Raw genomic sequence first — 143,424 nt, 5'->3', positions numbered from 1 at the left:
GGTGGATGTATGCATGAAGGAAAAGTGTTTTGGGCAAAGCATCGTTAGAAGCAGCTGGGGAAGTCCCATGTTCTCCCTTCCCCTTGCACTATGTGAATCCTGTTGATCTTAAAACCTCACAGCTCCAACAATCTCGGGTCAGTCACCCTGCACCCAAGGACCTGTTCCCTCCATCATCGTCCTGGTTCCCCAACCACCGTGGAACACTCTGTCCCCCTTTGCACACTAGCAGCATTAGTGCCCCTCACCAGCCCAAGCTCCCTGGGCTCTCTACCTATGAGACGCCAGGTCCAAAGAGACGAGGGATGGATGTGGTGGGGAGACACACGTAGGAAAGACATGGGATGGAGGTAGTGAGGAGACGAGACACGAGATCGACTGGAATTTGTTGTCCACTACAGCTGCTGGGAACGTTTTAGATGAAATGAAATTTTGCCGACGCCACCATGTTTCGTGAAGACCATGGCAGTTGCAATGACCATTTTGTTAGGAAGAGGGCATGCTCTTCTCGTACACCATAGCCTGGTTGTTGGTGCAGTGGCCTGGGATGTTCCAAAGTCCCTGCTTTGTCTGAATCATGCTGATCTGGGATGGAAAAACTCTACTATGGAGCAGGGATTTAAACCTGGGTCTCTACATCCCAGTCCGGTGTCCCGACCACCTGCCCCCAATTGAAAAGCTCAGGTTTTGATATACAAAAACCCACCCCAGACATTTTGACACAATCCCATTTGGGTGAACGTGTTCCCATCTGAACAAAAACAAGTTCAGAAACCTCGAACGGTGCCACAAAAGCAGGTTTGTCCCGCGGCTGGCTCTAGTGGCCACACGTCCCCGATTGGGACCAAACTTGCTATGCCATGTGCTGGGCTGGCCCAAGCTGGCTGTGGTGGGCGAAGCAGCTCTGTGCACCGGGGCGGGGGAGAAGAGGAGCAATACTGAAAAGGCCCCGGGAGGCTTTTCTTGACTGTCACTGGGCCTCAGCCCCCATTGTCCGGCCAGCAGCTTGGGGGTGTTCAGAGAAGAAAATTACATCAGATAACTTGTAATTAGGCTAATCCTGTGTCCCCAGCTTTTGAATGAAATCAGGACAATGCTGGGGCTCGAGGAGGATCTTTACTTTGGTTTGCTTGGACTTACGTCTATTGCTCCTCTTTTCTAGTCAGGCTCATTATCACAGCTGTGGTGCCTGTGAATGTGGCATCCCCAGTCAAAACTCCAGAGATTTCGGGGGACAGTCCTGAGGCGACCTGAAGCCCCCCAAAGTCTGAGGTGAGGCAGGCAGGGAGAGCAAGAACTGGATTGCTCTTCAGTGCCACCCTGTGCCTGATTCAGGAAGCGCCATTGACCGGACAGAGGAACCCTTGCCCTCAGCCGCCAGTGTGATGCCAGGACCTGTGTTTAACTAGGGGTGGGGAACAGCAGAAGAGGGGAAGTGGGGTGATCTTGCCCTATTAAGAGGAAGAGCAGAGACTAGGAAAGAAAGAAATGCAGAAATAAAGGGAAGGGATGAGGAGACTGGCAAATATCAAGGGGTGCAGAAAAGTGACGTGGATGAAAAAGGATCCCCGGGAGTGAGAAGTGAATGAATTATTTGGGGTTGTGTCTGAGTTTCTCTCGGTTACCACCGGCATGGACTGGGAGCTGAAAGCATCTCCAATAAGTGTCCCATTCTACAGCTTTGTAATGATGCTGGTGTGTAGCAGGGGCAGCAGGCAAACCCTGGAAAGGGAAGGCAAGAGCTTATCAGGGACTATTTGAAACCAGATGCCTTTGAATTAGAAGAGGGCATGATCCAGCTCATTACTTCAGCAAACAGTTCGATCCCCTGAGGGTCAGCTGACTTTTATAACTGGATCAAGTGATTATTTGGCGTTTGTTTATAAAAACTCATTCCGGTGCTGAGCCTTTCTGCAATTATAAAACACTTTGAAATGTGCCCATCCCTAGTGTCTGCAGGACCTTAACTCACCTGTTACTGGCTATCTCAGGGCACAGGGGAGCTCCCAAACTCAAGACTAGTCAGTGGTTGGCTGCATGACTAAGCCTCAATCATCATGTCTCCACTGTAGGAGTAGCCACACAGTGCTCATTAAACTCATTAAAGTCCTCTCCAAGGTTGCATGGGTTCTGTGTAAAAACTAGGGCCTCGATCCTGCAAACACTTATGCATGCAAATATTTTTAAGCATCTGAGCAATCAGGCAGCATGCAGCGGCACTCCTCACATGTTGAAAGCTATTCACCTGTTAGTATCTGCAGGCTCAGGGCTTAGGATGGATCCTTTGAGGCTGGTCTGTACCATGGTTGGCCCAAAGCCCTGAACAGGAATCTGGAGGCAGTGACCCAGGTACATAGATATTGCCCTCGTGTCTCACTGTCCACACACCCACACACTGCCCTACCCCCACCCCCACCCCGATTTTAATAACTGTTTTCGAGTGGTGTAAATGAGTCCACAGGGCTTGTTTTATCACCAGTTCATGTGCTGTTGTTGCAAGGCAGGCATGGATCACACACACAATGCAGCTCCTCCCCAGCCCACCAGCCCGGGGCTCACACAGTGAGCTGTTTGCTAGCATTCCACCTTAAAAACCAAAAAAGAAGAACACATGAGGTGCTTTACTTTCACTGTGGTAGTTTGCCGTCTCAGATCGATTCTCTGACATTATCCAAAGACTAGGCTCGCCGCCTTTCTAAAAGCTTCTCTTGAAAATAAAGATTCATTTAATTCCCTCTATTACTGCCAGGTCTTGAGTTTAAAGCACTCCTATTACTAGAGCTAAACCAGTACTGATTTCAGCTCAGGCTGATTTCAGTTGATTGGATCCCACATGCCTCCGTCTCCCGTACTCCTGGCAGACTGATCTGAATTCCAGGGCCTCAGCACGATTACCAATGCCTAGAACAGGGAGTGAAGAGCCAGGCTTGCCTACACAGGAACATTATATGAGTATAAGCTAAGGTGTACACCCTGCTCAATGGTATCAGAGGCCTTTATTCACTTTAGCTGATGTCACTTGGGAAGGAGTATAAGCTAAACTGGAAAAAAAGCCAATCTTATACCAGAATAAGGTGTTCACATGGAGGCTATACTGGTACATCTAGATTGGTTTAACTTCACTGTAACTAGTAAAATGTTTCTGTGTAGACAAGCCCACAGGCTGTTACTCTGAAGAGATCATCGTCTAAGCCTAGTGAAGTCTGAATGGAAAGTGCGAATGATAACTCGTTAATCCCTGACAATGTTTCACAGCTGATGGGGAGCCAAGTCCCTGTGTTCTCTTTCCTGTCACATGTCTGCCTTGCCTGGAGTGCTCCCTGCCCCCTTTGGCCTAGATTGGTCTGCCCGTACCTTGGCAATTATGGTCCCTGCTCCCAGCTCCCTCCCTTGTCTCTTTCCCTCACCAAGTCCTGTATTAACACTTTCCTTGGTGTCTCCTATCCAGCTCCAGCCTCAGTGTTGTAGCCAATTATTTCATTTAATAGAGGAGTTGTTATGGTTAAGTATAATTAAGTCAGGTGTGATGGAGAGGTTTACGTAGGATAGTATTATAGGAGTATAACATTAGGTATATCAGTAAGTACTGCAAGGCCTGGAGGATGAAGCCTGTCAAATTTCAGTTTAGCCATGTTAGGTCTCAGGCCTATGGAGGGTTGACATAAGTGACCCAGGAATAATTGTGGATCAGTAAAGTTACAAGATTCCTGTAAAGAATGTGCCCATGGGTGATGTTCAGGAAAATATGCCACAATGTCTAGACTGCAAGATATTAATGTAACATCATGGGAATTTTTGCAGAAACCTCAGGTTACCTTGGGGACATGTTTACATAGATGCATAATGGAAATGAAGTAGGGTTGCCAAGCCTTCAGGATTGGCCTAGAGTCTCCAAGAATTAAAATTAATCTTTAATTAAAGATTATGTCATGTGATGAAATCTCCAGGAATACATCCAACCAAAATTGGCAACCCTAGAATAAGGGAAACTAAGAGGGTAACCTGTGGAAAGCAGGGCACCCCAAGTTTTATGGGGTGCAGAAGTACAGATAAGGAAAAGGGGGTTGGAATTCTTGTACATATGCATAAGGTGGTGGGTTTGGTTAGAACCCATGTTTCCTGCCCTGGTATGAATAAGGTGGGAAGGCCCCATCAGGAGACGCCCCCACCAAAGGATGGCCACCTGTTGAGAGAGCCATGAAGCTCTCTGATATCGCTGGGTATGTGAATATGAACACGCTGCTGGGTATTGCATGGGTTCGCTTGGTGTTGTTTGTGATTGTGACATTGATTGTCTGTGGAGTGGAACTTATAGTAAAGACACAATAGCTCACTTGTAGCTGTGTTTGTGGTTGCTGTGTTCGTTCTTCAACTGCTCCTAGAACCTCCAGGATAAGTCTCACCCCGCTGATTGTAAAACTGGAGCAGCCTGGGGACAGACTTGCTCTCTAGGGACAGTGATCTTTAACGCAGAACTATTAAGATGCCAACTCAAACTGAAATAGGGCAACAGCCTCAAGCCATTGTTCCTTACTTTGCTCTCTCCAGAGGCTTGGAATAATTCCCCTCCTTTATTTAGATTGGACGATGGTGGGTATTTGTCAAGAAAGACCCCACACCAGCCCAGCAGCCCTGCTCCCCCCAAACCTCCATGCCAGCCCGGGAGACTGTGACCCAGCAATCTCTTGGTGCCACCTGGCAGAGGGCACGGAGTGCCTAAGGGTTAGAGGGATCCCCTAGGTCTGGGATCTGCGTACTAGTTCACTCATGAATGTCATGTCTACTGAAAGCTTGTGTCACACTGATCATCATCATCATTGCAAGACATATACAGGGAAACTATGTGAGGAATTATGTGTATAGTGTAAAAACGGTGCTCGGTAGGACTATGCGTTAAGGCAGGTCACCAAAGGGTGATGCACATGCTTCTCCCAAGCAGGGGGCAGAGACACTTCTCTCTTTGGCTGGCCACGGGCAAACAGAATATTGTATAGTTCTCAACAGATGCCCATCTACAGTCTGAGCCAAATGCGAATCTGTCAATTGCTGGAGCTGCAGGAAAATATTAAACCAGCAGGGGGTAGCCTGTTTAGGAGTTAAGATGATGAATGTTTGAAACTATATCTGGGGAACAGAGGAATCCCCAAGGGTTCCCTGAGAAAGTGACCTGACAATGGGTTTTGCTTCAGGACAGAGGGATCCTAGCCAGGTTTGGCTGAACATGCTGGGAAGAAAGTTGGGTGAGAGAAACTTCTCTAGATATGAGGATAACTTGTGAGGTAAGTTTAGATCTAGTAAACACGTGGTGATTTTATTTTCTATGTAACCATTTGTTTCCAATAATCTTACTTGCTATCATTTGAATCTCTGTCCTTTGATAACAAACTTACCCTTAACAAACACAGCTGCTACTCTGAAACTTAGCCATATTTCTAGTGAAAGCAAGGGTAAGTGCTGTGTGCTGAGCGGACCTGTGGTAAGGTAAAACTTGTAAGCTGTGGTGCACTGTTCCTTTGGGAACAGTGGGCTGGGTAATTCTGGGGATAGGGGCCTGCGACACTACAGGGGACACGTGGAGGACCCAGAGGCTAATGTGTGCCTATCGCTAACCTGTACAGAGAAGGCCGAGCTCACAGCAGCCAAGGGGGAATATTTGTGTTGCCAGTAACTGGTGGTGTCATGGAACTGAGCCCGGGCAGGTACAGACAAGGCTCCCTCATGCTAAGGGCAGGTGGTAGCGAGGTGCCTCACAAAGATGGGTACCCCTGGGCAGCATCACAGAGACCTGCTCCTCCTGCAATCCCTCCTGCCATCCCAGAAGACTCTCTCTCTCTCTTCCCCCCCAAACCCTCACACCAGCCTGGGACACCAACTCCCCCAAACATCCCCCCAACCTGGGAGATGCTCCCCTCCCCCAGCCCCTCAATTCTGCCCCTGCACCTACTCCTCTCCCTCAATTCCTCACCCCAGCCTGGGGGAGCTGCTCCCCTCCCTCAGCCCCTCAAACCAGCCCAGGTACATGCTCCCCCCTCTCAATCTCTCACACCAACCCAGGGCACCTGCTCTTCTCCCCAGGCCTCCTGTCAGACTGGGAGAGCTGCTCCATTCCCTCCATATCAGCCTGGGGGAATTTTTACCTAGAGAAAGTGACCTATCCCCGAGTGAAATGAAAATGTTGTAACCAGTCCCTGGGTGCAGGGGAGGTTCAGGGAATCAGATAGAGGGGGATACATAACAGTCAGAGCAGTCTCTGCCCTAGCCAGAATGAGGTATTGCTGAGAATAAGACACAGACAAACCCAGTGGGTTGACCAGTCTCTGGCCCAGCCTGCTTATTAGTGCCTTTCTGGGGTTGGGTTCGCCGGGATGTTCTTTCCCCATGCAGAACATCCCACTCTCTCAGTACCAAAGAAGATTCATGGCTGTGATATTGGGGAGCGATCATCCCCCCCCAGGGAGAGCTGGGCAAATAACTGGTTTCTTTAGTCGTCTACCAATTCCGAAAAATCAGATCACATATAAGTTTTGGGTCAAGTTGATAACTAAATTTCCAAAATTTTCCACAAACCAAAAAGTTGAAAAAAAATTCAATTGGTGTCAAACTAAGCATTTTGTCTGACCCAAAATGGAACATTTAACTTTGGTTTTGAGCTTTTTTTTTTTTTTTTTAACATTTAAAAAAAATAAAATGGAAGGAAACTTCTCATGGAAACAGCATGTTTTGAATCAAAAGAAATGCTTTGGTCAGAAAACTCATTTGGAGTTTTGGGGGATTTTTTGGGAATTCAGGAAGAGTTTGCAAAATATCTTGGTTGAGCCAAATCTATATTTTTCAACAACAAAGTGTAAGTGGAGAAATGCCCCCAGCTCTACATCAGGGCGCTGTGGGGAGGTTTTTAATGTAATGTAAGGAACAAACTCCATGAAAATGACATGATGTCTTAGAATACATTGTCTTTATAACACAGACAGTCTTCGTTTGCTCAGGAGCTCAGAGCCAGGAGGATGGAGAGTGCCGAAGTACAGTCTGCAGCATCCATGGGAGACCCTTTCCTTTCCTGTCTCAGCTGGACAAGCCTTCCCTTGGCAGAACAGGGGTAGTTGGTGTTTCCCTTACACGTCCTTGACCACAACTATCATTGATCGGCTTTGGATGTCCTTCTTTCTCACCTCTGCCCAGATATCGGAGAGGTCCTGGATGAACTGCTGAATCTGGGGTAGAGAAGAGAGATGGCAGGGCTGGAGGTTTAGGACTGGCTTGGAATGGCTTTTGCAGCGTGAATAGCAGGTGTTTGGCTCCTCTGAAAGGCACATTTCCCATGGCTTTAAATTGGTCTGCCGAGAAGGACTGGACATTTGCATCCCCAAGGATACACAAGGGATTTGTAGCCAGTTCAGTCACCTGCAGTCCCAATTCATCCAACCTTGTGCCTCCACAAATAGACCCTCCCTCCCCTGCCCTGGCCCCTCTCTGGGGCGAGAGGGGGCAAGGATCAACTCAGACGCCATGCTCATTTATTGCTAGTGTTCACCCCCATCTGCTCTGCCAACAGCACCCCAGTTCTGTCCTACAGAGTCCCCTCCAGGGTGGGGTGAGGTGCCTGATACACTCTGTTTTCTCCAGGTCCCTCCTGCAGCTGGGGCAGGTGCTGCTCTCCTTCCCTGATCCGGGGGCGAGGGGTAGGCATCAGCCTGGCTGTACCATGTCCAGCTGCTTGTGGGTGTCCTCCACAGGCACGCTCAAGGTCTCCTTCAGTTGCTTGCTCACGTTCTGGAAGAGGTTCAGGGTGGCCATCTTGATGGTGCCCAGCATGAGGGTTTTCTTGGCGGCTGTGTTCTGAATGTGGGCCCAGCGAGACTCCTGCGAAGAGAGGAGAGGACAGCAGAGAGCATGGAAATATGCTGCTCAGCAGAGAGGGTGGCGAAGCACTGGAGCTACCAACTTGATAGCGGCCCATCTGCCACCTGAGCAGTACCCACCCTCCCCTTGGACACTACACAGCATGGATCTGTCCTTTCACTTTCATTCACACCTGGAAAAGTCTCGACTCGGCTCGGGATCATGAGCCATAGCTGGTGATCATCATTACGAGAATTCAGCAGAGTAATGGCAAGTTCCCAGAATGCACCTGCACAAGCAGGTCAGAGTTTACAAGAGCTGGTTTGGGGAGCTAAGTCTAGTGAGCACGGTGCAGAGGGAAGAGGTATGGACAGTCCGGGAGCACTGGAAAAGGCTGGGGAAACTTAAAAAACATCCTGCTAAAGGGGCAGCACATTGTAATGCCACTGGGAAAGAAAAACAATTCACACCAACAGCAGCAGCCAGCTTGCCTTCATGAGGGAATGTTCAAAGAGGTAATGATACAAATACTGTATAACAGTACTAGAAATGGGGAAGGAACCAGAACCAAACAATAAGACAGGATGCGTCGCATTTGGAAGGTTTTCTTCACTTTTGTTGTGATTTTAAACGAAAGCTTGGATTGCAGAGCGCAATTCTGCGGCCACTTCTAAAACGGGGAATTATGCAGCTATTTACGCAGTCGTGTCATCCCATCGTTCACAGGGCCCTGGCTACCAACCATGAACCAGGAGGACCATGACAACTATCTGCAAGTCTCTGAAGGGTATAAACAGAAAAGAGGGAGCAGAAAGGGGTGAATCAAGGGGTATAATTTGGAGTCATGGATTGCAATTGGACAAAGAAAAGGCTGAACAACTGCAAAACCATATCCACGCTGAGGTTTCTGAGCCCCTGGGATCCTCACCCCAGGGACTGGTGAAAGCCCCAAGACTTGAGGCCTATACAACTACATTAGATAAAGCCATGGAGGCCCTCCTGTGGGAAACAATCCAGCCCTGGCCCTGGGGGATAGATTGGATATGATCAAATAGGTCTCTCGTATCCCAGCAGTCTGGTCTAAATGAGAAAAAATGCACCCACATCATGCCATTGCTTTATTGTCACCCCCAGGCACCCCCTAGCGTAGATGCAGGGTGACCCTGACTCAGCAAGCTATGCACACCTGTGCCTAACATGACATGTGGGTGGAGCCCACTGGTCCCTGGTTCAATACTCCAATGAATCAGGGCCTTACGCTGGGTTAGGCCTCTCTTAAATCAGTCTAGCTTAGGTCGCCATGCAGAACCAACTCAGGCGAGACTTAAATTGTGGCAAGGGCAGCGGCATTTGGGGTTTTCCGTGGTGTAGACAGACTGATTTGAAATCAACTGAATGGAACTCTCCTGCTATGCACAAGGGCTAACGTCTATGATTCTGTGACCCATCAGCACCCTGAAACCCAGGGTCTGTCCTCCTGGCCCAGTGCAGTAACAGATTGAACCCTGGGATGACCCACTGGGTCAGAGATGAGGCACCCACCCAGAAAACAGGGTGGCAGTATCCTGCTGCCTTGCCAGCCTCCTGTCCCACCACTGCCCAGCAAGCTGGAGGAGTTCTTCCTCCCTGCAGACACAGGCAGGGGAAGGCTTCCTCGGGGCACGTGTATGGAGACCCCCCTTACCCAGATGATGACATCACTGCGGGCGTGGTCAAAGCGCATCTGCAGGCGTGCCAGCTCATTGTTGTGCTGCAGGATCTCGTCGTCCTTCTCCTCCGTGTAGTGCGACAGGCGCATCTTCGCCTGCTCGATCATCTCTAGTCCCTCCTGCGCCGACTGCATGAGATCCTGGTGCATACCCACCAGCGTCTTGTACCGGCCAATGACTTCCCGTATCTCCTCAAACTGCAGCACAGTGCACTGGGCATTACTGTCCCATAGCCCTGCACGGCGCCCGGGAGCCTATCGCACTGCCATTTGGTGGCACTGATACCCAGCCCAGGCAGGGAAGGACATCCCCTCCCCTCTAACAGGGGAGAATAGCACATCTGCCCCAGAATATCCTTACCACACCAGCGCTCTCCTGTGTCCCAGCTTCGTTATCACTCCTACCCCAGGAAAATATAACACTTCCCCTTGGCCTGAGCCTCCCATGCATGCATGGGAGGGCCATGCTCATCCCAGCCTCACCCTCTGTTCCCTTGGCCAAGTCCCTGGGGTCCCACCTCCACTTTGCTAAAACCTTCAGTCCCTTCCCTAGGTCCCTGCCACACAGCCCTGCTCCTTTCTCTGAGTCCTTTCTAGCACAAGGGAAACCCATCTCACCTCCTCTACACTCTCTGCACCCAGCTGCAGGGAACCCTGGGCCCTGCCTCATCTCCCCCTGAGACTTTTGCCCTGCCCATGGTCCCATCTCATCTCCCCATCTCAGCATGTGGGAGCCCCTAAGGTCCAGGCTCACCTCCGACACCTCGACCACCTTCTCCAGGTACTTGTTGAAGATGGAGTACTGCTGCAGCTTGTTGGAGAGCTGCTGGTGCTCCTGTTTTAGGACCGCCATGTCCAGCTTGGCCTTGGCCAGCTCCTTCACCCTCTGTTTCTTCAGCTCTTTCTCCTTGTTGGCTTTCTTCAGGGCTCTGATTCGCTTCTGGTCATTTTCCTAGCAATCCCCCCGCCACCACCCCAGAAAGGAAACCCCAGACAAGAGATGTGTGATGTTAGCGATGTGACCACATCATAAGGAGATGCCTCCTATCCAGCCCCACACCCCTCCAACATCAGCAGTACTTGGAAGAGGAGAGAGACTATGGCGGAGTGAAGGAGGGGAGGGGAGAAGAACCCTGAATGAGCCATGATCATGCCAATGGACAGCAATTGAGCTAGACAGTCACCAGCAGTTGGCATGGGGTCCCATAGCTTCCACAGCCATTGGCACCTGGTCCTAAAAAGGGCTGCAGAGAACACCCTGCTACCAGCACTGAGGGAAGATGTTGGCTGAGACTTTGGGATGGATGCCACTTAAGCTGGGCATGACAAAGCTGGTGTTGAAGGCTCATGGCAACATAGAGCAACTCACCCCTGGCCAGCCCCTCCTGAGACCTTCTCTGGCAGTGATACAGAGTGAAGGGGCTCTGGGGGAGGGGCCCTGGCTGATAATGTCATGGCTAATGCCCTGCAATGTTCATTCCTGTTCTATGCTGAGAAGAGAGATGAGAGGGAGGGAGTCATGGGTGTTTGTAGGTGTATCATGGAGGAGCCCTCTACACATAATGGGAACAGGCGGCTCTGTTACAGCTCAGGGGTGTGTGTGGGTGTACCACACAGGAGACGTTCACAAGGAATGGGAACAGGCGGCAGTGTTACAGCTCAGCGGTATGCGCAGGTGTACCACAGAGGAGACAGTCACATGGAATGAGTACAGGCGGCAGTGTTACAGCTCAGGGGTGTGTGCAGGTGTACCAGGGAGGAGCCCTTCACATGGAATGGGAACAGGTGACTGTGTTACAGCTCAGGGGCATGTTATGTGAATGCCGCTGGACTGGTTGTACCTGTATGAACGGCTCAAATTTCTTTATATAAGCCTTCAGCTGAATCTCCTTGGCCCTGAGCTCCTCCCATCGGTTATTCAGGGCTTCCATCCTCGTCCAGAAAGCCTACAGGGATCATGGAGAAAGGCAAAAGGTGAACCAGCTGTTCTGTTTCAGTGAGCCCCCCTTCCGGTGCCAATAGTCAGTGCTCCCCTACTCTGACCCTCCAAAGCAGGGCCAGAGGCCAGTGGGACAGATTTTGCACTGTGCCTCTCAGGGAGTGCCTGAGGAGACTGGACCCAGCAGGAGGTGGAGGGTGTGCAAGAAGCCTAGCTGGTGTTGTGGGTCATAGCAGTCATGGCGGGGCTCCCTCACGCACACCTCTCTCACCTCCTTCTGAGCCTCCATAGCCCTGTGCACCAGCGTGGCCTCTTTCTTCTTCTCCAGCAGCCGAATGGATGGTGATGGGGATTGGTCCTCTGTCGCTGGGAATTTCCTGCCACAAAGATACAAAAGCATTCCCCATGGGGCTGCCTGTGGCTGCGCCCATGAGCTCAGTGCTGCCTGCCCAACGCAAGGGAGATGGCCTCGCTGTTCGGTCGGCCTGTGCCCTGGAGGCTCTGAGCTACTCGGCCAGGGCTGGAGTGCCATGGCAGAGCACCACGTGTTGATGAAGCCCAGGGCCCCATGAGCATGGAGACTGAATTCTACTTGTGCCCAGGGAGAAAGGCAGGAGGGGAGGGAGATCAAGGTTCCCCTCTATTTGGCATTGGTGAGGCCTCATCTGGAATACTGTGTCCAGCTTTGGGCCCCACATTACAAGAAGGATGTGGAAAAATTGGAAAGAGTCCAGCAGAGGACAATAAAAATTATTAGGGGGCTGGAGTACATGACTTATGAGGAAAGGTTGAGGGAACTGGGATTGTTTAGTCTGTAGAAGAGAAGAATGAGGGGGGATTTGATAGCTGCTTTCAACTACCTGAAAGGGGGTTCTAAAGACGATGGATCTAGGCTGTTCTCAGTGGTAGCAGATGACAGAACAAGGAGTAATGGTCTCAAATTGCAGTGGGGGAGGTTTAGGTTGGATATTAGGAAAAACTTTTTCACTAGGAGGGTGGTGAAGCACTGGACTGGGTTACCTGGGGAGGTGGTGGAATCTCCTTCCTTAGAGGTTTTTAAGGTCAGGCTTGACAAAGCCCTGGCTGGGATGATTTAGTTGGGAATTGGTCCTGCTTTGAGCAGGGGGTTGGACTAGATGACCTCCTGAGGTCCCTTCCAACCCTGATATTCTGTGATATTCTATGAGGGAAAAGGTGGAGGGAGGGCAAGGGAAGGTGGGAGAGGAGCATATGGTGGAGAGACAAGAAGGCAGGAGGGATGTGGGAGAAGGATTGGATATGGGGGAAAGGAGAGAAGGAGGTGTGTGTATGGGACAGAGGAGGGTGGAACAGTGAAAGGCCATAGAAGGCGAGGGACGGATGGGATGGGGAGGGTAGCGTGTTACTCACATCAGCAGCTTCAGGAGCTTCTGCCCATACTGCATGCGGAAATACTCCGACAGGTCCTCTTCCTCCATGGTGGCCATTGTGTCTTCTCCCCCCGATGAGCCCTGCTCTGGCCCCACCTGTGCAGCCTCTCCTTGGGGCCCAGCTCAGCTGCCCTATGTAGGAGTTAGCGGGCTGGCATAGGACACACCCACAGTCCCTGAGCACCTCCCTCCTGCTCTTCCCAAGGCCCTCTCTTCCCCTCCCTCCTTGTCAGAGCCCCCAGCAGACAGAGGCTTGGTGGCTGGCTCCATGTACCGTTGGAGTCCATGGAACCCCAGCAGCCAGGGTTGGACAATGCCAGGTGGTTACTTAGCAACCTTAATGCTCCTGTCCCTTAAGGGAAATTTGTTCCCATCTGGCTGGGCTGCAGGGAGCCATCGCCCCAGTCCCCAGCTCCACTGCTGCATCCTCCTCTTCCCTTCCACGTCCCCTTTGGGAAGGGAGGAATCGGATGAGCCTCTCCGGAGGTCCAGGTCAGCAGGGCTGAAAGCCTGGTGCACAGCCTGTGCTCCTCCTGCTGGCCCCCATGCACTGTCATTAAGCTGATTGAGTTGGCAATGGCCATGACATGAGAAAGGGGAGGAAGAGGGAAAGCTGTCAAAGGTTTAGCCATAACATACATGGCATCTTTGTAAAGACGGAGCATTATTGCTGCCAGGGTTCGGGGGATGGCAGGGGGTTCCCTCATCCTGTACAGATGACAATTCTCCAGGGTCACCACTCTCTGTGCCCTTTGTAACCATTCCAGTATTCCCAGCAGGAAAGGCAGCTCCTGTGTGTAGGCAGGTGTGTCCAGGAGGAGGTGAGCATCAGATCATTATAAAATTTGATATATGTATGTGTATGTTAGTCACAGTTACAAGCAATAGCACCTCAGTCTTTTAGTTCTGGAGGTTCCCAGTTCAATCTGTGTTGGCCAACATGGGGGCAATCACACACACACAGTAGATCTAAGATATTTGCTCAGAATAAAATATAGATAAGCCCTGTGAAGACTCATGCTGTGATAAATAATAATATCCCAATGAGATCCGAGCCATGCAAATGGAGCATTCTACTCCCTGACTGGAGAACTGTAGTCCCCAGGTCCTTTTCTGCAGAACTGCTGCTTAGCCAGTCGGTCCCCAGCCTGTAGCAGTGCATGGGATTCTTCCGTCCTAAGTGCAGGATTCTGCACTTGTCCTTGTTGAACCTCATCAGATTTCTTTTGGCCCAATCCTCTAATTTGTCAAGGTCCCTCTGTATCCTATCCCTACCTACCTACCAGTGTATCTACCTCTCCTCCCAGTTTAGTATCATCTGCAAACTTGCTGAGGGTGCAATCCACACCATCCTCCAGATCATTAATCTGGGGTATACACTGAGTTTGCCTTGCAAGATGTATTTACAGCAGCTAAGCTGCAGTTAGTTACATTTGTGCCCTTCTCAGTGCAGCTTGAGTGACCTGATCCCTTATATCAACTAGGGAGGTTTCCTGCCCTTCACATGCTGCCCAAAGGAAAGAGGCAGGCTCAGGCTTATTACTAGTGAATGAACAGAGAACTGGCTTGGATAAACAGTCCTTAAGGCTGGATTTCAGGCTTCAGGCTCTCTGAGGTTTGGTTCTCTCTGATACAGGTTGGAGATGGACGTCTCTCCCTGACAGTCTGTTGCACTTTGGCCTCGTCTACACTGAAAATTATTGTACCGCTTCCCAACCAGTGGCGCAGCAGTGCAGTTTAAGTGCCAGCGTTCACATGGCTCAGGCATCTTTACTAGAGCTTGGCAAAAAGTTTTGACCAAAACGTTTGTTCAGCAAAAAAATGCAGATTCAGTGACACTGAAATCTCTTCCAGATTTGTGTCAATTTTGCCAAATTGTTTCAACTGAAAAAAAAATCCCACAACTAAAATTCTGAAAAAAAATGAAACATTTCATTTTGACATTTTCAAAATGACTTTTTGTTTCAAAATGTCCTTTAATTTTATTTATATTTTTTTAAAAGTTAAAAAAATGTTCAAAGTCAAAACAAAATGATTAATTTTGGGTCGAACCAAACACTTCAATTCACCCGAAATGTTGGGTTTTTACTTTTTGATTTGCCAAAAATGTTGAAACTAAAATGATTTCTTTCAATTGTTCAGAATTGTCTGTGAACCAAAAAATCCATTCTTTGCCCAGCTCTAGTCTTTGCCACCTGAGAGCTCTTAGTCCCCCTCTAGTGACTAGAGCTCAGGTAGCAAGTTATGAACCTGCTATTGCCACTCATCTAGCAGGCCAGGCCATTCAGCTGAAACAGTAGAGATCTCTGCTTGGACAGCCAGAGGAACTGAGGCCAGTCCTCAGGATTTATGGGACCCTACACCGTATTATTAAACTGGTGCCCCTATGCCCGACGGTAGCCTGGGCTCGCAGCCCGGGGCGGGGCGGGACGAGGCAGCAAGGATACCGAGTCACCCAGCCCACCTCACGGTGGCGGAGAGTCACGGTTCCCCGCAGAGATCCCCATACCTTCTCCCTCACGCAGAATGTGCGGCGCCAGCGCATTTGGTTCTGTAAATACGACCCCTGCCTAAGGAGACTGCAGCGCACGCTGGGTGTGTGGAAGCCGACCTGCTCTTACCTGCGGTCATGGGCGGTGAGTGAAGCTGCCATTTGGGGAGGCTATAGGGTGACCAGACAGCAAGTATAAAAAATCGTGACGGGGGTGACAGGAGCGTAATAGGTGCCTATATAAGAAAAAGCCCCCAAAATTGGGACTGTCCCTATAAAATCAGGACAGCTGGTCACCCTAGGAGGCTAGCTCCCCACCAACCTCTTCTGCCTGTGGCCCCGCCCATATTCCACCCCTACTCTGCCCAGGCCCCACTGTCTCCCTCCTCTTCCTTCCCACTCCCTAGTCCCTGCTCACCCCCTTCCAGCCAAATCCCTGAACCCAAATGAAGCAAATGATATTAGAAAGAAATTGCAGAAGAGTGGGTTTTGTTTTTTTTTTTTAAATGGAGCATGGTTTACACTGCATGCCAGATGGTAAAGACTGGACATGCAGAAGGTACCTAATTAAAAGCACTACATTTAGGAATAAAAACTGTCAGTCACGGGGATTTTGATATACCCTGAAGTTTGTCAGAAATTTATTTGCAAAAACTTTGTAGTAAGGGCAAGTCAGCTGTCCTGCTGAATACAACATTAAATATTATGAATACATGATGCAGCTCTTCTCTGTTTTACGTTTTCTTAATCAGTATTTCTACGATGATTTTATATTTTAAATGTACTCTTAAGACTTCATAAAGTAATCATTCCAGATTACTACATATTTAACTCATTGAAACAAAGACATTATTGTAATCAGTCACAGAGGTTTAGTGTGTTCATAACAATATTCATTGCTTTTAGAAAAAGGAAATATTAATTTACTTTGTGTGATCTCCACAACAATAGACATGTTTATGAAATTTCACAAACTTTAAAAAAATGTTTTCTAAAATTTTAGGCATAACAAAGGATTTTACATCTTACTAAGGTACTGATTTTGCTAGAGGATTCTCTTAAAACTAGTTCATCAAATAGTCAGAAGTAAAGAAAGGGAAACTAGTTTGTCCAGCTATCTGGAACGAAAGGGTTGTTATCCCTTTAAGGGCTCTCTTCAACAAGGGGCTGAAGGGAGAAAGATATGGACAGAAAGGACAGGAAGACTTTGGAAGCAAGTTTTTCACACTACAGTAATTAAAATTAAAATGGGTTTCAGAATAGCAGCCGTGTTAGTCTGTATTCGCAAAAAGAAAAGGAGGACTTGTGGCACCTTAGAGACTAAAAATTTATTTGAGCATAAGCTTTTATGAGCTACAGCTCACTTCATCAAATGCATCTGATGAAGTGAGCTGTAGCTCACGAAAGCTTATGCTCAAATAAATTTGTTAGTCTCTAAGATGCCACAAGTACTTCTTTTTTTAAAATTAAAATGTGTATTTTAGATAAGGGTGGTCTTTTGAGGGATTTGTTTAAAAAATTATATGTTTGAAGATCCAAGCATTTAAGGCTAAAGATGAATATTCAAATTGTGCATTTAAAATATGCAAGGATTTTTTAGCAATGTGATTTTATCATCTTCAGCAACACACTAATGAAATATTTTAAAGCAAATTTTAAACTAAGGTCCTGTAGACTAGCATGTTCTGAGTAACTATTACAGTAATGCACAACTGGTTTTGTCAGTAAATTCAGAAACTGACAATATATACCTAGGTTTCAGAGTAGCAGCCGTGTTAGTCTGTATTCGCAAAAAGAAAAGGAGTACTTGTGGCACCTTAGAGACTAACAAATTTATTTGAGCATAAGCTTTCGTGAGCTACAGCTCACTTCATCAGATGCATTCAATATATACCTAGGGGTTGGCAAATGCCTGTGAAATGGCTTCATTACCATTTGAAAGGCTCTTTAACAGTTTCAGTGTTGTGCTAATAGGTCTGGCGGGCTGGAAGGCTTTTTCACTTTTAAGTTACTAGATCCCCTTCTGAGGAAAAAGAAAAGGAGTACTTGTGGCAACTTAGAGACTAACAAATTTATTTGAGCATAAGCTTTTGTGAGCTACAGCTCACTTCATCGGATGCATTTGGTGGAAAATACAGAGGGGAGATTTATATACACACACAGAGAACATGAAACAATGGGTTTTATCACACACACTGTAAGAAGAGTGATCACTTAAGATGAGCCATCACCAGCAGCGGGGGAGGGGGGGAAGGAGGAAAACCTTTCATGGTGACAAGCAAGGTAGGCTATTTCCAGCAGTTAACAGGAACATCTGAGGAACAGTGGGGGTGGGGTGGGGTGGGGGGGAGAAATACCATGGGGAAATAGTTTTACTTTGTGTAATGACTCATCCATTCCCAGTCTCTATTCAAGCCTAAGTTAATTGTATCCAGTTTGCAAATTAATTCCAATTCAGCAGTCTCTCATTGGAGTCTGTTTTTGAAGTTTTTTTGTTGAAGGATAGCCACCCTCAGATCTGTAATCGAGTAACTGGAGAGATTGAAGTGTTCTCCAGTTGGTTTTTGAATGTTATAATTCTTGACGTCTGATTTGTGTCCATTTATTCTTTTACGTAGAGACTGTCCAGTTTGACCAATGTACATGGCAGAGGGGCATTGCTGGCACATGATGGCATATATCACATTGGTAGATGCGCAGGTGAACGAGCCTCTGATAGTGTGGCTGATGTGATTAGGCCCTATGATGGTATCCCCTGAATAGATATGTGGACAGAGTTGGCAACGGGCTTTGTTGCAAGGATAGGTTCCTGGGTTAGTGGTTCTGTTGTGTGGTGTGTGGTTGCTGGTGAGTATTTGCTTCAGATTGGGGGGCTGTCTGTAAGCAAGGACTGGTCTGTCTCCCAAGATCTGAGAGAGTGATGGGTCGTCCTTCAGGATAGGTTGTAGATCCTTGATGATGCGTTGGAGGGGTTTTAGTTGGAGGCTGAAGGTGATGGCTAGTGGCGTTCTGTTGTTTTCTTTCTTGGGCCTGTCCTGTAGTAGGTGACTTCTGGGTACTCTTCTGGCTCTGTCAATCTGTTTCTTCACTTCAGCAGGTGGGTATTGTAGTTGTAGGAATGCATGATAGAGATCTTGTAGGTGTTTGTTTCTGTCTGAGGGGTTGGAGCAAATGCGGTTATATCGTAGCGCTTGGCTGTAGACAATGGATCGAGTGGTATGATCTGGATGAAAACTAGAGGCATGTAGAGGCATGTAGGTAGGAATAGCGGTCAGTAGGTTTCCGATATAGGGTGGTGTTTATGTGACCATCGCTTATTAAATAATTATTATTATATAATTAAAAAAAAAAAAAAGGTTTTTTTTTGTTTGTTTTTTTTTTCCACCAAATGCATCCGATGAAGTGAGCTGTAGCTCACGAAAGCTTATGCTCTAATAAATTTGTTAGTCTCTAAAGTGCCACAAGTACTCCTTTTCTTTTTGTGAATACAGACTAACACGGCTGCTACTCTGAAACCTCCTGAGGAAGACTCCCCAGGCTGCAGCAGCTAGCTGTGGGAGCCTGCAGGAAGGGTCAGAACAGGGATAGGAAGAGGTGGGAGGGTGGACACTAAGAACCAGGGGTGCCCCAAATTTTCAGGTGCCCTACGCTGCCATGTCTGCCTAAGGACGACTCTGCTAGTCCTTACAAATGGTCCAACAAGGGGTGTTTGCACCTACACTAGCACGTAAGCTCTGATAAGCAGTGCAATGCACAGTTGCTGGAAAATTGACACATTTCCTAACTTTGATGCCTCATTTATGTCTAACGAGAGTTCCAAAAGCAACAAGCTATTAATGAAAATCATTCAAGCTTAAGCAGAGCATGTCTTCTTTCCTGTCCTAATTCTGCTCCGTTCCCTGCTGCCAGCTGTCTGAGATGACAGTTAACGTGTGTGTGTGGGGGGGGGGGGGGTTTACCAAAAACAATCTACTGTCAACAGCACACTGGGAGCCTTAGCTGGACTAACTAAGCCCTGACTGTGCTTGGTGCTAGAAGAGGCATAAAAACGTCTCGGGTTGGAAGAGCTGATGGGGGAGGTGAAAGTTAGTGGACTTTTAATTTTGTCAGAAAAATACTATCAGAGCAACCGAACAAGTTGCTTTGCATGGCCTATGCCCACGGTTGGCATAGATGATTCTGGAGCGTCTGGAGGTTGGGGGTTTATAGTTCCTTTCCAGTGACTAAGTCTGTTTTGAAAATCCAGGGGTGCTTTAAACTCTGAGATGGTTCCTCATTTGCAAAGTCCTGTCCATGAGTAACAAAAGCCAAGACAGCCGGGGGGGAGGCGAATGGTACCAGTTCTTGAAAAATTTCATTTTCATTTTCGGCACAAGTCCAGCTTTCGTTAGGAAACCTTTTATGGTCACATCCTTGCGACCCTCTTTCACTGTAAACGGGAGTGAGGTGGGAGAGCCGGCAAGGCATTCCAAACCGAGAGCAGACTGATGGGCTCGTTTGTTATTACGAGATGGCTCATTTAGAGACAAGCAACCCAAGCAAAGCAGAAGAAGTGCCTGGCTTTTATCACTGGCATTCAGACTAGTCATGTCAGCGAACAGCCATTTGCTTCAGGGGCATCAGAAACTGCTGTCTAGTCCCTGCAGGCTCCAGGGGTCCAAGCAGAAGAAGAGCACCTGAGATATTCCTAGGGGGGTGTTTGGCAGCAACAGGGTTTCTTTTAGCTCAGGGGCCTTGGCTCGTGTCTGTCTTTATAACCTACCTGAAGTGGGTTAGGTGGCCTCAGGGGTCCAGGTCTCCTTTAGAAATGCCCTGCAAAGCATCCTGTCCCACTGGGAGGTAGTGCTCAGGAGTTATCAGGGTGCAAAAAGAATTGCTTTCCAAGAATGGCAGCTAGGAGTTAGGTCCCTGCCGGAGCAGTGTGTGTGTGTGGGGGGGAGGGGGCATGTTCAGCATGGGACCCTTACACCCTTCGGGGGCAAGACTTTTCCCAGTGATGCCACCTGAAAGAGCACAGAGATTCATCCCAGGAACAAAGACTGGAGGAAACAGCAAGGAAGCTCTTGTAGGTCTGTGGTGATGTTTGTAGCTATGCAAATGTGGGGGAGATGTTCCCATTCTGCTCTCTGTGTCCATCCAGCACCTGTAACTATAGAGGGATGGATGCTCCACTGCCCTGCGCCTTGTGCCATCAGTTAGAACAATGCTCAGTGAGCATGTCCAGCGTGGCTAGACCAAAGTGGGAGTGCTGCTTTCCCCGCAGTGTGCGCTGGGGTAAATGGCTGCGTGAGGTACAGGGCTTTTGTGAATCAGACACAAAGAATCTCCCTGCCCTTCCTGGGGAGCCCAGAGGGAGAAGTGCTGTCTGAGTCAGTCCAAGATGAGTTTCACAGTCTGTGCTCTTTCTCATTGAGACTTTACATTTGTTCTTACTTGGTTATTTTCCTTTATTTCCCCAGACTGGACAAGTGTTTTACTCTCTGTGAGCTTGATCCAAACCCACTGCAGCCAATGCAAAGACTCCCGTTGTTCTCAGTGGGCTTTGGGCCAGGGCCTGTGCATGGTAGACATGCTCAGACACACTCCCTCACACTCATACGCACCCGGGGGAAGGTACTGCAATCTCTCCTTCACCTGTTGCATCCTTAGCCCCTTCCCCAGGCGAGCGCCTCTGCCCGGAGCGCTGGGTATGGATGCTGGTGTCCTAGAGATACACCCTTTCCCCATTTCCCAGAACAACAGGTGAAAGTGCAGCACAGAGAGCCAGGCCTCTGTGGAGGAAGCACGGGAAGGATCCTGGAGCACATCTGACAAGACAGCCCCCAGCCCGGCTGCCTCCCCCTTAAGAGTGAGGGGGAAGCATCCCCATGTAAATGAGTGTGCACGTCTCTCTCAGGCCACCTGGCCAGCCTCCAATTCATTACTGAGCCAGAGGGTTTTATGGATCCCGTTGAGACAAGGCTCCCTACTTCCAGCTAATTACAGCTGGAGTCCTGCAGCTGCCAGCGTGTCACCTCCTATCAAGGCTTAATCTGTCTCCACTTCTCCATGCTTGGCTCCTGGACCTTTCTCATTACTGAGGAACTGAGGATATGGGCATCTTCTATTGCTTTCCCAGCACTGCAGAGGAAAATACAAACAGCAATCCTAGCCGCCAAAAGAAAGCTCTCCCCCCACTCCTGAGGGAATGAGCCAGGGTGGCAGCTCATGGGCAAATCCCTCTCGCTGTCTGCTGGGCACCCATCAGCATCTGCTACAGCACAGAAATAGCCAGGCTGGATCAGAACCGAGGTCCAGCTGCTACCATATCCTGTCTCTGACAATAGCCAGCACCAGATGCTTCAGCAAAGGGTCCAATAAACCCCACAACAGACAGATATGGGATAATCTTTCCCTGTAAAATCTCATCCAAATGCCTAGTGGTTAGAGATTGGTTAATGCCCTGAAGCATGAGGCTTTATGTTCCTTCTAAAACCCTTCTTTTAGCATGAACTGTTGTGACTCTGGAAATTCCTGTTATCCATATAACCATTCAGTGCCTCATTGAATCTTGCTAGATACTTGGCTGCGATGACTTCACCTGGCTGCAAGTTCCACAGTCACTTTTCCCTCATGGCATGTAATTAATTTCCTTTCCCAGTTTTGAATTTGCCACCCTTCAATTTTATGGAAAGTGCCCTTGTTCATGTGCAATGAGGCAGGGTGAACAGAAGCTACTGATAGCCCTTCTCTAGACCAGTCTGAATTTTATATTCTTTTATTTTATAAAATTGATTAGCCCTGGGATTCGTGCTTCCACTCTCATAAATAAAGGCTCACTGAATGTTTGTGACTACCAGGGGCCAGGAAACTCAGGAAAGTGGGCTGTGCATTGTACTCGGGAGGATATTCACAAATACAGGTTTGTTGTAGAGCAGTGGTTCTCAACCATGGGTACATGTACCCCTAGAGGTTCTCTGAGGTCTTCCAGGGGATACATCAACTCGTCTAGATATTTGCCTAGTTTTACGATAGGCTACATAAAAAGCACTAGCAAAGTCAGTACAAACTAAAAGTTCATACAGACAATGACGTGTTTATACTGCTCTGTATACTATACACCAAAATGTAAGTACAATATTTATATTCCAGTTGATTTATTTTATAATTATATGGTAAAAATGAGAACATCAGCAATTTGTCACAGTCAGCTGTGACACTTTTGTATTTTTATGTCTGATTCTGTAAGTTTTTAAGTGAGGTGAAACTTGGAGGTACGCAACACAAATCAGACTCCTGAAAGCGGTTCAGTAATCTGGAAAGGGTGAGAGCCACTGGTGTAGAGGCCTGGTTCCCTGTGTTCTGGGAAATGAGGAAAGGATCTTTTTAGGACAGGGGTATCTGTACCCAGTGGTACAAGTAGAAATCATTTCTTGCTAGTACTGCACTCATGGGAGGGACACAAGGGGAGGCATGTGACCTCCCCATGTAACCCTCCATGTGACTCCTTCCTGCCCCATCCCCATCCCGGGACTCCACGCTCTCCCTGTCTGATACCCCTCTTTGTATATACAAACATCAATATGCTTAACTACTCACTTTCCCTCCAAATATGTAGTAGTATTCAGTCTGTTTATATGGAATATGGGAGTTTGGGTGAGGAGCCATTTCAGCATATGTATGACTTATTAAAAGACAAATTTTAAGTAGAACTGTATCCTAAACTGCTTTATGGTATTATACCCAAACATTGCATTTCAATGGGGGATTCAACTTCCTTTACAGGAACAAACTCCTGAAACTCTTACCAGCCCAGAAAGGTGGTCCATACTTTTGCAAATAGTCCCATTGTCTTCAATGGGATTGATCAAATGATTAAGGGTTTACAGAATTAGGTTCCAAGTTTATAAATTGTTCTGGATGAAACTGACAATGCCTGAGCTGTGAGATCAGAAGCAGCTTCATTCGAATAAAGGTGGGCAAATGTGTGATAAGTCTTAGCTCCATTGCTAAGATGAGGAACGTATTTTCAGTAAAGTTCTTGGCAGATTCCTGGCTGGTTTAAGGCTGTCAGTGTCCGGCACTATAATCTTTGCTTATAGTTCTCTCACCCACGAAGCTGGAAAATGAGACATTTGTTTTCTTTGTTTTGCTGCTCCAGTTCCAGTTAACAAAATGCACGCTAGACTATCTTGACTGCAAAGAAGAATTCTGTGTACACTGGGGACAACAACTGATTCCTATCAGGCTGCAGAACTGGGCTGACATCAGAATCCAAACTTCCTCTGGTCAGTGCAAACAAAGGCAGGCATTCCTCTAATGATTTGGACTTGATGTGCTGCAGTATGGATGTCATGGATAATTCAGACCAATGGGGAGAAACAGAATCAAAAACACTGTTTAAACACCTTCTGTCCCCCCCACACCCCATCCCTCTTGAGGATTCCTGACCAATGTAATGGCATAATACATATGCTAACAAATTTAAACAAAGGCTTATGTATTGTGTTGTTAAAACCATATAAAGAATGAATGTCCTCCCTAGCCACATTGTGCTCCTTTAAAGAGCAGAGTACAGCCCCCACTCCCGGAGGGGAGCGGTTAGCCCCAAGTCTTTCCGGTACCCCGTATCCGCTAAAAATCTCTTGCCGGTACTGCATACTGGAGGGTACCGTCCTACTTGCACCCGTCTGCACCCAGCACGCAGAGCAGAGACACTCACCTGGAACGGATGAAGGAGAGATTGCTGTACCTTCTTCTGGGTGCGTATGAGTATGAGGGAGTGTGCACAGCTCTGTGGGCATGAAAAATTTCAGCCTGAACAGATAGTTTGTCAAAGTTTTATACAACTAAAAACAGGCTCTTATAATGGGAAGCAGAGGACAACCTTAATAATAGGCAATTTTTAGCAGCCCCACCTATAATGACAGTAAGAATAGTAAGAACTTGTAATATAAAAGACAGACACAGTTTAAAGGACAGAGGATGCCTGAACTTTACAGCCTTTTAGATCACTGACTGTATGTTTGTTCTTAGTCACTGGAACCGATACAACTACAACCACACTGCATGCTCTTCAACAAAAATCCACTGAAGAAACTTCATCTCCTGTTGCATTTGGCTTTGTTGTAGTTCTGCTGTTCCCTAGGAGGTGGTGTTTGTTCATGCCAACCTGAGCATTGCAAGCATGGCCTGTAATGGAATGCCAGCTGTTTCCATTTCTTGCTAAAATACCTTCTGGGAGCTGTTAGCTTAGTGTTCACGTTCAGCTCAGTCCATGCTGAATATTTTCTTGCTCACTGCAAATTTATGAATGAATGAAAATTCATTGTAGTGGATTTTATCCATACTGATCGAAGTAAGTTGCCCCAGGGTCATGGTTACTGGCATCCTGGTTTGCTCTTTCACAGGTCTGTTTGAGTGGGAATGTGATACAGTGGTAAGGTTACCAAGTAGCGACTCAGAACACTTGCATTCTAATCCTGGCCCCGTGCCTCAGTTTCCTCATCTGTAAAATGAGGGTACCTGCTTTTTTAGCCTGTTTGAGATCCAGGCTTTAAGGATGTTGCTATCCCTGGCTCTGCCACTGGTGTGTTGTGTGTGAGATAAGGAACGGCACTTCAGTTCTCTGTGCGTCAGTTTCTCCTTGTGGAAAATGAGACTAATGATACTTAACTGCCTCCCAACCCCCTACTGTCCTCCAGCTCCTTCCCCAGCCCCCCACTTTACATTTCACAGGGAGGTTGTTGTGAAGTTTAATTCACCATATCCCTAAAGGCCCTTGAGACCCTTGGATGTACAATGCCATAGACATGTGAAGAGCCCCTCTCTCTGTCAGAGCACTGAGGGAGAACCTATGGGCACTAGCCTTCCAAGCTGACGGCCTGAGGAGCGTCACTTCCAATGCAAGTAGCGATCGTCTGGGTATTTCATACTCTATTTAAATGTCTGAGATGCAGCACTGGCAGCAAACACACAGAGATGGGGTTCTCTGCGGCATTTCCTGGGTGTGTCGAAGCAAAGCTTAGGACTGGTCTCCTTCGGCTCTTGGGGGCTACTAAGAAATAGCTCTCGCTGTCCCTTATAACATTCTGTTCATGTGACATCGGAGCTGGTGAAAGATGCTCGATAGGCAGGGCTGGGATTGCAGAACTCTTTATCTACAGGGCAGGGGCAGCAGCCATGGGAGCTTCCCCTATGCCCCACCAACATGCTTCAGCCTTCTGTCTTTCCTACCCCCACTGCCAGCAGACACCCATCTTCCATACCATCTTGTCCTGCCCCCCACTTCCCAGAACAGGCCCCCTGACATTCTCCTTTTCCACAGCCAGGTGACTGTCCCTCTATCATATCTTGCATCCTGGTCCCCAGCCTCCCAGATCTTCCCCCACTACATCCCTGCCCCTTCTGCCCCCCAACTCCTTCCCCCAAATCCCCCCCTCTTTACCCTTTACACCCCATGGGATGTGTTTGGGGGCTGAGTGCTTTTGGGGAGCTATCAACTTCCCATCCCTCCCTTGGACCCCTCTGCCCCATATCTCCTCCCAGGCCCCCACAACCCCCCCTCCCCAGTGACTCCAAACCCCAGCCCTGAAATCCTGCTCCAAATCCTGCAGTCCTTATTCAACTACTCCAGCGGAAGCGCAGAGTCACTCTGAATATATACAGAGTAACTGAGCTTGGGGGCACTTTGAATGGGTGGACACCAAGAAGGCCTCAGGGTATGGCTCTGCAGTATGACGGGCCAGACTGGGATCTCACTTACGGTGGCACAAATCAGTGGAGTTACAGTGGATGGGAGAGCCAAGGCAGCAGGCAGCACTTGCAAGGGGAGGAAGAGGCTGCTGGTGGGGGCACTTTTGGTGTTTTTTACAGTTGCAATGAAAGAAGAAGGAAGGAAAGAGCTAGCCTTGGTAAAAAGAAAAAGCGAAAGTGAAGAAAACTGCTATGCTCCAGGTATGCCGCGTGCCACAGAGCCTCCATCTTGATAACCCCATCTCCAGCACCACACTTGGCTGGATCTGATTGAGACAGTGATGCTGGCCCCTGTAAGGCACCGCTAATCATGCCAGGTGCTTGTCTGGTGTGCGCTAGGGTTTAAAATCCCCTGTAAAATAGCTCTTAAGTTCCCAAGATGCAGACGCAACAGAGGGTGATGCTGAGAGTTTTGATGCCTGCTAGGGAAGAGATTCCCTTCAGTGATTTATTTTGTGGAGATGTGGCTCATGCTGCCCTCCACACGTGATGCAAATTGAGCACAGGGCTTTACTGACTCTGCTGATATTCTGATTGGTGGGCAGGAACGGGGCAGGGATGTAAAGCCCTCTGAATCCAGCCTGATACTGGTCTCCCCAGTCAGGAGTAAGTCAAGAGTGTAAGTAAGATCAGGCCCCTGATTTCTGCTCTGCTGCTGTGAGGGAGAGGAGGGTTTTCTTGGACTGTCCCTAATCACCATTTGCTTCTTTCATCTGCACACTGTGGCTTTCGCTCTGTTCCTTTGACAAGCGCTTTCTTCCTCGATAGACTGAAATTTTTTTTTAAAAGGGTTTCTATCATGCTCTCCATAGCAACTGCATCAGCTTGCCATGAATAAATTACCTCTGAAGTGATATGGCTTATTCGAATATCGAAATATCATTTCTGAGTCAGATCTTTCTAGTGGGAACATTTTCAGTTCATCCTCCCCCCCGTCCAACCCGGCCCCCACTCTCTCTTTCTAAAGAAAACTGCATTTTTAAATCCCCTCTGCAGGCTGAAGCTACCAAGGGCTGATTACAAGGCAGGGTAAAGTTTCCTTTCCTAGCCTTCGGGGGCTGCTGGAGCACCGGAGAACATCTATGTAGGTGGATAGCTTGTCAGAACAGCGGAGCTAGGGCTCAGCGTTGGCATTAACCTTGAAGTCTGTTGTCCTGGCATCTCCTCTTCGCACTGTTGTTTTATGTATTTTTTCAGTTATCACCCTCCCCTCCACATTCACTGTCTTGGCTGCTGCAAGTTGAAAGGACGTGGGACGAATTCTTCTCACCTTTACATTGGCTGTAGCCCTTTGACTCTGGATTTACCCCAGCGTGGATGAGAGCGAGATTTGGCCCTTTGGTATCTGTTTATTTCAATTCAGATAGTTTCCAGTGGGGAAATCAACATTCACTTTCTTTCAAATGAACTGGTGTCTCTAATGCCACAATCATAGCCCGGATGTTAAGGCCATGCCATCCGAATGAGGTGCGGGGTGTAATGAGTTGGGTGCAGATGGGCTTCAGGTTTGCAGCTCAACCCAAGCAAGTGCTGAAGTCTTGCAAGCTTGGATCCCAAACACTGCACCTCTCCCAATATCAGCTGTTCTCCTGAGATCAGTTGTTCTTGCAGGAGACTGCCTCTATAACCTGCACCCAAAGCAGATCAGGATAACAGGGCCTGATCCCTTTAAGGTGTCATGAGTCCAGTTCACCTCTAACTAATTAGCCAGCTCCCAATCCGGCCTGGTCGGAGGCAGGCTATATATAAAACCCCAGGCAGCGGGGAGGAAGACAAGGCAGGATGTGGGAGGGAACTGTGTGAAACCCCCACCCCCAACCCCCAGGGAGCAGGAGCTGCTGTGGGGAAGAGCTGGCACAGAGGAAGAGCTGTCGAGAGCTGGTGGGACAGGACTGTCTGGAGCTGGGGGACCCTACTGAGCAGAAGGCTCATGTGGTAGCCCCTGAGCAAAGGGGAAGATGCAGATCAGCCAGAGCCTGGCTGATCCCAAGAGAAGGGGTTGTCTGGAGGAGCTGCCAGGGGTGTAGGACTTGCAGGTAGACAGCCCTGAGGTGAGGGTTGTGGGGGAAGAGTTGTAAGGAGCTTGGAGAATGGCCAGCAGGGTGGGGGCCCTGGAATGGGAGGGGGCACAGGGATTACTTTCTCTCAGAGAAAAAAGAAAAGGAGTACTTGTGGCACCTTAGAGACTAACAAATAAAGTACTCCTTTTCTTTTTGCGAATACAGACTAACACGGCTGCTACTCTGAAACCTTTCTCTCAGAGAGGTATCTTGCAGAGCATGTGTCCTGCAAAAGGGAAAGCAGAACTGGAGAACTGCTGCCTTTTTAACTTTGGGGTTGGTGACCTGTTCCACTCTGAGGTACCTGTGAATAGAGCTACATGTGTCAACCTGTAAACAGGACTTTTATTAAACTCTGGGAGGAACATTGTTCCTTTCCTGGACCAGTCAGATGACTGCTGGCCTGGATGCCTCAGAGGATTGAAGGGGAAACTGAGACAAGATGCATCTATTGCTCTGTGGATGGCCACTTGAGGGGGTTCTGGTGGGGCGAGCCCTATGACAGGGCCTCTGTTGCTTGGGATCTGACCCAGCCTCCAAGACACAGGGGCAGCTTTGGATCAGGGGGTTCACATCCGGGCTTTCACTGTGGGTCCATCTCTCATTTTGATTCAAGATGAGCTTAGGAAGCTGGGTGTGGGTTTCGCAGAACCGCCTCAGAACCAAACCCATCCCAAAGCCTAGAGCAGCTGAACACTGGTTCCACTGTATCCAAATTGCTGAATTTCTGGGAAGTTCAAGATAAAGGTTTGGTTTGGGGCCATTTGAACATTTCTATTTGACTGAAGAGCTTGTGTGCAAAGCCTTGAGTTTGCTGAGTTCTCTATTGTCACGCATAGGCTGGAAAGGGATCTTTCCCACCCTGTGGCCATTCATGGAAATCTAGAACTCCTTGGAGCTCCACTACTTGGTGATTACAAGGGAACAATGGGCCAGCCGCAGGAGGTCCAGAGCTTTGGATGGGTTTGGAAAAGCACCTAAAGCCAGATCCTCAGCTGGGGTCAATTGGTATAGGTCCATTAACTCCAATGGAGCTATGGCAATTTGCATCAGTTTAGAATCTGGCCCCTAGACTTTTGGGTGCTTCTCCAAACTATCTACACCACTTGGGCCTGCAAAATTCAATTGGACTCTGATGATAACATGCCCTCTCCTTGCATTTCTGCATTCCTGTTGCTGTGCCAGGCAAGTAAATATCACAGGATCAGCCTCTTCAACTCTTGGCCTGAACCAGGCCATGCACAGTCAGCTGTGGAGTGGAACATAATGGGCTGGAGGGGTGTGACAGTTAACTGAAGTCATTTCCCCCCTGAAAAAGGGAGGGGCTCAGACAGAGTTTGTTGCAGGTTTGTGGGTCAGTTGGGGGAAAGGAGAGCAGCCTCTTAACCTAGCTGGTAGGGTTAAGGATCTAAACGTTCTGCTGGTTTTCTGAGTTATTTGAAAATTCCTCAGACTCTGAAAATCCTGGGATACTTCTGTTCTTCACTGGCTTACCTTCACTGCAGTGTTAGCTCGAGTGTAACTTGAGTGTTGCCCTAACTCCGATCCCCTGCCCAAATCTCTGGTTCCAGTTAAGTGCTCTTTTAAACTCAAGCTAGCTGGCCCAGTGGCACCATGGGTTAGACTTGCATGCTGCTGATGCTTCAGCTAGTAATGCAGTGGGGATGCGGCTACAGACTGCAGCTCCCGTTAGCGTAACGCATCAGCTGCTAATGCAGAGCCTCTGGGCAGCTCAAGTTCTGTTTCACTGTGTGGATGCTCGAACTTAAGGGGACTAAGCTGAGCTCGCTGTTGCAGTGCAGACAAGCCCGTGTCGTCACTTCTGTTCATGTCCCAGCCTGATCTTGGAAGTCACCGGTGCTGCATTACTATTATGTATGTTCTGGTAGCACAATTGGCCTAGCTGAGGCCAGGATCCCGTAGTGATGGGCTCTCTAGCTGTAGAAGGTAGCCCCAGGCTCAAAGAGCTTTCAGTCTCAGTAGACCAAACAAAGGGTGGGAGGGAAAGTGGGGAAGCGACTTTTCCAGGGTCACAGAGTTGACCAGTAACAGGACTGGGAATGGAATCCAGCACTCCTAATCCCTAGCCTGTATCTGAGCCACTAGGCCACACTGCACCTGCCTCTCAGGTGCAGGGCAATGAATTAAAAAGTTAAAGGGATGTCTTCCTGCCTCAGATCCAGTGTAAGTGGGGGGTGAGTTTGGTTTTCTCCAGACCAGCTCCCCACACCCCAGTCTCCTGCTTCAGGCTGGAGACGAGCCTGAAACAAACCCCCAAGTTTGAGCAGCCTCAACTCAAACTTTGGGTCAGGATCTGGATACGAATGTCCTGGCAAACCCCTGTATCTGTGATGCGCCAACCCAGAACACTGAATCTAACCCCCAAAACTTTGATGGGGAGCCACTGGGGATGGGATGGAGGAAGAGGATTAGGAAGATGGAAGCTGAGTGACTTGGCTGCCATCCCTTGCCTGGGAATCTTCAGGCTGAATATTCTTGTTCTCAGGAGTTTTAAGGGTTAAAGAAAAATTCTGCAGTGCTCCAATGACTCAGTGTTGTACATGTCTGGGGAGCACAATGAGTGCATCAGAGCTTGGGGAGGGAGACGTTGTACAGATTAGTGTTGATGCAGGACCAGCCTTGCTCTCCAGCTCTGCAAGATTGTATTGCTTTCATTTCACTTTGCCGCTGTAGAACAATAGCGCAGACACTCAATACAGCAACAGAAAGGGTTCTTCTGTCGCTGTAGTTAATCCACCTCTCCAAGCAATGGTAGCTAGGCTGAGGGAAGAATTCTTCCATTGTCCTAGCAGTGTCTACAGCAGAGTTTCGGTTGGCTTAACTACGTTGCTCAAGGCTTGACATTTTTCACAGACCTGAGCAGAAAAGTTAGGGCGACCTAGCTTTGTCGTGTAGACCAGCCCCAAATATCTTTCTGAAGGTAACTCTTTTATCCAGCTTCAGGGGGAAATTCTGTGGTTGTGTTGGGTGGTTGTGGTGGTCCCTTCTGGCTTTGTTCATCCCCTTCCTTCATGGGCCAGGGGGAGCAAGGGATCACCTGCATTGCCCTCAGCATGCTCCTAACACCTGCCTCTCTGCATTAAGCTAATGATGACTTATCAAATCTCATGCTTCAGGACTTCAGCTGCAGGGGTCAGGAAGGACACACCACACCAATGTACAATTGATCAGGTATATTCCGGGCACAAGGGGGTGTTTCACCTTCAGGTCTTTCACCTGGCAGACATTGGCCATGGATGGAGACAGGCTGTCAGATGGGATGGAGTGGTGTTCTGAGGTGATACAGGGAATCCTTTGTAGATGCCCAGCTGGTGGGTCTTGCTCACATGCTCAGGGTCACCAGATTTAGCATTAGGAAGAATTTCCCCCCCAGGTCAGACTGGCAGGGACTTGGGTTTTTTTCATCTTCCTCTATAGCATTGGGCATGGGTTGCTTGCTGACATCAGTTGGGCATGGCTCATCTAATCAGTTCCATGCCTTTACAGGGGCACATGGGTCACCTCACTCTCTGCAACTGGCACGCAACACTGTAGCTTCCTGAAGACTGGAATGTTCAGGTCTAACTAAAGGCTTTGGGCATAATCCAGAGGTCTCTAGGTGAAATCCTCTGGCCAGTGGTTAGAGGAGGTTACAGGAGGTTAGAACAAATGAGCTGATGGCCTTGAACTCTATGAAAAGTGCTGGGCTTCCTGGAGCCTGATTCACGAGTGTTCACTAAACAGTGCATTCCCTGCATGGCTGAACTACCCTTTCCAGCCTTCCCTTCCTCCCCAAACAAAACAATTGTGTTTCTTGGCAAAATAAGTTCCAGGGCCTGCTTTCTATGAATATTCAGACAAACAAAACCGTGCTTAGACAAGCATTCACCAAGAAGGAAAGAAGAGGGGCTGCAAACAGAGAGGATCTGTGGCTTTTATTTGAATGAACAGCCATTCATATATTTTAACATGCCCCCAAACAACAACCCCTATCCCATGGGAGATGGTGAGGACCAGTGGACAGCACACTGGACTTGGACCTGGGAGATCTGGGTCTTATTTCTGGCTCTGCCACTGGCCTGCTAAATGACCTTGGGCAAGTCATTTTCCCCTCTCTGCACCTCAGTTTCCCCATCTGTTAAATGGAAATAATAAAACTGATGACCTTCGCAAACCACTCTGAGATCTACAGATGAAAAGCAGTAGGTTTGCAGTAGGTTTTTGGAATCTGATACTAATTTATAGTTTATTGAATAATATTTTTCAATAGTTTGGTAACCATTTCTTTAACGTTAATTAATTCATTAGTTAATTAGACTCAGACCTTAAGATCAGAAGGGACCATCATGATTATCTAGTCTGATCTCCTGCACTTCACGGGCCACAGAACCTCACCCACCCACTCCTGTATTAGACCCCGAACCTCTGCCTGAGTTACTGAAGTCCTCAAATCCTGATTTAAAGACTCCGCCATTTACACTAGTTTAAAGCTGCAAGTGATCCATGCCACATGCTGCAGAGAAAGGCCCTGAGTGAGGCCATCCACATGGGGGTTTAACATGGTTTAACTTATGCACTGTAACTTCACATCTTTAGCTGATTCACCCTAACTTTCCTGAGTGACCCTATGTAGACATGGGCTCAGTTCCTTTCAAAGCTGAAGCAGCTGAGTCTGAGTGAAAAGTTGCCGTCCGGATGCGGAGTTTTGGCTGTCACTCTAGGAGACTTCAGAACTATTACAACATTAGCCAAGTTATAGGCATGTGTAAAATGGCTGTTTGCATCTCTAATGGCTTCCCATCCAACTTGCCACTGGGACAATGCCCTAAATGTTTTTGGGAGTTTCCACTGGAGGCTTGATCTACACTTCTAGCTATGCTAATACAGGTTTTGTCAGTCAGGGGCATGAAAAAGCCAGCCCCCCAGCTGACAGAGCTATGCTGACAAACCCCTTGAGCTATGCTGACAGAAGAGTGCTTCCTTTGGCATAGCTAATGTCAGTCAGAGGGGTAGTGTTCCTACACCGGCAGAAACACTCCTGGCAGTATAGGCTGTATCTAACTTAGGGGGCTATGCTGCCGTAGCTGTGCCAACAGTCTATGCTCCGGAGCCTGTCTTTGTCTACACTGGCACTTTCATCACTAAAACTTTTGTCACTCATGGGTGTGAAAAAACACATCCCAAATGACAAAAGTTTTAGAAGCAAAAAGCACGAGCGTGGACAGCACTTCATTGGTGGGAGTCGCGCTCCTGGCGATGAAGCTACCTCCCCTTGTTGGAGGTGGTTTTATTTTGTCACTAGAAGAGCTCTCTCCCGGCGACAGAGAGTGACCACACAGCACACCTTACAATGGTGCAGTTGCAGTGGCACAGCTGCACCATTGTAAAGTGGACAGTGTAGACAGAGCCTATAGCCTGAGAGTATTGCAAAGTGGTTTACAAGCATTCCTGTATTAGGCTTTGTCTACACTAGAAAGTTGTACGTCTTTAACTATGCTGGCACCATTTCTAGCCTCGCTGCCCCCTCCCAAAAGAAGGCAATAGATCCTGGACTTAACAGAGCTATTGGACCAAGGCTTTTAATCCTCCCTAAAGTCAGGGGATAAGTATCTGAATGCACAGAAGGAGCAGATCTGCTGTGCCAGAAGGTGCCAATTTATGTAGTCACTGTTAGACCAGAATCCCACTTTAATGACCACAAGTGGCCAGGACCTTGGCTTTACATCTCTTTCCCATGGCCCCGTCAGCAGCACAGGGCCTGGTATCACCACCGCGCTAGGCCATGGGTGCAGTACAGTCTCAGAGGAAAGCACAAGAATGACTGACTTTCCTAAGGACTAACATTCATTTTTATCGGTTTATATAAATAATGATGCCCACAATGAGCAGGGATCCTGCAGGAATGTAGGAGGGAGAGCTGAGATCCAGGTGTGAAAAGAGCTCTGGAAGTGCTCAATAGTCTGGTGATTATGAAGTTTCCATTTTGGGTACTAGCCAGACCCAGGAAGTGCAAGGGCATTAGACATTGTTAATATTTTTCAAACACACACACACCCCGTCCCAACCCATTCACTTTCCTGAACCTCCAAGATTTTGAGCTTTGCTTTGGTTGTGTGATTGTACCCCACCAGTTCCCCCATCCCTGCATTGCCCTGCACAGCTGCTGCGTTAACTCGTGTGAAATTGTCACCGCACTGGTCATAGCATGGGAGTGAAAGCAAAGCTGAATGGTTACTACAATGGAAATTGTAATAACAATAGGAAGATCTTTGATTAGCTCTGCCAAGATAGCACGGGAGGTAATCCAGGCCCAGCCGAGCCTGCAGAAACAGCCTGAGGAATCCAGGCTGGACAGGTGATACAGAGTCAGGGGATCTTCTATAAACCCTGTTTTAATTTTCAATTTGGCTGCTCATTTTCCCACCTGGCTTTCATCTCTTGTAAATTTCCTGCCATTCATGCCAGCCGCTGACCTCCAGCCCTGTCTCTTTCTCGCATCCTCCTCCAGCAGCACCACAGGCATCTCTTTCTTGTTATAATTGGGGTGAGCAGCCAGTTCAAGAACATTTTATTTTTAAAGTACAAAGAAGACCCTTGGCCCTGCCTCCTTGCTCCAGTCAGAAGGATCACAAATTGGAGCCGTGCTGGAGATAATCGAGCGTCTGATAGGAAACTCGCAAGCACTAGGCAGCACTCCCACAACAGCAGGCACCTCTGCATTGCATGCCTGGCGCTGAGCGTCTCCTTCAGGAGGAATTTGCTGAAGGGATGCTTGGTTCAATGCAGCACTAGCACAAACAGGGACAGAGTAGATTGATTGTTTGTTAGTTTCTTTTGGAGCTGACTGCAGAGGATCAAGGATCTGCTTTACAATGGGTCAGTTATTCCGGTGGCAGCAGCTGCTGTGCCGGGTAATGAACGAGGCAGGGAATGGGTATTTTATTTTCTGAATACCCTAGTGGGTCCAAGCCTGCTGCCCTCAAAGACAACGGCAATGCTCCCGCTTGGCAAGCATGGGAGCAGGGGTGGGCCATGGCGGCTGAATAGTGTGGGCTAAGTTCAGCCAAGATGCTGCAGGGAGGTTTGTCAGTGGCACCTATAATTGACCCCACTTCGGGCTGTGGCCATGGGATGTCCAGAGGGGCTCAGTGTCCACACATGGAGCTGCAGTTTCAGCTTGCCGCGTGTGCATTGGGGGCTGAGCACAATGGGAAACCCAACTCTTACATGAGGTGCCTAGAGGGAACCCCCTGGGGGCAGGAGCGGGGGGAAGAGCTGCTTTCTGCACCACAAGTTCGGAGGCCAGCACTGCAGGCACCCCCAGCCCAGGGCTCTATGGGCTCCAGCCCTCTGGGGGCTCCATTAGCACTCGCACACTCTGGGTAACACCCAGCTGCTTCACCAGGACTGCCAGCAACAAAGGATCAAAGACCCTCAACACAGCAGTTTCACCGGTTACAACAAAATGTACCTGCCCAGCCCCTGGGGAGCCCAGCAGAGGGTACAGGGGTCCCTGTGTCTCTGCATTGTCCTCCTGCCAGCAGCCACTGCCCTGGGTCCTTCCGCTTCAGCTACTGCAGCCCTGCCAGCAGCAGGGTGAATCTGCCCAACTCTCAGCTTCCAGCCTCAGCTCCCTGACTCCTGACCTGCTGCTCGCATGCTGCCTCTGGCTCCCTCCCCAGACTGGTCCCCTCTGGGCTCAGCATGTTCTTGCCATGTGGTGGGCACCATGGAACCCTCCACTGGTTGGGTGTGGAGCTGGGTAACACAATCCCCCCGCTGGCTAGATCCATCCATCCAGCTCATTTGGGGAGGGGGACGGTACCCAGGAATGCTCCAGCAGGTTCATTACAGGCCTTGCTGTGCTGGGCAGGAGCCCTGTGTCTAAAGGGAACCCACCCCCATGGAGAGAATGCGCTATCCTCCCCCCACACCCTCAGGGTCTCTGTTAAAGGAGGGAGCATCACTTCAGAAGCAGGGCCCATAGCTGCTCGGGGGCCAAGGGTGCTCAGAGAGCTGGCAGAGAAGCTCGCTCTGTCCAGCTGAGAAAGCTCCCAATCCACATCTCGAAGGCCTCCAAGGAGTTCTCTGACAAAGGAGGAAGGGCAAGACTTGCCGCTCCTCCTCCCTCGGTAATGCCAATGCCTTGGGTGAGTCATCAGCAGGGATCAAACTCTGCACCTCTAGTGCCTGAACTAACCAACCTGGTTCCATTAGCCACGGCTGTAGCAAGCTTATTAATGTCTGTATGGCCCAGCCACCACTAGACGGGGACAGAGCCCCCTTCCCCCCACCTTGAGTGCATGGAGCATGTGCTTCCAAACCAGATAATAGAATCCCCCTTCATGCCAGGAAACGTAACAATCAGAACAAAGCTACCAGACTTCTGGTTTCAAGATCAGCATCATGCTTTGCAACAGACCTGTAATATCCTAAACAAACCTTATGGAATTAAGTTAAACCCTTACTGAATTAGGGGTAATACCTTTGGGGAACATGTGTATGTGGCATAGTTCTCTAGTAGGGAAAAGGGAATGCTGATGAACTTCCTCCATTTTCAGCTTCTGAAGTGACCCATCTCCTGGGAGAGATATGCATATACTAGTTTAAACTGGATTCTCCAGCAGAGACCAACAGACAGTGAAAAGTCTTTTGGATGAATAGGCTGAGTTTAAGCTGATTTGGGGCCTTCTTCTTAATCCAGCCAGTGGACTGGACCCTGGTCCACAGAGGGCCCCAGTCCTTAGGGGACGATTGGAAGGACTGGGCCCACTGAGGCCCCATGAGACTGGGTGTTTGTTCTGAGATGAAGTGATGAGCTTGTAACCTCAAGGAAACCCCTTAGGGTGGGGTGTTGAAAGATGGCTCCTGCCAGAGCTCATGTGAGAGTTGGAATGAACTCTAGTGAGCTTGTTAGCACGCGTGTAGGTTCTTTTACTGTTTCTAACAGGTTTCCTCTGGAATGCTTGTCACCCTAAGAATAAAGTAGGCTTGGTTAGAAACAGCTGTGTGATAACTTACAGCTGTAGCAATCTCTCTAGTATCAGTCTCGGAAGCGAAAGCAGGCAGGTCTGTTTAGGCAGATTGGCTTTGCTGGGAATAACACAGTGAAGGCAGGGAACTGTTCAGCCTGGAAATACCCTAGTCAGAAAGAAAAAAGAGGCAGATCTCCACCCAGAAAGGCAAGGGCTGGAGAGCTGGAAGCTGGGGTGGGTGCACTTGCCGAACCACTATGGGGAAGTACAGGTGCAATTGCCCTGAACTGTGACATGCTTTTCATCAGGCAAAAGCCACAGTGACATATCTCCATCTCCTCCTCTGTTAACTCTCAGTATTACGCAGTTCATTCAATTTCAGCCACCCAGGGCCACATTTGGTGCAACTCCACAGACTCATGGCTGGTCTGACACCGCATGTTCTGGCTTACCGGGCAGGTTTCTATATGTCATACAGCTGATTGCTCAGAATTATATTTCATTTTTGCAGCACCAAAAAGCAAGCAGGTAACTTATTTCAAGTGTGTGGTCGAACAAAGTTGTTAGTGCAACCGTGGAGCCTGTTGTTCCCCTTTGCATCCAGATAACAAGAAAACATGTGACAGCAACACAAAGAGGCAGGGCTGACATTCAGAGACGCCACAACGCTGAATAGCATTTACCTTGAAAATATGCCAGCCATTCTTTGGCACTAATGTACACAAATGTAAAAGCACAGAACTGATAGGCCAGCAGGTATTTCCGTTCTGTGCTGTACCTATTCACAGACTTCAGTCGCCAAGGCTGTCTAGCCAGAGCCAAGTATTTGGCTTTACACAGGTGTTAACTGGAGTTATTCCTGCTTTAACCCAATGTGATAGGAAAATCAGGCCCAAATGGCACTCGGGGCTCAGATTTGAGGTCAGAGCTGAGAGATAGAGCAGATACAGTATTCACTAATGGCCTCGTAACTAACCCCATTTCTCTTCCAAAATTCTCTTCCATTTCCTAGGGAGATAGGGGGTGGAGGTCCTTAGGCTGATTCCCCTCCTCCCACTTACAACAGTAAATCAGATGCAGCTCCATTAAAGTCAGCAGAGTTAGGTGTGAAAAGTGAGCTCAGAAAGGCAGGGTACCCTCTTCTACACACACGCACAGGAAGGTGCTGTCCTTGTTTTTTATATTGCCTTGAGGCAATTCTTGGGGGAATCTTCTGCTTGGTTTTTCCTTTTTCCTCCCTCTGGCTGCAGGGAGCCCTTTACACTAGATTTTTCTGAGTGGTTGTGTAGTTAGCCTCTGGTATGGTGTTCGGTGGCACTTTTGGATTCCATTGAAAACTAGGAATTTCCCCATTTTCACTGATGGAGGTACCTGCCTGAGGAACCTGGGCAGATCATTGTGACATTGAAGGGCTGGGTCAGAAGCCATCCCTTCCAGTTCCACTTTCCACAGGTGTTCTAGGGAAAAAGTCTACACACAGGAATGCTTGTGGGACTTTTTAAGCACATGTTTGCCAATAGATATATGCTAAGCATAGAATCCACCACAATAATAGGTACTACGTGCATGGTGTTAATATAAAATACATTATATATTAGTGTTGGGAAGTGACAGTAACTGAATGTATTATGCTCTCCACACAGTTCTGTTCACCCACGTCAAGTATCCCACAACATTTTGCAAAGCTGAAGTCAGCTTTGGCAGTAGAAACTGGTAAACTTATCAAAGGCAAAATACATGAATGTTCTGCCCTGGTACAAGCTGGAGTGTTACCTTCACCGACCAGTATCTGGAATGCTGGTATCCAGAACAAAGATAAGGAAGGTCCAGAACAATATGTTAAGGAAGTGGTGGGAACTGGAGGGTTGGATTTTAGTCACGTATAAAGAGTTTTGTAACTTGTAAAATCATGCTATAAATACTCCTGGCTGAAATGCATATCTCTGAAGCACATCTGCTTAAGGTGATCACGATGTGAGAACTGGCTTCCCTAAAGGAAGCTGTGCATGTCTCCTTTTCATCTTGTACTGTTTTGTCTTTAGACAATAAATTTGGCTACATTTGGTTATTTGGTCTCTTGACAAGTTCTAAGACCAAGTTATGAGTCTAGTCAGACAATTGGCTATCCCCCTATAATCAATACAAATATAGGAGAATATTTCCCCAAATCGTGGCACCTGATTCTGATTTACCCTCATGCACTCATGCAACAGAGGCCCAGCTGTCAAAGGCGACTAAATCCCTTTGAGGATCTGGGCCATAAACAATGCAATGACTACTGCAAGCCAACATGACTTATATTGCAGCTTCTGGAGGTTGAATCCTTGCAATGAGCAGCCCACGAATGACCTGGAGGCCAAGAACGACTTGACAAATGCAGCAAATAAATGAGCAGAACCTGCAAATTGCTCATGGGCAGCTGAAGGAGGAAAAGAGGAGAAAGTAAGTCAGGGAATAAATTATTTGCTTTGAATTGTTCACTCTGCTTTGTCATCTGCACAGGGCCACCTTCGGCTCCTACCAGCCTAGGAGGGATTTGTGCCTGACCATTTTATTTGCTTCTCAGCTCTCCAGAGTGGACAGAATGGATTTGTCTGGCTGTGGATTAGTTCTGGCTTTAATAAAGGGACTGAACTGTTTAGCACCTCTAGGATTTCCTTACCTTTATCACTACTTTCCTCCCCAAAAGAAAGGGGAAGAAATACTTCCCTTGGGAAAACGAGGACCTGCCTCTGATAGGGCTCTGAGGACTCACTCACCTGGCATGGCTGTCAGTGACCTTTGCCTGAACTGAATTGCCTAGGGCATTAGGGAGGGTAGTCGCTGGCTGCTCCAACCTGGGCTGGGGCAGGGAATCAGGGAGCCATAAAAAGCTGTTAGTTCTCATGGCTTCCCCTTTTCCCCTCTCTGGGGCTGCCTGCGGTGGCTGTGGGGGAGGGGAGCCATCCTGTGCCAGGACCGTCCTAGACTCAAGCAGAGCCAGTTGAGCAGGGAAGCAGAGGATGCTCTCTCATCCCTCCCCTGTGATATGGAAAGCAGCTAGTTGGGGAGCTTCTCTGACCCTAAAGTCCCCCTCCATCTCTCACCCAATATGCCCCGTCCAGCCCCACTTCCCTCCTCCCCCATGCACAGGCCTGAGGGAACCGCGTGGAGCTGTGAAGCCTGCCATGAAGGGGTATGTACCCCCAACTCCTACCGCCCACTCCCCTGCTCAGCAGAGACAACCCAGGTCTGCTGTCTGGGAGACCCCCAGAGGATGCAGCAGGATTGATGCCCCTGATTGTTGATTGTCATAAAGATGTAATTTCCTGCAATGTTTCCTACCAGTGATTCCTATTTCTGGTGCTGAGTGAAAACAAAGGCTTTAAGCAGCATGATTCATTTAGCCATGAGAAATGAACTGTGGGCTAAGATTATTTAATCAGGCACCTAGGTTAAGGATCTATGCTGCTGCATACAATAAATAACTGTGTGTTTTAATTGCCTGCCCCCTCCTTGGGAAATTGTAGGGTTTTTACAGATTTCTTTCTTTTGGCAGTGAGACGAGGTGGTTAAAGAACTGGAATAAACCTACAGTTTGTTTTATCTTATGTTAACAAAAAATCCCCAATATTTTGAAGTGTTGCATACTGGTTAAAGCTGGAATCTGTCAACATCTATTCTGAAGGGTCCTATTATTCCATCAGCTGTGGGCTTTAACTCACCAATACAGTCTACACAATTCTCACCTCTGTTATTATCTAGGATTGCTGCTGAGAGCTAGTGAAGTGACCTGACATGTTTCACAGCAATGTTTTTGTGTATTAGTCTATAGTGTCATGAATTAGCTAGGAGAAAAGGAGTACTTGTGGCACCTTAGAGACTAACAAATTTATCTGAGCATAAGCTTTTGTGAACTACAGCTCACTTCATCGGATGCATTACGTGAGCTGTAGCTCACGAAAGCTTATGCTCAAATAAATTTGTTAGTCTCTAAGGTGCCACAAGTACTCCATTTCTTTTTGCGAATACAGACTAACACGGCTGCTACTCTGAGAACTAGCTAGAGAATATGTGGTGCACCCTCACCCTCTACTGAGTGAATCAGAATTGCTTGATTGTGTGTCAGAGCCCCTGTGCCACAATCAGTGACTCTCCTCTAGCTCATGTGGTAGACAGAGGCTTGTGCTGATAAAGCAGCAAGGTGTGGATTCTATCTCTGGTGACACCATGAAATGCTGCGTGGCCATGGTGGGAAATATAAAGCATAAAGCACTGATGGCTGGATTTGCTGCAGTGTCTATTGTGGGGATTAGAGGTCCATTTGAAAGACTAGCACTGAGCATTTGCTATATGCTACATGTTCATTGGCAAACAGATGTACAGAAGAGTTCAGATACCTGCGTTTATAACCATCTGATGGTATGGAGCTATGCTGATGAACCACAAGTCCATTATACTACTATCAGCTGGGGGAGAGGGGGCAGGCCATCTGGTCGCTTGTGCGGACTACAGCGAGGTTGGTGAAGAAATACAGCAGCCCAATGACTATATTGTGTCTGCTACCAATCACTCTCCCTGGCCTGGCCTACATGTGTCCGAGCTCTGGGACTGGCTCTCATTTGGGATTCAGGAGGTGCCTCTGTCCCACATTAGACCTCTTCCTAAGAAGTAGAATATGGAGGTTCTGGGCTGGGGGAGGAGAATCAAAAATTATTTTTACAGTGTTAAGCTGAATTTCCTGCTGGTGGCAGGTGCTGGCTTGACAGCCCTACAGTTTGAAGTCCTCTATTGATCTGCACAATGGAGATAGCATGGGCAGGAGCAATTTACGTCCCCCGCCTTCCATTCTTCTTGCCCCCAATAAGTCTCAACTCCAACCTGGAGGGACCAGAATTAAGCTTTTCATTCTGTTTCTGGCATCTCTGCTACAACTGCTACCAATGTGGACAGCTGGTCCCAGTCAGGTGGCCTTCTTGCTGCAGATACCTGTCCACTATGGAATGAGTTGAGAACCTACCCATTCATTGACCTTGAATCATGGGCTGTCAGTTGGCAATGACTTTCTCTATCTACCAGCCTGGGCTGGATTGCATAAACTAGAGATACAAAGTTCTCTATCCTGTTATCAATGACCTGAGCCATCTGGTCCCTAAAATCGGTGTATTGCCATTGAAGAAGAAACTTTCACACTTCACTGAATGTTTGCTTTTTATTTTGACATCAATAAACTGTCCCCATTAGGTTATTTATTTACAGCTTTTAGAAGCAGGGTCCAATGTGTGATCTGGAGAGAGAGCAAAGTCTATCAAGAATCTGCATTTGCAACAAAGTGAAATGAGCTCTAGACATGGTGGAGAATGGACATGGTGGAGAGTGCATTCTCCATCTCTGTTTTCTTGGATACAATAATCTTTAAGTGGAAGGGACAGATCCACAGCTGGAGTATAGTGGTGTAGCCTCACTAACATCAATGGTGCTACACTGATTTATGTCAGTTAAGGACATGGTCCAGTGTTTTAAGTTGAAATAATTGCAGAGACCATTGGAAAGCCCAAGAACAGCTACTTGATTTTTACTGATATCAGACATAGAAGCCCTGCATGGAACGTTGAATGTTGAGACGATATCTGCTCTCAGTTTAGTCCCAAATTTTTTCGTATGTTTGAAGTCATTGGCTCTGTAATAAACGATCCCCCCCCATGTTTATCATTGCAGCTCCCAGCAACACATATGCAGTGGCAAAATGATTATACCCAGAGCAAATGTATCATAGAGGGCTGGATTCTCCACGCTGTTTGGGCGCTGCTTGGGCACAATGAAGGGGTGGTGGTCCAAGATGTTGGTCAGAAGTCTGAGACCATGTCATCAGGCCCCAGCATAACACAAAGCTTTTGACAAGCACTTCCCATTTAGATCACTGGCATAAGGGCCCCCAGTGACTGTATACCTGTGGAGGATCAGGCATCACAGAGATCTAGCTGCCATCCCTCCCCCTATGCCCTCTCTCTCCCCTTATGCAGAGGGCAGGGGGGTGTTGGTACAGGAGCAAGGTCTGCTTCCTCCAACTTTCTGCCAGGGAGAGCTCCCCCCATTCAAGGGAGTCTCTGCTGGTCATTTCTGGTTAGTTTAAGCCCCCTTTGCATGGCAGGAGTGGATCGGTGAATCCGGCCCGTATGGTGTGCAGTGCGATTGGATCCTGGATAGCAGATGGAGTGTTTGGCCACAGGCACTTCAGTGAATGGCTCAGTATCAGGACCCAGGGTGACAGCTCCCTTCCTTAGAGCACTGGGAAATTTTCCCAGTCCCCCAGAGAAAAAAACCCTAGTCTTTGTGACGCTTAATGCAGGAGGATTAGGCCTCACGCCTGTCTATGATGGGACCCACATCTAACTAGAGACATTATCTCTTGCAAAACTCCCCTCCCATTCACTAACAGAAAGAACACCTGTCCTCTCATTCGCTATCATGGGGCCATTTCCCCTCCCACTGGCTACCACAGGGATTACTTGCCTTCCTATTGACCAATGCAGGGAACACATCCCTTCCCATTTGCTATCGTAAAGAACACCTCGCCTCTCATTCGCTATCACGAAGACCACCTCCTCTCTCATTGGCTATTACAGGGACCACCTACCTTCCTATTCCACACTGAAGGGACCACGTCCCCACCCATTGGCTTTTGTATACGATTCCTTGGACACCTTCAGCCATTGCGCACATGGCACAGTAGTCTTAGAGGAGTGTTTAGTGTATTCATTGCTGTCTTTCATGGCATGCAGCACCTGGAACAAGAGGGAGGCTCCCACACTGCAGGACCAGCCAGCTCTCCAGGGCCCACTAGCAAGAACACAGGGAGCAGTGGTGAGCCGCGAGCCCCAGATTGGGAACCACTGATATAGCACAAGAGGTATTCAAATGACCTTGGTTCCTGTAGAGTCTGAATACTAGATCACGGTTTTCTTGGATACAATAATCTTTAAGTGGAAGAAAATGTAGCTAGGGTTGCCAACCCTCCAGGATTGTCCTGGAGTCTCCAGGAATTAAAGCTCAATCTTTAATGAAAGATTATGTCATATGGTGAAACCTCCAGGAATAGGTCCAACTGAACTTGGCAACCAATTGATCTTGCATGGGAATTTGGGGACACATAGTGAGTGACGGGCGCCTGGCAGTAGCTTTCCGCTGTATGTGAACAGTTCCAATCAGCTGCTGAGCCAGATATGTGCCCTGCCCCAGGTGCGCTGGAACTCAGAGGTTCCTGCGTATTCCTAGCACTCCCGCCATCGGTATCAATGCTGAGATGGTGAGACCTGCTCTTCATGCTCGCCATTCTGAGGCCTAGCTGTGTGCGGGGCCGTTATTGTACGGGTCACACCCTGTGCAGTGTTCGCTTGTTTGACAATAGTAGTCAAAGATCATTACCTTTAAACCCTAACACTGAAATCCTTGACATACTTCCTACAAGTGCCCAGTAAGGTAGGGCAGAGTTATGGGTTAGGTGTTACCACCCTGTTCTCTGTCCCTTTGCACAGCCTGATCCAGGCCCTGCAAGTGCATGATGTAGCTATCGTCTGGGGGCTGCACACAAGGCTTACAGTGGGCCGGGCAGGGTCTCCAGCCCCTCTAAAATATTAGACAGCTTGGAGGTGGGGCAGAGGAGGCCGTCACTGGTTTCCCAGCTGGTTACTGAGCAGCGCCCCACACTGGCAGACAAGGAGTGCGGGATCGGGCAGTGCTCCAGGTTATGTCTGCACTAGCTATGCGTGTGTCTCCATACTCACATACTCATGCTAGTTCCATGAGCTTCATTCTTTGGTGCCTCAGCACCCTCTGCTTTGCCAATCCATGCCCCTGCACCTCTCCGCCATTGCCCTTCAGGCTTGACCAATGGCCTCCCTGCTAGCCTGTCCTGGGCATGGCATCTGCACAGCTCTGCCAATGCACCTCAGTGACCCTCAGCACCCTTGCTACCCTAATCCAGACTGCCACATAGCTCTGCCAATGCACCTCAAGCCCGACTCACAGCAACCCCGGCCACTGCATTAATGATCCGTCATACAGCTCTGCCAAAGGGCTCAGTCTGAGCTCGAGCACCCTGGCTCATGCCCTCAAACTCGGGTCCAGAAACCTAGCAGCTCCTATTGCTCTTAAAAAATGTTTTGCACCCCAGGAAGGGGTTAAAGCAGATTGAAATAGGAGGCAGGGCTCATTGGTGCTGGTGGCTGCTACCCTCTGTGTGGAGGGGGCTGTGTTATCAGCTGATGATGGGCAGGAGCAAGTACAAGAGAAGAGGGAGCTCAGTCCCTGCTTCCCCCCCACACCTCTCCCAAGCCAAAGTGTAAGTGCCCTGTGCAGTGTTGGGGGGGCATCCCCAGCATCTCCACCCCCTCACCTATAAACGGCACCATTTAGACATGCTGAGGACAGAGAATGCAAGATCAACAAATCAAAATGGAGACTCTGGGACTTCTTGCCCTGGAAAAAATGTAAACCCTGGAGGCAATTTTCTGCATTTGAAGCGATTTCAAGACTATTTCAAAAGAAAAAAATTATGCAAAGGAAAGTGAACAAAGGGACTTGAGCTGATGTTTAACTGTGACAGCTGGAGGCTTTCTCTGTCCTCCTGCGCTATCAGCAAATGTGCCCCAGAGTCATGCAGGCCAGTGGATGACACCAGAGCAGGTTCCCCACTGGCCTGTATGTATGGATGTTGAGAGCCCAGACTTATCTGCCATCTCAAATCCCTGCTTCTACACAGCCATGTCCCCGGCATCTCTGTGGGTAGGACTGTCAGATTTTGGCACCAGGCTTCCCAGATATGTGTTTTTGTTTGGGTTTAAATAGAGGCACAGAAAAGCAGGGTACTCCTTTATGCTAGATCATGCTGTACCGTTAGTTCAAATTACACTACACAGCCAAACCAGCAACATATTGCCCTCCTCCCCACCCCCAAACATAGTAAAACCACAGGAAGAAAACACTGATTACAAAACAGATCAAAATCCCCCCAGCCTCCACCCAATCCAGCCACCTCAGCCCTCCTCAGATGCCTGCCCAAAGAGCCAGACAGCATTGGGGGGCCCTGAAGGGCCACACATTTGGATCATTTCAGACCAGGTTTGAGTATGAGCAGCAAGTTGAATGTCTCTTACAGAGACCTCCCTCCCTTGGCAACCAAGGGCCAATGGCTCAAGCAGCTCTACTGAGCCCAACTGCAGCACTGTGGCATGGGGAGCAGGGCAATCTCTCAGGTCCCAATCATTTAGAGCTTTACAGGTGAAGACCAACACCTAAATTCAAGAAGGCGTATGACAGGAGAGCAGCCCGGGGACCATTGGCTACAGCACTCCAGGGATCACAGAGCAGCTGGGAAGCAGCAATGGAACAGTCATATCAGGCCTGGATACTGTAGCTCATGGCCTGAGATGTTATCCTACTTTGCTACGGCCTGGGCCATAGCTCAGCGAGCCCAGAGACATGGCAGCTCTGCGACAGAGTGTTGCATACTCTAGGAAGTGCCAAGCTGCCATTGTAGCAGGCACTAATCTATGTTAATGAAAAAGCCAGTAAGTAATTAATGCAGGCCCTAGGCTGGGACCACTGAACTCATCCCTTAGGTAAGCCTGTATTGTCTGGCTGCAAACATAGGCAAAGCACTGAATAAACCAGCTGGAGAGGGATTTAATTGTAAGCAGAGTCGGATGAGCTCTACTCTGACATCTGGTGGCGAGTCATGGTGGGTTGTGGAAAAGAACTTCAGGGGCTGATCTCATTTGCATAGGCACACCCACCCTGCCTAGGTGGTCACTTTGGCTGCTGTAGGAGCCCCAGTTTCTCTGTTATTGGGGCAGGAATAAACTGTTATTATCCTGATTATGTGAATCAAGGACAGTGGAACTATATTCGGCCTTCTGTTATGATGGAGGGACTCACCATCAACTAAGTAGCACTCACTAGGCAAGGGTCATGGGTTCCAAAACTCAGTGAGGAGAGAGAGAGGTTGGGGATAGGTATTAATACTTGGTGGTATGGGGCTCCTGGTGAGGGTCTTGCATGCTAATTACACTTCCTCCTCTCTCCACTGTGGAAAATCAGAGCTAATTTTGATTCCCTCAGGAGTCTAGTTATAGGCTGCTGAGCTGAATTCACTTTGGGCTAATAGTGTACCGGCACTGAGGCTCTCTTATTACAAGCTGAAATCACAAAAGAGCTAAACTTATTAAGAGCTGAAATCGCTGCGTGTTGTGTAGTGGGGGAGCCTGATGATATATGGCAGAGCAGTTTGTGGGATGGTGAGCAGAGCAGAGGGGCTGGTGGAGTGGAGCAGTTTGCGGGACAGTGAGCAGAGCAGTTTGTCGGATGCCTGGAGCAGCTCATAGGAGCTGCTGGCAGAGCGGAGCCCCATGGAGAGGTGGGGCAATCAGCTTTGGACCACGTAAGGTGCCCCTTAACCTCTCCCCCGCCCCATCTCCACCCAGGTTGGGAGGTAAAATTCTGCAGATAAACTTTCGAACTCTGGAGCTGCCCTGACCAGGGACAGAGATTTTTGGGTTGTTGGATGTTTGGGACTTTCGGTGATTTTTGGGTTGCTGTACTCTAGAACCAAAGGGAAACGACATACCCCAATTTGCTTTGGGTGGGATTTTGCTCATGGGTTGTGTTATGAATCCTGTTGGTGGTGTTTTCCCAACATAATGCCACATTGTTTCTCTCTGTTATTAAAAGGCTTTTTTGCTACACTCAGACTATGTGCTTGCGAGAGAGGAAGTATTGCCTCTTGGAGGTGCCCAGCAGGGGTAGTATATATTTGTCCCAGGTCACTGGCTGGGGGCTTGAGCCAATTTTGCATTGCGTTATTGGAATGGAACCCCTAGATACTGAACCCGCCCTTGTTGCTGCCAACTCTGATGGGCAGAAGGGTTACATAATCAAGACGGAAAAGCCAACGGGCTGCCCGCTGGCAAGGTGAGGAAGCAGGGCTGATACGCTCTGTGTTCTGGCAGTACTGATTAACTGACATGCAAGGGACTCAGAGCTGGTTCCGGACGGGATGGAGGGGGGATTACTGTCTGGGCGGGGCATAGTTGGGATAAAAATGGCACCAAGTGCATGGAGCAGGAAATGCATGGAGGCTTGAAGCAGTATGTGACCACGCAGGTACATCAGCTCAGTGTAAGACATGCCACCAGGCAAAAGCAGACAGGAGCTTCAGTGCATTGCCAGGAAGGCTTTGCTGCAGAGCTGCAGGGCCAGCCTGTCAGGCAAAGAGCTCGTAGGCCACTGTGTGCATGGGAGAGGATGCTCCAAAACATCTGTCAGAGAAAACCTTTGCCAGTACGAACGGCAGAACACAGGCAGGGTAGAAATGCTCTGAGTGAAGCTCAAATGGCAGTGACCTCAACCTCCACTAGCAGTGATGGACAGAGCAATGCAGCTCCAGTCCTGCAGGACACGTGGCCAGAAAAGGAGGAGGGCATCTGTCCTGCTGAGCTACTGCAATAATGGCTCTGGCTGTGATGGCAGCACATTGGCGTGGGATAGGAAGGGTTAAAATGAGGCCTGGATTAACCCGGTGCAGCTCTGGCCTTTCTGACCCTCTCAGATGATGTTTCCAGGTCATCTAAATTCTTTGTCCAAAGGGTGAGTCAATGAAAAGAATCAACACGGGTTCCTAGCCATAGGGCAGCCAGCTACCAGGCAGAAGAATCCCAAGGCTAGACTGGCACAAGTGAGTGCTACAACTAGGCCAAATATTCTCCTCTCAGTCACCCCACTGATTCCCATAGGGCTGCGCTGGCATAGCCGAGGGCAGCAGCTGAACCACTGTACCGAGGCTGTCAGTAGGAGTTTCTTGCTGTGCCTTTCCCCATCCCTCTCTCCGCACCGTCACTTTCTATGTGTTTTTCACTCTGCTCTTTGCCCTGTTTTTCTCTCCTTCCTCTCTGCTCCGTCACCTTTTCTCCTCTCCGGATCACGGACCCAGTAACACTGCGGTTGGGACAGAACCCACAGTGCTCCACTGAGTCTGAAACTAGTTTGCCCTACCCCAGTTTGAACACAGCAGGGCCGTACTCAGGACGTAAGCTGTTGAGAACGTGAGTGGTGTGGCATAGTAGACAGAGCAGTGCACTGGGAGTCCAGACACCTGGTTTCTATTCCCAGCTCTACTGCTGGGTGTCCTTGGCAAAGTCACTTCCTGCCTCAGTTTCCCCACCCCTAAAATGGGGCGAATAGTTCTGACCTCCTTTGGAAATCACTGAGAGCTGCTAAGGAAAAGCTCTGTATAAAAGCTAGGTATTATTATATTATCATTCAAACCCATACGGACATCCCTCCTGGACTTGAACTCTGACCTTTCTCAGAGCATTATCCAAAACCAGGACTACAGGTTTGGCATGGTGAGAAAAATGTCCCAGATACCAAGATCTTCCTTGTCCGTGACTTATCTTTGTGTCTGTGGTTTTAATAAACTCACCCCACAGCAGCAGCTCCTGCCCCGTGGGGCTGGGCCTGGCTCTCTGCTCGGGGCATTGTGACCAGGCGCATGGGTCACAGCACTGCTCAGGTTTGGCCTGGCTGCCCCTCCATTATCATGATGGAGGCGTGGCCGAGTCCAACCTGAGCAACACTGAGACCACGTGTACCAAGTAGCAGTGTGGGGGCAAGGCCCAGCCCCATGGGGCAGGGAGGGATAGCTCAGTGGTTTGAGCATTGGCCTGCTAAACCCAGGGTTGTGAGTTCAATCCTTGAGGGGGCCATTTAGGGATCTGGGGTAAAAATTAGGGCTTGGTCCTGCTTTGAGCAGGGGGTTGGACTAGATGACCTTCTGAGGTCCCTTCCAACCCTATGAGTCTATGACAGGAGTCACCACTGACTGAGGAATAAAGATGGGGTGGGCTCACACTCCACCCAGGACCCCGCCTCCTCATTTGTCATGGCAATTTTTATCCACAGTCCCAAACCAGTGACTTTTATATGACCATGCCTGATTTGTGACTTCTGATACAAGATGTTGTGACAAATCTGCAGCCCAAGCAGAGTGCAGATATGTATACAATCAAGGCTTTCCTAGAACGTGTCCTTTGGAGGCAGCCCATAGAGCAAAAGAGCCACGAAATGGTAGGAAGCTAGGGGCGTGCTTGACACCCAGCTGCAGCATCACAGCATGTCAGGTGGGTGGGGAGGGAAGGGGCGGGGCCGACGGTCACCAAATGTAAACTTTCCAAGGTCTTTTTTGATCCTGTTCAGTTAAGAAAAAGAAGCAAACCCACTTCAATTGCACCTGATCTGCTGCTGTATAAGCCCCGTCCATGCTGAGACCAGATGGAATTTGTTTTTAATGTCATGAAGGCGACTCCCACTTAAGTGGCATCAAGAAAACAAGCCAACGTCCAAGCTTGCACCGGCTCACTTGGAAATGTCTTTCCGTCTGTGGGAAGCATGAGCAATGAAGGGAGGTTGAAGCTGTCAGGAGCCACGGACTCTGCCTGGAGGCCTGCTGGGAAAGGAGCAGAGAGAGCAAATGGATGTGACACAGGAGTCAAATCACCCCCCACACACCCGACTGAAGGGCTGATCCCACGTGGGGCAGTGCCCTCCCCACCAGGCTTTAGAGTTGTCCTCATGCGCTTTCCCTGGCTCAGTGACTATTCATCATTCACAGCGGCAATTCGTCATCATTCATAATGACAGCAACTAGTCATTGGGCCAGGGAACGCGAGTGAGAATGACAGGACAGCCTGGTGTCTAGGGATCAATGTGGCATGGGAATGGCTCAGGCTAGCTACCCGAGTCTCGGCTCAAGCTAGCTACCACTGCGTCTGAGCTCTGGTGGCTAGCCCAAGGGCCCCAACCCTGATCAGAGCTTCTGAGCACTTCCTAAACAAAAATAATCAAAGTTTGAAGGTATGGTGGTTGAACAGCTAGTTTGCTAGTCTCCTTGGCATATCAGTCTCTTGACAGCATCAGTAGGAGTTATGCATATACATACCCTGGAATAGAGCAGTGTTACAGAGCATTGCCTTTATTCTGTCCTGAAGAAACTCTGTTTGTAAAATAAGGTCTTAGGGTTGTGCACTCTGTTGTTGCCAATGCTAGGTAACTCCTGTAGATCTTGGTGGCTTATATGTAACCTGCTAATGAGAAGAAGATGGGAGGGACAGGCTAGAGTGGTTTTTGGGCTGGACAGAAAGACCTACTGGACAGAAAGACCGGCTGATTTCTCAAACTTTCAGCATGTTAGGTGAAAAAGACACAGGGCCAGGTACATCTGTGCTGTAATGCCATCAATGTCAGTTACACCACGCACGAGATCAGTTTGACCCAGCGATCCTTCCTTTCATAGGTGCTGGAAATAGGGGTGCGGCAGCACCTCCTGGCTTGAAATAGGTTTCCTTTATATCCAGAGTTTACAGTTTGGTTCAATGGCTCTCAGCACCCCCACTATATACATTGTTCCAGCACCCAAGCTTTCTTTACACATAAATAAGTCCAGTGGCATCTAAGCAGGTGAAGGTGGGAGTGTACTGAAGAGGAAAGGCCAGGCCAGCCCAGGGCTTCCCTTGTTTAGCTGGTCGGGGATTTTTCCATCAGAAACTGCCAAGTCGTCAACACTACAACTTTTCATGAGATGATTTTGATGAAGTTTTTCAAATTTTGGGGGGAAAATATTTTTTGGAAATTGTTGAAATGTTTCATGTCAAAACTGTAAAACTCTGGTTGGTGTTTAGAAATGCAAGCTAATTTAAGTTAAAAAAAATCTTTTAATTCTGAAATGTTAAGCTAATTATAGTTTTAAAAAGTTTTTTAAAACATAGAAATGTTTCCATCGATCCAAACTGGGTTTTTCCCCCCCCACACTTTTGGTTTGCAAAAAATTTAGAGATTTTGCATTTTGGTTCCCAATTCAGGAATATTTGTTGATCTCTCAAAATATTTCAACAGGCAGGAAACCCATTTCCTGCCCTATGGTGCTCCCCAAAGAACAACGGTAAGGCCGGGATCAGGAAATTTTGCTGGCTTCATGGTTGGCTTCTCTGAGAGCAGGGAGGTCTACGTTACCCATGATCTTGTCCCGTGCAGAGGAGACCAGGGAATGAGTCTACATAATGGAACAGGTGAAACCGCAGCATTCCTTGAGCAGGGTGAGGCCTGTTTTGGTCATGTACGGTGTGGAGGTTTGCTGTCCTCTGGACATCATCTTCTCTTTGACAGGGGCTGTTAAAAAGATCTTGTTATTGTAATGGTCAACAACAAAAGAGCAGAAGGAGGGCTAGTGTCAGTGTCACCTCTTAGGGCTTCCCTCACTGGATGGAACTTGGGTCCCAAGAGGTCAGGGCTGGGATGTACCTCCCAAATGACCAGGGCTGAGACATATGTCCTTAGGAGTCATGAGACATGCCCCATGTGATCTCAGATATGGTTGAGTGGGCCCAGACTGGACTTTCCTCCCAAACAGTCATGGATGGAGAATGCCTCTATTATTGCCAAGGATGTGCACATCTCACTTGGCCAATGATCTGCCTCCTTTGTGGATAAGGAAGAGCCCCAGAAGAAGAAGATATGCTCTGAATGACCCTGGATGGAACATGGGAGACAGGCTATCACTATTTTTATTTTTGAGGATCTGGGAGTGCTCAAATAACAGGGTGATGGGGGTTACATAAGTAGCTGGGTAGAATAGCAGACACGTTAAATACCTAAACCACAGAGGGGACAGCCACCCCAACCAGCCCCCAAAGCATCTTTGTGGAAAATCCAGGTGAGAAGCAGAACCGTGACACATATATCAACCTGTCATCTTCCTGGGATATGACACTTAGGCATCAGAGACGGGCAATAGCCCCTCTGTTGAGTTGCCACTCCCCTCCCCCTCTTTCTTCTGGTGGCATATGGTCCCAGTATTAAAATCGCTGGTCTGTTTATAGCAATTAATTCTTGGGACTAGCCAGCTTTGTAAACAGGATAAAGTGCCAAAGAGATGTCTGTGTGATGAATAATATGAATCAGGCACCTACTTGCTTTCTGGAGGCAGCTTTTGGAGAGCTTCGTTTGCAGGAATTCAGTCATTTCTTTGTCTTCTTCTCTTTCCCTATGACAGGAGGAAATTGGCTCTTGCTTAACAAATGGGCCAGTGAACCACTCTGGGTACACAGCAAAATAACGCCACGGCAGCCAGTCTCAGACCCCACGTCAACTGACATGCACTTGAGGGGTTTGCGCTACTGGGCTGGAAGTGGCAGTGTAGCCATTCCCCCTCGGGCTGGAGCCTGGCTCTGAGCCCCTCCCCTAGCTGGGCTTCAGAGCCCGGGCTCCAGCCTGCACGGGAATGTCTACATTGCTATTTTTAGTGTAAGTCCAAGTCAATTGACCCGGGCTCTGAGATTCACTGCCGCGGGTGTGTTTTTTCCCATGCAGATGTACCCGCAGAAGGCCGTTTTGAGTAAGGTGACCATATTTCTCAAAGGGAAAACAGGACACCACGTGGGGCTAGTCCGCCCCCAACCTTCCGCCTCTGCGCAGGGCTGGCCCAAGCCGCTTTCCCAAGCCCCAGCCTCCCCTCTCCGCAAAGGACTAGCCTGAGCCACTAGCCTGAGCTCTGCCTCCCCCGCCCCCCGCATGAGGCTGGGGTTGCTGCTTGCCCAAGCCCTGCCTGTCCCCTGCCCAAGCCCTGACTCCCTCCCTGTGCAGGGCTGCATCACCACTTGCCCCCTCCACATCCCACTTTTTTGACAAAAATGGACATTTGTCCCATTTGTTCTTGCCAACTGATCAAGTGGACAAGAGCAAACAGGACAAATACCCATTTTTGCCAAAGAAGTCTGGATGGGACAGGACAGGGCTTAAAATATAGTCACCCCAGTTTTGAGACAGAGAGGCATTGTCTGATTGGAGCATGGGACTGGGAGCCGGGAGATCTTGAGTTTTGATCCCATCTTACCATCTGATTTCCTCTGCAATCACAGGCAAGTCTCTTCACTTCTCTGTGGAGTGAGTGTATGGGAGCAGGGGGTGGATTTCAACTTGTACCAGTGGCACCAGCCAGTGTGCTACTGTCTGGGACATTCAGTGGGGACTGGCACCTTTGAAAATCCCAGCTTTTGTGACAGCTGCCATCTTGGCCAATGCACTGGGGATCGAACTGGAGACCTCCAGAGTGAAAAGCATGAACTGCTACATAGCTTGAGCTAAAGCTTGTGTGAATCAGCTCAGAGGGGCTCCTGTGACTCACTCGACCAGTGGATTACACTTTGAAGATGGTGACTGCCCTCCAAGTGCTAAGAGCTATTGTTTCTCCAGTGTATCATAAAACCTTTTCCTGTTGACCCAGCATGGACCTAAGTGGTAAGCCATCTAGCCTCTGTTCTCTCCAGGTGACCCCCCTTCTCGTGTGAGATATTGGTGTCAACACATTAGAATTAGCCATGTTACTTTCACATCTTCAGTTGGTTTCCTTTCTGCACACATAGCGTGTTCAATAGTGTAGGGCTCTCTGCCTGTCTGGCGTTTTGGGGTGGGACCTGGCCCAGCAGAACTGGATGTCAGCTGAACCTCCTGATCAGACAGCTTTAGGACTTGCCTCTCCTTGCAGGGATGGGGGTTAGTGACTGGATCTCCACTTAGCTATAATAGATCGGCAATACACATATCAGCGCACAGAGGAGAGAATTGGATGCTAAATCTCAGAACTCTGCCCTGCACCAACGTGGATTAGCTTTGTCCGCTAAACCTCAAAAGCAAGATCCTTATGTGGCGGGGGTGTCTTGTCTTGTGCTTCCCTGTCTTGCAATCCTTCATTTCTGCCTAGTGCCTAGAAACTTCCACATTCCCCAGCCTCTACTGTTTCCTAGCTGACGTCTCAGACATTGAAAACTAGCCTGCAGCATAACCCCTCTGGACTTTTGGGGTGTCATTCTCCCTCACCCCACTTCCCAGCCATCCCCCGATTCCCACAATAATCCAACAACGTCCCAGTCCTGGACCTCTTAAACGTTTTCCACTTGGCAGGGAGCTTTCCAAAGCTGAGCCCAGTGTTCATGTCTGTGTATAGTCCTGGTGGATAGAGCACTGGGTTGGGACTCAGAAGACCTGGGCTCTGTTCCTGGCTGACCTGCTGTATGAATGTAAAGAAGTCACTTCACCTCTCCTTGCATCTATTTCCCTTCCCACTCTTTGCTTCGTCTAGTTAGATTATCGGCTCTTTGGGGCGGGGCTCTCACTATGTTTGTACAGGTCCTAGCACCAAGGGGGCCCTGAGTTTGGTTAGGGCACCTCCGCTCTATGTTATACAAATAACAAACCAACCCTCGTGCAGTCCACCTGCAGTAAAAGGAAACACCTTCCTCTCAGAGTCTACCCATCAGCTCACCTCTTGCAGCAGGTCACCAGTGAAATCTGACCAGGTCACAGGCCCATGCTGTGTGCTGTGATCTGATCAGATTTCACAAGCTAGGCGGAGCTGGAGCTCGTGAGCTCTGGGCTGAGAGCACGCCACAGTCCTGCCACAATGATGTCAGCACAGGACCTGGCACCCTGGTTTACCAGACTTATTGCATGAGAATGTGGATTTCCACTGGCCCTGTACACTCTGGGACATGGCAGCTTTAGAGCTCTTTACCTGCTAACTGGCAGGGAGGCTAGAAGGGTGTTTTGGGGGAAGGGACAGATGGGCTGCCCCTAAAATACAGCCGGTAAAGGGTTTATAGGAAACTGGCCACTCCACAAAGACTCTGGGGAAATTAGCCCAGCAATCTGGCTCCTACGAGAAGAAATCAGCCTGGGTTTTAGTTAAGTGCTCAGTGCAGACCTCATCTTTTCACAGAAGCATGCTTGAAGTAACTGAAGCTGAAGAATAACAATGCAGGAAGGGGAACCGCTGGCCTTTAACAAAAATAACTCCCCTCCTCCCCACAAATATTTCTCCAAGCAGAAGCCCCAGCCCCTATGATGGCATCAACTGAGGCCATGTCAGATTACATTGTGATGGTTAGCTTGGAAAATGAATTTGATGCCAAGATACAGTGCCCGGCACTATACATGTGGTAGACAGAGATACACTGCCTCGCAGAAGCATGGTGCGGGGAAAGCAGAAGGCATAGAGGCCTTTTTGTGATCTAAGTCTCCATGGAGGGAGATGTGGGGGGCAGGTGTCAGTTAGCTGAACATTTCAGGATCTTTAAAAATGTTTGCTTGGCAGGGCAGGGTGGGGCAGGGCATGGGGTCATCTCCTAATTGGTTCCCCTGTCCCTGACTATCACTCTGCAGTTACTGCACCCCACAGCGAAGGAGGCAGTCCCACCGCCCGCAGGGTAACTCCTGCGGGAACCACCTCCAGCGCTGTCTGTCCCCAGGAGTTACCTGCAGCACCTCGCCGCTTCGCACACACACCTGAGCAACAGTCTGTCCCTCCCTTCATTTCTCATGTCCCCCCACGTTAACTGGGGCCAGCAGTAACAACGAGCGACCACAGCCCCCCAAGTCCCGGAGAACAGATCCAGCGGGGTGGAGGTGCCAGCCCGAGGAGGCATGTACAGTAGGTGGCAGAATTAAGGAGAAATCTCAATGTGCCCAACAGGTGGCAGAGCACGGCTCAGCAGCGTGCAAGCGAGGGGCTGCAATGTGCTGTCCAGATGGCATGACGAACAGGAATGCCCCAGGCCCCCAGCACAACACCCATGTGCGACTACATGCGACGGCAGAGCTCAAGTGACTGGTGTCTGCAAGCAGAGACGTGTTCCAAAAATGTATTGCATTCCGCTTGAATCCTAAACGAAGGCTTGCAGGGGTGCTGTGCTTGTTGGGGTGAACACGGAGCTCTGGGGAAAGCCAGAGGCACATGCTGCCTCAGCTTTGAATGGGCCTGAATGGTTTCATTCTGCAGCGGCTAACTGGGCCTGACTGCCCTTGCTTCCTGCCTGCTGCGGCATGACTGAGGGCTCTGCAGCAACTTACGAACCCCTAGTGCAGACAGACCTGGCTTAGTTACCCCACCCTTTGCATTTCAGGACGTCTTCTTGCACAGACTTGGCATGTCATAGAATCATAGAAGCTATGGGTTGGAAGAGACCTCAGGAGGTCATCTAGTCCAACCCCCTGCTCAACTCCCATAGCTAGCAGCTGCCCCTTTGCTTAAAGCCACGTCCTGCTCAGCCTGTTTGTCAGAAGCTGGGAACAGGCGACAGGGGCTGGATCACTGGATGATTACCTGTTCTGTTCATTCCCTCTGCGGCACATGGCATTGGCCACTGTCGGAAGACAGGACACTGGGCTAGATGGGCCTTTGGTCTGACCCAGTATGGCCGCTCTTATGTTCTTAAGTTCCTTCTATCACCACCAGTGCATGTTGCCTTTCCCCTGCTTCTGCCCCATTCTACACCTCTAGGCCAGCTTATGGCATAAGCACTGCAGACCGTATACCTGTGGTCCCAGTTTCTAGTCATGTGATTACATTGGAATCTCTGCTTTCATTTTAATAAGGAGTCTGAAGAAAAGCTCAGAAATGTGACCTGAGTGTAATCTATGCTGCATAGTCTGCCTGAGTCTGCAGATAGCCTGAAACAGTAGCTCTGAGAGGCGTGAACTGCTGCATACCAGCTCAATGGGGTATTGACTCCAGGACCCACCGCTTTGGGGATCCCCTGCCAACACCTTGCCAACAGAAGACTCAGCACGTGGCAAGAGGCGAAGAGTGCAGTGGGGCTGGCCCACCCAAACAGATACACCTGGCTGCTGGAGTGAGTCCAGGGGAGCTGCTTTACTGCCCCCCTGCCACTCTGGGGAAGGATAAAGGTATGCCACTATCCCTACCTCTCTGGAACGTGTCCCCTTGACACAGCCACTCCATGTGGGGGATGAAGCCACAGTGTGTGGAGGCAGGGCTGCAAAGGTAGTGCCCGGGGGCAGTGTTATAATGTGTCTAGTGTCCCGGGCTGCCTTAATCCGACCCTGCACAGCTCCCTAACCGCTGAGCTGTTCTGTGCATTTCCTGCCCCCAGTGCAGACGCTGGGAGACTGACATGCTGGAGCTCTGCCAACCCCTGCAAGTTTCAAACCCACTTGAGTTGGCTCATCCAGGTACCTCAGTCTTTCAAATTCCACATCATCCACCAGGAAATCCCGGGTTTCCACCAGCTTGTGTATCTGCTGCACCAGCTCCTCCTCCCTCTGCTTCTCCTCGTTGGACTTTTCTTTCTCTGCAATACAGAAAACACAAACCACTGTTTGTTCCAATGCACCGAAATATAGAAACCTGCGATTCTAACTGTGCTGCAGGCAGGGCTGGCTTCTTAGGGTATGTCTGCCCTGCAATCGGAGGTGTAGACATACCCAAGCTGTAGACATACCCAAGCTGGCTTTGATCTAGCTAGCTTGACTAACAATAGCAGCATTTGGGCTGCCTCCCACACTGAACAAGTCCCATTGACTTTCCGTGAAAATCCACAGATTCAAAGATACTGAGGCAGAATGATCCATTATAATTAGTCTGGTCTCCGTCCTGCATAACGCAGACCATCGAATCTCTCTCAGTGATCCCTGATTTTCAATGGTGCTAAAGGGATCTGGATGCCCCATCTCCCATTAGAATCAACAGGGACTGGGTATGTCCATCTCCCAGGTAGTTTTGAAAGTTTTAGCTAAAATCCTCACTGAAATCCCATGCGGTTGGCCTGACCCTCAGCACCCGGGATAACCTCCTGCATCCCTTTCCACTGTGTACAAAATCTGGGCAACCTTCAAGTCCCATGTACATAAAACTCTGGTAAATACACAGAAATGTGGAGATGATTTAAGCAGCATTAAAGATAAATTACTGAAAGACTGAGATTGGCTGTGTATGCAACTGTGTTTTTTGGCAATCACTTCCAAACTCAATCCAGCACCAAATGGCTTTCCATCGGCAGTCCTCCTCCAGCTAGGTAAATACACAGTGCAATCCGCGATGTGGAACAAACCTGTAGGCTGGATCTCAGCAGTGCCTAAACTGGGTATTGACTTGCAGTTTAAAGCCTTCTATATATCGACCCGAGACGCCGCTGCTAGGGGCTGAATGGGAGGAATTGTCATCATTATTCTACAGTGTTCGCAGCCTCCGTAGGCCACAGAAGTTTCTCCTACTTCTCGGGTGAAATTTACCCATCAGCACAGGCCTCTCTTATATCCTACTTCAGTTCAAAGGTATACCACAAACATGTGTGTCCTGGAGGAAACATATGTGGGGTTTCCAGATTAGCATGTCTCTACAGAAAAAGGGTTGTCCAGTGAGTAGGGCACTAGCCTGGTTGTTGGGAGGTCTCTAGTCAAATCTCTGCTCCGCCACAGACTTCTTGTGTGGCCTTGGGCAAGTCACTTAGTCTCTGTGCCTTAGTTCCCCATCTGTACAGTGGAGTTAATAGCACTGCCCTACTTCACAGGGATTTTGTGCGTATAAATAATTCAAGTTTGTAAGATGATCAGATACTCCAGTAATGGTGGCCATATTAGTACCGTAGATAGATGTCCAAACATGTTAGTTAATCTGAGTTAATTGGCAGTCAATTAACTTGAGTTAAAAGCTCTAGTGAGGCATATTCACTTTTAAAAATATGCTTCTTGTTTGTAGTTTGAACTTTGGTGGCTTCAGATTCCATCTCGACCTTGATATGCCTTTGTATGTCAAAGATATCCTGGCCATGTGAGCTTTCTAGCCTAGAGAGGTTTGGCTAAACCCTGGGCAAGCACCCATATGTTTGGGGTTCTTATCTAGAACCTAACCTCTGCTGGATCTGTCTTTTGAAGCGCTACTGCGAGTCTCACAAGTTCAGTGTTTCTCATGAGATTTGCAGCATGTTCTGAGTTGACTCGCTGGATCCAAATTTTGCAAATGGCTCTGGCCTTTATAATGGGCAGACCTGATATCCCCCCGCCCCAGTCGGAACATCCCTCAGTTATAGGATCAGGTTCAAAATCTGAATTGGGACCTACATTTTGTGGGATTGAGCCCATCTCTAACCTGAATCAATCTGCACATTCCTGGTTTATAGCCAAACCTGAAGCAGCAGCGACATGGCACAAGAAAGACTCATGGCACAAGAAAGACTCAAGTCATCCTAGATCTCGAGACGCCCTCCAGGCAGAGAACAAACAGAGTCTTGTAAATGAGCTGAGATGCTGTTCTAGGAGTAGAATGTACAGACCCTTCCTGCTTCATGGATTCAAACATCACAGCACTGCGCTCTCTAATGCTTCATTGCAACTCCTGGGACCTCTCAGATCTGCAGAGTGAGACTTGTGGCTGGAACAAACTTAAGCCCAGACCCTACTGTTTATGGCCCCAGTACAGGGAAACACTTCAACATGTATTAGGCTCATTCCTATCCAGGAAAGCGTATGATTAAGTGGTTTCCTTAATTGGGCCCTGAATTAGGAACGCTTGACGGGAGCCATTTCCTTAATGACACTGACGTGACCAGCTCTGCAATGAAGTTATTTTTACTCATTATTATTTAAGCACTGACAGTGCGCTGCTGCTGTTTGTAGCCTAGAAGACCTGGCTGCTGTCCAAAGAGGATTCAGTCTAAAGAGATCGGCAACACACACAACACACTGGGAGACGCAGGGGAAGGTCCTGCCTTTGGACCTGATTCCCATTTACTTCAATGGGCTTTGGAGACACCCTTTAGAGAGTGGGGTGTGGCTTTGTCTTGTTTTGTTTCTCTCCCAATGCTCTCTTTCCCTCTGTGGAAGGATGGTGCATCTGCCAGAAGTCAACATTTTAAGGAAAGATTTGAAAGGGGGAAATCTGGGCACCCGGGGGTTGGATAAGGAGTTCCAGATGGCACGGCAGAAAGCTTGAAGACCAGAGTGAGAGAAGAGGCGAAGGTAGAGGTGGAGCGCAACTCGGCAGAGTGATGGGGGCTGGGAGAGAACACCATCTTAAGGTGCTGCATGATATAGGGAGGAAAGGACAGAATTTCCCTTCTGAGGATGTTTTGATTTTCTTTTTGGCTTTTTTTTCTCTGTCCAAAGGGCTCCTGAATGTTGGGTACATCCATATCGGGGATCTCTCCACACTGTCTGGACTGGATCCTCATGCACGTTAAGGCCCCGGTACGGCACTCTGCCAGTGTAAATAGGCCTTGGTGTAAAGGAATATAAGGCCCTCTCCTTTCAGTGGACGTACTTACTCCAGTTACCCAGTGAGAGGCTTTCTGAAATTGTTAAGCTATGAATATGAATCCGTTAGCCGTAACCCTTATTTACAAAGAGACTAGCTAGATTCCCAGTACATACCTGCCACAATCTGGGGCTCTGGTGGCTCCTCTATCTCCACTCTCTGAACTCAGGCTGGACAAGAGCTTTTAGGTGCTGAAATGCACAGCCCTCCCCAGGACAGAAGGGTGTGTGATGCTCCTCGCATGTGTCAAGCTGCTCGCTGTCTCTAGCCCCCTGTGATTTCTGGCAGGCTTCCTCCACCAGGGCCTGCAGCATTTCCTATGAAGTCAAGGCTAGCCTGCCATCTGCCCCATCTCCTCGCTGTCAAAAGGCTGGTGTTAAATTTCTGCTGAGTTTTGTGGTAACACACGAAGAAAAGGAGAGTTTTCCCCAGCAACACCGACATCTGATGACTCTAGATGCTTGGCCCTGCCTTTAAAGGCCTCACTCCCGTCCCACCACCAACTGAAAACTTCCAAAGGGGCCCTCTACTAAGGGATTCCAAGAATTGTCCTCCTTCTGTTCCTGGGGTGCCATTTGGATTGGTTGGGGTTAACTAGAAACCCTGCACAATGTGAGAGGGTAGCTGGGCCTGTAACAGTCTTGTGTCCTCTGTAGATTGGGCACAGAAGAGGATCCTGTAACACACACTCACTAATGGCTTACAAAAAGATTTGGGTAACAATTTTTATTTCCTTATTTCTTTTCCTTTTCTTGTTTCTCGACATTTCCTTGTTTGGACCAGGACAAGCAGTGGAAGAGGCAAACAGCCACAGAAAGAGATGATCTGGTGACAATTCCAGCTAGCTAGGAAAAGAAAGTCCCAGCAATATTGCAAGAAGGGCTGCTTTTGTGAAAGAGCCACAGGCCAACTTTGCAGACTCGAGAGGTTCAGAGTTGAATCAAAATGTCTGGTTACTCATCTGACTTGATCCCCTGAACCTTTGGAGTCCTGCCTGTTACCTTGTGTGAGCACATCCAGGAATAAAGGGCCTGATCAAAAGCACTCCCATCAACTTCAAGGGCTTTGGGTTCAAGCCACAGAAGTTTTCCAAAGTATCTGGGCCTTACCTGGGAGTGCAATGAGTTTCTGGAGCTCCTTTTTCAGCCGACTGATTTCTTTGCAAAGCTGAATGTCATCCATCCTGCAGAGACACAAACAAAACCACTTAGGACTGGTCTACACTACACAGGCCAACATAAGGCAGCTTATGTCGACCTAATTATGTCAGTGCAATGACGCTGGAACACTTTTACTAGTGGGGGTGCTGAAAGCCAGCCCTCTTACCCCTGTCCTACCCTCTCCCCCCCGATCTGGGGCCAAGAGCAGGGCTGTGTCTACGGGAGGGGGGAGAGGCCTGGACAGGGAAGGGGGCCGAGGCTGGGGGTGAGTGTGGGGCCAGCAGCCAGGACCACATGTGTGGGGCTGGGAGCGGAGCCCTGGGTGTGGGGCTGAGACCCTGTGTGCGGGGCTGGGAGCAGAGCCCCATGTGCAGGGCAGAAGCCAGGACCCTGCATGTGGGGCCAGAAGCAGAGCTTTGGGTTCAGGGCCAGCAGCTGGGACCCCGTGTGTGGGGCTGGGAGCAGAGCCTGGGGCACGGGGCCAGCAGCTGGGATCCTACGTGCAGGGCCTGGAGTAAAGCCCCGGGCATGGGGCAGGACCCTGCAGGTGTTGGGCCAGAAGCAGAACCCCAGGCAAAGGGCCTGGACCCCACATGCGGGGCTGGGAGCAGAGCCGGGTGGCAGCTGGGACCCTATGTTGGGGGCCAGAAGCAGAGCCCCAGGCATGGGGCTGGGACCCCGCATGCAGGGCCAGGAGCAGAGCCCTGCATAAAATCTGGGGGTGCTGGAGCTCCCCCCCCCCAACCCCTAGTTCCCACACTTATTTGTCAGTGTCTAAACTACAGCCTTCCTCCTGCCAATGTAAGTGCCCTACAACACCAACACAATAACTCCACCTCCACAGAGGCATAAGGCTTATGTTGGTGTAGTTAGGGCGTCCCAGTGTCTGTGAAGACACCAAGTCCCTTATATCAGCTGTTGGCTGTCTTGTCAATTTCACAGCAGGCGCCCTGAAATTAACAAGAAAACTGGGCAGCTAAAGCCCTGCTGCCCCCCCACCCTTGGAGAGCTGGGCAGCTGGACCCCGCTCCTGGCTGGGAGGAGAATGGACCCGCTCTCGGCTGGGAGGAGAATGGACCCCACTCCCGGCTGGGAGGAGAATGGACCTGCTCTCAGCTGGGAGGAGAATGGACCCTGCTTCCAGCTGGGAGCCAGAGTGAGAAGCCCTGATGGCTTCAGTCCCTGCTCCCCGTCAATTTGACAAGGCTGCCCAGCTCCCGGAAGAGAGAAGGCAGGGGTGTGTGGGAGAAGCTGGGACAGTTGGACCATGCTGCCCGGGGATGAGAAGCCCCAGGCAGCTTCCCCTGCTCCCCACACTGCTCCTCTTAAGTAGGTGGAAGTACGCCTGGTGAGGATGCGCACCACCGACCCAAGAAGGGTAGTGTAGATATGTACCACCCCAATAATTACTGCAGTGATTGTAAGTTGACCTATTATAGGTCAACTTACTCTTCTAGTATAGACAAACAGCAAACAAATACCTGAATTCAGTTCCCACAATTCATGTGGACTGGAGATGCCATCTCTCCCAGAGAACTACACTTTAATTAAGCTGTTTTTAAGAGCTTTTGTGAGTATTAAATGGTTTGCATCATTGGTCATGTCAAAGCAATCATTGCATCATTCTAATGGGACCTAACAATGAAAAAGCCTGGCTTATTTATTAAAGCCTGGCTTATTCTCTCTGTCCTGACAGTTGTGGACAGCTTCCAAAACACTGTGTCAAAGGGTTTCCTTTTTCTTTGTACTTATTTAGAATTTTTAAAGCATTCAAAATAGAAAGTAAGACAGTAGAATCCTTGTGGAATTAAAAAATGTAACAGAATTCATATTTTAAAAAACAGGACATTTGTAGGTTTCTAATAAGAAGCCTGCAGATTTAAGTAAGAAAGAAGAAAAATCATCCAGTCTGCACACAATATAATGTCACAACCTAATTCTGTCTGCAGAATTCCATTTCAATGCCCTACTAAAACGACCAACACACCATTAACCAGCGAGGGCGATGGTGATAAGATAGCCAAGAATCAGGCACAAACCAATGGAACGATATCAAGATTCCAATCCAAATGTACCTGAAGCCCAAATTGGGATCCAGATTCAAGGTGCCCCAGTGTTTGAGGGTGCCTGCCACTAGCGCTTAGCTTGGGAATTGTCTCTAGTTAAAAGGAATAGTCTTTAGTTAATGATAGCTCCTGAAGATGAAGTTTCTCAGCAGCTTGAGCCCCAACTTGTGAGCATTTCAGCTGGAGCATCATTAGCTGTTGGCTTCTCACCTGGGTTTGCTATCTGGAAAGAAGCAGTGTAGAAATGAGCATTCATTTATCTAAATGAAAAGGGTGCTCGTTAGCCCATGCGTTTGCTACAATCCAATTGCACGATCTCCAAAGAAAACAAAAGAAATAACAATTGTTTGACAAAACCCTGGAGAGATGTTGGTATCTTCATTTAAGGGCCCAATCCAGCAAATCCTTATTCACGTAACCTCAGTAGGGCTACTCACATAAGTAAAGTCTACCCATGAATAAGTGCTCCTTCTGAGGGATTGAATAGATGGGGATTTCCCTAAGCCCCTTGCTATGTACCTGGTAGATCTTGTGCACCTTCAAAACTGGATCAACCTTAGATCCCTCATCCCAGATACAATGCCAGTTCTTCCCATTCCATCCTTAACACCAACAGCCTGAGGTTTTTGCTGATTACTTGATTTCCAGTTTTTTGTTCAAAATCACTCTCCTTTTCACTGAAACAGCACTGGGATATTTCATGCTGTCCAGCCCAAGGGACAAATGATTGAATTGATTGCTTATAGTTTCAATGATTTTTCTCACACACAGATGCAAAGATTATGCAGCCAGAAGGGACCATTGTGATCATCTAGTCTGACCTCCTGTATCACACAGGCCAGAGAACTTCCCTGAATTAATTCCAGTTTCAACTATAGCAGATCTTTTAGAAAAACAACCCATCTTGTTTTTAAAATGTCCCCTGATGGAGAATTCGCCACACCCCCTGGTAAGTTGTTCCAGTGGTTAGTTATGGTCACCAGTAAACATGTACTCTTTATTTCTAGTCTAAATTTGTCTAGTTTCAACTTCCAGACATTGGTTCTTGTGTGGGTGGGGCTTTCTACAGAGGTTTTGGTTTTTCTCAGTTCCTTGGCAAACATCCAAAAGCACTCGTGAAGCTGAAAATTTATGGATCAAACACAAGAAAGACAAGAAATTAAAATAAGCATTTATATTGAAAATGATATTGAATGATTGTTTGTTTTGCACAATCAAAATCTGTCAGGTATTTCTCCTTTTGGAGGCAAAATATCAGAGTCTTTTATTTTCAGAACAACCTTCACTGGATGAAAAGGAAAGTGGGTTAATTTTAGTTTCAGTCCTGATGGGTGAAAGGTATTTACTTCTCCTGTTTCTAACAGAGACACTCACACAAAAGGTGAAGAAGAGGTAGGATAGAAAATGTGGCGGAAATACAGTTTTTGTTGATGTCTTTGGAACACTGGACAGCAGTTCGGATACGAATGGATGTTTTGGCTAGCAGGTCAACCACAGCACCTGTTGCTTGGACCCTGGTTCCCCTTCAGGCCAGAGATGTCATCCCATTGGGTTTTTTTCTCCTTAGGGCAGGACTGTAGTAATCTCATCTTGCTGTGCTGATGCAATGCAGCTGATTTCAGGATTGGATGGAAAGTTGAGAGAATGAGAGACAGGGTAGGAGGAAGGAAAGAGAGTGAAAAGCAGCCCAAAAGGAAGGGAACAGAACTGGATCTTATATGACTCTGCAGGGCTGGCAATTAGGTGTCCCCACTGATGGGCTGAGAACAGGATGTCATGATGATGTGATGATTTTCGGAACTTATGAATGAAAAACAAAGTTCTTTGAACAAGAGCAAGGCTTAATGACTTCCCTGTCAGAGGAACAAAGCCTTTCAGTCTGGTCTGTTCCTTCTATCCTGGGGTCAGAGAAAATGGGACAAGATGAGCAGAGATGCCAGCTGGGACAGGAGATGGGAGATAAAAATGTGTTTTTTTTCAAAGTCTCTTTTTAAGAAAACCAGAAAGGGAAAATGTGTACAGCATGGTTCAGCCCCTCAGTATTTTGTCCATCATGCCAATTTTGGTCCATTAACTTCTGGTTCCACGTCTTCTGGTTTTACCAAGTATGATTTCAACAGTTCTTGAACGATATCAGCAGGTCCTTTTTGTTTGCACTAATCCAGCTTCTCTGTCTGTCTCTTGCACTTGTTCATAATATCCATTTATTAAAAACAGCCTGACGATATTTTCCATGGTTGATTTCCAAACTAGCAAAAAGTTTTAGATTATTGGGACATCTTATGAACTTGCACATATTTATTACATTGAAGCTTACAATTGGGGTGAATTTTAAAATCCAATAATCAGAACAGCACTCTTCCTGCACCCCCAGCTTCTGCTTTCTCAAGACTACATCTCTTCATTGTCTGATCCACAGCCCACAGAAATCAATGGGAGTCTTTTTGTTGATTTCAATTGGCCTTTGCGTCAGGCCCTATCTGTCCCAATGGTATTTCTAAGGCACCTTTCTTTCTTGGCATCTAAGCTCCATGGCATCTAAGTCCATGAGTTGGAGACTTTCACTGTACATTTATTTGTATGGATTTTTCAAATCTGCAAATATTGATCTATACTGGAAATTGTGAATCCTTCTTACAGTGCTTCCAAATTACAGGGCAGTGACTCTTCTGATCGGCATGTAACTCGTGGTTCGGGATCGGCATGCAGACCTGAGAGTCAGGTGTCTTGGCTTTGTTTCCTAGGTCTGTGACTGGCCATTTGTTACCATGGCCCAAACACTTATCTTCTCTGTACCTCAGTTTCCACACCTGAGACGTCAAAACAAAGCAGCATCTAATTTCCTCCATGTTTTGCATGTAAAGTGTTGTCCCAAACGGTACAATGTGTTTTTCATTTTTATGATAACAAATTAAGGAATAACAAGTTACAGTTCATTTGGAGCCCAGCTCCCCTGGGAATTTCCTTGGCCAAGCAGCAGTGATGCCGACTGCTTATAGATTTGGCTGGGTTTCCATCCCAGTGTGAAGATGTGCTTCCAACAACATTTCCCTTTAATTAAGAACTAGTTGATGGACTTTGACAATTAGAGGGTTAGTTCTAATTCCATACTGAACTCTTGCTGAATGACAGTGGAATTCCCCAGGGTTGGTTATTTCCATATTCACAGACCTTCAGGCCTAATTTCCCATCAGAGCAACTGTCAGGTTTTTTCTTGCATAGCTCCATCTGCCATATGATCAGTTCTTTCTCTGAGGCCAGACTGGGTTCAGCATCAGAGACGGTGATTGCAGGGGAATGGGAGAGCTGTGGAATGGGGAGGGGTGGCATTCTGGTGTGACAGGTTCACAACACACATGCACACCAGGGACTGGATTGTGCATCTTGTTCCTGGGGTGCCTCAAGGAGCAGGTCCCTTCCCCCACAGGCCACTGCATAACTTGGTTCTTGTGCTCTTGATGTATGTGGCCCCGAGTAGTACTGTGCTGATAAAGGGACTAGAAAGCCCACTACAGGCAGGGAGGGGTTGCTCAAATCCTGAGCAGAGAACAACTCTGTCGGCAGAAGAAATGCAGCCCTGGGCGACCCCAGGACCAGATATGGTTCTACTCTAACAGAAGCCGTCACTGTATATTCCCCCAGGGCTCCCAGCCTCGCCAGCCCGGCAGTTGCTCATAGCCACAATCTATCACAATCTATCACTATGGCCAGATGGCCAGTTTGATTAGCAGAAGAGCTGACTCAGACATTCACCTGGGGCTGGGGAGGTGAATGGAGCCTAGCTGCCTCCGCATTGAGGTTGGGGGTTTTCGGCTGTTTGGAGTATTTTTAAAAATTGTATCCATGTCCCCGCACTGTATCCTCGCTTCATGGAAATGAACATATCCAGGTATAATGGTGATGCTTCTCTCGGGGTACCCAGAACTGTGAGCCACTGTCTTCCCCCTCTCGGCCTCAGCAAGAGAGAGCTTTGCTGCACACAGCAGTTATTAAGTACATAGTACACACACAAGCCTATTAGGTTAGCTGAGAACTCACTCTCCACTTTATACCTTTTATAATAAAACAAGAATCAGTCTATTAGCAAAGGAGAGAGATGTAAGGGATAATAGGTACAGGTGAAAGAGATATGGTTCCAAGTAAGACAAAACAAAACAAGCTTTCTAGTGACTAAAACCATTTCAGCAAGTTACAATCTCTGTCTAAGCAGGTTTCTCACTTATAGTCAGTTTACAACTACTTTTGCCTCCCTGTCCAAGAGGATCCACTTTTCATGAACTCAAAGGGGGCTGCTCCCCTTTGTACCGTAGGTGATGGATGACCCAAATGTCTCTTTGCTCCCCCTTAATATTACCCCAAAGTTCACTGTTTCTGTTTCAAGAGCCTGGAAGGCTTCCTGGGGGTGCAGGCTCCGTCCCCTCTTGAGGCTGGTAAGCATTCATCTCCCCTACTTGCTAGCTTGATGGCTTTGTTTACCTGATATGTCCTCTGCGATCAAGCTGCTCAGATGGGTAAACAGACGTGCCTTTGTCTAGGCCAGGCTGGGCTTTATACACTGCCGGCCAAACACATTTTAAGAACATCTATAACTCTTTGTACAGACCCCGTACATATGTCACGCAAGTGTGTTACCAGTGTGCATAGGATATTTTACACAACACCTTTACGTATGGATTATGAGAACGGGGCACTGAATGTGTCAGGCCTGATGTGAGTTATGGTCTGGTGTGTCTTCTACCAGTTGGTACTGAGGGGCTCCTGGGGACACAATGAACTACATGGTATTGCTGACCTGGCCAGCGTTTGGAATAATTGCTAGTAACAGTATGGTGTGGCTGCTGTTCTGCTGGCATTATTTCTACTGTGCTGTTGGTATGCGTGGCATTTCACTGACATGTGAAGAGTAGATATGAGCCCAAACTAAAACTCATGATCTGAAGACACACAGCCTTTGGGCAACTTTTAGAGGTCAGACTAGATGATCACAATGGTCCCTTCTGGCCTAGCAATCTATGAATTCAGGTCTAAAGTTTGTGTCTCATGCCTGTCTGTAACAAAGCAGTCCTTGCAAGGTTCATGCCCCAAGAAGCATACAATTTAAGGGCCTTATTCTCAGAAGTGCTAAGCACCTGCAATTCTTGTTAACTTAACAAGTCCACCATCACCTCAGATACAACTTGTCACCAGGGCCCACCTCTGCCTCAGAGACACCTGAGGCCGGGCCCACCTCTACCTCAAAGTCTCCTTGCGCTGGGGCCCACCTCAGAGACCATCATGATCAGGGCCCACCTCTTCTGCAGCTATACCCAGGTCAGGGCCAGGGCCCACCTCATAAACACCTGAGTTGGGGACCCAACTTGACACAGAGGAACCTGAACCTGGGACTCGCTCCTTCCTCCATGGCTTTGCTCAAATTAGGCAGATGATGTGTGTTAGAAAACATATTAACTAAAATATTTTAATTAGCAGGCTGTTAACCACCACCCAACACCTAGGATAGCCAATCCAGTCCAGATAGCTGTCTTTGGCTGCACTACAAAGTTGAGTGATGTTAAACAATGCTAATAAAAGGGTGTGAGCTGACATGTTTACTAACACAGCTCATTTTCCCAGTCTAGATAAAACCTGAACATTGTAAATTTTGCAAAGCCCTACTGATGCCGTAGAATCCTATCATGGTTTGGACTCACTGGAATGTGCTCAAGCCCATTAAATGTTTTGCAAGTCCCCCAGAAAAGCCTTCAATCTGTGAGAATGCTGTTGACATTTCTAGGTATCCAGGCCCAGTGCACTGAGTGACAAGCAGCTATATAGATTCTGCTACTTACTAGCTTGTGCTGCCTTCAGCTGATATGTCTTTAGTTCACTTTAAAGTGTGGGTTGCTAAGCATCCATTCTGCAGTTCAAACAACCCAGTGATTCACCATCCTTTCACCCCTTTGGGAATGAGTCATGTTTGGACAGAGCTGCCTAAAGCTGCAGCATTGTCAGCTGAGCGGAGAACATCAAAATATTAATTAGGGAAGGGAAGATAAATATATAGAAAGGAGAAGAGCATTAGTGGTGCTGCTGGAGTGACCGGGACCTGCACGGTTCTGCTGTACAAGCAAAATATACCAGCTGCTGGAGCTGCTCAAGCAAAATATACCAGCTGTAGAAAATATATATATTTCCTCTGGGCTTTGTCATCTTCCAGCAGCTCGTTGACTTCTTTGGATGGCAACAAGCTCAAATAAAATAATGAGGGGGGGGGGGAGTTTAGCTTGTTTTAAAAAGTATTCTCCAGCTGCTGTGCTAGCCATTGACTAGCTGCAGAGGTGCTAATTCCAGAATTGTGCATAGGTTGAGCAGGAAGCCAGCTCTCTAACATCTCTCCAACCCATCCCACTCATTTGTGTACTAGCTAAGCACAGAGTTCGGATTGCATGAAAAAAGTTTGCATTGCCATGACCACTTAATAATGACAGGTGCCTTCAAAATACTATCAATAGATCAAAATGCACAAAAAATAATTGCTGCTAGGCTAGGGAAAACAAAGAAGCAAACGACTGGAGGTGGGGGTGGGAAGGAGGACATTGTGCAGAGCTATCTTAACATAGGAACTGCCAGAATGGATCAGATCCGGGCCAGATGCTTCAGAGGCAGGTGCAAGGTAGTAGGCAGATACGGGATAACCTGCCTCCAGGGAAAATTTATTCCAGCCCCATTAGAGAGTAGCTTGTGCCCTGAATCTGGTGTGTTTATACCCCTTCTAAAATTCTTGTTTTTATTATTCCTTACTACCATAACCCAGGATGTTCACACTACAGTATTTATATAAATTCTGTGTTTGAATCCTGCTAAGCTAAGGCCTGGTCTGCACTAGGAAATTAGGCTGGTACAACTGCATCACTCAGGGGTGTGAAAAATCCAAGCAACGCAGTTAAACCAACCCCAACCCCTGATGTAGACAGCACTCGGTCAATAGGAGAATTCCCCCATCGACCTAGCTTCTGCCTCTCAGAGAGGTGGAGTAGCTACGCCAATGGGAGAAGCCCTCCAGTTGGCATAAGTAGCATCTTCAGTGAAGTGCTACAGTGGCACCATTGCAGCATTTTAAGTGTAGACAAGTCCTAAGTAAACTCATAACCTTATTTCTCTACCCCGGCCCTCCTTTCCTATGTTTCCCCAAGCCTCATTGTTGCATTCCACTTCTTGTCACATAGTAACTTTTATTTAGGTTGCAAGCTCTCGTGCCAGCTAGCAAAAGGGTTCACTGTTCTTTACCAAAAAGAAAAGGAGTACTTGTGGCACTTTAGAGACTAACAAATTTATTTGAGCATAAGCTTTCGTGAGCTACAGCTCACGTCATCGGATGTATCTCACGAAAGCTTATGCTCAAATAAATTTGTTAGTCTCTAAGGTGCCACAAGTACTCCTTTTCTTTTTGCGAATACAGACTAACCCGGCTGCTACTCTGAAACCTGTTCTTTACCAGCAACTCTTGGCTCAGACTCGACAAACTCACTACCACCAATATACCATTTGCGTGGTATTTATCCATGATGGGTAGCATGTGAGGGCTCTGCCAAATACTATATTTTCATTGCAAAACAGGATGAAAAGCTGAAATTTCAAAAGTTTCCTTGGTACAGAAATTCTGAAGTATTTCGATTCAGAAATGTTGAAACGTGTCATTCTGACATTTCTGACATAAACATAACATTTTGGCATTGCAGGAATCAAGGTTTTTCATTTTGGTTTCTTGAAATGACCCAAAATGTTTCATTTTCAGTCATGTCAACATTAAACTCCATCTTCGTATGGTGATGCATCATGGGAGTCACATAAGTCTGGAGCCTTATGAGAGTTGTCAGGACCCTGATGCCTCCAGTTTCCCCTGTGGGCCAGCCCCCTAGTCAGACTACAAATCCCATAATACACCCAGAATCATGTGATACCAATGATTCACTACACAACACAGTCAGAATGAAATTAGCACATAGCCTTATGGAAGTTGTAGACCTACAGGGAGCCTAGCCCATAGGAGAGAATGGGAGCCAGAACTACAACTCCCATAAGGCAACGCACCATGAACAGTAAAATGCAATGTAAAGTTTTGTTAAACTTGATTAGAAACTAAACATTTTGGGTCAGGTCAAAAAGTGAAATATTCTGATTTGGGTCAAACCAACGCATGAAAATGAAAAATTTCATTTGGATTTGATAACTTTTCAGCAAAATCAAAATTTTTCTGTGGAATATTTTGACTATGCAGAAGTTGCGTTTGCCACCAGAAAATCATTCTATCAGAAAGTCCCACCAGCTCAAGTTATACATGCATTGTAGTACGGTCCTGCTCAAAGTCCCATATTCTATGTCTGAGCCAGGAATAGAGCTCAGCTTTTCTGGGTCCCAGTCCAGTGCCTTAAACACAGAGAACAGCCTTTGACTTCTTGCAATCCTCTGACTCATTCACTGACTATCCAGTACCATGAATGGGGGGAGGGATAGCTCAGTGGTTTGAGCATTAGCCTGCTAAACCCAGGGTTGTGAGTTCAATCCCTGAGAGGGTCATTTAGGGATCTGGGCCAAAAAAATTGGGGATTGGTACTGCTTTGAGCAGGGGATTGGACTAGATGACCTGAAGTCCCTTCCAACCCTTATGATCTATGAATTAATAAGGACTCCTGTAGAATAAATAGCATACAGTCATGTAATAAAAGACTCAAGGCAGGATTAAAAAGAACCTGCTTTTCAGTAATTTATGCACTTTTGAAAATCCAACCTTATATCATAATGCACAAGGATAAATAAGTCAAATGAACAGGTTGCACAGGCAACCTTAATTCTGGCATTCCCTAATTTTGGAGCATTTGAGGTTACAATCTTAATATGCTTTAATGTAGTTTTTTGTTTGTAATTTCCTATTTTTTTAAAAAAAGAAAACTGAAAAAAAATAAAACCCCAGAGGGTGGCATTTTCAAAAGCACTAGAGGCTTTAGGTATCTGTCCTCCACTGAAAGCCAATGGGAGCTATACACTTAATTTCCTTAGGTCTTTTAATATCCCATCCTGAAATTCCATTTTGTGGAATCGTGCCAATCCCTCTGCATAGGTCATCAGCGTGGCTAAAACCCCAAGCCTTTAGATCTACAGCAAAGCCCTCTATCAATTGAGATAAAGGATTTATTTGTGCAGCAATAGGTTGTTTCCTCCATGTGGACCAGTCACTAGAGGGAGACATGATGCACACTTTGCCAGTGGCTTACACAACTAATTGCTAGACAGCAGAGCAGTGTTGGGACTCAGCAACCCTGGGTCTTTACTGTCCTATTCTTGCCTCCGGAGGCCAGTGTCCAGTGGTTACCCACAGCAAGCCAGTCACATGGATTTGGCACATTGGTTCTGATAGGCAGTGTGGCTGAGTGGATGAGATTTGCCTTCTGAGGGTGCCCAGATGAATGAATTAAAGCTGGGAAGTTAATGCACATAAATTCAAGTGCATGAACTCCCTCCACCACCCATGTGACAGTAAAGTAGCCTTAGTTTGCTGTAACTTAAGTATCAGAAGATGAAGCCACAGCAAAGTAAGGCCATTTTATTTCTGAGAGAGAGCTTCCACATGGGGGTTTAATGTGCTTTAATTTTCACAGATTAACTGCACACCTTTAGGTAATCTACACAGTAAGATTCCAGGATTATCACACTGAAGCCTATTGTCTATGAAGAGTCAGTGTGAAGTGTTGGAAACAGCTACAAGCATGGCTGAGAGCTCTAAATATCACCAGGTTGAACCATCATTGGGTTTCACTGTCTGTTACCAGCCAATTTTTAAGTTCCCAAACATTTTGCCTTTACGAATTATGGTGAAGTGGCCAGCAACAGGAAGGCATGTATCTATGACATGCCAAGGCTCCTAGACCATTGTGATATCATAGGTGACTCAACCAATCACGACCCTTACTTTACACCTAATTTGTACACAGCAATTTCATTGGTTGTAGGCGAGAGACTTGCACAAATGGTGGATTACTTGGCCCAACTGCCACACCCATACACCCAACTACCACCTGCATGCATCAACCATCTCCCACCACAACCTGCCCTAGACACAAATCCACACAACTACCCACACAGCAACACAACCAGTAGACAATAACCACAAACACAAGTAGCCCCTCACCACAGCACACATTCCTCATTTGCTACCTGCACAAATCAAGACAACTCTCCTAGCAACACACAACCCACGCACAAATCGACACAACCATCCACACAACACAACCAGTAGACACAGTAACCCCAGACATTACTTGGTAGCCATTCTAGTCCTCTAAGTCAGCATGAAGCAATGGAAACAGCTGCAAGCCGGCTGAGAGCTCTTTTTGTTCAGAATAGCACCACATTTAGGCTTCATTGGGATTCATGTTCTCTTACCAACCAATTTTTTAAGTTCTTCACCATTTTTTGCTGCATGACTTTATGAATTACACCTGTGTGCCAGCACAGACTTTTAGCTCCTAGTTCATTTGAACTTTCCCGAGCATCCCTGCATAGAAATGCCCATAAGATCTAAGGTCAATGCCCAGCTCTGTCAGAAGTGACCTTGTCGTACCTCTCAGTTACCTTATTTGTAGACAGGATGAATGATACTTTCAGGGCTGGGACGGGCACACATTTATCAATACCAGCCAGCTGAGGAGCTGCAACTTGAAATCACGGTTCCCTACTGAATCCCAGTACAGTGGTGGCTGCTGTTGGTACATGCTCCCATCCGGGGCTCTCATGCTATGCCTACCTTGTGTGAGGCTCCATGAGGGCTCAGATTTCTGGCTTTGATCTTCCACAAAACTTATAGGAAACCCTAAAGGGCATCCGCACAAACCATGGCAGATGTGGCTACTTGATGCATCAATGGAAAATTAAAAACTCTCCAGTGCGCAACTGTGGTCACCCAGAACAGACCATGGAACATATAATGACTCAATGCCTGATTCACAAATAGGAAGGATCATTTCACTCCACTACTCCTGACGCAATTATCTGGCTTACCCACCTAAATGTAAAATTATAGTTGTTGCTCTACATCTCCATCAGCCAGAAGAAGAAGAAGAAGTGGGGCAGGCTGTGGGGCTGGAGCACGCCTAGTGCAGTCTTTTTAATTTTTAGAACCATGTATTTACAGTGGGAGGGAACTATAGACATTTATCGTCCCCCATAAATGAATCCTTCTAGCCCTTTAAATATTTTCCTTGCTCTTTTCTCGGTTCTCTTTCATTAGTTTATATATTTCTAATGATGAGGACCCAGATCCTCAAATGAATGGGCTAGGCACTGAAATACTTTTGAGGATCTGTCTGTTGCTGAAGACGATTTCCCAGGGGCAGTCTCAGCAGAGCTAAACAGATTGGCGCTATTTCCTCCTTCCTCCATGATTTTGTGTCTAGCATATGTGGCCCAGTTTCATACTGGCTTTTTCATGATCTTTAAGCAGGGTCCCTGTAGCCCACACGCTGTTCCCAGTCTCTGTGCCACACTGGTAGAGGTGACCTTGGGTTCTTAATCTTATTATAGCAAAATTAAGTCAAAGACAGGGTGACTATTGATGGAAATTCTCCTGTGTTCTGCATCGCTGTATTTAGTCCTTTAGAATCAGGAAGGTAAGTGCTCAGTGAGATTATTTCTGTCCGTAATGTGGCGTTAAGGAGATTCAATTATTTTTCTCACACAAGGAACGATTGTTGTTTTGTACCATTGGCTGACCCCCTATAGGAACATGAAGGCCAAAGAACTAATGCTACTCTGGAAGCACAATGAAGGGAAAAGCGCTTTTATCTTTTATGTACGATAAATAACAAAAGAATGGCTCAGTGCATAATGTGTAATTGTAGGCACAGTTTCTGAGACTGTGCAGGAAGATCAGACCCCCAAGGCGCTTTTCAACACATCTATGAAAAGTGTTCTTCTGTCATTCTAGGGACCAGTGGCTATCAATTTCTTTTCTGATCAGTGATGCATTAACCCTTTCAGTTCTGCAGGATGTAAATGGGCATGGCCAGGAAACGTTCTCCCATCCCACCCCCAGCAAACGTGACTGGAATTTAACGTGTCACCTTAAGAAGTCTATGTGTAAACTTCTGATGATTTCTAGTGTGATTTGTAATCAAGGACCAATGAGCATGACCTGGTCTCTCACTCACACTTGTGCAAATCAGGAATAACTGCCTGGAAGTTGATGGACATTTGGGTTGAGGGGGAAGCCAGGCCCCAGTCATTGGTATAAAAGGAGCACATCAAATGCACACAATTGACATGGCATTTAAAGTGCTGGCAGCAACCTATCCACGCTAGCTCCCGCATTGCTAACATTAGTGAAGCTGAACTGACCTTAGCAAAAAGAAAAGGAGTACTTGTGGCACCTTAGAGACTAACAAATTTATTAGAGCATAAGCTCTAAGCACATTGGTAGATGCTGTGATATATGCCATCATGTGCCAGCAATGCCCCTCTGCCATGTACATTGGTCAAACTGGATAGTCTCTACGTAAAAGAATGAATGGACACAAATCAGACGTCAAGAATTATAACATTCAAAAACCAGTTGGAGAACACTTCAATCTCTCTGGTCACTCGATTACAGACCTAAGAGTGGCTATCCCTCAGCAAAAAAGCTTCAAAAACAGACTCCAACGAGAGACTGCTGAATTGGAATTAATTTGCAAACTGGATACAATTAACTTAGGCTTGAATAGAGACTGGGAATGGATGAGTCATTACACAAAGTAAAACTATTTCCCCATGGTATTTCTCCCCCCCCACCCCACCCCCCACTGTTCCTCTGATATTCTTGTTAACTGCTGGAATTAGCCTACCTTGCTTGTCACCATGAAAGGTTTTCCTCCTTTCCCCCCCCTGCTGCTGGTGATGGCTTATCTTAAGTGATCACTCTCCTTACAGTGTGTATGATAAACCCATTGTTTCATGTTCTCTGTGTGTATATAAATCTCTCCTCTGTTTTTTCCACCAAATGCATCCGATGAAGTGAGCTGTAGCTCACGAAAGCTTATGCTCTAATAAATTTGTTAGTCTCTAAGGTGCCACAAGTACTCCTTTTCTTTTTGCGAATACAGACTAACACGGCTGCTACTCTGAAACCTCTCCTTACATTGTGTATGATAAACCCATTGTTTCATGTTCTCTGTGTGTGTATATCAATCTTCCCTCTGTTTTTTCCACCAAATGCATCCGATGAAGTGAGCTGTAGCTCATGAAAGCTTATGCTCTAATAAATTTGTTAGTCTCTAAGGTGCCACAAGTACTCCTTTTCTTTTTGCGAATACAGACTAACACGGCTGCTACTCTGAAACCTGACCTTAGCAAGTGTATCTAGCACAGCCAAAGGTGAAGCTTCTCTCTTAAGGAATGTCTGTACTGTAAACACAAGGTGTGATTACACCTTGAGCAGACAAACCCAAGATACCTTTAATGGAGCAGTAAACCCACTGCAACGCTTGCTTCAGCACAGTCTAGTCCAGCCAGTAATTACCCAGAGTTCCGGTGGGTTTGTGCAGCCTGTGCTGAAGTGCACGCTGCCACAGCTTCACTGGCCTGGGACCTGACCTTGCTCTGTTAAAGCTAGTTCAGGTATGTCTACATGAGCTGTGATCACATCCTGTGATTGCAGTATAGACATACTCTTAGAAGAACGGAGGTCTACTCAAATGCATTGAAACGAGTACTAGCAGGTTTTCATGATAACAAAGTTCACAATAAGCAGTGATATCACTGCCTAACTGCTCAGTAAGGAATGCTCCATTGTAACTGTCGATGGGGGAATTTCTGCAAACATTTGCATAAGTCTCTGGGTTCTTTAAATGAAAAATTAAGACAGTCATTGGTGTATTAGTACTGTATATTCATTGCTGGAATCGCCTCTCATTTCAGGATTGTCCAGTTAAACAAAGAGCCCTGTCATTCACAGATACTAAGGTCAGAAGGGACCATTCTGATCATCTAGTCTGACCTCCTGTGCAGCGCAGGCCACAGAATCTCACCCACCCACTCCTATGAAAAACCTCATAGGAGGTTTCAAAAGCACCTTGGTGGTTTAGTAGCTTAAGTCCCATTTTCAAAAGGGATTTAGTCACTTAGGCCCAGATTTTTAAAGGTAGTTAGATGTTGTTCTGCTCAGCACTGGATGGCCTAAGTGACTTAGACAGCTAAGTCCCATTTTCAAAAGTGAGTATACACTTGGGCCCAGATCCTAAGAGATATTTAGGTGCCTAACTCCCATTGAAATAGGCACTTAAGGCCCTTTTGAAAATTTAACCCCTTGTCTTCTCTTTACAGCCATTTTGGTCTCACCTGTCCAACTCACGCAGGAACATTATAATATACACTCCATCAGGTGTAACATACCATTCTGAAACGACATACATATATCATGGCTGAGAGTGTACATGCCCAAAAGTCAGGGAACCGCAACGTCATGGATTCCAGAGCAACTGTAACATGCCCCTCTTGCTCTTAGGGAGTATTGTCTGTTACTGCACATCGGGGCTAACTTTTCTGCCTTCATACATTATTTGCACTGTGGCTGGCATGCTTTATCCATGTGGGAATCAGTTTCTTTTTCCTATGGTGGTGGTGTTGCATGAGTTTCAACATCACCTATAATCTGAGACAGGACTTGAATCCCCTTCCTCCAGAAGTGAAAGGTTTGTACCTTTTATAAAGGAGTGCCTCTTATGTTGGAAGATCCTGGAAAAACACAGTGGTCCCCCTATACTGCTACAACAGCTTGGTCTTCAGTATAGTTTTACCTAACTCTTAAGTATGTCCTTGCAACACGACAGAGGCTTGGACATTTACATGGCACTAGTGGATGGTTCTGAAACATGGTTAAAGTAAAATGCTGTCCAGTCACCTACACTGCCAGGGAAACCAGGCTCCAACCAGAGTGTGAGACTACCATGGCAATAACTACACAGGAGAAAAGACTTTGATCTCCCCTACAATCATACTGCTTCTGTTTTAAATACTGCAAATGCTTGTCTTATTTTCAACTGAGTCCTTGGTGCTGATTATATTGGCCATTAGCTTCGACGATGCTTCAGTGCACTACTGCAACCCCCCATTCCCCCACACAGGGCTTTGCTACAATGTACCAGAGGGCTACACACACAGACAACACCATGGGCAGCTTCCTACAACTGTGCAGAAGACGGAAGGGAGTACATGGAAAAAGGGAAGGCAGTATATGGGGGGACACTGCTACCCATAAACCTCTCAAGGAGCTGATCTACAGAGGAAATGCTATTTTGCTGTCACTGAAGTCCATTTTCCTGGCCAGTAAAATACCATGAAGCAAGACACAGTAACAAATAAAGGGCCTGGTCCTGGAAGTTTTGTTGTTGACTTCCACAGATGCAGAACCAGGCCCAAACACACAGTCAAGAACATTCCCTCCATTGGAGGGCAGGGCTGTACATAGATGCACACTGGTACATTACAGCCCTGGTAGGAATGGTGATGAGTATCCTGGTAGTATATATGCCCATATGCTGATCACCTCATGGCTACAGATTTTTGCCCAGTCTACTGACTTCTTTATCATATTCAAGCAAGTGAAGCCCAGCTTATGCATTAGGCTTGTCCTAAACTGAATGGTAAGCATGATCCACAGATGATGATCATATTTTCAGCTGAAAGTATGCCCATGTAACATAATGGCAAAGTATGTATTGCATCCCCTGCTAATGGCTAATCCACTAGAGGAAAACAGCCTCCTACTGCTATCAACTAATGAAATTGTTCCTTTATCTCAAGTGGTAGATGTCTATACTGCAGCACTGAAAGTCCCTGGTTCAATCAGAGGGTGGTTGTTGCCCCTACATACCTGCCTGCACTCCCACTGTGCGTGCCACACCCTATAATGCAGAGACTGGGGCATTGCTTAAATGCTTCTCACCACAGAGGTTCAGTTCTCTTTTAATACATCTCATTCAGTCTGAGTGATGAAACGAGGCTGCTGGGGTTTCCTGCCCTAGCAAGTGTTGCTTCCTACCTTTCCTGCACTAGCACAAGGTATCTTCATCCAGGATCCCAAAGCTGCAGCAAAATGGCGCCGTAAAAAACTCTTTTCAATGGAAATAAAAATTAAACCACAAAATCCTGGTGGGTTAAGTCCTGTCCTGACTAGGTCCTATTCAGGCAAAATTACTCGCCCAACCTTCCTGGCTTTGTACGCAGTCAGCAGTGCACTGCTTCCTGGGAACAGACATGGAGATGGCCTCTCCAGTGCAGTCACTCCAGAGCCAGGAGGTCGGGGGGGAGGCAAGGCCATCATCACCCCGCTCTGTGACTGTGCTGACTTTTGGAAGCTTGTCTGGTTAAGGACTGAGGACACATTGAGAGGGCTTCAGGATTTGGCTCCTTACATTCTGCTCCCTGACTAAGTTGATGTTTTCCCTTTGAATGCCCCATAGAAACCCTCACTTGATCACCTGGCCTGCAGGTATTGCAAGAGGCTCTTTCCATGATGGTAAAGCACTGGGAGCCTAATTGGCATTTACACTGTGGCACCTTTACACCACTCAGCACAAATTTACCCCCACTCTAAACCCCCCCCTTAAATTGAATGGTGTGAAGTGGCCTTAGTGTAACTGAGAATCCACCCTTGGGGGATTAGAACTCACCCTTTGGTAAGTATTTATTTTACAAATTCAGATGTTTCAGCTCAGTGGGTTATTCTAATAATCCCTAGCTGGTATACATCACTTTTCATCAGTAGAGCTCAAAGTGCATTACAAAGGAGGTCAGCATCATTATCTCCATTTTACTGATGGAGCAACTGAGGCATGGAGAGATGACGTGACTTGCCCAAGGGCACCTGGCAGGCCAAAGCCAGGAATAGACCCTCAGTCTTCCGAGTCCAAGATCAGCACTAGGACACTGTCACAACATGTTGAAAACAACTCCTTGAGCCAGATCCTCATCTAGGATAGACCGGCATAGCTCCACCAAAGTCAATGGGGCTACACTGGGGAATCTGGTTTATAGTGGTGGGGCTTGTTTTTAAGTCCACTGTCACTACAGTGAGACGATCACAAAGGAAGGTCGTGGACAGCACTAAAGAATGTGAGAACTTTGGAAGGGGAAATAAATAGGAAGAAATGTAAGTTGATTTGGTGTTCAGGTCTCTAATCATGTTCTAAGACAGCCAAGGCCAACTGCCGGTGTCATGCACTGGGTCCTGCCCCTGTTCGTGACAGACTGACAAAAACATCAAATACACCATTAAAGCTAGCGCTGGCATTAATGATTTAAAGAGACTCAATTGTCAATACTAGATTATTGGCTGAGCTGGTGAGTCTGCTAGCAGATCAAGGAGGAGACAAACATTCTTGGTCTCATATGCAAACATGAAAAGTAATGGAACAAGCCCTATCGCACTGCAGAGAGGCTGGCAACCAGACTGGACTGCGCCAAGTGAGAACAGATGGTTATTTTCTTAATATGAAGAACAGACTGGTCTAGGACAAGCCCGAGGCTACCACATTCATTGCACTGTCACGCTAGGTTGATATTTGAACCCAGGTCTCCTGAGGTAAGAGATTTGGCTGGAGGAGGGCTGGTTTGCAGAAGGCAGAGCTGCACACAAAGCAGCTGTGCACATTACTGGGGAGTGGCTCTGTTAACAAGACCTAGTTCTTCCACAGCCCTTTGCATCAAACAGACCTCAAAGAACCTTTTAGGGGTGGGGGAGGGTAAGTACCACCAGCCCCATTTTATTGGGAGGAACTGGGGGCACAGCAGTGAAATGATTGCACCGAAGTGACACACTCAGCCAATGGCAGAGCTTGGAAGAGAATCCTAATCCCCTCTGATACTCTGTCTAGTCAGCCACACTGCCTTCCAGTGCTTGCAGATGAGTCTTTAGTTATCCTGGCTGCAGTTTTCAAAGTTAGGCTGAAGTTTGCGTGAAACACCCTTCCCTGTTAGCAAGCGCTGCTCTGGCTGGAAAAGGGCAAGTGAGTTCTGCTAACTCACTGGTGCAGTTAACTCATTAACCCACCAGGCTATAAGGGAGATAGGCACAGCCGTCAGGGAAAGGAGCTAGAGTTTAGGACAAACATCTCTCCACCCTTGCCCCTTAAACTTTGACCCAATCTCCACCTCCCCAACTGTGACAGAATGTACCCCTGTGTCCACACCCTACACACTATTGTAATAATCTTTGTACAAAGTAGGCCTGGTCAGGTATCATTTGAAAACTCATAATTTGCTGGTCATTATTGTCCTGATAAAATGCATGCGGCAACATTGCATGTGAAGTTTCAAGATCCCCCGTATGGTATTGTAAACACATGTTCCTAACTGCGTCTGGCAAACAGGCCTGTCTCAAACAAAGGAATGTGTGCTCTGCTTAAACTGCACTTAAGCAGTAAACTTAGGGCTTGTCTACTCTGGCAAGTTTCTGTGCAGGAAAGCAGCTTTTTGTGCTCAAACTGCAGACATGTACACACTGCCAGCCACTTTGTGTGCAGAAACTCCTCAGTTGCAGCGCTGCAAAACACCCACCTGGGCGAGAGTCGTCAGGCTATTTGAAACATGAAAGGGAAGGGAGTCCAGGAGAGCTGGCTGTATTTCAAAGAATCCCTGTTGAGGTTACAGGGACAAACCATCCCGATGAGTCGAAAGAATAGTAAATATGGCAGGCGACCAGCTTGGCTTAATGGTGAAATCCTAGCGGATCTTAAACATAAAAAAGAAGCTTACAAGAAGTGGAAGGTTGGACATATGACCAGGGAAGAGTATAAAAATATTGCTCGGGCATGTAGGAAAGATATCAGGAGGGCCAAATCGCACCTGGAGCTGCAGCTAGCAAGAGATGTCAAGAGTAACAAGAAGGGTTTCTTCAGGTATGTTGGCAACAAGATGAAAGCCAAGGATAGTGTGGGCCCCTTACTGAATGAGGGAGGCAAGCTAGTGACAGAGGATGTGGAAAAAGCTAATGTACTCAATGCTTTTTTTGCCTCTGTTTTCACTAACAAGGTCAGCTCCCAGACTGCTGTGCTGGGCATCACAAAATGGGGAAGAGATGGCCAGCCCTCTGTAGAGATAGAGGTGGTTAGGGACTATTTAGAAAAGCTGGACGTGCACAAGTCCATGGGGCCGGACGAATTGCATCCGAGAGTGCTGAGGGAATTGGCGGCTGTGATTGTAGGCCCTTGGCCATTATCTTTGAAAACTCGTGGCGAACGGGGGAAGTCCCGGATGACTGGAAAAAGGCTAATGTAGTGCCCATCTTTAAAAAAGGGAAGAAGGAGGATCCTGGGAACTACAGGCCGGTCAGCCTCACCTCAGTCCCTGGAAAAATCATGGAGCAGGTCCTCAAAGAATCAATCCTGAAGCACTTAGAGGAGAGGAAAGTGATCAGGAACAGTCAGCATGGATTCACCAAGGGAAGGTCATGCCTGACTAATCTAATCGCCTTTTATGATGAGATTACTGGTTCTGTGGATGAAGGGAAAGCAGTGGATGTATTGTTTCTTGACTTTAGCAAAGCTTTTGACACGGTCTCCCACAGCATTCTTGTCAGCAAGTTAAGGAAGTATGGGCTGGATGAATGCACTATAAGGTGGGTAGAAAGCTGGCTAGATTGTCGGGCTCAACGGGTAGTGATCAATGGCTCCATGTCTAGTTGGCAGCCGGTGTCAAGTGGAGTGCCCCAGGGGTCGGTCCTGGGGCCCGTTTTGTTCAATATCTTCATAAATGATCTGGAGGATGGTGTGGATTGCACTCTCAGCAAATTTGCGGATGATACTAAACTGGGAGGAGTGGTAGATACGCTGGAGGGGAGGGATAGGATACAGAAGGACCTAGACAAATTGGAAGATTGGGCCAAAAGAAATCTAATGAGGTTCAATAAGGATAAGTGCAGGGTCCTGCACTTAGGATGGAAGAATCCAATGCACCGCTACAGACTAGGGACCGAATGGCTCGGCAGCAGTTCTGCGGAAAAGGACCTAGGGGTGACAGTGGACGAGAAGCTGGATATGAGTCAGCAGTGTGCCCTTGTTGCCAAGAAGGCCAATGGCATTTTGGGATGTATAAGTAGGGGCATAGCGAGCAGATCGAGGGACGTGATCGTTCCCCTCTATTCGACACTGGTGAGGCCTCATCTGGAGTACTGTGTCCAGTTTTGGGCCCCACACTACAAGAAGGATGTGGATAAATTGGAAAGAGTACAGCGAAGGGCAACAAAAATGATTAGGGGTCTAGAGCACATGACTTATGAGGAGAGGCTGAGGGAGCTGGGATTGTTTAGTCTGCAGAAGAGAAGAATGAGGGGGGATTTGATAGCTGCTTTCAACTACCTGAAAGGGGGTTTCAAAGAGGATGGCTCTAGACTGTTCTCAATGGTAGCAGATGACAGAACGAGGAGTAATGGTCTCAAGTTGCAATGGGGGAGGTTTAGATTGGATATTAGGAAAAACTTTTTCACTAAGAGGGTGGTGAAACACTGGAATGCGTTACCTAGGGAGGTGGTAGAATCTCCTTCCTTAGAGGTTTTTAAGGTCAGGCTTGACAAAGCCCTGGCTAGGATGATTTAACTGGGACTTGGTCCTGCTTTGAGCAGGGGGTTGGACTAGATGACCTTCTGGGGTCCCTTCCAACCCTGATATTCTATGATTCTATGATTCTATGATTTGCGCAGAGGGTCCAGTGCTCTATTGCCAATGTAGACACCTGCTTGCGTTCTGTGCTGTAATTGGCCTCTGGAGCTGTCCCATAATGCCTCAAATGACCGATGCATCCGATGAAGTGAGCTGTAGCTCACGAAAGCTTATGCTCTAATAAATTTGTTAGTCTCTAAGGTGCCACAAGTACTCCTTTTCTTTCTCCCCACACACACACACTTCACTGAAAAGCAGCTGGTAATGTAGTAGGATGCCCATGGAACAATGGAATTGGGAAAGCTGCTCAGTGCCCTTATTCATGCCAAACCCAAGTGGGATTCAGACCCTAGGCACTCTGCCTATCTCGCCTGGAGGGCCTGCTCTGATCAGCATGCTCTGAGCACACAGGACAGCTGCGGGTGCGCAGGTCAGGAATTTGGGGGGCAGGCTGGGGGTGGGTCTCCTACAATAGCCAGTGGCCAGGGCACTCACCTGGGAGATGGGAGAACTAGATTCAAGTCCCTGCTCCACTGAATAGTTATTTATGCAAAGTGGAACAGCTCCAATAGGAGAGATTGAGAGAGCCCAGCCCGGAATACCCAGCACTCTGGTGGTTTGAGTGCTCCCCTAGAAGAGGGGAGAGCTGGGTTCAGGGTTCAAGTCCTTGCTCCAAACTAGGACTTTGTACCCAGGTCTTCCACCTCCCAGCTGAGTCCCCAAACCACTAGGCTACTGGCTCTGGCCTGCCTTAGTCTAACTCCAGGAGAGGGTTCCTAGCTGTGAATCCCGTAGAGGGAGGCACCTCCCTTCAGCCCAGACGTAGGCACCCAGCTACCTCTGAGGGGCAGGGTTTAGGCCACTCCTCTTTCCTTGGCACTTCACTCCTGGCTAATTTAGCCCCCAGCCCTCTCCGTTTGCCAGCTTCTGTGAATCCCATTCTTAGTGACTGACTCCCCAGGCCTGGGGACCTAACTTGGGGCTATGAATTCCACTGGGCAGCAGGAATCGCACCCTGGATCCCCACTTTCCGTTGGTCCCAGCTGCTTTAGAGTGAAGCCAATGAAAGACACTGAGATGCCATGCCCTGTTTACCAGGTAATCTCTGATTTTAGGAGCAATCGTCGGTGCTGAAATTAACAACAAAAATAGAGACACTAGGAGAAAGACCCATTCTCTGGCTGCCTTTTCCTTCCTTCCTCGCTCACAGACCAACTAGCATAGCAATAACCAGCTCCCACTCACCCTGGCTGTTGTGAAGCGAGGGCTGTCAGCTCTGCTTTGTGTCACAGACATACGTGCAAAGGAAACCTCCTGGGCTGAGTGGAAGAAATGTTTCATTGCCTCTTTGCTTAGGGTGGAGATGAGGGATGCTGCAATGGCAGCCTCGTGCAACAGACTCCATGGGTGCTTTGGGGCTCAAGCACCCATGGTTCCAGCCCCAGGACTGGCGGCTGATCAACAGCTCGGGAGGCAGAGAGGAGAAAGTGGCAGGTGGGCAGGGGATACCTTGAGGGAGGAGCAGGGGTGAGAAGACGCGGAGCACCCACTGGGAAAAATGCAAGTCAGGATCTGTGACCCCTTCCCTCCCTGCCAATACAAGCATGGTCATGTCCTTCATCTGGCACATCCTGCTGGTGACAGGTGCCTGTCAGGCACCTTCAGCACTTTGTTTAATGATCTGTCCACAGGGTGTAGAACAAATCCCATGTCAAGTGGCTTTCAGGCAGCCAAAGAAACAGCAGCTCCTCTGATCCTGCCTGAAGCACTCAACTAGAGACTAGTGTGAGCTGTAAAGTGGCTATGGGGTGCACTGGGTAACATGATTCGTATGGCTGATAGATCGCACCATTAACGGGGCACTCATGAGCTGAGTGGCAGTTGTTTGCAATGAGGATTCTGAGTTCACCTCTTAGTCCAGTCAAATTGCAGGGCAATTTTCAAACACAGAGGGAGGGATGTGATGTCCAGATCCCACATAAAGATGCTGATACTATCAGTGGCACTTACATGCCCAGGTGCCCACTGGAACACCCCAGGGAGGGATCCGGGCCATCGTGTCAGCTCCAAGTCATGTGGGGTTAGTTCATTACTTGGGAATGTGTCTGAACAAGCGCTTGGTGCTCAGCTGGGACTGCCTAGCCGCCTGCGGAAGTCCAGCTGCTGGTGCTGCTTTGGAATCTCCTAGTGGAACTGGTACAAATGTGTGACACAGTGTGAACACAGGACGCAGCATGGAGTTTTGAGCTATCCCATAAAATAGGGGAAGCCCGTGTTCAAACACGGGCTGCTGCATTATATACCTAAATGTCTGCACCCCTAGAACTCTGCCTCACACAGGGACATAAGAAAGTCACCATGAAATGCATTGACCTTCCTCTCATTCATAGCCACGTACCATTCATAGTTGTTACTTCAGTGATTCCTGAATGAACATAAGGTTATTTTCTACTGGATCTAGGGCCCAATGCTGCAATCTTCCACCAGCAGGATGAGCCAGTCTGTTAGAATTTGGATAGTGAGTAACTCAGACTTATTTACATCCCTGAGATAGCAGAGAAACCACACAGGAGATGCCACTGTTTCTTGGGGAGTTAATTCAAGTTTTAAAACCCACCGAGGAAGGGAGTATGTTTACTGGTTAGAGCAGAGGACTTGGATCTAGGACTCACTTGAGTTCTATTTCTGACTGTCATTGACATGCAGGTGACGTGGGGTAAATCACATCACCTCTCTGTGACTCAATTTCCCCATCTGTAAAATAGGGAGAATTATACCTATCCTACAGAAGAGTGTAGGATGGCATAACTAGATTGATCATTTGTAATGATATAGTTTGTAGAGTGCTTTGAGATCCTTGGATCAAATGTGCTGCAGAAAAGCAAAGCAAATGAAAGTAAAGTGAAACTACAGTGAAATAACCAGCTTTGACACAAGCCATCAAAACCTTAGTAGTTCAGACTGAGGGGCTGGTATCCTTCCATGACTCCAAATTGTGCTTACTCAGTTCCTGTGCTTGGGGTAGAGATGGAGTTAAGGTGGGTGGGTTAAAGTGGCTTCAAACCATTTTTGTGCTCCCCATATTCTGGGGCCATGCAAGGCCATGCTCAGCCTTTGGTATAAGTTAGAACACCCTAAAGGCTGCTCTAACATATAGTTTATTTTCCATGGTCCTCTATGAGTGGGAAATAAATGCAGGGCAGCACAAACTAACTACAACCCCTCCCTAACCCTGCTCACTGCCTCCCACTTCCCACCTCCAATACCCATTCTGTGTGAGTGGTGGGGAGCAGGGCTGACACAGAGCCCATATGCCAGCTCTAGAGTAGCTGGGGAAGCCTTTTTCTTATGCAACTGTTTCTGTAAGGCCCCCTGTAAGGCCCCTGTACACTGCTCAGATCAACTGGGACCTGCAGTTTGTATAGGCCACACCTCCCTATTAAAGATGTGGGCAGCTCCAGAACTATGTGCATTGCAGTTCAGCTGTCTCAATCATGGAGTGACTCAGGATTTTGTTCTAACAAAGACTGTTGAGTCCAGCAGTGAAATCAGTCCCAGGGAAAATCCCCTTCCTTGGCTTGTGGCTGCAAAGGCTGCAGCAGTCACTGTGCTGAATCAGGGAGGAAAAGGCAATGGCGCAGGTGGGGATCAGGCAGTGATGCTAATCAAGCCTTTCATGTGCAGTGTTTCCCCTTTGTCTTGATTTGATCAGAGAGGATTCCCCAAGGAGGCCCTGGGTAGGGGAAGCATAGGAGAATTTTAGGAAGAGGCTTTACAGTGATGCTACAGTTCAGTGCAGAAACAGGTATGTCCAAGACATGTGGCTATATGAAAGCAACATGTAGACAGACACGGATATCTGGGAGTGCCTCTTTCTTGGCGGACCACTAATGTGCTGTGCTAGATTCAGGTTCCCGTCCCAAGCCCCAGTTCATGCTCCCCAAATGACAGCAGCCAGGATCACTGTGGACATGCCAACAGGGTGGGGGCATTTTGTCCCTCATCACCGGCCAGTTCAGAATATCTTTCTGCATCCCAGGGGGCCACATGGAAAGCTCCCTCCTCTGGGGAAGGACTTGAAGAAAGGGGAAATTATACTCTGAAGCACTGAGGAGACCAGTGGAGGCGGGAGAAGGGGGAAATACCAAATATACTTACCTACCCTTTTACATGTCCCCATGACCCTTTGCTGCAGTAAAGGTCCATGCACCCCAGTAAGGGGTTAAGTCCTGTCTACATGAGAAAATTATACCGAAATAACATGAATTGGCCTTTAAACTGACAGTGTTAACCCAAAGGCTGCATGCACACTCTTATTTTGGTGTAAGAATGGCTTATATTGGTTTAATTAAACTTGTTCCAAATCAACTTAAGCTAAATAGAATCCCGTTGCAGCAAAATAGGTAGAGTTTGTGGAAATTTTTTCAGTCTGAAAATGCAGTTTGTTAAAATCAAAACATTTTGCAAGAACCTGTCAAATTTCATTGAAATTTTCAAAGGGAACACTTTTGACTTTCTTGTTTTGTTTCAGTGATGTCAACCATGTCATTCTGATAAAGTGAAAACGGTTTGTTTCAGCATTTATTACAGTAAAACATTTGGTTTAATATTAAATTTCATACCCCGCATAATCTATTAGATTTAATGTTTCAATACAACATAAAAGTCTAAATTCAGTGTTCTGACATTACTGAAACAAAACATTTCAATGAAACCAAATGGAAATTTTGGGATTTTTTTCATTCCATAGGAAATGTCAAGATTTTGGCTTTTTGTTCCAATTTGGAATTATATTTTTTAAATTTCAGAATTTCCCATGCAATGGAAATTCTGCCTTCTGACAAGCTCGAGAAATAAGCATGTTTCCTCAGCCTTTTGCACAGCTTTAACTATATTGGTTTAAATTCCCAACTCATGCTTTAGCAATGCAACTTTCTTGTGTAGTTAAGATCCTGTCATGTGAGTCATGGTTCTGAAGTGAAGGGAAGGCTCATCTCTGCTGTTAGCCAAGTCACATCTCAGCTTCCTGCTGTTGTATCGCTGATACAGGCAGTTTAAATTCCCCCTTTAGTGCTCAGACAGCAAGCGATTGCATGAGTTATAGTTGCAAATAAAGTTGCGGGGAATCTCAGCAAATCTTCCAATGATCTTGGGCTGGGTAATGGCTTCATTGTCATTTCAGGTTCTGAAACAAATACTTCTCGTTGCTCTAGTCACAGCCTGCTGGGTTCAGTTGGATCCTTGAGTATCAAGGCCTTGGGGCCCTCAGCAGAAGCAGCCTTAGCATTTTGAGAGTTGGCCAGAAAAATTGTGTTGTTTACCATCCTTCACTTCCACCAGTCAAAACCGATTCCTGGCCACCTTGATCACACTGCTCTGCACAGGCCTGGTGTCAGGATTCTGAGCCTGGTCACCCCAAATTTAGCTGATTCCATTTACATATGAACTGTGTGTGTGAATCTTTCATTCCCCCCACCAGCCTCCTGCTGCAGAAATAGAGCCCAGCTGCTTATTCCTTTCAGTCCTAGTGACTGGTCTACATTGCTTTGTGTCGATGACACGCTGAAGAATCTTCACAAGAGGAAGGGCTACAAACTTATGTAAGCAGAGTCTGAATGAGCTCTCCCCCTGACATCTAGTGATGAGCTGTGAAAAAAGACTTCAGGAGCTGATCTCGTTTGCATGGGCACTCCCACCCTGCCTAGGTGCTCAGCATGATGGGATTGCTTGCCCAAATGATCAGTTGTGGTTGGTGTTGGATCCCTAGTCTCCTTGTTATTGGGGCAGGAGTAATAAAGTGTTGTTATCCTTGTTGTGTGAACCAAGGACTGCAGAACTCTACCTGCCATACCCCGATGGAGGGACTCACCCTCAACTTAAGTGCTGTCGTTAGGCAGGGGACATGGGTTCCAAAGCCCAATAAGTTGAGAGGGATAGTTGTGCTTGGTGGTGTGGGCTTTGTTTAAGGGTTGTAGGCACCATTTGTCTCTTTCTACAGTAAAATAAAAAAGCTAATTTAGTCTGAGTTGAGAGTCTTGTTACGTATTGCAGAGCTGAAATCTCTGATATCTAGGTCTAAGTATTAGACCTACTTTGGGACTGTGTCTCTATTGCAAGAAACTGCCCCAGTATGCACCAGCAGTGAGGCTCCCCCACTAACAGCTGAAATCACTGAGAGCTGTTTTAAGTGGGGGGGCCCTGAAGACATCCTGGTGAGTGGCCAGCTGGTGGAGAGGCACGGCCAGCAAGGCGGTTGGTGGAGAGGGCCAGAGCAAAGCCCCACAGAGAGGTATGGCAATCGGCCATTGGGGTGACAAGTGAGTGCCTGAGCAGCAGAGCATGTATTGTGCCTCCTTACCCTCTGTTCTATCCAGGGTGGGAGGTGAACTCTGCAGATGAACCTCTGAACTCTGGGGCTGCACTGGCCAAGGACAGCAACTGTGAGTGGGGTGCAGAGAAGGGACAGGCACATTAAAGGAACTTTTGGGTTGCTGGACTTAAGACCCTAAGGAGAAAAGGACACTGCCCAACTTACTTGGGGATGAATCTTTTGTTCATGGTTTATGTTTATGAATCCTAGTTGTGTTGTTTCCCCAAATTAATGCTAAAAGAAAAGGAGGACTTGTGGCATCTTAGAGACTAAAACATTTATTTGAGCATAAGCTTTCGTGAGCTACAGCTCACTTCATCGGATGCATTCAGTGGAAAATACAGTGGGGAGATTTATATACAGAGAGAACATGAAACAATGGGTGTTACCATACACACTGTAACGAGAGTGATCAGGTAAGGTAAGCTATTACCAGCAGGAGAGCAGGGGGGAAAAAACCTTTTGTAGTGATAATCAAGGTGGGCTATTACCAGCAGTTGACAAGAACATCTGAGGAACAGGTGGGGGGGGGGATAAACATGGGAAAATAGTTTTACTTTGTGCAATGACCCATCCACTCCCAGTCTTTATTCAAGCCTAAGTTAATTGTATCCAGTTTGCAAATTAATTCCAATTCAGCAGTCTCTCATTGGAGCAAATTAATGCTGTTTTACTTCCCTCCTTTTATTAAAAGGTTTTGCTTCACACAGACTCTGTGCTTACAAGAGGGGAAGTATTGCCTCTTAGAGGCACCCAGGGGGTGTATGTAATTGTCCCAGGTCACTAGGTGGGGGCTTGAGTTGGTTTTGTGTTGTATTGTTGAAAAGGAGCCCCTAGATACTGAACCGGCCCTTGTTGCTGATGGCTCCACCTGGCAGAAGGGTTACACTTAAAAATGAAAGATGAAACTCCCCTTTACACTCCTTGCTCCTGCAAATCACGGGGATCGAATGAATGGCTCTAGCCACCAATACTGTGGTGTATGAGTGGTGGCAGAAACAAAAGCATCCAAAACACAAAATGTCTAGTCTCATGGGGATCCTAGAGTTTGTGTCCAGAAGCCAAAATTCACCCCTAAGTTGCCAATTTGGATGGCCTATGGTGGATTCACTCCCTCAATCAAAGGCTGATATGACTATGGCCTTCTCCTCTGGCTGCTTTCCCCCAACCCACCACCATTACCTCACCATGGATGTGGTGTTTTCTCCACCAAGTGACGGCTTTAAAACAAGATTGGGTTTCTCTTTCTAAAAGACGTGCTCTACCTCAACCTGAAGTGGTGGCCCTGATGCCTGGATTACTAGGCAAAATTCTACAGCCTGTGTTATGCAGGAGGAAAACTCATTCACATCTGGGTTGAGCTCCGGACAACTTACTGTCACTGCCCCAGTCTGCGTCAGGCACTGGCTATGGCACTGAACCAGGCACACGAAACACTGGTGGGAGAATTTCTCAGTGACATTTTTCACCAACTCCATTGGGTGTTTTTCACAATGCAGGAATCTTGTTAATTTTGACAGAATGACTGGTTTTGTTCACAAGTGCTGAATGTCGAGCCAGATTCGCTCCCAGATGGGCTCCTTTTCAAATGAGGAAACCCCCCTGAGCTGTGACCCATTCTGCAGTTCCCTAGGGATGCTTTTCACTCTAATGGCTGATGCACCACCCAGGGGCCAGAAGAACTCACAGGAAAATCCAAAGGAGGAGACAGGAAGCTGGCAACCTACTCACATGTATCTCAGCTCTGATTCCCTTCTCACCAGGACCTCTCTTATCCTCTCGATTTTAAAGAGCTCCCCTTCTATGTCATCCACGGTTGTAGTCGAATCGGCCATGGAAACAATTTCTTCTGCAAATGAAACATGAAATGAATTGGGTTAGAAAGCAGGAGACAAGAGATAAAAGTGGCTTGTTGATCTAGGGGTTTGATTCTTGCTTTGGAACAAGGAGGTTTCTTGTTCAAATCCCAGAGAAGCCCTTGCAAAGGCCAGGAATGGTCCTGTACCTTTGTTTAGCTTAACAAAGAGAAAGTTAAGGTGCGACTTGATCACAGTCTGCAAGTACCTGCATGGGGAAGAAATATTTGAAAATGGGCTCTTCAATCTAGCAGACAAAGGTATAATCAGATCCAGTGGCGGGAAGTTGAAGCGAGTCAAATTCAGACTGGAAATGAGGTGCATTTTTTTTACAGTAAGGGTAATTAACCTTTGAAACAACTTACTGAGGATCGTGGTAGAGTCTCCATCACCTACAAGTTTTAAATCCAGATTGGCTATGTTTCTAAAAGATCTGCTCTAGTTCAAACAGGAATTAATTCGGGGAAGTTCTCTGGCCTGTGCTACACAGGAAGTCAGACTAGATGATCACAATGGTCCCTTCTGGCCATATTGTCTATGAACCTATAGATGTAGGAAAACAACTCATGGAGAGACTGGGTCAGACACTGATTCCAGGACACCCAGGTACAGGCTCAATCCTGCAAAGTGCAGCGTATTCTTCCCCAAGCCAGCAAAGTTACGCACATGCTTACTTCAAGCTCATTGGGCCCAATTCTCATTGACACTAAGATCCCTTTGCAACGTTCTGAAAGTGTAAAGGGGCCTTGCAGTGATGTCAATAGAATATATTGGCATGGGAAGCCCCCTTTACCCTGGCACAGTGTTGCAAAGGAGACCAACCCTGGCTTCACACCAGCATTTAAATGGGGAGGTGACAACAGTCAACTTGACCCAGTGCTGTGGAAGGCGCACATGTAAACAGCCTGGCTGGTCCTGGCCTCATGCAAAGCAGTGTGGGATAGCTGTTGGAGGACTGCCAAGCGAGCACGAACAAGCAGTGTGTGCACACAAACATGAGACCGCACTAACTCAGCACACAATGAATTTTCTACACTTTTAAAGTAGACTAAAGAAGGTGTATCATAGTGCACAATAAACCCCCTGTGTAGACAAGCCCATTGCTTCAGTGGAGATCTTCATGGCTTCAGGTCCATTGCTGGATTGGGGCAAGAGAGCTCTGCAGCTTGCAAGCCGGAGCCCTAAATCTGGTGCTACTTCAGTGGTGCCACTCTAGATTGTGATCAGAGTCAGGATCAACGTACCCATGAAAAGCTGCTGGGGGGCTGGATTTCTCCTTTATTTCTATTTCCTGGACTTTGCCTGATGTGCCCCTCATTGGAACGGTTCTGCTCAGCACCCAGATTACCATCAAGGCTGACTCAGGTAGCTATTCTCTCCTCCTAACTAGTATGCAATATTCATGAAGGGCCCACTGTGACGGAAGGCTTCTGAAACAGGCAAGCCAGAGAGGCCGAGCATTAAGGAAGCTCTGTCATTTTCCCTTCTTTTGTTAGATTTGCTAATTATTCTTTCAAAGCCAATGAGTCACCAGACTTTATTCTGATGACAAATACTAAAAACACCGGAGACCTCATGCTCCATAAAGCAGCAAGACAATTAATAAGATAAAAACTGCTGGAGGGGGAAAATGAATCTGCATCTCTGAGTCTTCTGATAATCCTAAAGTGCTTGTGTTTTGCCTGCTGGAGATGAAGCAGGCACATAGACCATGTTTTTTGCCATGAAACATGGTAAGAGCAGGGACACACCCGGCTTTCAGTTATCCTGCTTAGATCACTTTTAGGGCATGAGGAGCGTTTGAGCAGTTGTATACACAACATAAAGTTTGTAGAGGGACAACGTGAAGAGTTACCTGGCACTTACTGTTCCAAGGACTAAACCTATGAGCCAAGGTGAAAAACATCTGCACATTGCAAGACCCTCCCTCCAGTTTAAAGAACTAAATCAATTGTGCATTGTTTGTTATGAACATGTCGTCAAACAACTTCTATTCATCGTGTTGAATAGGGGACATAGGGACTGCCAGACTGGATCAGACCCACAGTCCAGTGAATCCAGTGACTGACAGTGGCCAGCACCAGATGCCTCAGTGATGGCCCCAGCCCAAGATCCTAGCTCCAACCTTTCCCTCCCCCTGCCCCCCCGCAACACCCCTTCCTTCTGGACTTTGCTATAGTTGTGATCTTGGGCCCATCTTTAGTGGCAAGTGGTCTCCTAAGGCCAGGGTGGGGATGGGGTGCTTGGTGAAGAGTCATTGTTGCGCATTGCTCAGCTCCAGAGCACGGATCAGAGCCCTGGCTGGGTCTCCTCATCCCTGGCTGTCAAGCGCCTTGTGACCACTCTAAAAAAAACAAAAATCCTTTCCCTCTATTTGTCTCCAAAGTGCTCAGCCCCCGAGTGGAGCCCTGAAAAGCTTTTACCTGCCAGGATCTGAGCCAGAATCAGTTGGTGCCATTGCTAACCCTCAGCCCCCAGTGCAAGGTGCTGCTTCCTCCCTCACAAAATGGAATCTGCACTGATTAAGCTTTCCCCCACCCCACTGCCATTTTGTGCTCTGACTGGAGAGGGGCCCGGGCCTGACAATAGAAATGCAACATACATAACCCAGCCTCCCACTGTGTTCCTCCAATCTCTCTCCTAGCAGCGCCCCGCCAAGGGTGCAGCTAGCTGGAGTCTGCCATTCCAGGACGAGAGGGCCATCGGGTGCCTGGCGGGGACCCCCACACAGCCATCTTGCAGGCCCAGACCTCATTTGTTGGACAATTTATATTCTGCATGAATAAAAATCTCTGTCCCTCTCTGGGGACCCCGCTGAACAGGGGATGCAGAAATGGTCTGGCTACGGGATGACACCACAGCTAGCTTCTGTGTTGTTTGTGGTTTGTAGCAGTGAAGCTCTAGACTTGCTGTATGAAGTACTCCTGGAGAAATTCTATACCACTGTGCACATGCAGAATTCATGTCCCCTGCAGAATTTTTTTTTCTCTTCAGAAAATACATTCTGCCAGAGTGGTGCTGCAGTTACGCCTTTTGCCCACTAGAGGCTGCTGTGGTGCAAAACAGAGGGAAGCCACTCCTGCGTGGGAGCAGCAAGCTGCAGATAGGGAGGAGGAGAGGGTATGTACCCCACAGCACCCTATCCATGGGGCAAGTGAGGTGGCACAGGATATGGGGTGCAGGGGACAGCGTGGAGCACACAGGGCTTCTGGAGGGCACACAGACTGTGGTTCAGAAGCGCTAGTGGGGGGGACAGACTGGAGCAGGGGCTGAATGGATGTGGTGGTGCAGGGACACATGGGGATGGGGCAGGGGTGCAGGGAAACATGGGGACGGCGAGAGGAGGGGTGGCTGATTGGGGGTGGAGGGACATATGGGGATGAGGGATGAAGGTGGCTGAGTAGGTGTGCAGGGACACATGGGGGTGCAGGGACACATGGAGACAGGGGCAGATGCCTGACTGAACGGGAGACGCTAGGGGTCAGCCATTGTCCACATGAGGGAGGCTTCCCAACTCCCTAACAATCCCTCCTCCTCTCAGAAAAACTAACAACTGTTCCATACTTCTCCCATGCACACCCAACAACCCTCCAGGTTCACGCCCAGCCTGCTTCCCAGAAATTACTTCCCTCTCCTTCAGCTCCTCTGTTACCCCTGATTTTTCCAATTCTTTGCACTGCTTCTGTATTGCAGTTTAAATGAATTATTATTCAAAGTTCTGTATTAATATGCCTAGTAAGGAATCTATTAATCAAAAACATTTTCTGAATTTTTTTTGGTCTGTATTGTTACAGACAGACTTGCTGACAGATATTTTGAAACAAATTACCAAAATAATTGAAACTGGCTTGATTATATTGTGTTATTTTGACAAATAACCTATGCAGAATTGTGCAGAATTTTAAAATATTGTGCACTGAATTTTTAATTTTTTGGTGCAGAATTCCCCCAGGAGTAATGAAGAAAGCTGGAGCAGATCTGCCCTAGCAACATTCCTGCAGAACAGGTTAGTAACTTTCATCATCTGACCTTTATCAACTAAATCCTGGTGCTGTGTATGAGATCACAGCCGGGGGGGTCCATTAAAGCTGGTTTGCACTCTCTCCCCATCTGTTTATTTTGCTGCAAAGTGGCAAAAAAAACAACCAACCATCCCACCAGAGCCAACCCCCTTTGATGAAGTTTTGATTCACTGTGTTCGAGAACCATAATTCAGGAACCCCTTGTCTGATTCACTCCAGAGTCTTGGCAGTGCACAGTGCACGAGAGAAAATATATCAAGGGTTCGGGCAGTGTGTGAACAGCAAAGCTACAATGTATTGCAGGTTTCAAAGTAGCAGCCGTGTTAGTCTGTATTCGCAAAAAGAAAAGGAGTACTTGTGGCACCTTAGAGACTAACAAATTTATTAGAGCATAAGCTTTCGTGAGCTACAGCTCACTTCATCAAATGCATCCGATGAAGTGAGCTGTAGCTCACGAAAGCTTATGCTCTAATAAATTTGTTAGTCTCTAAGGTGCCACAAGTACTCCTTTTCTTTTTCATGTATTGCAGTGTCTTCACTTTGTAAGTGAGAATGAGGGACGTTTCTCTCTGGTGCCTGAGGCAGACAGGCTAAAGCACCTGTCTCTAGAGCCAGGTAAAGGAGGGCTGGCATGGTAAAGGCTAGATTTGTCAGACCTTCAGGACAATGATTCTAGTCTCACATCCCCACGTATGTGAGCTCTGTGGTGATAGGTCTGTTGCCTGCAACACTGGGTACATATGCACACTGTAATAAAAGACCCATGGCACAGCTGTGGCTGGCCTAGATCAGGTGACTAGGGCTTGGGCTGCAGGGCTAAAAATTGCAGTGTAGATGTTGAAGTCCAGACTCTGAAACCCTGTGAAGGGGGTGGTCTCAGAACCCAAACATCTACACTGCCATTTTTAGCCTGAGTCAGCTGAGCTGGGCTCTGAGACGCAGAGCTGTGGGGTGTTATTGCAGTGCAGATAGACCCACTGAGATCAGCCAGTCCCCTGGTTCTTCAAATCTTTTTCACAGCCCTAATATATCAGCTGCCTCATTATAATTCACCTTCATTATCAGAAAATCTAAATGAGACTGGTGAGTGGCTAGGAAACAGATGTCTCCCAGGACAAAAGGGCACCAACATGATGCTCTCTCTTCCCTGGGGATCACTGAAATGAATCCTTATTTGAATTGCAGGAGCAACTAGCAGCCCCATTCAGAGCGCCATTATGCTAAGTGCTGTACAAACAGAACAGAAAGGCCGTCTCTGCCCTAAAGAGCCTATAATCTGATACTTCATATTGTTCATCCAAGGATCTCAAAGCACTTTATAAACATTCATTGAGCGTAATGATGCTCCTCTGGGATATGTGTTATTATTCAGCCGTGTTATATTATGTGTTTTATTATTCACATTTCCTGGAGGGTGAAGTGCCTTCCTCAGCCATTTGGCTGCAGATTTTCTCAGCCCTCTTTGTGTATTCACAATTATTCAGTGAATAACCTAAAAGGATAATTCCTGGGGTGTGGACCAGAAGCTGGCAGGGCTGGATATCATAGAATTATAGGGTTGGAAGGGACCTCAGGAGGCCATCTAGTCCAACCCCCTGCTCAAAGCAGGACCAATCCCCAATTTTTGCCCTGATCCCTAAATGGCCCCCTCAAGGATTGAACTCACAACCCTGGGTTTAGCAGGCCAATGCCCAAACCACTGAGCTATCCCTCCCCCCAGAATGGATCAGACGTGGGATTTGAACGCATGTCTCCATATGAAGACCAGAACACTCAGTCCTCAAGAGAAGAAGGCACTTAAGCCTTGCACCTTAGACCACTCAGCCATCCTGACACTGACACTGATATCTGCAATGTGATCAGCCTGGGTTGGTCTGAATGGACACGTGGCTCACATGCTGTTGTCTCTGTTCCCTGGGACCATTCCAAAGCCTAGTCATGTTAATGGAATCTTTCTACTGGCTTCAGTGGTCTTTGGATAAGGTCTTAATTGAGAACAACTCTCATTCTTCAGCGCGATGTGTGCGCGGCGGGCAATAGCACGGTTGCATTGAGACTAAGTGTGCTAGACATGGGCCTCGCCAGAATCAAAATCTGCCCAACCCCATGGAAGGCTTTCCATGGACTCCAATGGGCTCCAGGTCATGCCTTTGTTCTGGAGTGTCATGATGAGGGTGGGCAAAAACCTGGAGATTGGCATTGTGTTGGCTGCGAGTGATTTCCTGGTCTTTTACCACCTGGGTGGCTGTGGGGAAGTACACTTGAGCAGCCTCAAGTGTAAATTAACAAAGGGTTTGGTGTGGGTGTCTCCAGCACATGTACAATCTGCTGAGGTTTCACCTTTAATCTCACTCCTGATTCATAAATACAAAGTGCCACAGGAGAGCCCCATGCAGTGTGGAACGGAGCTGGTTTGTCAGACAGAGCATGGGCTAAAGTCCCCCTGTACCAACAGGAGTCCTCGTCTCCAGTTCCCCTGTTCCTCCTTAATCACCCTCAGGCTCTGGTCTGTCACACAGCTGTCTGCTAACATCACCTCCCTAGGAGCTGATTGCTCAGTCCTGGGATTGGGGCACAACCAGGGTTATTTCTCTGGTTCCTCTAGTGTGTCTTGGCTTTGCTAATAGTGTAAAATGAGCTACAGCCATAACAGCTTTTCCCTGCACTGTGTTTCAAGGGTACTGGCCCTAAGCATGCCTTTGAAAGGCACATTACCACAGCAAAGGGTGTCAGACACTAGGATCTGGGTGGTCATCCCTAGTAGTTAGTGCAGGAGTCAAGCCCAGTGGTTAGCACAGAAGTCAGGAATAGGAGCCCACAGTCAGAGCCAGGTTACCTGGAGTGAGGCAAGGCAGGAGCAGGACAGTGTCCAAGGCAGGCACTATCACAAACATGAGCAAATGCTTTGAGCATTCACCAAACCACTGCTGGGTTTAAGAGCCGGTGTGCTGATTCTTCCCACCAATCAGGCTGCGTGGCCAATCAGGCAGCCTGCTACAGGCCAGCTGTGCTCATTAGGTTGCTTAGAGGTTGGCTCTGCTACTGGTCATGATTCCTGACAATGGGCAAACCCATCAGCCCTAAGTATCTGGGGCAAAGAGGAGATTATCTGTAATCCTGCTACATTTCACCAGCAACTGGGCACAGGATTCCTCATCACTTCCTGCCCTAACGTGCCGCTCAGGCCTGTTAATGTATAATGCCTGCTACATTCCTGCTTGGAGACGAGCGTGCCAATGTGCTGTAAAGGAATTGGCTAGTGTGTCTGTGAGCCATTGTCCTCTACCGGATGGAATCAGAAATGCTCCACTGTGTACAATGTGCCCTCTACCACTAATTCCTAAAGGAGATCTTCCTTTAGCTCAGTTGCTAGGGGCCTTCTGCCCATGGTGTTAGGATTAGTGACCATCGCAAAGTGATAAGTGACTACCGGTTTGTTACAATGCAGTACACATGCACACCCAGTCACCTTGGGGTCTTGTTCTTTGCCGGACATGTGCTATCTAAATGTAATTACTCTTATTATGACGCTCCGTCCGAGCCTGCTGCTGATTTGCTCTGTTTTCACCAGATGTATTTCACTGCACTGCCAGATAACGGGGCGAGTAATGACAATAATGGTCTGAACAGCTTATCCACTTCGGCGCCTCATTCACTCATATTATAGATTTTTAATGCAGCCCTGAAACAGCCATGAAATTCTGCATTTATTTACGTCTCACTTCTGGCACCAGACTTAAAGGACTAGGCTGATGGTTTTATAGTTACTCTGATAAGTAACGACTTGGACTTAATTCAGGTTTCATTAGCTGATGACACAGGTGTCATGGCCAGAAAATGGAGCTACTTCTCGAGTGTAAAGTTTCAAGCTCCAAAGTCCATGGGAGTTAGGCTTCTAAGTCACCCAAGTGCTTTTGAAACCCTTACCTATGGTCTATTGGTCTGAGCAGAGCACTGGATGGCAGAAACTCCTGGAAAAAGAACCCCCTGCTCTGATGAAAACTCCCTCTGTAACCTTGGGCAAGTCCCACTGATTTCAATGGGAGACAGATGCCTAAATAGCTTTGAGGATCTGGCCCTTAGCCACAATTTTTCCAAACTGCCCTCTGGTTTGGTTGCAGAGTTACAGGTGTCTGACTGTTGTGGTAATGGATGGGCGGCGGAGGGAGGTGGGGTGATGCATGTAGCTGTATGGCTTTTTCCTGGTGGTTGTGGTTTAGTTGGGCATTATTTGCCTTTAGCAACCTCCACTGCATTTAAGAATATATACACTGCAGTGCTGGTGATTTTGCATCCAGCAACATCACATGGCTGGCAGCTGCATGGTTTTTTTAGTACGTTTCATTTTGTTCCTATATGGTGCTTCGTTCACCCTCTGATTCTCTGTTATTTACTGACAGGTTTCAGAGTAGCAGCCGTGTTAGTCTGTATTCGCAAAAAGAAAAGGAGTACTTGTGGCACCTTAGAGACTAACAAATTTATGTGAGCACGAAAGCTTATGCTCAAATTTGTTAGTCTCTAAGGTGCCACAAGTACTCCTTTTCTTTTTGTTATTTATTGTATCTGGAAAATACAGACGTGACATTCACTAGCAATGACATACGGAGGAACAGGGCTGCTTCAGGGAGCTCCAGACACAAGAATCGCCCATTTCTCACCTCATTTGAAAACACTTGGCTTTAAAAATTGTTCCAGTCAACCCCCAACCTGTCACTCCTGGCTCCTGTGAGCATTAGATAAGGACCAAGGGATTGTAAGTCGCCTTTGAGTTGTGCCAGTGCTCTTTGGATAATAAGGGACACAGAGAAAATAATTGTCCAGCAAGATTGTGTTACATGGAATTGCAAGCGAAGAATTTCCCTTTGGCTCAGAATGATGGGAAGGGGGGACCCATCCCAGAGAAGTGGGGAGTAGAGCTGTGGATGAGAGGACACAGACCCCTGTTATTCCACAAAAGTATCCTTGTGCCATTTAATTCTGAATCAGTCAGGAGAAGCCAGTGAATACGTATGGAGGTTTAAAAGTACTGGCCATGGTCTAGGCCAGGACACTGGACTGAAGGGACCCTGGTCTGATCCCACCTGGAAGTTCCTGTGTTCCATTTCTGATGGGAAAAGAGATGGCCCCATCAGTTGGCCTATGATCACACTGTCCTGCTCAGACCGCCAGGCATCCCAAGGCACTTTGCACATGACAACTGAGCTAGACAACAGGATCAATAATGTATTACTGGAGCAAAATGACCTCTCCACAGGCCCCATTTCAACCATGCAACCCGAAGAAGAGAACAGAGTGTTGATTTAAACCCGGAGGCAATCTGATCATCAAACACTGTCCTGGGGAAGAGAGCATCACTAATGAGGAGTGTAATAGCTACAGATTTTCACTGCATACAGCTTTGGTGGAAACATTTAGATAGCCATCAGCCAGCTGGGTATGACTCACAATAGCGCTTGGAGCAGATCTGTGTTACTAGTGAGCTACATCATAGAATCATAGGACTGGAAGGGACCTCGAGAGGTCATCTAGTCCAGTCCCCTGCACTCATGGCAAGACGAAGTAATATCTAGCCCATCCCTGGCAGGTGTTTGTCAAACGTGCTCTTAAAAATCTCCAATGATGGAGATTCTGCAACCTCCCTAGACAATTTATTCCAATGCTTAACCACCCTGACAGTTAGGAAGTTTTTCCTAATGTCCAACCTAAACCTCCCTTGCTGCAATTTAAGCCCACTGCTTCTTGTCTCCCTCCTGCTTGTAACAACCTTTTATGTACTTGAAAACTGTTATGTCCCCTCTCAGTCTTCTCTTCTTCAGACTAAACAAACCCAGTTTTTTCAATCTTCCCTCATAGGTCATGTTTTCTAGACCTTTAATCATTTTTGTTGCTCTTCTCTGGACTTTCTCCAGTTTGTTCACATCTTTCCTGAAATGTGGCACCCAGAACTGGACACAATACTCCAGTTGAGGCCTAATCAGCATGGAGTAGAGTGGAAGAATTACTTCTCATGTCTTGCTTACAACACTCCTGCTAATACATCCCAGAATGACATTTTCTTTTTTTTGCAACAGCATTACACTGTTAACTCATATTTAGCTTGTGATCCACTATGACCCACAGATCCCGTTCCACAGTACTCCTTCCTAGGCAGTCATTTCCCATTGTGTATTTGTGTATCTGACTGTGAGTACTTTGCATTTGTCCTTATTGAATTTCTTCCTATTTACTTGAGACCGTTTCTCCAACTTATCCAGATCATTTTGAATTTTAATCCTGTGCTCCAAAGCACTTGCAACACCTCCCAGCTTGGTATCATCCACAAACTTTATAAGTGTACTCTCTATGCCATTATCTAAATCATTGATGAAGATATTGAACAGAACCAGACCCAGAACCAATCCCTGCGGGATCCCACTCATTATGCCCTTCCAGCTTGACTGTGAACCAATGATAACTACTCTCTGGGAATGGTTTTCCCACCAGTTATGCACTCATCTTATAATAGGTTGTGTTTCCCTAGTTTGTTAATGAGAAGGTCATGTGAGACATTGTCAAAAGCCTTACTAAAGTCATGATACATCACGTCTACTGCTTCCACAAGCCTTGTTACTCTGTCAAAGAAAACTACTAGTTTGGTTTGACATGATTTGTTCTTGACAAATCCATGCTGACTGTTACTGCTACTGGGGTCATGATGAAAGACACCTGATTGATTGGCAGTCCCAGGGACTGAGGTTCTCTCTACACTGTGAGCTGCCGAGAGTTGCTGAGTGCTTTCAATTCCTACTGCAATCAGTGGGAGTGGAGACCTGGTGGAATCAGCCCTTTAGCCACATCCAGGGTGCATGTAGCATGAGCATAAGCAGCATATATTCCCCTTCCCCAACAGTGTTGTGCACAGCCTTGCCCTAGAGGAACCCAGGGTAGGACTGTGGGAATGGGGAGAGGGTGTCAGGCAGCCACTGAGAGGTCACTACATGCATCCCTAGCTGGATGGCCTTGTGTTTATAGCAGTGGATTTGGATACAGGTGACTCCAGTTCAGCCACAATTTCCCTCTCCAACCTTGGGCAGGTCATTGCCTCGTTCTGTGCCTCAGTTTCCCCAATTGTAATATGGGGATAATGATGCTTCTTTTTGTCTATTTCAGCTGTAAGCTCTTCATAGATTCATAGATACTAAGGTCAGAAGGGACCATTCTGATCATCTAGTCCGACCTCTTGCACAGCGCAGGCCACAGAATGACACCCACCCACTCCTATGAAAAACCTCACCCATGTCTGAGCTATTGAAGTCCTTAAATCATGGTTCAAAACTTCAAGGAGCAGAGAAGCCTCCCTCCAGTCAACCATGCCCCATGCTACAGAGGAAGGCAAAAAAACCTCCAGGGCCTCTCCAATCTGCCCTGGAGGAAAATTCCTTCCCGACCCCAAATATGGCAATCAGCTAAACCCTGAGCACATGGGCAAGATTCACCAGCCAGATACCTAGGAAAGAATTGTCTATAGTAAATCAGATCCCATCCATCTAATATCCCATCTCAGGGGATTTGGCCTATTTACCCTGAATATTTAAAGATCAATTACTTACCAAAATCCCATTATCCCATCCCATCATACCATCTCCTCCATAAACTTATCGAGTAGAATCTTAAAACCAGATAGATCTTTTGCCCCCACTGCTTCCCTTGGAAGGTTATTCCAAAACTTCACTCCTCTGATGGTTAAAAACCTTCGTCTGATTTCAAGTCTAAACTTCCTGGTGGCCAGTTTATACCCATTTGTTCTTGTGTCCACATTGGTGCTGAGCTTAAAAATTCCTCTCCCTCTCCTATATTTATCCCTCTGATATATTTATAGAGAGCAATCATATCTCCCCTCAACCTTCTTTTAGTTAGGCTAAACAAGCCAAGCTCCTTAAGTCTCCTTTCATAAGACAAGTTTTCCATTCCTCGGATCATCCTAATAGCCCTTCTCTGTACCTGCTCCAGTTTGAATTCATCCTTTTTAAACATGGGAGACCAGAACTGCACACAGTATTCTAGGTGAGGTCTCACCAGTGCCTTGTATAACGGTACTAAAACCTCCTTATCCCTACTGGAAATGCCTCTCCTGATGCATCCCAAAACTGCATTAGCTTTTTTCACAGTCATATCACATTGGCAGCTCATAGTCATCCTATGATGAACCAATACTCCAAGGTCCTTCTCCTCTTCCGTTACTTCTAATTGATGCGTCCCCAACTTATAACTAAAATTCTTGTTATTAATCCCTAAATGCATAACCTTACACTTCTCACTATTAAATTTCATCTTATTACTATTACTCCAGTTTACAAGGTCATCCAGATCCTCCTGTATAATATCCCGATCCTTCTCTGAATTGGCAATACCTCCCAGCTTTGTATCATCTGCAAACTTTATTAGCACACTCCCACTTTTTGTGCCAAGGTCAGTAATAAAAAGATTAAATAAGATTGGTCCCAAAACCGATCCCTGAGGAACTCCAGTGGTAACCTCCCTCCAACCTGACAGTTCGCCTTTCAGTAGGACCCGTTGCAGTCTCCCCTTTAACCAATTCCTTATCCACCTTTTGATGTTCATATTGATCCCCATCTTCTCCAATGTAACTAATAATTCCCCATGTGGCACGGTATCAAATGCCTTACTGAAATCTAGGTAAATTAGATCCACTGCATTTCCTTTATCTAAAAAATCTGTTACTTTTTCAAAAAAGGAGATTAGGTTGGTTTGGCACGATCTACCTTTTGTAAAACCATGTTGTATTTTGTCCCATTTACCATTGACTTCAATGTCCTTAACTAATTTCTCCTTCAAAATTTTTTCCAGGACCTTGCATACTACAGATGTCAAACTAACTGGCCTGTAGTTACCCGGATCACTTTTTTTTCCTTTCTTAAAAATAGGAACTATATTAGCAATTCTCCAATCATTCGGTACTATTCCTGAGTTTACAGATTCATTAAAAATTCTTGCTAATGGGCTTGCAATTTCAGGTGCCAATTCCTTTAATATTCTTGGATGAAGATTATCTGGGCCCCCCGATTTAGTCCCATTAAGCTGTTTCAGTTTCGCTTCTACCTCTGATATGGTAATATCTACCGCTATATCCTCCTTCCCATTTGTCATGCTACCATTATCCCCAAGATCCTCTTTAGCCTTATTAAAGACTGAGGCAAAGTATTTGTTTAGATATTGGGCCATGCCTAGATTATCTTTAACCTCCGCTCCATCCTCAGTGTTAAGCGGCCCCACTTCTTCCTTCTTAGTTTTCTTCTTATTTATATGGCTATAGAACCTTTTACTATTGGTTTTAATTCCCTTTGCAAGGTCCAACTCTACTCGACTTTTAGCCTCTCTCACTTTATCCCTACATCTTCTGACCTCAATTAGGTAGCTTTCCTTGCTGATCCCTCCCATCTTCCACTCTCTGTATGCTTTCTGCTTCTTCATAATCACCTCTCTAAGATGCTTGCTCATCCAGCTTGGTCTACAACTCCTTCCTATGAATTTTTTCCCCTTTCTTGGGATACAGGCTTCCGATAGCTTCTGCAGTTTTGATTTAAAGTAATCCCAGGCCTCCTCTACCTTTAGATCCATAAGTTCTTCAGTCCAATCCACTTCCCTAACTAATTTCCTTAATTTTTGAAAGTCAGCCCTTTTGAAATCAAAAACCCTAGTTGCAGATTTATTTTTGTTAATCCTTTCATTTAGTTTGAACTGAATTAGCTCATGATCACTTGAGCCAAGATTGTCCCCTACAACCATTTCTTCTATGAGGTCCTCGCTACTCACCAAAATTAAATCTAAAATGGCATCCCCTCTAGTCGGTTCAGCAACTACTTGATGAAGGAATCTATCAGCTATCGCATCTAGGAAAATCTGAGCCCTATTATTATTACTAGCACTGGTCCTCCAGTCTATATCTGGGAAGTTAAAGTCTCCCATGATCACGCAGTTTCTATTAGTATTTACTTGATTAAAGACATTAAAAAGGGTTCTATCCATATCCAAATTAGATCCCGGAGGTCTATAGCACGCCCCAAGCACTATCGTAGGAGAGGCTTTACTAGTTTTCTTCCCCAATGTAATTTTTGCCCAGACGGACTCTGTCTTATCCATTGCTTCGCTTCTTATTTCTTTACATTCTACCTCATCATTGATATACAATGCTACTCCACCCCCTTTACCTTTGTTTCTGTCTTTCCTAAACAGCACATACCCTTCAATACCTGTAGTCCAGTCATGACTACTATTCCACCATGTTTCTGTTATCCTATAATATCTGGTTTCACTTACTGTACCAGTAGCTCTAGTTCCTCCATTTTGTTACCTAGACTCCTCGCATTGGTGTACAAACATCTTAATTTTTGCTGTTTGGACTCGCTCACATTTTGTACCCTATTAGGCACAGTCATTCTACAGCCAGTATAACCTATTAGACTAGTATCCACACCGCCCTCGCTCCTTATATACATTCTCCTACCCATGGCTGTATCCTTTCTTACTTCATCTTCTTCCCTCTCAATGCTAAAATCTGGCGTGGAGATTTTCTGGACATCTCCCATCCATCTCCCCCCAATTCCTAGTTTAAAGCTCTCTTTATCAGTTGTGCCAGCCTCGATCCTAGAAGTCTATTTCCTTCCCTACTCAGATGAAGTCCATCCCGAGAGAACTGACCTCTGTCCGTGAATGCCTCCCAGTGGCCATACATCCCAAAGCCCTCCTTATAGCACCACTGCCTAAGCCATCTGTTGACAGTCATAATCTTGTCAGACCTTTGTTGCCCTTCTCTAGGAACAGGAAGGATCCCGCTAAAGATCACCTGAGCCTCAATTTCCTTAAGTGTCTTCCCCAGCCTAGCATAGTCTCCCTTGATACTTTCCAGCGAGAATCTGGCTGTATCATTTGTTCCCACATGAAGGATAATTAGGGGATTCTTTCCCGCTCCCTTTAGGATCCTTTTCAACCTCAGGTCTACATCCCGTATCTTAGCACCCGGAAGACAGCACACCCTTCTATTTTCAGGATCAGCTCTAGTTACAGGCCTGTCTATTCTTCTCAATAAAGAGTCCCCGATCATATAGACCTGCCTTTTCCTGGTGACAGTGCTATTCTCCAGTCTCTCCCCTGTTCCCTCTGGCTGCAAGTTCTTTCCATTCCTATTTTCCCTTACAATCCTCTTCAACCCATCCTGTATCCTCCTGGGGCTCATATTTGGTGTAGTCTCCCTTGACTCTTCCCCTTTTTCTATAGGACTAGCCTCTCTTCTCTTCTTCCTTACCCTTCCACCTTCAACAAGTACCTGCTGAGCCCCTTCTTCATTTTCCAACTCTGCAAACCTGTTCCTAAGCTCTATTTCTCCTTCACTAGCCCGTCTTTTTCTCTGCCTGGTTCTTTGAGTCACATGTTTCCACTGACCACTTTCCTCATCCAGTCTCTCCTCAAAATTCCCCAGCCCTGCTTCCATCTGTGAGTCTGAGCTTTTCCCTTCAGATACCTCATATCTTTGCTCCATCATCTGCTCAAACCCCTTCCTAAACTCAACCAGACTTTCCACCTGCATCTCCAAACCTCGTATCTTTTCCTCCATCAGCTCTATCAGACGACATTTCATGCATAAAAAACTCTTACCGGTTCCCCCCTCCAGGATCATGTACATACCACAGCGTCCACATCCAGTCATCCTCAATGTGTCTTTCACTACAGGAGTCACTCCCACAGCTGCCTCTGTATCTGTCATCTCCTTCCCACCTAAATCCTGTCTTCAGGGCAAGGCCCATTGCTCCCTATGTTTTTGTACAGTGCCTAGCACAGCAGACTCTGATCTCCTTTGGGGCTTCTAGGAACTGCTGTAATATAAATAATCATAAGGGGGGAAGGGATGATGTACCTCAGTCACAATCCCACCACTTAGTCATGAGAAGAGAACAAGAAACCCAGAGGGCCCAAGCATGCTCAGCACATCACAGATTTGGCCTCACAGAGAACTCCTGGTATAGGGAGGCCCATCATAAGGAGCACAGTTGGGACAACCCAGTTGTCCAGTCATCTACCGGTGACAGCTGTTTGATTTCTGTGGTTCTATGGCATCGCTTCACCCTCTGCTACCCTGCCACAGCTCCTGGGGTGCAACCCATCTGCCACCCTGGATCTATCACACTGCGCCTATTGAAACCCCAGGGAGAGACCATGGAGGCTTAAGGCAGCAACCAGGGAATCATTGTGCACAATCAAATGCTTGCAGCAAAGGCTAGCGGATGCCTAAGGACCAAAAATTATTGGGGCAAAGTTTTACCTGTCATCCTTTGCTAGCTCAGTGCCCCCTAGTGCCCTGCAGGGGCATTACCTCCAGGTGTAATTCAGCACCCATGGTTTTCCTTAGAGGCCTACTACCTAACAACAGATCCACAACCCAAGCTGAACACTCTCACATATTGATGCAGGAACTCCACATGCCTCTACTTAAAACAGCCCTGGTGACATGTGACATAAGTCTACCGCACTGTCCCGGGAGGTCACACATTCTACCAAGGGTGGAGTCAATTGCAAAAGCTGAGCCAAATTCTCCAGGAGTCTTGAGAGCTGCCAAATTTAATAATTTTTGTTGCTCAACAAGCAATTTTTTTGCCAGAACCACTGGTTTGTCAGGGAGGTGAGCGTGTGTGTGCTGGGGGCTGGTGCCATGGTAATGAGCCAACAGGAGCCCGTAGAGCAGTCTGAAATGCTGGCATAGTCTAGGCAGACAGTACTGCTACCCCAAAGCTACTGTGATTACATACGTCTGGAAATACAGGACCCAAAAGAGCGAATGCAATTCTTGGCAGCATAAATGGAAATGTCAAGTAGAAGTAGAGAGGATATTTTACCTCTGTATTGCGCACTGGTTCGATCGCTGCTGGAGTGCTGTGTCCAGCTCTGGTGCCCACAATTCAAGAGGGATGTTGATAAATTGGAGAGGTTCAAAGAAGAGTCATGAGAATGAGTAAAGGATTAGAAAATATGATTTATACTGATAGACTAAATGAGCTCAATTGGTTTAGCTTAACAAAGAGAAGGTTAAGGCGTAAATCAATCACATAAGAATGTAAGAATGGCCATACTGGGTCAGGCCAATGGTCCATATACCCCAGTATCCTGTCTTCTGACAGCGGCCAATGCCACGTGCTTCAGAGGGAGTGAACAGAAAAGGGCAATTTATCAAGTGATAAATAAACCCTGTTGTCCAAACTACCAGAAGCTGGGAGTGAGGCTTAGGGACACCCAGAGCATGGGGTTGCATCCCTGACCATCTTGGCTAATAGCCCTTGATGGACCTATCCTCCATGAAGTTATCTAATTCTGTTTTGACTTCAGTTGTAATTTTGGCCTGCATAACATCACCAGGCAATGAATTCCACAGGTTAACTGTGCATTGTGTGAAGAAATGCTTCCTTATATTTGTTTTAAACCTTCTGCCTATTAATTTCAGTGGGTGATCCCTGGTTTGTGTGTTATGTGAAGAGGTAAATAACACTTCCTTATTCACTTTCTCCAAACCATGCATGATTTTATAGACCTCTAGCATATCTCCCCTCAAGTCATCTCTTTTCTAAGATGAACATTCTCAGTCTGTTTAATCTCTCCTCATATGGAAGTTGTTCCATAGCCCTATTATTTCTGTTGTCCTTTTCTGTACTTTTTCCAATTCTAATATATCTTTTTTGAGATGGGGCGACCAGAATTGCCCACAGTATTCAAGATGTGGGCACATCGATGTACATAGTGTCTTATTATCTATGCCTTTGCTAATGGGTCCTAACATTGTTAGCATATTGAGCAGATGTTTTCAGAGAATGCTCCATGATGACTCCAAGATCTCTTTCTTGGGGGGGGGGGGTAACAGCTAATTTATACCCCATCATTTTGTATGTGTGGTTGGGGTGATGTTTTCCAATGTGCATTACTTTACATTTATCAACATTAAATTTCACTGGTGCCCAGTCACCCAGTTTTGTGAGATCCTTTTGTAACTCTTCCCAGTCTGCATTGGACTTATCTTGAGTAATTTTGTATAGTCTGCAAACTTTGCCACCTCACTGTTTACCCCTTGTTCCGGATCATTTATGAATATGTTGAGCATCCCTGGTCCCAGTACAGATCCCCACTATTTACCTCTCTCCACCATAGACATAATGTGACTGCTATATTTGGGGGGGAGTGAGTGGGGCAGCACACATGTACGCATGCGCTGAAGCCAGTTCCCTGGCTCACTCCTACTGCCTGGAGTGGTAACTGAGCTGCCAGTGCTAGTGGTGGGCGGAGGGGATGGGCCGGCTTAACAGCTGCTTCTGCTGCCAAGGGGATGCTGCACGCCGGGCTCCTGTTTCTCCCTCCCCCATTCTTGTGTCCCCTTCTTTTCCCCATCCCATCCCCCTTCCACTCCCACTGTCCCCTGCTCCTATCCCCATTCTCCTGTCCCATTCCCCATCCCCTTCTCTTCACCCTGCCCCATCCCATCCCCCTTCCTTTTCCACTGCCTGTTCCCCCCACCCCACCCCTCTTCCTCAAGTATTTCTTGAGAGTGCTGTGTGTAGAAATGGAGGGGTGTGCAAAGAGAATATGAATAAAATCATAAGCAATCATAACCTGACCTTGAAACTCCCATTGACCCAGGGAATGAGAAAGGGCTGTCTACCTACCTATCTACCTTGGGTTTAGTACTGCTGCCCATCACCATAGTATCTGGGTGCCTTCCATAGAAAATCAATAGCAATAGCAAAGTCCCTAATGGACTTCATGGCCCCTCTGGCTCTTCTCTCTTTCACAGCAAGAGCTCTGCAGTATTGGGTCAAAGGGGGGTCAGTGTTGGGGTTTGCGGTGTAAGGGGGTCAGTATTTAAGGTTGGGGTGTAAGGGAAGGTCAGTGTTGGGTGGAAGGGGGTCAGTGCTGGGGTGTGGGGTGAAAGGGGGGTTGGTGTTGGGGTCAGTGTTGAAGGTTGGGGGTGGAAAGGAAGGTCAGTGTTAAGGTTTGGGGGTGGAAGGTGATATCTGTATGTGAGTGTTGGTCTCACGGTGCAAAGGCTTTGTTGAAGAAGGTTTCACAGCATTTTCTGAAGCCGCTCAACCTCTGGATTCACGTGATCTTCGCCGGGTACTTCTAGCGCAGCCGGACCCTATGTTCTCTGCGACAGAGTGCTAGCTGTAGAACCCTGGTCACTTGTGTCACAGAGAAGATATACTGGCTTAATTGGGAGCAATTAACCTCTTATGGTGGAGATTGTTGACACTTGGGGGCAATGGCTGGGCTAAGGAGGTAATTAGTGCAATAAGGGAAGATATGTAATTAGCACAAGGCGGAAGCTCAGAGAATGGCTGGATGGAAGGCTCAGGAGAAAGGAGCAAAGTGTGAGCCAGGTATGATGTCAGGCTTGTGAGAGGGAACGTTAAGATGAAACTAGAGTCTGTCAGGAATTTTGGAATGATACATTTTTTGTTGGAAAATGCTGATTCATCAAACCAAAACTTTTCAAGAAAATATATTGGTTGCAATGCCACTTTGGTCAGGAAAGGTTTCTCAGGTCCAGGGTGGAACTTATGGTCAAAGCAAGACAGACTCCTGTCCCAGAGCAGCCTGGTGGTGTGGGTACTAATCTGGGATGTGGGAAACCCAGATTCATGTCTCTGCTCCAAATCAGGGACTTGATCCTGGCTCTCCCACATCCCAGGTCACAGCTCTTGCACTGGGCTATTGGCTATTCTTGAGTGGGTTTCTCTGACTCACGAAACATTTCAAAAGATCTCTGTTTTGTTCTAATTGGAATTGAAACAAATGTCAAAACCTCCACATTTTCCGCAAATCAGAATTCTTGTTTTCTGGTCAGCCCTAGATTTGTGCTCCACTCCCTGCCCATTGCTGAGGTGGAGAAAGCACAATATGAACAGTACAGCATTACCTCTGTATGATTTCACTGCCTTCCATACGAAGAAAGCATGAATTAATTAAGCCTCACAAGCCCACCTGCGCCCCTGGGGAGGTAAGATTTCTGACACAGTCCCACATGACATTCTCATAGGCAAACTAGGAAAATGTTGTCCAGGTTAAATTACTATAAAGTGGGTGCAAAACTGGCTGACAGACTGTACTTAAATAGTAGTTAACGATTTGCATCAAACTGGGAGGGTGTATCTAGTGGGGTCCTGCAGGGGTCGATCCTGGGTCCGGTACTATTCATTAATGACTTGGATAATGGAGCGGAGAGTGTGCTTTTAAAATTTGCAGAGGACACCAAGATGGGAGGGATTGCAAGCACTTTGGAGGACAGGATTAGCATTCAAAATGATCTCAACAAATTAGAGAATTGGTCTGAAATTCAATAAAGAGAAGTGCAAAGTACTTCACGTAGGAAGGAAAAATCAAATACACAACTACAAAATGGGGAATAACTGGCTAAGTGGTAGAACTGCTGAAAAGGATCTGGGGGTCATAGTGGATCACACATTGAATATGAGTCAATGTGATGCTGTTGCAAAAGAGACTAATGTCATTCTGGGATTTATTAACAGGGGTGTTGTGTGTAAGATCTTGGAGGTAATTGTCCCATTCTACTGAGCACTAGTAAGGCCTCAGCTGAAGTACTGTGTCCCAGTTCTGGCTGCCAGACTTCAGGAAAGATGTAGACAAACTGGAGAACGTGCAGAGGAGAGCAACAATGATAAAATGTTTAGAAAACATGACCTATCAGGAAAGGTTAAAACAACTCGGCATGTTTAGTCATGAGAAGGGAAGAGCTCATAACAGCCTTCAAATATGTTAAGGGCTGTTATAAAGAGGACAGTGATCAGTTGTTCTCCACATCTGCTGAAGGTAGGACAAGAAGTAATGGGCTTAATCTGTAGCATACAGATTTAGGTTAGATATTAGGAAAAATTTTCTAACTCTAAGGGTAGCTAAGCTCTGGAACAGGTTCCCAAGGAAGGTTGTAGAGTCCTCGTCATTGGAGGTTTTTAAGAACAGATTGGACAAAAACCTGTCAGGGATGGTCTGGATTTATTTGGTCCTGCCTCAGTGCAAGAGGCCAGACTTGATGACCTTTCAAGGTCCCTTCCAGCCCTACAGTTCTGTGATCATCCCCATTTCACAGGGGGAGAAAAAGACACAGAGCAGGGAAATGACATGCCTGAGAAAACAGAGCAAATGAGCAGCTGCATCTGGAAAACCTTGAAGTCCTTGGCTCACTGCTCTAACCATTAGCCCACACTCCCCACGCTGTTATGTAGCAGCTGCTAAAAGAGCTGCTGCTGTGTGTCTGAAGACACCATATACTCGGCATAAATAGTCTGGATAAATGGATAACCAACAATCTCCCCACCACAGCTATTGCCGGAACTGCCAGCCCTGCGATGCTCACTTGGGGAACTGTAAAGCAGAAGCTAATAATATTTAGCAGCATGGTAAATGTGTAAATTCCTGAATCTTACCCTCATCTTCGTTATCCACCATGATGGTCTCAAGAATCAAATTAACAATGGGCCATTGGAGCCAGGAGGGGATCATTTTTCAAAGGTAGTCACAGTTCTGGGGGACTCTGGGGACTGATGCGTTAGCTTTTAATACTTTCTCCACCCAGAGAGACAAGCTAGGACATTTCTCATTTACTCTAACCCAGTCATCCACCCCTTCCCTCATCTGTGTCCCCAAAAGCGCTGGTGTTTTGCCACCTCTATGCTCTCGCAGCACAAACTCCCGTCTGGAAGAGCTGGTGTGAGTTGATTTTGTGAATGAACAGAGAACTCTTGGTTCCCAGCCAGGTTTTCCTACTCATGAGCCTTATCACCTGCTTCCTCCAGTGCCTGCCACTATTACGTCCCTACTGCTGAGCAGAAAAGGACTGCTTTGAAAATTCCTATCGCCTTCACCCTGCCAATGAGCTATGCAGGCACCCAGAGACCTTCTCCCAGTGCCACCAACAACCCCCTAGCTCTAGGGGAGGAGGATGGGAAAGTCCCTGACTCACCCTTGTGAAACTTTCAAGGTGATGAGAAAAACCATCACAGGCACTGAATATTTCTAAACACCCACCCCCCTCTGATTGCTATGTACCCCCATCATAGTCACTAGCGAGGGGGGGCATAGAGAAGGGAGCCAGGAGACCAGTCCAACTGAGGTCCTGCTCAGACCGCATGTTATTCTTCAGCAGGCTCTGCAGGCATTGAGTGCGGATTTGAGTCCGTTGCCTGGAGAGGTGGCTGAGCTCTCTCATCAGGCTGGGATCTCAGGGGACGCCTGGCTGCTCCACATGCATGCAAAGCGCTCTCACCTTTGGCTGGGTCTGCAGCTGTCCACTTGGTTGACTCCAATGATCCATAGCGGGTAGGCGTCCTGCTCTCCTTTTCCATCTTAGCCCCTTTCTTATTTTTAATAAGACCCTAAGAAAGGAGATGTTTAAAAAAAAAAAAAAAAAAAAAAAGAAGAAGAAGAAGAAAGCAAATCCTCCTGAGCCCAGAATTCCTCAGGCAGATGCACTTCTAAGGAGCTGGTTCCAGAGGGAAGCCAAAGCCCACCCTTTGAAAAGAAATGTATTAAAAGAGAGGGAGAGAGACAGAGATCAAACCAAAAAGAAAAGAGAAGCCTGACACCTGCCTGGCAGCTGCTGTCTGATGATTAGCCTTTGAGATGCTTTTGCAAAGCTGCACAGATATGAAATAGACCAGAAGCAGCAGGAGGTGAGATATAAGTGTTCATTATTGGACAGAGGGGCGCCCTCTGGTGGAAGCAAGGACAAGAAGCTTTCTTGAACACCGGTTTCAGAGTAGCAGCCGTGTTAGTCTGTATTCGCAAAAAGAAAAGGAGTACTGGTGGCACCTTAGAGACTAACAAATTTATTAGAGCATAAGCTTTCGTGAGCTACAGCTCACCAAATGCATCCGATGAAGTGAGCTGTAGCTCATGAAAGCTTATGCTCTAATAAATTTGTTAGTCTCTAAGGTGCCACCAGTACTCCTTTTCTTTTTTCTTGAACACCGTTAGTCCTTTCTATAATTACAGGACAGACCCCTGTTACTATGATGCTGTGCCTCATAATCTTTAACATACCTGTCCTCATAATATCCCTGTGAAGTTGGGCAGTGGTATTATCCCATACTTTAAAGAGGGGGAATTGAGGCACAGAAAGACAAAGAGGGAGATTTTTTTAAGGCACAAATGGCACTTGCCTTCCATTGAAAATCAATGGGAATTTAGTGCTTAAGTGACTTTGAAAAGCTTCCCCCCATCTGGCTTTCTCAAGGTCGCATAGGAACCCTGTAGAAGAGTAAGGAATTGAACCCAGGTCTCCCAATATGCCAGCTAACCTAACCACTGGACCAGCCTGTGCTCCTACACTTCTACCACTCACCTCAAGACACATCCAACAGAGGCCAAGTTGATTCTGCTATCAACTCCAGAGTTATCTCCTCCCTGGACAAGACCACACTAAATATGGGAAAGTCACTCAAGCTGTCTGTCTCTCTGACCAGAAATTCCATCCCGACTTGAGGAAACTTTTATCAAAACTGGTATGACAAATCAGTGCCTTCCAACCAAAAAAAAAAAAAAAAAAGTTTTGCCCAAGAATTCCCAATCAGCTCTACCCATGAGGCAATAGAAAACACAGTTGTTTCTTAGTCTAGTGCTGATGTGCAGGAAAGCCAGGCAGTACTGTGTGGAGAGTCAGGCTGACACACAAACAGGTATTTTTGTAAAAGCAGAAGAAACCAGAGAAATCCCACCACTAAATCATCTGTTCCCTGTTGCTGTACAGTAACACTCCAGTCAGAGACAACGAGTTCATTTGTCCCACCCATCACCCTATGGCATCGAGGTCTCTCTGTGACACTTCCCACCCCAACTGCTCCTCACACTATGGCAACCTTCATTTATTGTTTAATAATTTTATTTATTTATTGTTAATAATTAATCAGCACCTCTGCCACAGACCAACCTCACTGCACTAGGCACTATACCAACACAAAACAGTCCCTGCCCTTTATTTGTGAAATTCCTGTATGTCCGTTAAGTGCCCAGTGCCCCTCATGTATGCTCCTCAAAAGCCTTGTGTATCGAATACCCTAAGTGTGCTGGCTTCTGTACCTTCATGCCTGTTGACTACTCCTTCCGTCTGCAGCTCACAATCCTTCCAATCCAGCGTTTCTGAAACTGGGGTCAGAGGACCTCTGGGGGTCCCTGAGGGTACTCCAGGGGGTCCACAGGCCTGGCTGATCAATTCCTCCCAGCAAGTCCAGCGGCACTGCAGGGCTAAAGGCAGGCTTCCTACCTGTCCTGGCTCCGCGCTGCTGCCGGCAGTGGACGGCACATCCCTGAGGCCCCTGGGGGGAGCAGGGGGTCTCCGCACGCTGCCCCTGCCCTGAGCGCCAACTTCGCATTGGCCGGGAACTGCGGCATAGCTTGTGACCTCCCTCTTGGGGCCTCTCTTTCTCCTTCATTCTCCTGGAGATCCAGTGCCTTCAGCAGGTGACCAGCTTCTGATGCCTCTCTGGTTTGCAGAGCATGAGACTCAGGCTAACTTAAAGATCAGTTGCCTCCCTGAAGATTCCTATTTAACTCGCTGCTCCCAGGCCAGATGCTTACACTTATAAGTTTCCCAGCATATCCCCACAGATTTCCCATTTGAGTTCTCTGGCCTCAGGCTTCCTGCTGGTTCCAAATGGGATCTCTAGGTACTGAGCGTGCTGCCCAGTTCCTCTCCATGCCTTTACAGCAAGGAAGGCTCGTGCCACTTACAGTCCCTCCCCTAAGCCCATCATGTGTTTTGTGTGATAGAACTATGGGCCTGTTAGGATTTTAGCACACACCACCTTTATAAACCTCCTCTAAGTCCTTAAACCCCACTGTGCCTGGGTCCTGTGGGACATAGTAGGCATTAGTGGCTACCAAAAGCACCTTTCCCAGCACAATTAGAAAAACTGATCTTTTCATGCCACTGTTTTCAACAGCAGCTGCATGGAAAGACAGCACAACTCTAGCCAGATTCTTCTTTTGCATTAAACTGGAGGCCCTTCACAGTCCTATAAGTGGCCATTTTGCCATTCATCTGCTTTTAAGTTCTCTTCTTAGAGCACCAACACGAGAACTCTGGTTATGCTTTAACACGAAAGAAAGAAGACCCTAGTGTGTGGGTCTCCTGTGGCACATGCATCTGAACTGAAAACAAAATGGCAGCTGCCTCCTGAAGACAATGGATTCCTAGAAATGTAAAGGAGTGTTACACAGAAAATAAAGTAGCAACAGGTACATACCCCACTGCTTGGACCTCAGCCTCTCTATCTGGATGCCCTGTTGCTTCAAGCTACTACACATGTGAGTTAAGAAACTTCAATGAGAGTCCCTGAGGACTTCAGTTCTCCACTTCTCATCATACACAAGGATAATCATCCTGGCTAGAGTTAGTGTGATGAACACAGGAGAGATTTGTATTATATTTTATAAATATTATGTGTATTTCTGCCTCTATGATTACTATTGTGCTGTCTGGTGCATGCGGGCAAAGAGTTAATTCAATTGTGGGTTGTTTTACACCTCTTCAGAGAAGTGAGAGAAAAACAAATATTCTAGAACATTACAGCGTAACACTACTGGATTTTGTAAAATTCAGAATGATAACAAAACATGAACCCCAAAACAGAGAGAAAACAAGCTGCTTCCTAAGGCAGAGCTTAATTGATTTAAGCTAACTCTTTCCAGACTGATGCTGCTCACACACTTTGATACAGAACCCCCTGGCCTGCAAGAAGGATCAGGAAACTTCCCCACTCTTAAAGTGATAGCTTGCAATCCAGGACTGCAGATAGTGATTCTCTCTCAATTGCAGGTCTTAACAGACAAATCCACTGCTGGAAGGCTGCCTCTGATCCCCTTGGAGAGATGCATGAATCAGATTGACCAGGTTCAGGGGTCCCAGGACAGGCAAAGGAACGTTGATATGGATCAAAAGACGGCGTTGTAACTCAGTGGGTGAGACGCTGACCGAGAATCACACTGAGTCCACTGCAGCAGCTGCAGGGGCACAATCTGCCTTGCCCAGCTCCAGTGCTGTGGGATGCCTAGGACAAGTGGACCTACTGAAACTGGAAAAGGTTCAGGTTTAGGTAAAGTAACGGGTGTATAGGCTTTTTTTTGTTTTAACCCTTTCATTCCTATGACTAAATAAATACTTTATTTTGAAGAGACTGCATTTTCATACTGCAGAAAGGAAGTCTATAACAGGGCCCAAAACCCAGAGGACACAGCACTGGTGAATATGGGTGCTGTGACTTAGGGACTCAGCCTAAAGGTGGGATGAATCAGGGAATTCGACCCTGAAAGAAATACAGGTGTAGGTCCTAGTCAGTTGGAAGGGTGCCCATGGAGAGAGGGAATGAGAGTTCAGTGGTAAAACTTACGCTGGAACCATAACAACTGGTCAAAAATTTTCCAGCAAAACTGTTTTTCTGTGGAAAAAGGGGCTTTCTACAAAATTAGTTTTTTGGTAATAAGCATTGGCTTTTTGGAAAATTCTGTTTGTTTTTTTTTGGAAAACTGAACACCTGATAACCAGAAAAATGGTGTTTTTTTGGCCCAAACCCAAAATATTTTTACTCCAAAATCCTATGGGAGTTGTAGTTCAGTTGCCTCATTCCCCCATTCTCTATAGGCTGGACTCCCAAGCTGGACTCCATGTTCCATGATGCATGCCAGCCGTATGATGGAATGATGCACTACCTCCCCTCACCAAGAGGGAAACCCATGGTGTATCATGAGAAATGCAGGCCAAGCGGGGAGCCCAGTATAAGGAGGAGAATCGGAACATGAGGTACCCACACTACAATTCCGATGAGGCATCACAGCAGAATTTCAGAATCAAGACTGGTGTTTGATTTTTTGCCCAAAATTTTTTTCTACAAGGGGAAAAAAAACATTTTTCAACCAGCTCTAATTCTGGTAGAGCTGTGTCCCTACACTTTCAGAGAGCAATGAGAAAGACCAATTTCCTATGTAGACTAATAGAGGCAGCCTGACACATATTTACAATTTAACTCTTTGTTTTTAGACAACAAAATGAAAGCTTGCACCTTGCATTGCCATAGTTAGGCTGGACGTTTTCTTGCAGAGGAATGGTTAGGAGTTAATTGTCATACAGGAAAGAGTTGATTAGAAATATGGATGTGACAGTCTGCACTCTTATGTTCACCCCTTTTGCAGGATTATAATAAATTGTGTACAAAGTATGCCTTGTGAGGTATAATTTGAAAACTCATAATTTGCTGATTATTATTGTCCTGGTAAAATATGTTGCATGTAAAGTTATAAGATTCCTCTCTATGGTATTACTAAGACATGTTTCTAGTCTGGGAGAGCAGCCACAAACCAGTTTCCCAGAAACAAAAGTCTAGCTAATGCTTCAGCCAGGGGTCAACAAAATCAAATGGACCATCACCCAATTAAGTGGCCATTCTTTGTCAGGAAAGACGATATGGGCAAAAATCTACATCTTGACAAAGAAACAGCTGGGGGTTCCAATTCACACAGACTTGCTGCCTCCTGAACCTTAGATGGAGATGATTCTCAAACTATAAGAAGGGAGAGCAGACAATCCAAATTCTCTCTCCCTTTCTCTTTACCCACTGCATCAGTAACACTTGAAGAACAAAGGAAGCAGTACTGGACTGGGGGAGGGATTCTGAATGAAAGAAATTCAGCCAGTAAGACTGCTGAAACATGTGGTAAGAGAGATCTTTGCTTTGAATTCACTTCACTTGTTAAATTAGGTATTAGTTACACTTTATTTTTATTTTCTTGTAACTAATTCTGACTTTTATGCCTCATTACTTGTAGTCACTTAAAATCTATCTTTTGTAGTTAATAAATTAGCTTTATTGTTTTATCTAAACCAGTTTGTTTGGATTGAAGCGTTTGGGAAACTTCATTTGGGATAAGAGGATTTCTGCACATCACTTTCTATTAATAAAATGACAGACTTTATATGAGCTTGCATTGTCCAGGAGAGAGCCGGGCAGTATAAGATGTACATTTCTGGGGGAAGTCTGGGACTGGGAATTTACTGGTGTTGCTCTGCAGTGTAATTCATGAGTGACTAACCACAGCACTCATACACCATAACTGGGAGTTACTTACATGCTGTGTGAAAGCAAAGCAGTGTAAAAGGCACCCCAGGGTGGAGAACTGAGGGGGAAAGCCGTTCATTGGTCCAGCTCATACCCTAGGTCAGCGGTCGGCAACCTTTCAGAAGTGGTATGCTGAGTCTTCATTTATTCACTTTAATTTAAGGTTTTGCATGCCAGTAATACATGTTAACATTTTTTAGGAGTCTCTCTCTCTCTATATATATATATTATATAACTAAACTATTGTATGTAAAGTAAACAAGGTTTTCAAAATGTTTAAGAAGCTTCATTTAAAAATTAAATTAAAATGCTGATCTTATGCCGCCGGCCTGCTCAGCCTGCTGCTAGCCTGGGCTTACATTCACCTAGGCCAGCAGCAGGCTGAGCCCGGCCTGCGGCCAGGACCCCAGCTGGCAAGGGATCGGCAGCCAGAACCCCAGACCAGCAGCAGGCTGAGTGGAGCTGGTGGCTGGGACCCCAGACTGGCAGTGGGCTGAATGGCTCAGCCCGCTGCGGGTCTGGGGTTCCGTCTGCCGGCCCCACTCAGCCTGCTGCCAGTCTGGGGTTCAGCATTTTAATTTAATTTTTAAAGGCTGAGGTGTGTGTGTGAGGGGGGTGCAGGGGTCAGGGCAGAGGGCTGGAAGTGTGGGCTAGGTTTGTGCAGGTGCTTGCAGCCCCCTGCCCAGAGCAGCTCACGGCAGGGGGCTGGAGGGGATATGCCCTGATTCCACCCCTCTTCCCCAAGGCCCCATCCCCACCTCATCTCTGCCTCCTCCCCAGAGCAGCGAGCGCGCTACAGCTCCGCTTCTCCTCCTCCCTCGCAAGGGCCATTAGTTGATTGGCGGCAGCGAGGGAGAGGAGAAGGGGCAGGAACCCAGCATGCTGGGGGAAAGAGGCGGGGGAGAGGGGACCTTGCCTGTCCTGCAGCATCAGCTGGCAGGACCAAGCTTCTTCACCCTGCCCCCGTGGGGGAGGGAGAGGGGGGCACGTGAAGAAGAGCAGGCCTGGGCAGACAGGATTTTTAATGGCACACTACTGCCTGTCAGGGTCCCGGCCGCCGGCCCTGCTCAGCCCACTGCCAGCCTCGGTTCGGCAGTGGGCTGAGCAGGGCCGGCAGCTGGGACCAGGCAAGCAGCAGCATGTCATTAAAAATCGGCACACGTGCCATCTTTGGCACACGTGCCATAGGTTGCTGCCCCCTGCCCTAGGTAATGCCACACTGGAAAAGATTTTTTTTTTTTAATGCTAACTTAGAGTTTAGGAAAGACCCAACATTCTGTTTGGACAAGGGTGGACAAAGTAAAGCTAAACCCAAAAGATGTATTTAAAATGAAGGCATTTTATTATTAAAAACAGGAGACAAGGGAATTCTGCTTTTATGTCCCAGCCAAATTCAACAAGGGAGGCTCTTGTAATCAAATGCTGGTGTTAACATTTACAATGCACCTCAAAGGCAGGTGTGGGTATGGGGAGTATCAATAGGTAAGCTGGTGTTCTGGGAACCATTCCTTCCCAGAGGCGCATGACCCTCAGTACAGGAAACAGATGTGCAGAAAGAAGATGTATTAGCATTTTATAAATATTCTCCAATTTAAGAGTGAGGGAAAGATGATCTGGTACTGGACTGGACCTCACAAGACGTGGGTTTAATTGCTTCACTTCCCCTCTGTAAAACACAGAGAATACTGACCTAGCTCTCAAGAAGCTAATTGTGAAGCTAAATCCATTAGTGTTTGAGAGGACTAAAAGCTTGAGCGAATAAATCGGTAGATGCAGACAAGAAAACATCCATTACAGCTAAATTTCAGGCATTTAGTATCACTCTTTTATTCCAAGAAATACTTTTGTTTAGTTGAATGTAAACTGAATTGTAATGGATTGTTTCATCTGGAGAAACCATTGGATGGAGGCTCTTGAGGAAAGAGACCGCCATTCTCTTAAGGGAGGCAGAGAAAGATGAACACAACAACAGCAAATGTGCAGGTGAAGGGGAAAGAAGGCAGTGTGGTCTCTCCTCTAAAGCAGTGCTGCAGATACTGCTGAGGCACAAGAGGTTGAAACGATCTGTCCTATAGGTACAAGGCCCCATCATAGCAATAGATTCAGTGATCCCAATCCAGATGCAGTGTTACCAAGTTAGGACCAATATTTTCAAACCCAAGTGCCTCAAAGTCATGTACCTAAATACATATTTAGACACTTATCTAAGTGTCTACATTCTCAGAGATCTGCATGCCCATCCGTGCCAATAGGAGCTGCAGGGGCTTGAGACCTCCCAGTTAGGTGCCTACATTTGAAAACACTGACCACAGTTGCCATTGGCTGCAGTGAGATTTTGAAGGTGAGAGCTGTCATGGGCTGGGATTTTAAAAAGCATCTTAAATGACTCAGGTGTACTATTCCTGTTAACTTTCACTTGACAGTGAAAGTCAGGTAGGTGCTTTTGATAATCCCACCCAGGAGCCATACAGCTCAGTATGGGATGGAGTGGTGCCCAGTGCCAGCACAGCACTGACCTTCTGCTCAGCTGGAAAGATGGATTTTTTAATTAATTTTAAACACTACTGTGGTTGACTCCAAAATACCTTGAGTGAACTTCACCCACAGAGAAAACACAACCCTACGGCTGCAATGATAACCATTAGAAGTCATGAGGTGATCACAGGTTCCAAGGGCACAAGTCATGGAAGTAAACCAGAAATACCAAGTCACCCATAACTAAGAGCAAAGAGAAACAGCCTAGTCTTGAGTCAGTCGAGGATTTTAAAACACCACAACATTTCTGATTAGTTAAAAGGTATTTATTCTGCTTGTAAACTCAGTGCAAAAATATACAGATGACAAATGAAATGTTTATGAAAGGCAGAGGATTCTGGAAATGTTGATTTCAAATTGAAAGACAGCAGCAGAACCCAGCATGGATGACCTGTGATTATTCACAGCAGTGAATACCTTTTCCCTCCCTCTTAATAATCAATTATTTGCAAATACAGTACCATCATCTGCATTGTATTAATGCAGTAATTTAGGGCATTAAGGAATGCAATATCTGGCACTTGACGAGATTGTGTTTTTTGGAAAATATATAACCACAGTATTTTCATGAGCTGTTCAGCCCCAGGAATATCTTGGGCTTCCTAGTTCATGTACTAAAAGTTTTTAGGAGTTGTACTGTACTTTTCAACTTTTGGTCAAATCACTTATTGTTAATGATGCAAACAAAATCTCTGTAGAGGCAGGAAATGGCTGTTTCCTGTACAAGTACAAACACCTGTTGGTTTATTTATACTTCAATTTGTTTTTAAAATCAAGCTGCTTATTATTGTACCTCAATTAGACATGTAAAATGTAAAAGAATCCCAGCATCTGACTGTGACTCAACTCATTAAATGAAGAGCATCTGCCATAAAACCCATTTGTGAGCTCTCAATGAGAATCACCTCAGATTTGTTTTCACTGCTCTGCATTGCAGGGGAAAAAAAAAAAAAAAAAAAAGTGTAAACTGTTTGATCAACAGAAGAAATGAATATTTACAGGGATATTCTCATCTTCAGGAATGTAAATCACTATTGGCCAAAATGAGAATGTTTTAGATATTTATACTGTGCTACCAAAAATACAGGATTTAATCTAAAACAGTTAAAGAATCACATGGCTGAGTTTATGATCCAATTAAAGCATGAAGGTCAGTTTGCTCCACAGTACATGCTGTCATCATCAAATCAAATCACTTTGCAAAACGGATGGCAAAAGTAATTTCAAATGAAAAAGTTACATTCAGATGTGTTGATGTTCCACATGGCAAGATTGGAAGTCGAGTAGCAAGCAGGCCAGCACATTTATGTTCCAGTCAGCATGCCCTGTGCAAATCAATTCTCAAGTATAAATGTGCAAGTCTGACTACATGCACAGTCTTCTTAAGTCCTAGAATTCAAGGCTAAAAGTCTTTATTGGACCCTGTTCTAAAAGGATTTTTAGATTAGGCTGCGTAAGAACAGATTTACTAAAAGCAACATTTCCAGTATAACTGAATAATATGTCTTAAAAGCCCAACTATTTCTCTGTACATAGTTATTTCTATAAAAAGCCAAAAGGTGCATGTACATCAATATCCAGTAGAAAGGGTACATATATTAAAAGCTTAATATTAAAGTGCATTGCCCAATTCAAGAAAACAGTAACACAGTCTCTATGGCATCGGAGATATACTGACAAAAGCCAAAAAGATTAAACTGCAGGTGGGAAAACATTAAGACATATATGGTGATTTAGAGCTCTTTAAAAGAATTATTTGAGCAGACAATAAGAAATTTTAATATAGCGCCAAGGCACACACAACAAAATACACAAGAATCAAAGCTTTCAAAAATGCTTCCATGATGAAGCAAGGGCTATGTACTGTCAATTAACCACCACATTGTTAAACTTCTGCCTATCCTCATATTCAAATATATCACTGGGCAACACAAGGCAGTGATGGTTACCTGCAAAAATCTAGGTTCCACATCCAGGTTTTACCAGCTCTGTTCAGTCTGGTGAACCTGAAATCCTATTCTTGTGGAAGAACTATAAAATAAATGTTTGGCTCCTGATTACTTGACAAGTCATGTGATAATTCAGCTGTTTTCTATTGCTTAACTCCATAGGGATCAACAGTAGGGAACTCTGGAATCGTTAATAATTAGATTATGCAAACAGCAACATGATTGACTCAGAGGTCAATTACAAGATGTTTTTGAATTCATTCTATGTTTAGTCAAACCACATACACAAAGTTCTGTTACTTGGCTGGCTGGATCACAGGACTATACTTTTTCACTAGCCATCTAACATTATCTCCCCGTTAGACTGCTAGCCCAAACAGAAGGGAGTAGTTTTAAATACTAGAGTGATCGTCACTATAGAAACCCTAGAAGAAGGAAGAAAGCAAACTGTTATACTAGAAATCCATAGCCATAGCAGAAAAATTTCTAAATATTACAAATGAAGATATTAAGATTAAATTTGTAAAGGTGCCTCAATCTAGCCTCTATTTTTGGGTCACAAACTACTAGCATTTTAGGCATTTCTTTACCTAATTTGTATGCATCATTAACTTTGGGCACAATAACAGTATTTGTATTACAGTAGTGCCCAGAGTTCCCAATGAGGATTGAGGCCAGTTAAGCTATGCAATGTATACACACATAGGAAGACTTAGTCCCTGCCCCTGAACAAGTAGAAACTGGGTCTTTAAAAATGTGTCTATTTGAATGAATGTAGCAATATATACTGTATGCTGACTTCATGTTTAATAAGCTTCAAGAATTCTCAAGGTAAATATTGATATCCATCTCAGTCAATATTTATCTCTTGGGTTAGTTCGCTATATGTTCACCTTACCAAGAGTCAATACCTGCTTAATATCTCATAAAATGTGTACAAGATATCTTCAATTATAAAAAGTCTACAGAAAGTACCATCTGGAGAATTTGCAACATCAGCAATTCAATATCGAGTTCCAATCTTATTTCACTCTTCCAAGTGCTTAAATCTGATTTGGAGCACACCATTCACACAGCCCTCAGAACAGTATATATTTCAGAGACAGGCAAAAAGAACGAGCAGCATTTTTACTGGTAAAGTAATATGGAAAGTCTTAGTGCTGAAAGGCAGCATATTCCATGATAAAAGAGGGCAGATTCAGGAGAGCCCAGATTTTAAGTTTTGGAACATGCAAATATTCCTATTTGTAATAGAACATTACTGAAAATATCTGACATTCTTGTGAAGTTACAGCTAACTGGAGCCACCCTAAGGAAATGGACTAGAAGAGATTTATTTGTTACAAGCAGAGCTGGGGAAAGCGTTCATTGCAAAACCTGAAATCCTTTCTAGAAACTCACCTGGCTTTATATTTCATTATAAACTCAAGTGAAAAAAGCTTTGTGGAAAGGTTTCCTGAGTTCATTGAATCATTTTGGAGCACCAGGACAACTCTTACAATTCTGAATCAAAAGCATGAAAAATTTACAATTTCACCTGAGTTTTGCTTTGAGATTGTAGTTCTGTTGGAACCTGAAATTTTAAGGAAATCTCAGAATTTGAACCACACATGAATAGAAACTAAAGGAAAAGTTTCAGCGTCACACTGTGAAATGAAGCCACCCTGCTGCACACAGCTCTGGTTACAAGGTTTGTATAGGACACAGATGTAAAAAGCTAGAACTTAGATTGTTGAAGAAGGTAATTTTCTTAGGTTTCAGTGATAAAAATCAAAATATAAGATGATGCAACCAGTTATTCAAATTCTGGCGATTTGAATCAGAGTTGTGTAGTGTTCTGCAGAGTTTAAAGATTAGTTATGGTCAGCAAAGTGACTATGTTGACACTTTCTTATACAACCAATCTGCTGATTTTAGTGACTGAGGCCTTGCCTACTAAAATCAATCTAATCTGCTTTTAAAACCTCAAAAAACAGGGATTCCATAATCTCCCTTGGAAGACTATTCCAGTGCTTAACTATGCTTATAGTTAGAATTTGTTTCTTAATATCTAACCTAAATCTCCCTTACTGCAGATTAGGCTCATTACTTCCTGACCTACCTTCAGTTGCCATGGAGAACAATTGTTCACCATCCTCTTTTAACAACCTTTTACATATTTGAAGACTTATCAGGTCCCCCCAGCAACCGTCCCCAAGTCTTCTTTTCTCAAGACTAAAAACACATCCAGTTTTTTTAGCCTTTCCCCATACGTCAGGTTTTCTAAATCTTTTATCATTTTTGTTGCTCTCCTCTGGACTCTCTCTAATTTGTCCACATCTTTCTTAAAGTGTGGTGCCCTGAACTGGACATAGTACTGGACTTGGCCTCTCCAGTGCCAAGTAGAGCATGACAGTTAGCTCCCATATCTTACATACGACATTCCTGTTAATAACAATAAATGACAGTGCAACAGAAAAATATCCATGCAGGAATTTCATTAATAATTTTGGGCTTTAGTAGGTGATCTAAGTACATGTTGTTGATGTGGGTGTATTTCTAAATCCACCAAGCGTAGCCATTCATCACTTATTTTACGAGACCGAATACCTACTCTACACAATGGCAGTTTAGTTGATATGGGGTGGTTGTTTTAGTCCTAATAGTATTAAAAGCCTTGACAAGGTTCATAGTTGTTCAAAGAATGCCAGGGATATGACAGAAGTCAACTAAAGCAAATGAAATTACAGCTAAAAAAAAAAACACACACAACTAAAAAGGTGTTAAATGAATGTCAAGGACAATTTAATTTTGTCCCTTGCTTTGCTGGGTAGAAGGGCCTGGGGATGCTGTCGAACCAGCAAGTTGAGCCTCTGAAGGGCAGGAAAATCGCCTATTATTCTGCACACTGCCTCTCACTGTTCATTGCTGTGGCTGGGAGTACTGCAGAGATAGCCACAGCCTCAAGCAGAGAAAGGGACGGGAAGCGTCTACACAAAGGTGTTGCACAGATTTAAGTAGAAACAGACATAGTTAATGTCTGTTGTAGACGAGCCCCGAGTCAGTTTCACTTCCAGATTTTTTGTGCTATAAAATCTAGAGTTTCAACCACCGAAGGGGATTGTTTCTGATTTAAAACAAAACAACCCTGTTTTCACTGGACTTTAAAAAATGTATATTTCCATTGGTCTGAGGTTTTATAAAAGCCTGTTTTTACTAAATTTTGGGCCAAATTTAAGTTCTACTTATCTAAACATCCCCATGTATCAGAGTGTCTAACAGATGCTGTCCCTTTAAATACTGTACTTGCAATTTCTTTATTTTACTTACGGCTGCTGTCAGATACTTATTTTTTAAAAGTTAAAAGGTAATTAGTGCTAAGTACTACTGACCACCACTTGCTGATGAGGTATCACGTGATAATAGGGCTGAGATGCAGATTATTTTGACACTAAAATTGTTCCCAGTTTGTTTGGTTTGAATTCCTATGAGATAGTAACATTTTTTTTCCTTCTGATGGACAAGATAGCGTAAGTTCTTGGCACTAAGACAATTCTCTATATAAAGCATTTCTAGTAGAGTATGCTGCAAGGCAAAGTGGATTTGTGCCAGCAAGATGAAGGCAGCTTGTTGGGCTGAAATGACCCGACATACAGATCAGTAGTTACTGATGTGTAACTAACAATAAAATACCACTCAATGGTATCCCCTTTCTTTGCTGGTCACTTCTGTACCACTTCCTACTGAATTAGGAAGGTGTTAGGTCAAACATTAATTAAGCCAAGTGCATACTATTTTATTTACAGCTCTTTTATGAGCCCTGCTTCTACTGCATGTTAAATATATCAAAATATTTAGTTTGCTTGCAGCTATCACTCTCATAGTTTGTAAAACTTTAAGCCTGAACTAGTAAACTATATCTAAACATCCACTAAGTATTAAACCTCATCCCTCTGCAAAGGAAGAATGTAAACTTTTGAAAGACAGACAATACTACTACTACACTGGCACTACACTCAACCTTAGCCTGAAGGGCAAAAAAAAAAAAAAAACTCATGGCCCATTTTTAGTGAAGTCTAATATGGACCTTTTGGTGAGGTCAGCCAAATCATTTTTATTTTGTAGGTGCCTATGAAGAAAACTATGCCGGAATTTGCATGCTTTTGAGATTATAATTGGACAAATCTCAGGGGTTCTTTAAAGTTACTCATTTACACCAGCACCTGAGAACTGCAGATATATTTCTGTCCAAAGGCACTGAATAATGTACTTTAAAAACACACGTTGCCCAAACTGACTCCAATCAAAGGGATGTAAAAAGTACCATGTTTAATTTGCACAAAATAAAGCAGGTAGCAGCTATCTTTTGAAAGATATAAAAGATGGGGCTCTATCCATCTCTATCCTTAATATGGAGATGCAGTCTGCACAGAGCCCAGGGAGAGGAAGGATAGCACTGTGGTTACAGCAGTGTCCTGGGACTTAGGAGATCTGTTTATTTTAGCAAATGCATATCTCAAAAGGTCTTCCACTTGGATTTGGGAAACAATGATTAAGTTAAAAAATGCTACAAATATTTACTATAAATTAATCTTAAGAAAATAAAAGATTTATAAAACATGGTTTTTATACATGGCTTTCCAAGCAAATATGTACACTGTATATTCCACCACTTAAGAATTATTAGTCATTCCTGGGCATTTCTTTCCCTCTTGCTTAATAATTTCACCTTTACACTCTGAATTTGTTCTACTGCAGATTAGCTGATCAAATGTGATGAGGTTACCAATTACTATTGAAGTTCTCATTTTTCATAGCTTTCACTAGCCAGTCCCTTTCCTTCTCCTCGTCTGAGTCACTCTCATCACTAGGATCTGCCGCCAGGAGACGAGAATAATTAATTTTTTTCTGCCGAGGCAACTTAGACTGGACAATCAGGAACAAGATTAACCACAGTGCCAAACTTATAGAGCATGCCCTGTACAGAACTGCCAAGCCAAAGTTGCTCACAACAAATCCCCCTGCAAAGCTTCCCAAGGTAGCTCCACAACCATATGAGAGGCCCTGGAGGACAATGTGCAGAGTTCTCTCTGTCCCAGGACTGGCTACATCGTCAACCGACATATTAACTGCCCACCATAAGGCACCATTGCTGAAGGCACACAACATCTGAATAGGCAGTACTGACCATGCATTCCACAGGAATGAATAGTACAGAAGCTGTGCTGAAAGGCAGCTTAAACTCAGTGCAACAGTACCACTACTTGAGAGAGCCCTTAGTAACTTGCTTTTGAAGACATAAAGCAGAATTTCAGCAATCAGTCCAATAGCCACCGAGAGACCCATGTATAATTCACTACTGCCTCGGTCCTGCATTTGCCAGAAGAGAAAATTCTGCACAGTAGATCCAATGACTCCTGTAAGGAAGACGGTGACAGCAGAGAGAATCGTTCGGCCATCACTTCCAATGAGGTTCAGAGCTTTGACAGTTTTGTTCACATGCTCTGTTTTCTTGGAAACGTGGATAGGAAGAAAGACACTGATGAGCAACGCGAGTGTGATCAGTACAGCATAGCCATAGAAGTGCACAGTGAGACGAGAGATTTTAGCACTGAGGAAGCAGTTCAACTGATCCACAAATATGGTGATACTGCAGGCTCCTCCAGATGCACCCAAATAATTCCAAACCCAAAGCTTCCCATATCTGTCAGTTGCGTCAACAAAGTCAAGATATTCATAAAGACTGTCATCAACCATCCATTCAAGAGGTGCAGCCAACAGCTCCCAAAACACAACAGCACCTAGCACCATGAGAAAAATCTGGTGCTCACGGTCAAGAAAGTTAATATCTTGTAGGAGCTCAAAGTTGACATCCCGAACTTTCTCCGAGTGACTTGACAGATTCTCAAAAACGTAAGAAGCTCGACCAGCAGGGTGAGGGTTGGTTTGAAATAAAGAAAATTCAGTACTTCCACCAATAGAAAGATTTTTCTCAGGACTACCATTCACATTCAGCAGCCCAACCTCTGGAGTTTTGGTTTCCTTCTCAAGCCTATGGATTTGCGTTTCATTTGAAGCGAGTGTCTCAAGTTCTTGTATCATCTGGTTAATTGCATTCATAGAAGCTATCTTGCCAGAAGGCCTATTATGGTAATGGTCTGCAATTGTACCCACTTCACTAGTTCTTTCACTATTCTTCTTTTGTGCATCCATAAAGGTAAACAATTCTTGGAAAGCTGAACTTGTTAGCGATGGCTTTCCACTCGTCACCAAAACACTTATAGCTGTTCTTAGTGTTTCTGCAGATACCATTTCTTTATTGGTAACAGTATTGGGATTTACAGCACTCAGATTGTTCAGACTCACGTCAGGAACCTCTATTGCATTCAATAAGCTACTTGATTGCTGGCTTATATTACAATATTTGTACATGACATCCTTGCTCAAGGGTGGGACAAGTGTAAGCAGCAAACCAGTTCCCACTGAACACAGCAATGATCCAGTAATGAGAACTTTCCTTTTACTGTGGCTCTTTGCAAAGTAGAAGCATAGTGGAGCCCAGAGAGATGATATCAAGTGCTTAATTCCTATGATAATACCTACTAAAGGGGCTGTCAACCCCAGCTGCCGGAAGTAAAGAGTTAAAAATGGAATCACACAGGCATTTCCTGCACTGTAAAGAAAATGGAAGAGGCTGGCAACAGCCAGCGCTTTGCTAACATCCCACTGTTTATTTGTACTCATGGCTTCAGTTGCATGCTTTTCGAACGGGACCTGAAAATGAAGACACAAAAACAAACCCTTTGAGTATTTCATAAATAATAAAAGTTAGAAGAGAAACAGGCTTTTTAGAAAGTGTCAAATATTTCACTACTTATAAGCCTGGCAGTTAAAATGCCAAGCTCTGAAATGTTTAAACTGAAAAGTTTAAAAATGAAGTGAGCTCACAAAAAGAGATTTGACTCATAGGACTTTAAGGTCAGAAGAGACCGTTGTGATAATCTAGCTCTAGTTTGACCTCCTGCACATTGCAGGCCACAGAATCTCCCCACTCCCCCATGCAATAGATTCATAGCCTCTGGCTGAGTTACTTAAGTCCTCAAATCGTAGTTTAAAGACTTCAGGTTACAGACACTAGAGATATTAGTCCAAATGAAAAGGCTGAACATAAGAACAGCCATACTGGATCCATCTAGCCCGGTATTCTGTCTTCCAACAGTGGCCAATGCCAGGAGCTTCAGAGGTGAACAAATAAAACAGGCAACCATCGAGTGATCCATCCCCTTGTCCATTCCCCGCTTCTGGGGGTCAGAGGCTAGGGAAACCCAGAGCATGGGGCTGTATCCCTGACCATCTTATCCAATAGTTGGGCCCCATCAAATCCACGACTGTGAAAAGTGAGTCACGGACCATGAAATCAAATCTACTCCATAAAATCTAGCTAATGGAAGGGAGGGGCAGGGCTGGGGGCACCCCAGCCAGGGACTCCTACCAGGATCTAGCTGCTAGTCTCAGCAAGGCTGCGGAGGGACGGGATTTCCTCTTCCCCTACACAGCCGCTCTCGGGGGGAGATCATACCCAGCTCTGGGGACCTCCCCCAGCTGCAGAAAGCTCCATGGTGCCTGCCTTCCGAGCCCAGCTCTGAAGGAAATGCACAAGTGAGGGTGGCAATCCAGTGACCTCCCCTACAACAGCTTTGCGACCTCCTATGGCCCCCTTTTGTGTCAGGACCCCCATGGTTACAACACAGTGGAATTTCAGATGTAAACATCTGAAACTATGGAATTTACTAATTTTAAAATCCTAGGACTATGAAATTGACCAAAATGGACCTTGAATTTGGTAAGGCCCTAATAGCCACTGATGGACCTGTCCTCCATGAACTTATCCAATTCTTTTTTGAACCCCATTGTAGTTTTGGCCTTCACAACCTTCCCTGGCAATGAGTTTCACTGGTTGACTGTGCGTTTCTAACAAAACAGCACGAAGTTCAGGTACTGTCCCCATTCCTCAGTTTATTGTAATAGAGCTAAAAGACACTTAAGAAATGCTATCACCATATCTAGTATTTGTGATCTAGCCAGTTTTGCAGCTACATTTTTGAAAAACTCCACTAACTGTACTTTGTTCTACATTGAGGAGGAAAATCATCTCAAATTCATTGTATTTTGTGCCAGAAGCACTTTTCAAACTGTTTATAGATTTATGATACCTGGCGCGCCATGTAAACTCTGAAATTTCCTTTAACAAATCCTCACCGTACACACTCTTGAATTTTCCTAAAAAAGGAGACGACATATTTCTGTCGCTCTGCTGGGGATTAGATGCATCTGGAAATGTTTTAAATTCTCCACACCCAGCAGGGCAGAATGATACTGTAGAAGGAGGTATACTTAAATTTCAGAGTACAGAGAATTATTAACATAGTATTTACTATTTGTTTAACAGTGGCAGCATGAAGGTTTCCAAGACAAAATGGTAAACGAATGGCACAAAGTACTCCCCTATGTACTGGTAAGTGATAAGAATGCATGTGAGTAAGCAACTTACACAATATTTCTATGGTGCTGGCATCAGGAAGCAGTGTGAATCTGGTCACACATCACTGTGAATCAGAAATAATTCCATTAATCAAAGAGTTATACAGTTGCGTGCAAAAGAGAGACCAGACTCAGGGCCAGACGTACTCCAAGACTATTGCTGCTGGATACTGGGAACACAAGACCCTAATCGGTTTCCTGTTCTAAGGAGAATTATACAGGGATATGGCACACAGATAAGCAGGGCTCCGTAAGGAGGCTGGGGGAATCATAGAATCATAGAATATCAGGGTTGGAAGGGACCTCAGGAGGTCATCTAGTCCAACCCCCTGCTCAAAGCAGGACCAATCCCGAACTAAATCATTCCAGCCAGAGCTTTGTCAAGCCTGACCTTAAAAACTTCTAAGAAAGAGATTCCACCACCTTCCTAGGTAATGCATTCCAGTGTTTCACTACCCTCCTAGTGAAAAAGTTTTTCCTAATATCCAACCTAAACCTCCCGCACTGCAATTTGAGACCATTACTCCTTGTTCTGTCATCTGCTACCACTGAGAACAGTATAGATCCATCCTCTTTGGAACCCCCTTTCAGGCAGTTGAAAGCAGCTATCAAATCCCCCCTCATTCTTCTCTTCCGCAGACTAAACAATCCCAGTTCCCTCAGCCTCTCCTCACAAGTCATGTGTTCCAGTCCCCTAATCATTTTTGTTGCCCTCCACTGGACTCTTCCCAATTTTTCCACATCCTTCTTGTAGTGTGGGGCCCAAAACTGGACACAGTACTCCAGATGAGGTCTCACCAATGTCAGATAGAGGGGAACAATTACATCCCTTGATCTGCTGGCAAAGCCCCTACTTATACAGTCCAAAATGCCATTGGCCTTCTTGGCAACAAGAGCACACTGTTGACTCATATCCAGCTTCTCGTCCACTGTAACCCCTAGGTCCTGTTCTGCAGAACTGCTACCTAGCCATTCGGTCCCTAGTCTGTAGCGGTGCATGGGATTCTTCCATCCTAAGTGCAGGACTCTACACTTGTCCTTGTTGAACCTCAGATTTCTTTTGGCCCAATCCTCTAGTTTGTCTAGGTCCCTCTGTATCCTATCCCTATCCTCCAGCATATCTACCTCTCCTCCCAGTTTAGTGTCATCTGCAAACTTGCTGAGGGTGCAATCCACACCATCCTCCAGATCATTTATGAAGATATTGAACAAAACTGGCCCAAGGACCGACCCTTGGGGCACTCCACTTGATACTGGCTGCCAACTAGACATGGAGCCATTGATCACTACCTGTTGAGCCCGACAATCTAGCTAACTTTCTATCCACCTTATAGTCCATTCATCCAGCCCATACTTCTTTAACTTGCTGGCAAGAATACTGTGGGAGACCATGTCAAAATCTTTGCTAAAGTCAAGGAACAACACGTCCACTGCTTTCCCCTCATCCACAGAGCCAGTTATCTCATCATAGAAGGCAATTAAATTAGTCAGGCATGACTTGCCCTTGGTGAATCCACGCTGACTGTTCCTGATCACTTTCCTCTCCTCTAAGTGCTTCAGAATTGATTCCTTGAGGACCTGCTAGGTCATCTAGTCCAACACCCTGCTTAAAGCAGGGCCAATCCCCAATTTTTTCCCCCGATCCCTAAATGGCCCCCTCAAGGATTGAGCTCACAACCCTGGGTTTAGCAGGCCAATGCTCAAACCACCGAGCTATCCCTCCCTCCGGGGGGGGGGAGGGGGCGGCGGGCAGGGAAATCGGCAGCCACGTGCAGACTGACCCTCCCACCACGCCCCAGGTAGTCGCGGAGCATGGGTGGGAGTCCGGCTGGGTGGAGGCAGGAAGAGGCAAGATGGGCCCTGGCCTTTCGATCCCAACGCAGAGAGGGAGGCAGGGTAGCCCATCTCCATCCTGGGCTTCCCGTGGACCGGGGGGCTGGCATGGGGGTACCGAGGGGGACATGGGCATCCTCAGACGTCCTTCCCTCCTCAGTGGTCCCTCTTCTGCCCTCCCCGGGGCCCCCTCGTGGGCATCCATGGGCCACCTCAGGCCACACAAATCTTTGAACCACCGCCTTCCCCGGGCCGTGAGGCTCGCGGAGAGCACTAGGTACCTAGCTCCTGGGTGAGGGAAACGGTTCCAATCCCTCTGGGGCGCCGGCGCCCCCTCGCTGCTTCCAGCCTACGGGGTAGGCAGGAGAGCGACGGACGGCATGCGGAGTGGTGCCCGACTCCGCGTTACCTGGGGGGGGGGCAATCGCCCCAGAAGGCGCGTTGGGAAGCCGCTGTCATGGCCTCGCCCCGCTCCCAGGGATCCGGGGTTTCCCTCTGTTCCTGGCATGCCTGGGAGGCAGACGTGAGCCGTTTTTGTGTCCACCCCGTGTACGCCATCCCGGCCGCACACCCCATGTCAAGCTCCCCGTCCAGGGTCGGTCGCCCACGGCCCGGTCCCCGTCATTCCCCACGCGCCGAAGCGGCGTGGAGGACTGTCCCAGCGACCGGGGGCAGACCTCACGTCGGGCAGCATCCACGAGACGGCGGGCGGCTCGGGTATGCGCACAGAGGGGATGGCACGACGGTGGCAGCAGACCAGCACAGATGGAGGAGACCCCCTCCGCCGACCTCAGCCCCGGCCCCTCCCAGCTGCCTGGGAGAGGGGCACAGAGCAAGCGCGGAGGGGGCGCCCGGCCCTCCCCACGCCCAGAACCCCACCACCGGGGTCCAATCCTGCACGCGGGGAGACATCCCAGGCCTTGGTCATCAAGCTGTGACGCCGTCAGGGGACCCCGAGCCTCTCTGGAGCCGGATCTCTGGAGGTTTATAAGAGCAGGTTGAACAGACGCCATCAGGAACGATCCAGGGTCACCAGATCCGGCTCAGCATGGGGGGCTAGACGAGATGACCTCTCGAGGCCCCCTCCAGCCCCCCATTCCTGGCTGTAAGATGCTGAGCGATGGCGGCTCTTCCAGCCCCCCATGGGGCGGGGCGGGGCGGGGCAGGGGCACCACGGCTGCCCCCCACGTCCCTGCTCCGCAGAAACAAATACCCATCGTCAACCCGGCCACTGGGCCACCAGGGAGAGCCCTGCCAGCCAGCCGGGGCCACCAGGGGCCTACTCTGGGCTAGGAACAGGGGGCCCTGCCAGCCAGGTCCCACGGGAGAGGCGACTACCTGGGTGGTGGAAGGGGGCTCCCCCCACGGCTCCTCATCCCTGGGCGACCTCCCCTCCCGCCGGGCAGGTACCTGAAGACCAGCCCCCCGCCCCTGGCCTTGTACCTGGGGCTTGGCTCCTCACGCGCTGCGCCGCACGGGCTCACCCCGGCCACGCCCTGCGCACGCGTCACCTGCGCGGGCGTGGCCCCGCCTCCTGCACCTGCGGAGGGCGGGCGCGAGCGAGCGAGCTCGCGCCCCTCCCGACACCTACCCCGGGGGCCGGGCTCGGCTGCCGCCCGACCCCACGGACCACGCGCGCCGGCCTCGGCAGTGAGGGGGCTGCTGCTAGGAGACGGCCAGCGACGATCGAGCTGCACGGCTCCCGCGGGCTAGAGGGGCCGGCAGCGGGCGGGGCAGGGGGGAGCGCGGCGCCCCCTGCTGGAGGGGAGAGCGAACTGCAGCCCGGATCCGCTCCGACTCCTGCCCGCCCCCTCTTCCGCCCCACTTCCCCCCTCACGTCACCCCTTCCCCTCCCCGTCACATCGCCCATCCCCCTTCCCTTCCCCCGCAGGCCCTTCCCCCACAGGACCTTCCCCTCCCCGTCACATCGCCCATCCCCCTTCCCTTCCCCCGCAGGCCCTTCCCCCACGCACCACCCCTCCCCCTTCCCCCACAGGACCTTCCCCTCCCCGTCACATCGCCCATCCCCCTTCCCTTCCCCCGCAGGCCCTTCCCCCACAGGACCTTCCCCTCCCCGTCACATCGCCCATCCCCCTTCCCTTCCCCCGCAGGCCCTTCCCCCCTCGCACCACCCCTCCCCCTTCCCCCGCAGGACCTTCCCCTCCCCGTCACATCGCCCATCCCCCTTCCCTTCCCCCGCAGGCCCTTCCCCCACAGGACCTTCCCCTCCCTATCACATCGCCCATCCCCCTTCCCTTCCCCCGCAGGCCCTTCCCCCCACGCACCACCCCTCCCCCTTCCCCCACAGGACCTTCCCCTCCCCATCACATCACCCCTCCCCCTTCTCCTCAGGACCTTCCCCACACACACCACTCTTCCCCTCTTCCCTTCCCCCCTCACATCACCCCTTCCCCTCCCTATCACATCGCCCATCCCCCTTCCCTTCCCCCACAGGCCCTTCCCCCCTCGCACCACCCCTCCCCCTTCCCCCACAGGACCTTCCCCTCCCCATCACATCACCCTTCCCCCTTCCCTTCCCCCGCAGGCCCTTCCCCCCTCGCACCACCCCTCCCCCTTCCCCCACAGGACCTTCCCCTCCCCGTCACATCACCCTTCCCCCTTCTCCTCAGGACCTTCCCCCCACACACCACTCTTCCCTTCCCCCCACACACCACTCTTCCCCTCTTCCCTTCTCCCCTCACATCACTCCTCCCCCTTCCCCCACAGTACCTTCCTCTCCCCATCACATCGCCCATCCCCCTTCCCTTCCCCCGCAGGCCCTTCCCCCCTCACACCACCCCTTCCCCTCCCCATCACATCACCCCTCCCCCTTCTCCTCAGGACTTCCCCCCCCACACCACTCTTCCCCTCTTCCCTTCCCCCTCACATCACTCCTCCCCCTTCCCCCACAGGACCTTCCCCTCCCCATCACATCACTCCTCCCCCTTCTCCTCAAGAGCTTCCCCCCACACACCACTCTTCCCCTCTTCCCTTCCCCCCTCACATCACCCCTCCTCCTTCCCCCACAGGACCTTCCCCTTCCCATCACATCGCCCCTCCCCTTTCCTTTTCCCTTCCCCTCCCCCACAGGACTTTCCCCTCCCCCTCCCATCACCCTCCCCCTCCCTATCACATCACCCCTTCAGCCACAGCCCTTCCTCTCCCACCTCCCCGCCCTTCCCTCAGTTCAGCTGAGGCCTGGCGGAGGATGGGGTGTTGCAGGCCATCACCACCCCCACCCCAAGACAGTTCAGAGGATGGTGTTTGCCCCTCTCTCTCTGCTGGGCCATTTGTGCCAGGACCAAAGGCAAGCACCAAGGGCAGAAGTGGTGTCACTGCCAGGCCAGTAGTAGCATTAATCCCCTTTGAACTGGGACTGTCCCACTGGCTTCAAGCAGGGGCAAGGCCAGGATCTAGCCTGGCCTATGCTAAGAGATGACAGGGAACCGTACCAAGCACAGGGGAGAGCAGCAGGCACCCCCCTCTGGGGTATGGCAGGGTAGCCTGAGTGATGATCGGCCCAGTGGTCACTTGCAGCCTTTGTGTGGGGTCAGCAGGTGGCCCCTGTCCACAGGTGGAGATGACAGGCTCACCAGTGCAGTGTGGTCGGTGGTAAAAGTGGGAAGCCTGTCAAAATCTGGGAGCAGCAGCTTTGGTAAGATAGTGCTTACAGTGCAACCCCTCAGCAACCTGGCTCAGTTAAAAACTTTTTTTTTTTGGCTGGGTTTGTCACCCTTTATGCTCTTTCGCTCCTATTCCACACATATATTAAGCACTGAGCGTGGCCTCTTCAGAGACAGCAGCTTTGTGTACTCCACAGAGACAACAGGTCCGAGCACTCACTGAGACCTTGTGATCCATACTATATGTTTAATAAATGAGGGTAGCCCATAGGTGATAGCACGCAGCAGATCATCACGTGCAAGAACTCGCTGTCTCTGCATGGATCAACGTGTATTCTTGCATGGTGGGACCTCTAGCCACTGCAGATTCTACTTCTGTGTTAAAGAAGAGGGGCATCTCTGTAGGGCCCTTTCTACAGCTTTATTGACTATAGGTTAGCCACCCCTACAATAGACAAACCCATCATTTTCGACAAGCAACGCTGGGGGGAGACCCTGCTAATCTTACTTATTTACCCCCTTATCTTTTGATCTCTCCATTTTCTCATTGCTCGGATTTAGCTCTAGTAAATTATATTCATTTAGCAGCACGTGACCAAAATCTGGGATTCTAATGGCATTAAGCTGTCTTTGGTTTGGGAACATTTTATCTAGAGCTGGTCAAAATTGTTCATTTTCTAAATGAAAAATGTTGACCCTTTTTTTGCTTTTTAATTTTATCATTTAAGATGAAAAGTTGATTTTCAAAAACAAGATTGAATCTGAATTTTTTAACTATACTTATAATTTTCTGACCAGCTTGTTTTGTGGCTGTATTTAGCTGGCTTGCTGGATAAGGCCCAGGACTGGTCAGAAAACTGGGTGGCCTTTGGCAAGTCACTTAATCTTTCCATGCCTCAGTTTCCTGTACTGTATAAATGGGGCTAATGACACTTATTCAACAGTGTTAAACACATTAAGATCTTATTTGAAGCAGTGCAAATAGTGATGCGTATAATTAAAGGTGGTTTGACGCATTTGATTATAAAGCCCTGTTTTCTGTTGCTTATAACTTTGCCCAACCTTAACCATTTAGTTGAAATTGTGAGCTGACTTTTTCCATGCTAGCTGTCTGCCTAAGGCTGAAGATTTTTTTGAAATTTTTACCAAAAATAGTTCTCCTATTTCTCAGAAAGAATTTAGGGAAAAGTACTATTTTGCCCATGTTGAAAAATTCTGAAAACTATTTTGTTGAGAAATCCTAATGCTTCTATTCTTTGGAGCAGGGAGATGAAATTTGTCTAGAGGATCATCTTGGTGTCAGGGGGATGTTCCTTTTGCTGTCCCCCTGAAAAAACACCCATGTTTGGCAAGAAGCACACATGCACAAATATGTTCCAACATGCAATTTTTTTCACTTTGGAACTTGAACTGAGTCGCTTATGCTGTGCGTGTTCATGTCAAGGCCAAAAAGCCCTAAAACCCCACATTTTATTTGTTGTGTGAATATGAACAAAACTATTCTTCTAGCTCCTACAAGCCTGATTCTATTCTCACAGGATTTACATTTCCCCTCTCACTCACCTTTTCACAAAACCATTGTAAAGTTCCAACACCCCCCCCCGGTTTGCTTTAGGTTCTATACTAGTCCTCTCCTCCACACAGCCTGAGATGCTTTGACACAGATATGTCTGCTGTACACAGCAATCACAAATGGAGATTGCTGAACAGAACACAAAGTTCATCAGCTATAGGCCAGGGATTCTAATCCTATAACAAGGCAGACTGGGCTTTGATTTTACCTGACTCCCTGAAAATCTCTCACACTCTCAATCTCAATCTCCTCCCCTCCTGGATGAGGATAAAAAACCCACAAAAGTAAGTATTGCCTTGGCCAACAGAGGGTAATTCTGAAATTAAATACTTGGCTTAGGATAATTGTGGAAATGATGTCACAGGTTGGCTGGATGTGCAGCAAACCTCTTTCAGCTTGAAGGTATGGGCGGTGGGCTTCCATCAGAGCCACTTACCCCTCTGCACACTGATTCATGACTCACCCCCATCCCCACACACAGTGTTTGCAATGTAAAGAAACCTCAGATAAATGGTATTATAATAAATTTCACCCAAAGACACTTGTATTTTTTTTTTAATTTGAGAGAGTGTATTTGCAATCCTGGAAAATACTTTTCATACAAGAGTCTTATTTTTGCTACTATACATTGCATATTAAGAAAGTGATCTTGCATTTTTACAAAAAGAAAAGGAGTACTTGTGGCACCTTAGAGACTAACAAATTTATTCGAGCATAAGCTTTTGTGAGCTACAGCTCACTTCATCGGATGCATTTGCTCAAATAAATTTGTTAGTCTCTAAGGTGCCACAAGTACTCCTTTTCTTTTTGCGAATACAGACTAACACGGCTGCTACTCTGAAACCTGCATTTTTACAGTGCTTTCCATCCAATTGGACCCCTAAGTGCTTTGCATATTGTGCTGTTTACACAAAACTGTATTTGCAAGAGTAACTTTATCCACTATTGAAATGCAGCTACCTCTAGGATAGAATTTCAGCTACTGTTAAAAAGCACAAAGCAACACAATCTAGCTGTTTAAGACAGGAAACAAGGAACAGCCTATCCAATTGAAATTACAGAGGGAATTAAGACAGACAGGATATGGCTACTCCAAACTGAAATTTGACCAGCATACCAGGTTTAGTACTATGGAATTTTCAATTATAACAAAGAGTCACAGAACAGCATTCTGTAACAGCTTGCTGGTGTTTTGGACCAGCACTGACTCAGAGGGAAGTACCTGTCATCTTCTTAAAAAAGAAAAACCACAAAAATCACACACCATCCCTCATCACTGAATTGCAGCTTAGAACCCATCAGATTGAGTTGGAAATGAGGCTGTGGTGGCGTTACACTTTCACTCATTTTGAGATACCGTTATTAGCTTCTGTTCTCTTTAGGTCTTATACTGAGCTCATCACCATAGTATTTAACTGTTCTTAAGGTGCCTGTTGAATGGATAGGTGCAAAATTGTCTGCTTTGGGTGGTGTATGTACATAGCAAGTTCAGGCAACTTCCCTGAAATAAGAAGGAGAGTTCTGGCTGAGTAAGAGGGAGCTGAGCATCATTTCAGGGGGAGTATTAAATATTGATGGGTTGGTTTTTTTTAACATTGATGTCACTGATTTATTTAAGGAGCTGTGCAGTATGCTGCTGGTGATAAATCTTTCAGAGGCCAACCTCATCCAGCTGTATCCATGTTCTGGAACTGCAATTCTTTTACTACATGTATTTCTGCTGTTAAGTCCAGTTCACATGTGGAATGTCACAGCCGATGGAAAACATGGGGAAGGCTTGAATTCTCCACCTCCGCTGTGAAAATGTT

The 143,424-nt window shown here is 47.0% G+C and overlaps 3 protein-coding genes and 1 long non-coding RNA gene across 7 annotated transcripts in view; all 4 read right to left on the bottom strand.

The window, feature by feature from the left end:
* The window catches only part of LOC122456727, an 11,174-nt gene extending 11,042 nt beyond the window's left edge, over positions 1-132 (bottom strand). The window contains exon 1 of the long non-coding RNA XR_006275746.1: positions 121-132. This is a non-coding gene — a long non-coding RNA (uncharacterized LOC122456727). The remainder of the gene's footprint in view (positions 1-120) is intronic.
* Positions 133-7,007: 6,875 nt separating this feature from the next.
* On the bottom strand, positions 7,008-12,952 carry CCDC42 (coiled-coil domain containing 42). Its single transcript, XM_043497466.1, has 6 exons — positions 12,876-12,952; positions 11,758-11,863; positions 11,389-11,493; positions 10,302-10,499; positions 7,702-7,860; positions 7,008-7,211 (listed from the first exon to the last, which is right to left on the bottom strand). The coding sequence occupies exons 1-6, from the start codon at positions 12,950-12,952 to the stop codon at positions 7,113-7,115; spliced, it is 744 nt and encodes a 247-aa protein (XP_043353401.1). The 3' UTR covers positions 7,008-7,112.
* Positions 12,953-47,589: 34,637 nt separating this feature from the next.
* LOC119843244 (bMERB domain-containing protein 1-like) lies at positions 47,590-116,210 on the bottom strand. 2 transcript variants are annotated; one of them, XM_038372340.2, is made up of 7 exons: positions 115,742-116,210; positions 93,279-93,396; positions 62,398-62,471; positions 58,214-58,328; positions 53,154-53,227; positions 52,198-52,353; positions 47,590-50,635 (listed from the first exon to the last, which is right to left on the bottom strand). In XM_038372340.2, the coding sequence occupies exons 1-6, from the start codon at positions 115,818-115,820 to the stop codon at positions 52,238-52,240; spliced, it is 576 nt and encodes a 191-aa protein (XP_038228268.1). In that variant the 5' UTR covers positions 115,821-116,210; the 3' UTR covers positions 47,590-50,635; positions 52,198-52,237. The 2 variants fall into 2 exon arrangements, with proteins under 2 accessions (XP_038228268.1, XP_038228269.1); XM_038372341.2 differs by having other exon boundaries at positions 47,590-50,632; positions 115,742-116,209.
* A 10,413-nt stretch (positions 116,211-126,623) lies between these two features.
* On the bottom strand, positions 126,624-138,094 carry MFSD6L (major facilitator superfamily domain containing 6 like). 3 transcript variants are annotated; one of them, XM_038372339.2, is made up of 3 exons: positions 137,864-138,094; positions 134,598-134,652; positions 126,624-132,820 (listed from the first exon to the last, which is right to left on the bottom strand). In XM_038372339.2, the coding sequence occupies exon 3, from the start codon at positions 132,788-132,790 to the stop codon at positions 130,829-130,831; it is 1,962 nt and encodes a 653-aa protein (XP_038228267.1). In that variant the 5' UTR covers positions 132,791-132,820; positions 134,598-134,652; positions 137,864-138,094; the 3' UTR covers positions 126,624-130,828. The 3 variants fall into 3 exon arrangements, with proteins under 3 accessions (XP_038228267.1, XP_038228264.1, XP_043353245.1); XM_038372336.2 differs by lacking the exons at positions 134,598-134,652; positions 137,864-138,094 and adding an exon at positions 137,759-137,841; XM_043497310.1 differs by lacking the exon at positions 137,864-138,094 and having other exon boundaries at positions 134,598-134,927.
* Between the last annotated feature and the right edge of the window lie 5,330 nt (positions 138,095-143,424).

The sequence above is a fragment of the Dermochelys coriacea genome, chromosome 14, assembly GCF_009764565.3.
Source record: "Dermochelys coriacea isolate rDerCor1 chromosome 14, rDerCor1.pri.v4, whole genome shotgun sequence".
NCBI classification, from domain to species: Eukaryota; Metazoa; Chordata; order Testudines; family Dermochelyidae; genus Dermochelys; species Dermochelys coriacea.
Note: the sequence above shows the minus strand (reverse complement) of the source record. Positions and strands in the feature narration are given on the sequence as shown.

Excerpts from the sequence above, each read along its gene's own strand:
- LOC119843244 (XM_038372340.2), bottom strand. The coding sequence starts at position 115,820 with ATGGAAAAGGAGAGCAGGACGCCTACCCGCTATGGATCATTGGAGTCA. Across the intron at positions 93,397-115,741 it reads AGCTGCAGACCCAGCCAAAG|AAGAAATTGTTTCCATGGCC; the intron begins GTGAGAGCGCTT and ends TTTCATTTGCAG. Across the intron at positions 52,354-53,153 it reads AAGCTGCCTCCAGAAAGCAA|CCCCTGTCAAAGAGAAGATG; the intron begins GTAGGTGCCTGA and ends TCTTTTTAACAG.
- CCDC42 (XM_043497466.1), bottom strand. The coding sequence starts at position 12,952 with ATGGCCACCATGGAGGAAGAGGACCTGTCGGAGTATTTCCGCATGCAG. Across the intron at positions 7,861-10,301 it reads AGGTGGTCGAGGTGTCGGAG|GAGTCTCGCTGGGCCCACAT; the intron begins GTGAGCCTGGAC and ends CTCTCTTCGCAG. Across the intron at positions 7,212-7,701 it reads CCCACAAGCAGCTGGACATG|ATTCAGCAGTTCATCCAGGA; the intron begins GTACAGCCAGGC and ends TCTCTACCCCAG.
- MFSD6L (XM_038372339.2), bottom strand. The coding sequence starts at position 132,790 with ATGAGTACAAATAAACAGTGGGATGTTAGCAAAGCGCTGGCTGTTGCC.